General features: G+C 45.4%; 5 protein-coding genes, 2 long non-coding RNA genes and 1 pseudogene across 13 annotated transcripts; 6 read left to right on the top strand and 2 right to left on the bottom strand.

The window, feature by feature from the left end:
• Positions 1 to 16,456: 16,456 nt before the first annotated feature.
• Positions 16,457 to 20,397, top strand: LOC123594953 (uncharacterized protein CXorf49 homolog). 4 transcript variants are annotated; one of them, XR_006710960.1, is made up of 5 exons: positions 16,457 to 17,748; positions 18,391 to 18,547; positions 19,442 to 19,487; positions 20,076 to 20,117; positions 20,227 to 20,397. XR_006710960.1 is itself a non-coding variant. In XM_045471989.1 (5 exons), exons 1-5 carry the CDS (start codon positions 16,519 to 16,521, stop codon positions 20,114 to 20,116), a joined length of 1,551 nt encoding a protein of 516 aa, XP_045327945.1. In that variant the 5' UTR covers positions 16,457 to 16,518; the 3' UTR covers positions 20,117 to 20,397. The 4 variants fall into 4 exon arrangements, 2 of the variants coding, with proteins under 2 accessions (XP_045327945.1, XP_045327944.1); XM_045471989.1 differs by adding an exon at positions 19,110 to 19,186 and having other exon boundaries at positions 20,076 to 20,397; XR_006710959.1 differs by having other exon boundaries at positions 18,391 to 19,487.
• A 6,692-nt stretch (positions 20,398 to 27,089) lies between these two features.
• Positions 27,090 to 45,812, top strand: LOC123594789. Its single transcript, XR_006710880.1, has 3 exons — positions 27,090 to 27,185; positions 39,923 to 39,929; positions 45,792 to 45,812. It is a non-coding gene; the product is annotated as an uncharacterized LOC123594789 (long non-coding RNA).
• Positions 35,896 to 36,189, top strand: LOC123594788. Its single transcript, XR_006710879.1, has 2 exons — positions 35,896 to 35,934; positions 36,008 to 36,189. It is a non-coding gene; the product is annotated as an uncharacterized LOC123594788 (long non-coding RNA).
• A 22,957-nt stretch (positions 45,813 to 68,769) lies between the features above and the next one.
• Positions 68,770 to 71,710, top strand: CXCR3 (C-X-C motif chemokine receptor 3). Of its 2 annotated transcripts, none has more exons than XM_045471878.1 (2): positions 68,770 to 69,169; positions 70,257 to 71,710. In XM_045471878.1, exons 1-2 carry the CDS (start codon positions 69,158 to 69,160, stop codon positions 71,226 to 71,228), a joined length of 984 nt encoding a protein of 327 aa, XP_045327834.1. In that variant the 5' UTR covers positions 68,770 to 69,157; the 3' UTR covers positions 71,229 to 71,710. The 2 variants fall into 2 exon arrangements, with proteins under 2 accessions (XP_045327834.1, XP_045327833.1); XM_045471877.1 differs by having other exon boundaries at positions 68,775 to 69,169; positions 70,134 to 71,710.
• A 2,738-nt stretch (positions 71,711 to 74,448) lies between these two features.
• On the bottom strand, positions 74,449 to 94,699 carry GCNA (germ cell nuclear acidic peptidase). Its single transcript, XM_045472518.1, has 12 exons — positions 94,650 to 94,699; positions 93,119 to 93,173; positions 88,532 to 88,675; positions 87,658 to 87,704; positions 87,217 to 87,253; positions 85,831 to 85,913; positions 82,653 to 82,997; positions 81,373 to 81,463; positions 77,877 to 78,021; positions 76,518 to 76,656; positions 75,342 to 75,546; positions 74,449 to 75,034 (listed from the first exon to the last, which is right to left on the bottom strand). Exons 2-12 carry the CDS (start codon positions 93,169 to 93,171, stop codon positions 74,788 to 74,790), a joined length of 1,536 nt encoding a protein of 511 aa, XP_045328474.1. The 5' UTR covers positions 93,172 to 93,173; positions 94,650 to 94,699; the 3' UTR covers positions 74,449 to 74,787.
• Positions 94,700 to 98,488: 3,789 nt separating this feature from the next.
• LOC123594378 (leucine-rich repeat extensin-like protein 3) lies at positions 98,489 to 99,391 on the top strand. Its single transcript, XM_045471158.1, has one exon. The coding sequence runs from the start codon at positions 98,489 to 98,491 to the stop codon at positions 99,389 to 99,391; it is 903 nt and encodes a 300-aa protein (XP_045327114.1).
• Positions 99,392 to 101,754: 2,363 nt separating this feature from the next.
• Positions 101,755 to 138,441, bottom strand: OGT (O-linked N-acetylglucosamine (GlcNAc) transferase). Of its 3 annotated transcripts, none has more exons than XM_045472515.1 (22): positions 137,810 to 138,441; positions 134,814 to 134,994; positions 133,726 to 133,969; positions 127,316 to 127,384; positions 123,920 to 124,036; positions 122,654 to 122,733; positions 121,663 to 121,858; positions 121,270 to 121,410; positions 120,590 to 120,690; positions 120,269 to 120,422; positions 120,081 to 120,182; positions 119,711 to 119,890; positions 118,662 to 118,820; positions 117,653 to 117,742; positions 115,640 to 115,765; positions 114,548 to 114,718; positions 114,313 to 114,429; positions 114,052 to 114,222; positions 110,022 to 110,174; positions 108,111 to 108,363; positions 107,309 to 107,432; positions 101,755 to 104,019 (listed from the first exon to the last, which is right to left on the bottom strand). In XM_045472515.1, the coding sequence occupies exons 1-22, from the start codon at positions 137,844 to 137,846 to the stop codon at positions 103,845 to 103,847; spliced, it is 3,141 nt and encodes a 1,046-aa protein (XP_045328471.1). In that variant the 5' UTR covers positions 137,847 to 138,441; the 3' UTR covers positions 101,755 to 103,844. The 3 variants fall into 3 exon arrangements, with proteins under 3 accessions (XP_045328471.1, XP_045328472.1, XP_045328473.1); XM_045472516.1 differs by having other exon boundaries at positions 134,814 to 134,964; positions 137,810 to 138,075; XM_045472517.1 differs by lacking the exon at positions 137,810 to 138,441 and having other exon boundaries at positions 134,866 to 134,964.
• An 87-nt stretch (positions 138,442 to 138,528) lies between these two features.
• On the top strand, positions 138,529 to 142,320 carry LOC123594377 (annotated as a pseudogene).
• Positions 142,321 to 142,908: the final 588 nt, after the last annotated feature.

The raw sequence follows: 142,908 nt of genomic DNA, 5'->3' as shown, positions 1-142,908 counted from the left end.
GATGGGGTAGAAGCAGCGTTTATAGAAATAAATTTCTAAAATTGAGAAAAGATATCCAACATAAGTTCAAAAATCCCTAGAGTTCAAGCAATATAAATCAAAAGAAAAACAAATCTAGGCACTTTATAATGAAACTGCTAGAAATAAAAAAGATGAAAAAGAGAAATTCCTAAAAACGTACAGAGAAACAGTATGGTAGTTTTTCAAAACATTAAAAATAGAAGTACCATATGATCCAACAATTCCACTTCTGGGTATAACCCCAACACAATTGAAAGCAGGGTCTCAAAGAGATATTTATTTATTTATTTATTTATTTATTTTATACTTTATTTATTTTTTGAGAGAGAGAGAGACAGAACGTGAGGGGGGAGGGTCAGAGAGAGAGGGAGACACAGAATTTGAGCAGGCTCCAGGTTCCGAGCTGTCAGCACAAAGCCCGACGTGTGGCTCAAACCCAGGAACTATGAGATTATGACCTAGTTGAAGTCAGACACTCAACCAACTGAGCCACCCAGGTGCCACTCAAAGAGATATTTATAAAACTATGTTTGTAGCAGCATTAATCACAATTGCCAAAAGTTAGAAGCAACACAAGTATTCGTTGATGGATAAATGTATTAAAAAATACTGTATTTCCATACAATGGAATATTATTCAGCCTTAAAAAGGAAGAGAATTCTGACACATGTGACACCATGGTTAAACCTTGAGGACATTATGTTGAGTGAAATAAGCCAGTCAAAACAAGACAACTACTGCATGATTACACTCTGAGGTACTGAGAATAGCCAAATTCATAGACACAGAAAATAGAAGGTTGCTTGCCAGGGAATGAGGGGAAATGTTTAATACATACAGACATTCAGTTTTCAAAATAAAAACAGTTCTGGATATTGATTGCACAATGTGAATGTGCTTAACACTACTTAACTGTATACTTAAAAATTGTTCAGATAGTAAATTTTATGATTTGTATATTTTAACAGATGTTAAATTTTTTAGTTTAAAAAAAATCCAGAGAAAAGAGTATAACTTCAAAGCAGAAATAATTAAAGTAATATCTGAATTCTCAGAAAAAAAGTACAATCCAGAAGAGAGTGGAATAATACTGTCAAAGTGCTGAAAGACAGTAAATGCCAACCTATAATTCTATACCCAGAAAGAACACCCTTAAACAATTAAGTTGAATGTCAACATATTCAGACAGGCAAAACCTGAGAGAATTCACCATAAGTAGACCAGCACTAAAGGAAATGCTAAAGGTTTTTCTTTAGGCATAAGGAAAATGATCCTAGATAAGAGGTCAGATTCAGGAATGAAGAAAATGAAAAAGAGTAAATAAGGAGAGGAGGAGAGAAATAAAAAAGACTACTACTACTACTGTCTTAGGCAGTGTAAATATATGAATAAAGTTGAAATACATAACACTAGCATGCAAGTCAGGAGGGGTGGTACACAGAATCAAAGTGTTCTAGGTCCTGGCATGGAAATAATCAATATATGAAAAAGCTCTCAGCCTCATTAGGAACCAGAAAATGCAAATGTAAACCCCAACATGATACAGCTCTATATCCACCAGAATAGCAAAAAAAAAAAAAAAAAAAAAAAGCCGACTGACACTGCCTAGTTGGTGAGGATGTAGAAGTAGTGGAATTCTCACATGCTATTCCAGTTACATCAGAGTGTCATATGCACAAAAAGTCACAGATATGGGGAAACAAAGATATGGGCAAGAAGAGTTATAAGAGTCTCATTTACAATACTTACAAACTGGAAAAAACCAATTGCCCATCAACAGTAAAATGGGCAAATTAAATTATGGCATGTTCATACAATAGAACATTTTAGAGCTGCAGTGTCTGATATAGTAGCCACTAGCCACATGTAGCTCCTTAAATTTAAATTAATGAAAATAGAATTTAAAATTCACCAGTTCCTCAGTAACATTAGCTACATTTCAAGTGTTCAATAGCCTCACGTGGTTAGTGGCTATCAAGTTGTACCATATAGACACAGAACATTTCCATCATCACAAAAAGTATTAGCAGACAGGGGCACCTGGGTGGCTTGGTTAAGCGTCCGACTTCAGCTCAGGTCATAATCTCATGGTTGGTGAGTTTGAGTCCCACATTGGGCTCCATGCTGACTGTGTGGAGCCTGCTTGGGATTCTCTCTCTCTCCCTCTCTCTCTGCCCCTCCCCCACTTGTGCTCTCTCCCTCTCTCTCTCTCTCTCTCTCTCTCCCTCTCAAAAGATGAATAAACATTAAAAAAAATTACAAAAAGTATTAGCAGACAGCATGGCTACAGAGCAAGGGCTAGATACTTTTTTTTGTAAAGGGCCCAGTAGTAAATAATTTAGACTTCGCAGGCCATATGTAGTTTCAACTACTCCATTCTGTGATTATGGCATGAACACATCCATAGACAATATATTAATGAATGAGGGTGGCTTTAATAACACTTTATTTATGGACACTAAGACAGATATTTCACAAAATACTATTCTTCTTGTAATTTTTTCCAACCATTTAAAAATGTAAACACCATCCTTAATAGAAAGACCATACAAAAACTGACACCAGGCCATATTTAGACTGCAGGCTATAGTTTGCCTACCCCTCCAGCCACTCCTTTCTGGCCTGCCAGGTTTCTGTGGATAGGTCTGCTGCAAACCTGATCTGTCTTCCCTTGTAGGTTAGGGACTTTTTTTCCCTTACTGCTTTCATGGTTCTCTCTTTGCCTGAGTATTTTGTGAATTTGACTATGATATGCCTTGTTGATGGTCGGGTTTTGTTGAATGTAATGGGGGTCCTCTGTGCTTCCTGGATTTTGATGTCTGTGTCTTTCCCCAAGTTAGGAAAGTTTTCCTCTATGATTTGCTCACATAACCCTTCTACCTATTTCTCTCTCTTCCCCTTCTGGGACCCCTATGATTCTGATGTTATTCCTTTTTAATGAGTCACTGATTTCTCTAATTCTTAAATTGTGCTCTTTTGCCTTAATCTCCCTCTTTTTTTTCTGCTTCATTATTCTCTATAAGTTTGTCCTTTATATCGCTGATTCTCTGTTCTGCCTCATCCATCCTTGCTGCTGCTGCATCCATCTGTGATTGCAGCTCAGTTATAGCATTTTTAATTTCATTCCGGCTAGTTTTTACTTCTTTTATCTCTGCAGAAAGGGATTCTAATCTATTTTTGACTCCAGCTAGTATTCTTATTATTGTGATTCTAAATTCTGGTTCAGACATCTTGCTTGTATCTGTGTTGGTTAAATCCCTGGCTGTCGTTTCTTTGTGCTCTTTCTTTTGGGGTGAATTCCTTTTTTTTGTCATTTTGAAGGGAGAAAAGGAATTAATGAGGTAGAAAAATTTAAATTAAAAATATTAAAATTAAAAAATATTAAAATTAAAAACACACACACAAATAGAATAAATGATGCTAGATACTAGGTGTGTTTTGGTCTGGGTGTTGAAAGTGGTTTGACAGATTAGAGGAAAAAAAGGGGGGGAAAGAAAAAAAAAGGAAATCGTTTGAGAATTTGAAAAAATGAATACACTGAAGTAGACTAAAATGAGATGATGGAGATAAAATAGAATTTGAAAAAATGTACACAGAAGTAAAGAATATAGTAGAAAAAATTAAAGAAAAATATTTTTATGAAAAATTAAAAATAAAAATGAATTTTTTCTTTTTCTATATTCAATAAAAAGAAAAGAAATGAAAAAGAGAAAAAACAAAAAAAGGAAATCATTTGAAAATTTGAAAAAGTGAACACACTGTAGTAGACAAAAATAAAATGATGGAAGTGAAATAGAATTGGAAAAAACTTACATAAAAGCAAAAAATATAGTAAAAAAATTAAAGAAAAATATTTTTAATAGAAGTTCAAGGGAAAAATGAAGTTTTTCTCTTTCTGCATTCAATAAAAAGAAAAAAGAAAAAGAGAAAAAAAAGAAAAAGAAAAAAGAAAAAAAATCGTTTGAAAATTTGAAAAGGTGAATACACTGAAGTAGACTAAAATAAAATGATGGAAGTAAAATATAATTTGAAAAAATTTATACAAAAGTAAAACATATAGTAATAAAAATTAAAGAAAAATATTTTTAATAAAAATTGAAAATAAAAATGAATTTTTTCTCTTTCTGTATTCAAGAAAAAGAAGTGTAAAAGAGAAAAGAAAAAGAAAGAAAGAAAATTGAATAGACCTGCTAACAGACTGAAGTAAGACTGAAATTACTTCATTTTCCCCTAGAAGTCAGTCTATGTAGAGCTTTATAGTCCATAAAGTAAGCCAGCGGTGAGACTTGTGTTCTTGAAGAGCGAGGTTGGCCCAGTTGGGCAGGGCTCAGTGTAATGGCTCCGCTCTCCACTAGATGTCGCTGCTAGCCTACTGAGGTGGAGTGTTGTGGTGCTGGTAGGTGCATATGCACATGCGCAGGAGTGGTGAAAATAGTGCCACCCAGCTACCCCATCTGTTCTCTCAGATCAGCAATTGCGCACCCGTCCTCTGTCTTCAGCTCTCGTCCACTTCCTGCTTTTTCACTCTCTGTGACCAGGCCCCTGGCAGTACCTCTCTCCTGAGTTTTGTCTCAGATGCGGCTGTTTTCCCTGACCCCTTACTTCTGAAGGACTGTGGCTTTGACCCGTTCCACCCTTCTACGGGAGGGTCTCACAGAGCAATGGCCGAATGAGCAATGGCCAAATGCCGGCTGCACCCAGGAACGCTTGCTGGACCTTGCTGCTGCTAGTGCCCCGAGACTACGGCCAGGTGCCAGCCTGCCCCAGAAAAAGTTCGAGAGATAGTGTAGCAGCAGCGTTTCAGGGATTATGGAAGATCACAACACACATCTGGCACCAGGCTTCACCCTTAACAACCTTGTTCCAGCACCAGCAAATGTGGCCATTTTCTGAGGTCTGCTGGGACTAGGTGGCTTCAACAGTCTCTACCAAATGCTCTTCCAGCAGTGGCCCGAGATCCTCCCCAACCCCACTCTTTTCCTGGGGATTTGCCCTTCCCACCAGAGCACCGCCAGGTATTGAGCTGCAGAGTTGCAGACTGCACTCCCCTTGTTTGCAGTCTTAATGGAATTTAAACCCTCTCCTTTCTCCTTTCTCTCTTTTTAGTTTAGTCCCTGCAGCTGTTTCCAATTGTCCACTTTCTCTCCAGCAGTTTTTGGGGAGGGGTGCTTTTTCTGTATTCTCCTCCCCACCCCACCCCCGTCTCCATCCTCCCTCCACTTGCAAAAACACCTCCCTTCCTGCACCTTCTCACTCCCCAAGTTCACTTCTCCATGCCGCATACCTGCTGAATTCTGTGGTTCAGGTTGTGCTGATTGTTGTGTTAATCCTCCAGTCAGTTTTCTAGGTGTGTAGGATGGTTTAGTGTTGGTCTGGCTGTATTTCATGGACGTGAGACACACAAAAATCTTCCATGCTCTTCCGCCATCTTGGTTCCTCCTCAGAAGACTTTAACTGTGAAACAGGAAATGGGCCCTTACTAGTTACCAAAAATGCTGGTACCTTGATCTTGGACATTCCAGCCTCCAGAACTGTGAGAAATACGTTTCTGCCATTAATAAGCCACCCAGTCTATGGTATTCTGTTATAGCAGCTCAGATTGACTAAGTAGAAAAGTTCTGGAATTGAAGAACACACATCTTCAGGCTGAAAAGGTATACTGAATATACAACAAAATGCACCTCATAAAAAAAATCACCAAATCAAATATTTCCAAACTTCAGGAATACAGAAAATATATTGATATTGGTCAAATAGGAAAAAAATGATACTATGGCTGGATAAGCCAATGCACGTAAATTAAACAACTTAGAGGAATGAGACCAATATCTCAAAAACCTCAAATTACCAAAATTATCCACTATCAAATAGTAATTTGGATACTCCTATAAATAAATTGCATTCATAGTGAAATGCCTTCCAAAAAAGAAAACCACAGGCCCAGATGGTTTCACTGGTGAATTCTGCCATACATTTAAAAAATTAACATCAATTTTACAAAACCTCTTTCCAAAAGCAGAGCAGGAGAGAACAGTTTCCAACACCTTTCTTGAGGCCAGCATTAATTACCCTAAAATCAAAACCAAAGACAAAGAAAAAAGAGAAGAAAGCAAGCAAGAAACTTCAGGTGAACAGTTTCATGAACACAGACACAATAATCCTCAACAAAATATTAGCAAATTGATTCCACCAATATATACAAAGAAAAATATATCTCAAACAAGTGGTGTTTATTCCAGGAATACAAGGCTGGCTCAATGTTTGTAAAAACAACTGATTAAAGCCATTATATTAATTGCTTATAAAGGAAAAGCCACATTATCATGAAAATTCATTAAGAAAAAGCTTTTGACATCTATTCAAGATGAAAACTCAGCAAAGTATGAATAGAAAGGGAGTTCCTCAACCTAATAAAGGGCATCTACATAAAACCTACAGCTAACATACTTGATACTAAAAAAAGTGAATGGCTTCCCCTTAAGATCTGAAACAAGGCAAGGATGTCCATACTTACCATTCCTATTCCACATCATACTGAAAATCCTAGCTAGTATAATAATTCCAGAAAAATAAATAAAAGACATTCCAGTGGGAAAGGAAGAAATAAAACTGCCCATATTCATGGACAACATGATTATCCACTATAGAAAATCCCATGAAATCTAGAAAAAGATTCCTATAACTAACAAATGAGGTTAGTAGGATCACAGGCTACAACATGAATACACAAAAATCCATTGTATTTCTGTCTACAATAAATGTACAAATGGAAACCAAAAGTTTAAAAACCAATAAAATTTGCAATATTTCCAAAGCATGAAATATTTAGTAATGAACCTAACAAAGTATACACAAGATCTACATGCTGAAAGCCACAAAGTGCCAGTGAAAGAAACCCAAGAAATAATTAAATGAAGAGACAAACCATACTAATGGATGGGAATACCCAACATAGTAAAGATACCAGTTTTATTAAAACTAATCTATTTAAGTTTCATGTAATATAATAAAAATACCAGCAAGAGGTTTTTTGTATATATGGACAAAGTGATTCCAAAATTTATATATAAAAGCAAAGTATCTATAATCACTAAAAATAATTTTTAAAAGAATAGAGATGGAGGAATGACTCTACCTGCCTTTAAAATGTAATATGATGTGGGGTGCCTGGGTGGCTCAGTCGGCTGAGCATCCGACTTCAACTCAGGTCATGATCTCGCCATTCCCAAGATCAAGCCCCATGTCGGGCTCTGTGCTAACAGCTGGGAGCTTCGAGACTGTTTCTGATTCTGGGTCTCTTCTCTCTCTGCCCCTCCCCTGCTTGTGCTATGTCTCTCTCTCCCAAAAATAAATAAACATTTAAAAATTTTTAAAAATTAATACAATCCTACACGGCAGAAAAAGAAATCAAGGAATCAACCCCACTTACAATTGCACTAAAAACAATAAGACACCTAGAAATAAACCTAAGTAAAGAGGCAAATGATCTGTGCTCTGAAAACGATAGAAGATTTATGAAAGAAATTAAAGAAGACACAAAGAAATGGAAAAGCATTCCGTGCTCATGGATTGGAATGACATTGATAAAATGTGTATACTACCCAAAGCAATCCACACATTTAATGCAATCCTTATCAAAATCAAACAATCCTAAAATTTGTATGGAACCAGAAAAGACCCCGAATAGCCAAAGCAATCCTGAAAAGGAAAAGCAAAACTGGAGGCACCATGATTCTGGATTTCAAGCTATATTACACATCTGTAGTCATCAAGACAGTATGGTACTGGCACAAAAACAGACACATAGATCAACAGAACAGAATAAGAAACTCAGAAATGTACCCTCAACTACATGGTCAACTCATCCTCGACAAAGCAGGAAAGAATATCCAATGGAAAAAAAGAGGGTCTCTTCAACAAATGGTGTTGGGAAAACTAGACGTCGACATGCAGAAGAATGAACCTGGACCACTTTATTACTTGATACACAAAAATAAATTCAAAATGAATGAAAGACCTAAATGTAAGACAGGAAACCATCATAATCCTAGGGAAGAACACAGGCAGCAACCCCTTTGACCTCAGCCGGAGCAACTTCTTATTAGACACATCACTGAGGGCAAGGGAAATGAAAGCAAACATGAACTATCAGGACTTCTTCAAGATAAAAAGTTTCTGCACAGCAAAGGAAACAATCAACAAAACTAAAAGGCAGACTGAAGAATGGGAGAAGATATTTGCCAAAGACATATCTAATCAGGGGTTAGTAACCAAAATCTATAAAGAACTTACCAAACTCAACACAATAGACACTCTTCCGAAGAAGACATCCAGATGGCTAACAGACACATGAAGAGATGCTCAGCATCACTCATCATCAGGGAAATACATATCAAAACCACGATGAGATACCACCACATGCCTGTCAGAACTGCTAAAATTAACAAGTGTTGGAGGGGATGCAGAGAAAGGAAAACCCTCTTACACTGCTGGTGGGAATGCAAACTGGTGTAGCCACTCTGGACAACAGTGTGGAGGTTCCTCAAAAAACTAAAAATAGAACTATACATTATGATCCAGCGATTGCACTATTGGGTATTCATCCTAGGTTACAAAAACACAGAATTGAAGGAGTACATGCACCCCAATGTTTATAGCAGCATTATCAATAGCCAAACAATGGAGGGCACCCAAATGTCCATCAACTGATGATTGCATAAAGAAGATGTGGTATATATATGAAATGGAATATTACTCAGCCATCAAAAGAATGAAATCTTGCCATTTGCAATGACGTAGATGGAGCTAGAATGTATTATGCTCAGCAAAATAAGTCAATCAGAGAAACACAAATATCATACGATTTCACTCATATATGGAATTTAGAAAACAAAACAGATGAACATAGGGAAAAAGGGGGTAAGAGAAGAAAGGGAAACAAACCATAAGAGACTCTTAATGATAGAAAACAAACTGAGGGTTGATGGAGGGAGGTGGGTAGGAGATGGGCAAGGTGGGTGATGGGTATGAAGGAGGGCACTTGCTGTGATGAGCACTGGGTGTTGTATGTAAGTAATGATTCACTGAATTCTACTTCTGAAACCAATATTGCATTGTATGTTAACTAATAAAAAATAAATAATAAATAAAATTTTTAAAAACTCAATATAATGCTACAATACTTAAAACAATGTGATATTAGTGAAGAGATAGACATATAAATCAATAGAACAGAATAGAGGCTCCAGAAATGCACCCGCACAAATACTACCAACTGATTTGGACAAATGTACAAAACAAATTCACTGGATAAGGCACAGTCTTTTCAAAAGTGGCATTGCACTCTTTAGGTATCCATGTGCAAAGAAAAAAGAATATGTGCCTCTAACTCACATCTTACACAAAACTTATCTCAAAATAGATCATATATGTAAATATAAAAGATAAAGCTATAATACCTATGAAAGAAAACATAAGAAAGTTTCTTCATGACCTGGGATACATGCAGAATTCTGAGACATAACACCAAAAACATGTCAGAAATATTAAGGAACGAGTGTTAAAATGACTCCATCAGAATTAAAAACTTTTATTCTGAGAAAGACCCTGTAAAGAGAGTTAAAAAAAAAAAAAGGTACTTAGAAATATTTGTCAATTACATATCCAACTACGATCCAGATACACAAAGAACTCATAAAACGCAACAATAAGAAAATGAACAGCTTAATTAAGAAATGGGCAAAACACTTGACAGACACTTCAAAAGAGGATATAAGAATAGCAGATGAGCACATGAAAACATGTTATTAGCCATTAGGAAAATGCTAATTAAAACCACAATAAGATGCCACTGCATACCTATCAGAATAGCTGGATTAAAACATACTGACAAAACCAAGTGCTGGTGAGGAGTTGAAGTTAATGAAAAGCTCAGCCATTGATGCAGGGAATGCAAAATGGTACAGCCACTCAGTGAAGCAGTTTGCCAGTTTGTTATAAAGGTAAACATGGAGTGACCATAACACCCAGCATTCCCACTCATGGATGTTTTCCCTAGAAAGTGAAATTTTACATTTACCAAAAAAAATTGGCAACAATGGACATAGCAATCTTATACATAATCACCCCAAACTTAAGTAAATCAAGATGTTCTTCAAGAGATGAATGGAAAAACAACCTCTGCTTCATCCATGCACTGGAACACTACGTAGCCAATATAAAGGAAAGTAAAATCAATATATGCACAATTTGGGTGAATCACAGATACATGATGCTGAAGGAAAGAAGCCAGACTCAAACAATTACATATTGTATCATTATGTTTGTATACAATTCTGGAAAGGTAAAAATATATGAATGGGAAACACATCCCTGGTTATCAAAGGTCTGGGATGGGGGAGACAGTGTGAATACAAAGAGCATAATGAGGGAGACTTTATGTATAATGAAGCTATTTTATATCCTGTTGTGGTGAAGAATACACAAATTTATCCCTGAAAAGGCTTGGGACAAATAAAGCATTCAAAATAACGGCAGGCTTCTCCAAATTGACATTGGAAGTTAAAAAAAACAGTGGATCAATGCCTGAAAAATCCTTGGTGGGAAATTTCAGCCTCAGATTTACACATCAAGGTATCAGTTAAGTCTGACATAAAAGCAAACTTTGCTCACGCAAAGTCTCAAAAGAAATCATGTGCCTATCTGATGTGTCCTATCAGAATTATTGTAGTACACTAAAAAAAAAAAAAAAGTGGTTCCCAATAGGCACCAGATCCTAACTGGGGGCCTAGCAAGGGAATGTTCTAGATCAATATAGCACCCTAGCACCCTGAGTAACCAATAAAGACTGGAACATGGTTAGGGAACGTGCACTTGAAGAACAAAGGAATGAAGACATTTGAAGATTTAGAAAATACTGGTGATAGGTCTATGACAGAAATGTATATTCCTTTAGTCGCATTCACTGTAGTGTATGTAGTGTTCCAGGTCTTGGAACAGTGCCTCGCACGTGATAAGCATTCAATAACACTTTGTGAAATGTGAAAAAGAGAGGAAGTGTGAATGGGAGGACAGGAATTTGATACAGTGAGTACACACAACTTTTTAGAAGGAGTTTTTCTATAAGGCTGAGCAGAGAGATGTGGGGTAACTCGAATGGAAGGTGGGATTAGAAGAGGGTTTTTTAAGGAGGGAGAAAGGACAGGACTGTACGTTGATACGAGTGATGCCAACTGGAGAAAAACACTTATGAGAAAGGAGGGAAGTTTTTTGCTGGTTGCCCTATATTCTCAGGGAAATGGGAAGCAAAGTCATCAGGTAAGAGTGAAGACAGGTGAGTGATGAGAAAGAATCCCAATATCCTCAACATCTCCAGATGTTCCCCCCTAATTGTCTTGCTCACCTGAGAGCTGACTGTTTCCTAAGAGCATTACTTTCCTTGAAGGGTTTTTCAGGTGGTATCATGGTCTCTCACACACCTATACTACCAGAGGGCTAAATCCTTGCACAATCTAGACCCCTTCCAAGTTGTCGAGATGAGTTTCATGGCCCTCGGTATGTCCTATCTTTGAAAATGATTATGTGGACTTGAAAAGAATGTGTATTCAAATGTTGTTGAACAGAGTGTTTCATAGATGTCAGTTCAGGGTAACAGAGGCTGCTGTTCAGGGTAACAGAGGCTGCTGTTCAGGGTAACAGAGGCTGCTGTTCAGGTCTTCTGTATCCTTGCGAATTTTCTGTCCAGTCCTTCTATCAGTGGATGAGACAGAGTATTAAAACCCCCAGATATTAACGTTACATGGTCTAATTCTTCCATCAACTTTGTCAAGTTCTGTCGTAGGTATTTTGAGGCTCCGTACCTATATGCGTAGAAGTTTGAAATTGTTATGTCTCCCACATCAGTGGATCCTTCTGTCGTTACGAAATGTCCACTTTTGTCTCTAGGAACACTCTCTGTCTTAAAAGTCAACTTTGTCTCTTGTTATTATGGCCACAATGGCACACTATCATCCACTGTGCTCTCACTCTCAGCGGGTTTATGCCATTATTGGAAGGATATCCCCTGTCAAAAGCAGGTAGTTGAATCCATCCGTTTCTTCTACTGGATTGACACTCTCTACCTTGTGATTAAAGGGATTCATGCGTTCATAATATGGGTTGGTTTGCAGATGTTATTTTGCTACGAGTGTTATACATTTCTCATGTCTTTTTGTGCCTCCATTTCTCTGTGGCTACCGTCTTCTGTGTTGGATAGATGTGTTCTTTCTTTTTTTATTAATTTTTTTTAACGTTTATTTATTTTTGAGGCAGAGCATGAACAGGGGAGGGTCAGAGAGAGAGGGAGACACAGAATCCGAAACAGGCTCCAGGCTCTGAGCTGTCAGCACAGAGCCCGACATGGGGCTCGAACCCACGAACCTTGAGATCATGACCCGAGCCGAAGTTGGACGCTCAACCGACTGAGCCACCCAGGCGCCCCTAGATAGATGTGTTCTAATATACCATTTGATTCCTTTGTTCCAGGGCCCCGCCCCCTGAGGTCTCAGGGCTTTCAGGGTGGCCCTTCCTTCCCTAGCAAGACCCAGCATGTGCCCTGTGCTGATAGATGCTGCAGAGTCTGCTCCCTGCCAAAGCCACAGGTGCCCATCCCAGTGGAAGCCCTGATCTTTTCTCCATAAAGAAACTATACACCAAGGGAGTTGCAAGAAATAGACAGTCTGTACTGGCAGGAGCAGGGGGATATCCCTAGGATTGGATTTTGAGGGTGCTGGATCAAGAGGACAGGAATAGAAGACTGGATAATCAGGTTTTGCTGAGTAGGGGCACTTTCTCATACCACGGGGTTTAACCCACTGGCAGGGACTCCAGGAGATGGAGTAGATAGATTCACCACCAGAGTGGCCCTCAAAAGCTCCAAGAAGGTGGTGGCCCGCACTGAGAAGTGGAAGTGCCTGCCTTGGACTAGCAGAGGGTAGAGGAAGGAACAACAAGGCTGAATGATGCAGGCGAGCTGGACCGGATAGAAAAGGTGAGGCCAGTCACATGGCCTAACCATTAAGTTCCATGAGAGGGCCCAGTGGACCCACCATTCACCAAAGTTCAGCGGTTGCTGCCCTCTGCAGGCCGATGCAGGTGATGGCAGCAAGTGGTCCTGGCCCAAGCTCATTACCATCCATAAGAGTGATGGAATTCTGATGTAATAGAGAGCAGAGAGTAACTCACAATCAAGAGACCTCAGGAGACTACCTTTCCTGTAACAACCGGCAAGGTCAGGGGGGCAGTCAAGAGTGCTTTGACTGGCAGGGAGCTGAGAGGATGGTTCAGACAGCCTGGCTCCCTCGGGGCAGCTACAGCCAGACAAAGGCAAGGGTGCAAGAGAAAGGGGGTGGTCGTCCCAGTAAAAACTTACAATTTCTTGCTCAGTTCCTGGTCCTGAGCCAATTTTGAGACCAGCCCCACTGACTCAAGAGGTGGAGGAGTCCTGAGGAGGAAGGGTCAAGAAACAAGGTGATGAGTATATACATACTATGATGATGCCACCGGCCTTCCCTACAGAGAATGACTGCCATTTCTCAAGTGACTGGGGAAAGAGAAATACCCAGACATTTCTAGGACTATTGGACCCAGGGTCCGAGGTGACATTGATACTGGAGCCCCAAAGTGTCACCATGAGGCCTGGCTAGAGTGGGACTTAGGAGACCCTGGTAATAAAAGGAGTTGGGATAGAGATCCAGTCATGGAAAGCCGACTGGATCCCTGGGCCAACGCAGTGGTCACTTCTCTAGTCCACAAGTTGACGATTGATACATTCGGCAGTTGGAGCAAAAACCCCCACGTTGGGGCATTTGTCTGTCTGTGGGGCAAGAAACTATCATGGTCAGGAAGGCCAGGTGGATCCTCTGACACTGGTCCCCAGCCCAGGCCAGAACAGTAAGTCAAAACCAATATTGGATCCTAGTAAGGTTGAAGGAAGGGAGTTAGCAGCAATTATGGACACCACTGGAGACCTTTAGGATGCAACAGAAGAGGAGGTAGGAGAACCCCAGTGATGAAGAGAGTGGTGAAGGTGTGGAAAGGCGCTAGGATTCTGTCTATGGGGGAGAGGGAGAAGGATGAAGGGAACGGAAATGGCAAGAGGGCCAACGGAGTCTTCGACTGAATCCATTGGTAACATTTCCGAAGAGGGTGGTGGGTAGAGGAGATTCTGCTGTCTCCTTCGTGATCCATTTTGCACAGCATCCAGATTGCACAGCATGACTTTAAGAGCCACTGGGAGAAGTGAGAGAGGGCGTTTTCCACACACACACGTAGGGATATTGGGGGCATGCTTGAGGAGGCTGACTGCAGATTTAGAGTACGCCCAATCCCCCCTGCTCTGTATCCTTTCCCAGCACGGTAGGCTTCTCAGGTGCAGACCCAGCAAAACCTGGCCTTTGCAATTACGCAGGCAAGAGGAGTTGAGGTACCTCAGGCCCCTCCTGAGGATCAGCCAGAGTAGGATGTAGGCAGGAGAGGCGAGGGCCAGACAGAGCATTAAGAGTGGGAAAGAGAGGAAGGAAAGTATGGAAGGAATCCAGGGCTCCTGGAGTAGGGGTTGGGTGGCAAGCAAGGGAAATTCTAACACTGGAGCACCTCACAGAAATCAAGGGAGGGACCACTCCCCAGATATTGGGACTGCTCAGCTCAGAGAAGCTGGGAACCGGTAGCTGTAGAGCAATTGGAGAGACAACTGGTGCCCCACCCCAACCACCACCACCACTGTTAGGTGTTAGTTGTGCATGCTCCAGAACTTTCACCATACTTGTACTGACACCTATGTGCACTCTCAACATAGGACTGGTTCCGTTTTAAATTTTCATTTGACTACTTACAAATGTGTGTCCAGCTCCAGTGATCTCCAAATTACTGTGTTCAGTCACGAGGATGCTTTGAAATGTGTGAACACGGCCTCACGTGTTCCTTTTGACTAGCATTGTTCAGTCTACCAGATGCGCTGAACATCAGTTGCTTGCATCCACTTCCCCCTTACTGATGGGAATTCAGAGTGTTCCCAGTTTTCCCCATCACCAACATTCCTGTGCACGTATCCTTCCTTGTCCATTACACGAACGAGAGCGTCCCCAGAAGATGTAGGTGGCAGTGGACTTGCTGGGTCACAGGGGGAATGGGCGTCTCTTCTCTTTTAAGATTCTCCACTCAGAGCTCAGAGCAAAGACTCCGGGGCCAAACTACAAGTTTCGATCCTGCCGCGGATCCCGACAAAACAAATGACCTTGCGCCAGTGGCTGAGCCTTTCAGTGCCCGTTTGCTCACCCATAATAGGGCGGTACTAGTGGGTACCTCAACCCTAGGATTGTCTCGACAATGTGTCACTAGTTAACTATAGTGCTTACAACAGAGCCAGGCATGTGGTACCTGTTGTATAAGTTGGTTGGCACTGATTCTGCCAATTTACCCTCCCAAAGGGCTCTTCTGCGCCGCTGCCCCCTCCTCCACCCGACCCCCCACCCAGCAGTGGGCAAAAGCACGGGCTCTACTCAGAACCTCTCCCACCCTCGGAATGGTTCAGCTCTTTGACTCTTTCAAGTCTGGTCTGTGAACACTGATTCGCGGTTTTAGTTCGCATCTCCGGGATTTGTGATGGTGAGCGTCTTTTGGCGTGTGCACTGGCCATTGAGATTTCTTCTTTGAATTGCCTCGAAGTGGAGAAGGGTCGGGGTCGGGGGGCCAAGTCCAGCCTTTGCGCCAAACCCGCCTGCCAAGAAAGTTCCCTGAGCACACATCCAGGGACCAATGTCATCGCCCACCGAGGTCAAGCGGATGCAACAGAGACGCTGCGGCCCGTAAATAGGACCACATTTGCTCTCCGGCCCTTCGCGGGGGAATATGCCACAGGTCCTATGATCACTGACTGCGGGCTTCCCGTGCCCATTGTCCTATCAGGTTCTGAGCGCGGCAGTGGGACAGAGGCCGGCAAATCCTTTCTCGGCAGGTGCTTTACCTCCGTCCCGACGGGTCATCCCCAACCCCGGAGACAGGTGCCATCACAACCCACTCTGTGCACGGGCGGACAGAGGCTAGAAGCCGTGACTCCCAACTGGAAAGTAGGAGGCGGGCCCAGAAGAGCCCGGACAACAGGGCCTACCAACCGGCAGCCACACCCGAGAGACCCAACACCCCGACCTGCTTGGGGGGGGGGGGGGAGGGCGGAGACCAAAGGCGCTCCACCCCATTGGCCAGGGCCTCGAGGGGCGGGCAAACGAGGGGCGCGCGCTGGTTGGCGGGAGACAGACCAATGAGGAGGCCGTGGCGCGGGCGTCGAATGCGTGTGCAAGCCGCGCAGCATTTGAGGTCTCGTGCGGCCTGGTGAGGCGTCTGTGGTAATTGCCTGCGTCGCCCGGAGGACTCGTCGCTCGCCTCGTGCCTCTGCCATCTTGCCTGTGGCGCCGGGGCCAGGGCGACCGTCTTCCCTGAACCTGGGCTGCCAGGCCTCGCGGCATGAGCGCCCCCGATGAGGTGTCCATCTGTGGAGCGGGTTTCGGGGAGGAGGGCGGGGAGCAGACCGGCGTCCGCCCTGCCAGCCCCGGAGCCCCGCGGGGCCCACAGGGACTAGGTGTGGATCTGGGGTCGCCACCCAGCGGTGAGGACGAGGGCGGGGTCCCAGACCCCAAGGGCTTCGAGTCCGAGCGGGAAGTGACGGAAACGGGAGGGCCCGTGTCCTGGGACCTAGAAGGCCGCCCCGGCTCCCCGACCGACCACATGGGGGACGCCCTGGACTGCGCGTCCCACCTTGCGGACGAGGCCGTGGCAGCCATCGTGCAGCAGCTGACCAACCAGGATGGCCTGGGCGTGCGGAGAAACCCGTACCTGGAGGGCTGCGTCGTGGAGGCGGGCCTGGAGGCAGGGCCCCAAGGGAGAGGCGCGCTTGCCCTTAGCCGCAGACAGTCGCAGCCTTCTGCCGCCGCCCTTCTCCGCCTCGGTGGGCCCGAGGGAGGCCCGGCCTGGGCGAACCCGAAAAGAAGCACGAAGAGCAGGTCGAACGTCGCCGTGGTGGATCGCCAGCGGCCCTCCGCCGAAAGCGAGCTGCTTTCCGACAGCGAGTCAGCAGATGAGTTTAGTGAGATACAGCTGATGAGGGTGAGCATTTACGCCAAAGGAGGAGGCCAACTCAAGCCCAACAGCCCCATGGATCCCTGGGACACACCCAGACACTCGAAATTCCATGTCAGGGAGAATTTCCTCCACATGCTTGGCTCTTTCCCGTCCTCCGCTCCCCGAGGAGTCACTTCGGTTGTGGAGAGTCAGGCCGTTGGAGAGCTGGACATCTCCTCCTCTAGGAAAATGCAGAGCGTGGTCAGGGGGAAGGGGGGGAACAGGCCCAGCTACCCAAGATCTGCTGCTGCTGGCGGCCTGCCCCGGGCCACCCCTAAGAAAAAGGTGGCCCAGGAGAAGAAATCCCCAGGGGGGACCTCAAATGTTGCCCTGGGGAGAATGTTCCCTTCCTGGGGGCAGAGAGTCTCCGCGGCACCCCTGGAACCAGCCGCCTTCCCCCCAGTAACTGGTGTTCCGCTGCTTGGGAGGTCCAAGAGGTATTCCTTGGTCCCTCCGGGAACCAAACAGTCCAAGCACACCCCTGCCGGGAAGAAATCTGTCGCCAGGAGGACTCAGAAGGCGGAGCCGGTGGTGGCCGGAGAAGACAATGACTCAAACAGAGACGCTGTCCCAAAGGTGAGTAAGCTGTGCTCCTCCTCTGGCCCTCGCCCTTCCCCTCCTTGACCAGCACTTCTTGACCCACGCTCCCTCTGGCCATCCCTCAGGGGCTGCCATTGGGCGCCCCCCCCCCCCCAGGTCACCGGGATGCTCTACCCGGTCATTTGCACAAGGGCAGACATGAAGGTAGCGCTCTATGTGTGCTGGGCACCATTCTGGACCTGGGCACGTTTCCTGCCTCCCCCCAGCCCAGAGAGGGTCTGGGTTGGAAGGGAGGGCTGGTCGTTGATTTGGATCGGGGAGCCCCTGCCCCTTGAAAGTTTGGACTGCAAAGCTTCAGTCTTGAGACTCCTGGGCTTCCTGATTCCTACTTTGTAGCTGGTCCCCAAGCCTTCCATGCAGGGAGCCTGGGCCCTGTCAGTGGCCCCCTCTTCTCCCTAGCTCAGCGCTGCCTCCTGACCTGGGGCTGACTGAGGGAGAAAGCACTAACTAGCCAGATCAGCTTCTGAATTCCCTTCCATACGCCCTGCCTCACCCCAGCCCCTAAACACGCGCGCGCGCGCGCGCACACACACACACACACCCGTGTACACCTACTACACCTGCACAAAACACAAAACATCCCAAGTCCAAATGAGTGAGAAATTTTTCTTTTAGCAGCTTTCAGCACACAGGCCAGAGCCGTCTTGTCCGTTCATGCATCGTGAGGCAAGCAGTCGTGGTGACCTCAACCCCAGAGCCCCCCAGTTTCAGGGAAGCTCACAGCCCTTGGCTCCGAATCAGGGAGACGTCATGCCCAGAGAGCCCGCACCCTCCGGTGAGTGTTGCAGGTTGCACAGGAGTGCAGGGGAGACGGGATCAGGAGGGCCGCCTCTGCCTCTGCCTCTGCCTGTGGCTCTGCGGAGGGTGGAGGCTCAGCTTTGTTCCCTGCCTCCTCTCTGACCCAGGCAGCTTCTCCCATGGGAAACAGGGTGTCGACAGGACCGGCCTTAAGCCACATCATCCTCTGCGTGGGGTTTGTGTGGCAGGGGTGGTTCGTGGACACCCCCAAACCCCAACCCCGGACATAGACTTTCAGCAGAACAGAGCCTTGTTCCACGAAGTCGTATTTGGCTGTGCTGCTCTTCCCAGTGGCTGGCTGTGGCTGCAGCTCTGGGAGAGTCCAGCTCAGAGCCACCGGCCTTGGGGACCACCATCAAGGATGGGCTGGCCCTGGGAGACAGGAGAGGCACACCCAGGGGAGAAGAGTGGAGCTGCTGGCAGAGCAGGGGCAACTTGTTGCCAGCAGAGGGTGGTGTTGCCTCACGTTAGACCCCACGAAGCCCTTTCCACCTCACTGGGAGCCTTGGAAGCTGGATTTTGTGTTCTTTCCCTCTCAGATGACCAGGAAGCGCTTGTCCACCCCCCAAGACCGGAAAGGCAGCAGCAACCACCTGGAGCACAGGGCTGTCCTCAGGTAATGCTTGCTCTGGCTCCTAGAAACGCAGGCCCCAACTACCTGGTGGGATCCGTGTCCAGGTTAAACTGACATATGTACCCCCCTCCCATTCTGCTCCCCACAGAGGGAAGGCGCCTCCTTTCCACTGAGGGTCCTGTGCCAGTCTAGCCACTGGGCCTTGGTGTGTGGTGCTCGCAGGAGAGGGGGAGGATGAGGAGAGAGGCCAGGGTATACTAATATGCTTTTCTCTCTCTCCCATGTTTGTGGGCCTAGTGTCTCCTGCTGCAGAGAGAAGTTGACAACCTGAAAGAGCAGCTTGGTATGAAGAACCTCTGGCTGGGGCTGGGTCAGGGCAGAGGCAGAGGGGGGCGTGGGGGGTGTGTCTCAGTGCAGGACCCGCGATGGGCTGCAGGTGCAGGCAGCCCCACAGGGACCAAGATTCCCATTGGAAGGGGAACCTAGCAGGCTTGACCCTGGAGCCTGCTTTGCGTGTATAGCTAGGTGTGTGCACCAATGGGAAAGTCGCCTACCTGGGTGCACAGTTTGCCGACCACCATGAGTCCCAGAGAATCTCTCTCTTTGGATGTTTAGAGATGCCTCATTGATTTTCCCTTTAACTGCTCTTTGGTGTGGCTTGGACAGTGTGTATTTGTCCAACAAGCTCTGAATGGTTCCGAGTTGACCCAGAACTTGAGAACTACTGGCACGTTTTGTTCCCCTATACGACATATCCATATTTAATTCAGCTGGTGGGTGAGTGGGTCAGTCGCAGGGCTCTTTGGATAGGGGCTGGGAAGGGGGGCGTGGGTTTCAGGTTGCAGGACTAGGCAGTTCTCCAAGGGGACAGGAGCACAGGGTTCTCTGTCCCCGGGTCCGGAGCACCTGCTAATGCCTGTCTCTGTTTCAGCGGCCCTGCAGTCCCTGACTGACCAGTTCCAGACCCTTTGAAGTGAGTGTTACACACACCATACCCCTTCCCACGGTCGTGGCTGCTGAGGAGGGCCGTGGGCTGGCCCTGGCCTGATGCTCTTCTTCCCTGACTCTGCTCTGTTGGACAGGCTGAGTCAGCATCTCTGTACAAGAGGGGCGGCTGGTACCTTTGGAGCCAGGAAGCTGTGCCCAAGCTGCTTCCCTCCCGTTCGACGTTCGACCTCGGCCTGGGCTTCCTCTCCCTGTTTTTTGCCGCCTCCCCACCCAAGTTCACAGCACCTTCAAATTAAAGTACCTCTCATGTTCTCAAGTCTGTCCTCTCTGGGGGGGTGGGGAGGTGGCTGGGGATGGGAAGGAGGGTCAGGGCAGGGAGCTGCTCTATTTTGCAGCCTTTTCCAGAACAGGTGTCGTGTGGTGGGCCTTGTCCTTGAGAGAAGTCTGGGCCACCTCCGCTGGGAACCCTGCAGTCACGCCGGCAGAGTGTCCCCGTCTGGGTGGGGTGTGGGCTCCACCTGGCCGCGCGAGCACCTGCCCCCCTTTCCCCTGCAGGCTCCCTTCAGGCTCTCTCCTAATCTCCTCCTCTTTTTGGGTCTCTAGGTTCCCATTCATCTCCGTCCTTCCCCCTCCCCCTCCTGCAGGGACTCATGACCCCTTCCAGAAGTCCAGTCCCTGTTCCCTTCCCTCCTTGGGACCACTGTCTGCTCTGACTTCTGAGGTTCCCAGATCACTCCCGTGGCTTTCTGTCATCAGTGGCCTCGCCTGCACCTGTGCTTCCACAGATGTTATAGGGCACAATTGAGCTGCTCCTCCCCCCTCCTGGGCCCAGCCCCCTCTAGCCGTCCTTACCTCCCTCTGGTGCTGCCACCTCACAGGCACAAGGGCAGCTGGCCCAGGAACTGGCGCCTCCTCCTCCTCTCCCATTTAGTGCTCGGCCTTGGCCCTCAGTTTCCAATCCTGTCAGTGCTCCCTCCCTGGGTTCAGAAGCGGGGTAGAGGCAGAAGTCATAGCCCAGTGGGGTGCAGAGCCAGAGAGCATGTACAGGGCCCAGGGGAGAAAAGCACAGCTTGGTGTCTGGGCTGGAGGGGGGGCGATGGGGCCTGCAGTGGCTCTGGGCCAACCTGGGGCAAACTGCCTGCCAGCACCTGGAAATGTACGGCACAGCCGTGGGAGCTCTCGTGTCCTTCACGTCCAAGCCTCCTCACTGCCCCTCCTCCAGCCTGGTGGTCGCACTGCCCTTGGCTGGAACGTGGCCAGCTTCCATGGCAAGTGTGCGTGATGGGTCTCCATGTGTCTGCACGGGCCCCTTTCCAGTGCCGTTTGACCTGCACCGTGAAATGCTAGTTCTGTGTCCCAGGTCAGGCTCCCTGCCTGCCTCTTGAGGTCATGCGAGATTTAGTCTGAACTCCATGTTCATTTGCCGCTCACTGGGGGTTGGGCATTGCTTCCTTCCCTCAGCCAGGAGCCAGGTCTCAGTGAGGTACGGGCAGCTTCTGCCACACCAGACCCTCTTCCCAAGAGGCTGGGTGTTTTATGCACAGAAATTCGGGGCGGAGGGGTAGGTCGGTGCCGACAGAACAGTCAAGACTGGGGTTGTGTGTGTGTGTGTGTGTGTCCATCTGTGTGCATGTGTGAATAACATTAATCGGGGATAATCAGCTTTGAGGCAGAGATCTGGGGTTCAAGGAGTAAAAGGAGTGGAGACCATGGTCAAGAACGTGTAAGGGACAGGGCACCTCAGTGGCTCAGTCGGTTAAGCATCCGACTGGATTTCAGCTCAGGTCATGATCCTCAAGGTTGGTGAGCTGGAGCCACATGTCTGGCTCAGTGCTGACAATGCAGAGCCTGCTTGGGATTCTTTCTCTCCCCCTCTCTCTTCCCCTCCCTGGCTCAAGCTAGCACTCTCTCTCTCAAGATGAATAAATAAATATTAAAACAACAACAACAACCACCTGCAAGGGATTGCATGAGCACAAGCAAGGGTCGCATCTACTTTTCAGGGGGTGCTGTTAAATTCCTAAAACAGGAGGGGAATGACACAGAAGTCCCCAGACCCCAGGACCGGGTTTGGAGACGCTCAAAATGTTGGGAGTTGCCAGAGGAGGCTGCAGATCCTACTGTGCGATGCTGTGAGGTCTGACCCCTCCGGGCTGTTCTGAAGGAACGAGAATAGGAGAGAAGGCTATCTCGGAGTTGCTGGGATGTACCTCATCTTAGCAGTAGAGAGGTGGATCGCCAAGGAGGCTGCTGTGCCCGGTGCTAAGAGAGACACGGGCAGGATGTGTCAGTGAGGATGGCAAGTAGAGAGTGGCTTCTCAGTTCCCCCCGCCCATTCTCACACTGCCTTCCGGAAGGGCCTGTGGCATGAGCTCAGGTGGACATGCCATCACACGTGGGGTGGGACAAGCACAGACCTCAGCCTGGAAAAGAACATTCGTGGGACTAAATTCTTCCCTTTCAAGCCCCTCACTTGAGAAGGTGGACTTGGTTGCTCAGGCTCTGGCCTTGACCCTGACCCAACGGTTACTTCTTGGCGAGGTAACACAGCACACCGGCTGAGCAAAAGCTTTTGGCAGAGACCTTCCAGCTGGGATGTCCGCCCACGGAGACACGGGCAGGTTGTGAGTGGGGAGGAGTCCAGCACCAGCTCTGCCCCACTGGAGGAAGGAGGGCCAGTGAGCCCAGAGCCCTGGGCTGAAGAAGGCCAGCGTGAAGAAGGGGAGAAGGGGACATGGGAGGACAGGGTCACAATCCTCCCTGACTAGGTTTGCCAGCCTCCTTTCCCTTCTCTGAGCACACAGCCTGTGTCCCATACTCAGACCAAGTGCCACACAGCAATGTTGCTGTAACCCATGTACATCACAGGCTGTGGCCTGGCCCCTTCAGGTTCCAGGTGGAAGGAAGTGGCAGATGGTGAGGCATAGGTTAAGGGAATACATGTCGGCCCCAGGAGAAAGGAGAAGGTGGGACCCCTGCCCTAATTTAGTGTGCCCCTTTTGCCTTCCCCCTCAAGCCTCCTCTCCAGCCAGGGAGGCAGTGGTGGTTGGCCTGGAGAGCCTTGGACCCCATGCTGCCTCCTCCTGCTACCTGCCCAGCACCTGGGCGGATGCCTCCCTCTCCACCTCCTCCAGCACCAGCACCAGTGCCACCACAACCAGCAGGCAACCTTTCTCTGAACAATGGGTAGGAGGAGATGAATGCTGGAGACGGAGCCTGGTGTGGTGGCCAGAGTAATGGTCCTCAAGTTAGGAATTAGAGGTCCATGTCCTAACTCCTGGAATTGGCTAATATGTTACCTTGACAAGGCAATGGGAATTAAGGTTTTAGGTGTAATTATGGTTGCTGCTCAACTGACCTTGAGATGGGGAGACCTTCGCCTGTGTTTGCTAGTTTGCTAGGTTTGGCCAGCCAGCACCTTGGGGTTGCCAGGGTGGCCACATGAGCTGTTCTTGCATGATCCCAGCACACACCATGCGTGTGACTACAGAGTTTTCGGTGCCCCCGTGCTCCCTCAAGGTTGTAGTCCTGGTAACTACCACTCAGGTTTGGAGAACACTGATAGGAATTTGGCCCCATGCCAGCCACTTCTCCTCCTTAGTTCTCTCAAGGTGACCTCTGACTTTTCCAATCTTTCTTTGAAAGGATAACAATTACTATTTAATAAGTAACCAATACAAAGGTAGAATGGATAAATTACATGAGAGCAAGTATTAACCATATATGTATAAACCCCGTATACACACAATTGTAGATAGTCTACAATTTGACAAACCATGTGACTACTACCCAGGTGAGGAAACGGTACATTGACCCTGAGAAATGCCACATGTGTACATCCCTTTCTGTGAAGGATGCAAAATGCAACGGTCTACATACCGCATGATTCCATTTCTATGACATTCTTGTGAAGTCCAAACCATAGGGACAGAGAAGAGATCGGTGGCTGCCAGTGTGTGGGTGTGAGAGAAGGGATTTATCTATCAGTGCATGACGGAATTTGGGGATGAACATTTTTTGTAGTTTGCTTGTGGTGGTGGTTCCATAACAGTATGTGTTTATAAGGACTCCTAGACCTTGATGTAAATGGTACCTCGATAATCTTGAATTAAAAAAAATGTGGGGGCGCCTGGGTGGCTCAGTTGGTTAAGCATCCGACTTCATCTCAGGTCATGATCTCACGGTTTGTGAGTTCGAGCTCCGCATCGGGCTCTGTGCTGACAGCTCGGAGCCTGGAGCCTGCTTCGGATTCTTCGTCTCCCTCTCTTTCTGCCCCTCCCCTGTTTGCGCTCTGTCTCTCCCTCAAAAATAAACATTAAAAAAATTTTTTTTTTTTAATTTTTTTTTTCAACATTTATTTATTTTTGGGACAGAGAGAGACAGAGTATGAACGGGGGAGGGGCAGAGAGAGAGGGAGACACAGAATCGGAAACAGGCTCCAGGCTCTGAGCCATCAGCCCAGAGCCCGACGCGGGGCTCGAACTCACGCACCGCGAGATCGTGACCTGGCTGAAGTCGGACGCTTAACCGACTGCGCCACCCAGGCTCCCCTAAAAAAATTTTTAATGTGAAAATTATATTACAAATAGATATTGTTTCTTACTATTTATTTTTCTGAATACGAGGACCATAATCATCTCCTGTCATGGGTGAATCTGGAATATTATAGTACCTTATTTTCTGAAATTAAATCAAGTTTGTATTTTTGCAATGGATGCAATTTAGTCATAGTACATTATGTATTTTCTGTCTTCTACCCTGTAAGATTCAGTTTGATAATATTCTGTTTCTGATCCTTGCCTCTTTGTCATGAGTGTGTGATTTACCCATGATTTTGCTTTTTCAACTTCCCCTTGTCAGGATTTAGTATCAAGGTTATTGTATCCTCACAAAATGTGTTGGGGAGTGTTCCTCTGTTTCTAGTTTTTCTGTGAATTTGTCACATTGAAAATATTTTTGCTTAAGATGTTTGTCAGAAGTCAGGGGAGGAGCCTGGATTTTTTTTTTGTTTTTGACTATTGATATATATCTTTCTGGTTATGGAACCATTCTGGTTGGCTATTCCTTCATGAGTCAGTTTTGGCAATTTATTTTTTTCTAGAAATTGGTCACCTTTTTCTAAGTTTTCAAGTTGATTGGCACAAAATGGTATATCTTTTCCTTCAACTTTTATATTTGAAAATATCTGTCCTACAGAGAGTTGCACAAAAATTGCAAGGAACACTCATACATCCTTCACCTGGATTCACCCATTATTATTTGTCACATTTGTCATCTTTTGTCCCTCCTTGTGTGTGTGTGTGTATGTGTGTGTGTGTTTAATGTTTTATTGAGTAATTTGAGATACCTGGAGAAATTATAGCATACCATCCCTAAGGACATCAGCATATATGTCTTAAGAAAAATAATTGTCGGGCGCCTGGGTGGCTCAGCCAATTGAGCATCCGACTTCGGCCCAGGTCATGATCTCACAGTTCGTGAGTTTGAGCCCCATGTTGGGCTCTGTGCTGACAGCTCAGAGCCTGGAGCCTGCTTCGGATTCTGTGTCTCCCTCGCTCTCTGCCCCTCCCCCACTCACACTGTCTCTCCTTCAAAAATAAACATTAAAAAATTGTTTTTAATTTTTTTAAGTGTTTATTTTTGGGAGAGAGACAGAGTGCGAGCAGAAGGGGGGCAGAGAGAGAGGGAGACACAGAATCCAAAGCGGGCTCCAGGCTCTGAGCTGTCAGCACAGAGCCTGACGCGGGGCTTGAACCCACAAACAGTGAGATCGTGACCTGAGCCAAAGTCGGACGCTTAACCGACCGAGCCACCCAGGTGCCCCTAACAAAATTGTTTTAAAAAAGAAAAGAAAAATAATTGTCCGCTACAGAATCTTAATGCAATTATCACCCTGAAAATCCAACTTTGAGATAATACAATACCTGGTACATGAACCTCACTCTGAATTTCCAATTGTCCTAATATTGTTCTTTGTGCCTGATTCTAAATCAAAAACAAAAACATCGTCTTTCCAGTTAAAGATCATGCACTGCATTTCAGTTGTCAAATCTCTTTAGTGTCATTTAAACTATTTACCCTGACTTTTTTTTTTTTAGGTCTTGCATGACATTGACATTTGAAGATCCAGTCCAGGTGTTCAGAAAGCATCTCAAGATGGATTTCTCTGATTGCTTTCTACTGTTTAGATTCAGGTTAAACATGTTGGGCTAGAATACTATATAGGTGATGTTCTGTCCTTCTCAGTGCATGACATCAGGACATTCTTGATGTCACTTTGTCCAAACTTGATCTTAATTTTGATCATTTGGTTTTGTGGTTATTTCTACCCTCTCTTTTCCAATATTGGTGTTTTGCTCCCTTGTTTCCTTGACCAATCTCATTAGAGTTTCACCAATTTTATTCTTTTTCCAAAGAACCAACCTCAGATTTTGTGATCCTGTCTATTATATACTTGTTTCCTCATTCACTAATTTCTTTTACCTTTATTACTTCCTTTATCTTTTCCTGACCTTGTGTTGCTTATTTTCTATTCTCATTAACTTTCAACTATCCTTTTTTAAATATATGCATTAAAGGTACTCTTTTAATTACACCACAGATAGGTTTATGAGTAGTATTTTTGTTATCATTCTGTTAGAAATAGGGGGACAATGCAAATTTCCACTTTTGTGGGCAGGATCAATGAAATAGTGGCATATTTCTATGAGGGAATATTATTTTATAAGCAAAAATATATAAAGTCTCACTACACAGAATGAGAATGAATCTTACAAATGTAACAATGAATAAAAGTAAAAAATAATACTGACATATTTAATAAATCCATTCATATAACTGTAAATAATAGGCAACACTAATGTATCATTTAAAGACATATATAGGGTGGGCAGCTCTTCCTGTCCTCAGGTCCTATCCCTGTGCTTTAATAAAATCACCTTTTTGCACCAAAGACGGCTTCAAGAATTCTTTCTTGGCCATCAGCTCCAAGCCCCACGAACCTCCCATCACCCCAAAACTTCATCATATGGTATCCAACGTGGGGCTGTGAGTCTTTTCATCTGGACTCTGAGCTTCGGTGCAAATTCGGGGAGTACTTCTCTTTTCTTCCTTTACTCTCATTTCAGGGGCTTCTCGAGGAGTATGGTCTTATTGGAACACTTTCCTGTCAACTGGTCAGGCTGAATTCTCTAGCCCGTGGCTACTCGATGAGGAGAAGAAAGCCTGCCTATTGGCTGGAAGTTAGTACCTTGGCTGGAATGGTAATAAGACCCAGACACTTGATGCCCTCTCTTTACTCCTGTCCTTATACAAAGTTGTCTGTCTTGGGCACAGTACAGCCACCTGAGGCATCCCTCAAACAAAATCACTATGACCACCGAGCAGCCAATGAAGGGCTCCTGAAGGAGGATGCTAGCATCCCCCCACCCCACTTCCCCATTGCATTCTAGACTACAGATGGGTGCCTGGCACGTGGACCTGAGTCTGCCTTGCTGAGAAGGCTGAGAAGAAACCACTGTTTTTGACCCATGGAAAACACTAGAAAAGTTTTACAAGGGAGAATTACCTAATTCTGTAATTTTAGTAGTAGTTCATAGAGGACATTGATGGAAAACAGTAAGGTCAGAAATCCATCATCATCTAAGTGACATTCCAACACATATAGTCCTTACAGCCAACTTCCCTAGGAAACGGTCCCTGGTTGGGTTTTAATTCAATTGAGTACTGGTGTCAGCCAGCTCCCAGTGGAGGTCCTGTGGCCCAAAGTGGCTAGACCAGAGATGTGGAGGGGATCACATTAGACCAATGAGGAGGAAACCTCATGTGGGAGTCTTAAGATTGGCAGTCATCCTGGTGACTTAGGTGACTGTCCCATGCCCAAGACAGACAACTTTGTATAAGAACAGGAATAAAGAGAGGGCATCAAGTGTCTGGGTCTTATTACCATTCCAGCCAGGGTACTAACTTCCAGCCAATAGGCAGGCTTGCTCCTCCCCATCGAGTAGCCATAGGCTAGAGGATTCAGCCTGACCAATCGACAGGAAAGTGTTCCAATAAGACCATACTCCTCGAGAAGCCCCTGAAATGAGAGTAAAGGAAGAAAAGAGAAGTACTCCCCGAATTTGCACTGAAGCTCAGAATCCAGATGAAAAGACTTACAGCCCCACGTTGGGTGCCATATGATGAAGTTTTGGGGTGATGGGGGGTTCATGGAATTTGGAGCTAACAGCCAAGAAAGAATATTTGAAGCCATCTTTGGTGCAAAAAGGTGATTTAATTATGTTGGAGAAATGAATAAAGTACTCTGCCACAGATGGCTGACGGGACTAAAACAAGCTCTGGTCTCTAGCTCAGAGACCCCTCTTCCATGTTCTTCTTGCCTTGTTTGCCTTGCAAGCAAAAACCCGCCACAGATATGGAAGCTGACAACTATAAATTACCCTTCCCACTTGCATTCGGCACTCAGACCTTTGGAGAAACGGTCTCCTCTGAGCCCACCAGTGTTAAATAAATCTCCAATCCACCAAGATCTCCGAGTGCCACTTGGTTTTTCTGCCAGCCTTCCAGCCTGGTTCCATAGCATATTTGGTTCCCTGACCAGGAAACCCAACCATGCTGTCCCATTGTTGCCACCGGTTTCGAAGAATGGCGAGGCGGTGACAGAGCGAGAGATAGCAAGGGAGAAGGTGCACCCTGCCTGAATTTTGGCAGTCTCCTGCTCAGTCGCCTTGGGATGGCCCCGCTCTGCCATTCCCGCCAGACTCAAAGAGACCTTGTAGGTGAGGACATGGACCCGACGTCAGAACCGGTAAGGCTGAGACCCCAAAGTAGTCAGGCCCACCCAAAAGGGTGGAAGGAGGACCTGATCAATCCCCAGAGACCTTAGTGGTCTCACAGGTAGAAAATTTTGCGGGAGAGAATGTAATAGCCTCTGGCATGTGTGTGTGTGTGTGTGTGTGTGTGTGTGTGTGTGTGAATGTGCAGCTCAGCCAGGCTTGCCAGTCAAGTTCAAGTTTGTGGCTCCATGGACAGGCACCCTTAAGGTCCCCAAAAATCTACAGAGTCTGAGTGGGCTCTCCTGCGTCGCGGTGAAAGCATACAGTCCAGGGCAGCATTAGATTAGACTCCAATCGCAAGTCACAAAGCTGCTTCCGCTACAGCCAAGCCTCACCTAAAGTTTCCCTCAGGAACGCAACCAGTAGAGTATCCAATTAGTGCTCTTATCAGAGGGGACACCCTCCCTTTGTCTGTCTCTGCAACACCGAACATGAGAAAGGAGTTAATAATGGGATCAAAACAGACTAAGCCTACAATTTTAGAGTTCATGCTCAAAAATTTTAAAAAGGGATTTTCAGGCGATTACGGGGTGAAAATGACACCCAGGAAGTTAAGGACCTTTTGTGAAATAGAATGGCCCATATTCAATGTAGGATGGCTCCTGGAAGGGACATTAGATGCTCAAATAGTGCAGCGGGTTTGGCTGATAGTCACTGGAAACCCAGGTCACCCTGATCAATTTCCATACATCGATTGCTGGCTTGAAATTGCCCAAAATCCTCCACTTTGGGTGCGATTCATCCATAGCAAGCAGAACCAGGCAAAGGTTTTAGCCATTTTATCTGGAGACTCACCCAGCCAAAGAAGCAACCCACCACTCCCCTAGTGTTTGCAGGAGACCTGGAGGAAGATCCCATATTTCCACCACCTTATGACTCACCAGGCTCCCTCCCCACCGCCCCTGAGCTTGAAACTCCTCCCCGGTCTGTCTCTCCTCCTCCTCCTCCTCCTCCTCCTCCAACACCACCACAGCCACCACCGCCCATCTATCCTCCCCTCCCAGATCCGGAGCACCCTCCCCCACAAGGGCCAGCAGCCAGACTGCGCCCCAGACCCAGACCTAACGCTCTCCAAATGCCTGTAAGGGAGAGGAGAGAGCCTGAAAGAATGAAGACGGAACAGTCCAGCCCAGCCGTTCCATGTTGTATTATCAACCTTACTCTACAACTGACCTCCTCAATTGGAAACACAACACTCCATCATACTCTGAAAAGCCATAAGCAATGGTCGACTTGATTGAGTCCCTCTTCCAGACCCACCGACCGTCTTTGGAAGATTGTCAACAGTTACTCCACACTCTGTTTAATACGGAAGAAAGAAGAAGAATTAAAGAAACACGATAGTACCTAGAAGATCACTCACCTCCAGGGATCAATGACCCTGCTGTCGGGGCTCAATCTGCCACGCCTCAATCTGCCACGCCTCAATCTGCCACACCTCAATCTGTCACCTCAAGAAGTTGGAGAGCTTTGCCAGGATGAATATCACTCAGCTGATAGAGGTCGCCAATAAAGTTTTCATGAACAGAGAAGTTGCAACCAAAAGAGAAGCAGAGAGAAGACTAAAAAAGAAGGCCACCCTTCTTGCAGCAGCACTAAAAGAAACAGACACTGCAAAGACAGGAAGACCCCAACCACCAAAAGGGGGGAACCCCAGAGCCCCCTTAGCAAAGGACAAATGTGCATACTGCAAAAAGAAAGGACACTGGAAGAATGAATGTCTGAATCGGAAGGGGCCCTCAAAACCCAGCTGATATTCAGAGGAACCTTGAGGTGAGAACCTCGTTGGTCTGGCTGGGATAGAAGTGGACTAAAGGGGACCGGGCTCTTTCTCTCTTGGCCCCCATGAGCCCATGGTCGAAATGAAAGTAGGGGGCCGAACAATAACTTTCATGGTTGACATTGGGGCTAAACACTTGGTTGTTACTTCCCCGGTAGCCCCTTTCAGCCAAAAGACAGCAACCATACTTGGGGCTGTCAAGCTCGACAGTGTAAACTTGGGGGTCACAAGGTCTGGCATGAGTTCCTCTACTTACCTGACTGCCCAATTCTTCTCCTGGGCTGAGATCTGCTCTCCAAACTTGGGGCCCAGATAACTTTTGAACCCACTGGACACACAAGCTTCCAATTAAACCCAAGACAAAAGGAAACCCTGGTCTTGGCAATTACCCTGCCAAGGGAAGAAGAATGGAGACTATTCTGCACCCAGGCCCAACCCTGTAGCCCCTCAGAATTCAGGCTTACATTCCCCTCTGTCTGGGCTGAAGATAACCCACCTGGACTAGCTTGGAGTCAGGCCCCCATCATTGTTGACCTGATCCCTGGAGCCCAACCTCAGAGACAAAGGCAGTACCTCCTTCCACTCGAGGCTAGAATGGGTATACAAGAGCACCCAGTGGTTCTGAACCTGTATACTCTCCTCAGCCAAATTCCGGGGTCAGCCAGATGGTTACATGCCTCGACCTAAAGGATGCTTTCTTCTGCCTCCACCTGGCTCCTCAAAGTCAACCATTGTTTGCCTTTGAATGGACTGAGCCCATTACAGGGTACCAGATGCAGCTGACCTAGACACGACTTCCCCAAGGCTTCAAGAACTCACCCACTCTTTTGGAGGAAGCACTAGCTACAGATCTCGCCAACTTTCCAAAGGAAACCACAGAGTGTGTCCTCCTCCAATATGTAGACGACCTCCTCCTTGCAAGCGACACCCAAGAAGACTGTATGAAAGGTACCAAGGCCCTCCTGTAGCTCCTATCCTACTCAGGGTACTGGGCCTCCTGGAAAAAGGCACAGATTTATCAGCAGCAGGTCCGATACTTAGGCTTTCTCTTCACAAAAGGAAAAAGAGAACTAGGACTGGAAAGGAAGAAGGTTATCACCACACTGCCACAGTCCCAAAACAAAACGAGGCTTGTGTGAATTTTTAGGGGCCGCAGGGTTCTGTTGCATTTGGATTTCTGGATTCTCAGCCATAACGAGGCCCCTCTATAACCTGTTGGGAGTGCCAGACCGGGAGCCCCTCGCATGGACTGAGGAGGGAAGGGCTGCTTTCACAGAAATAAAGTTGGATCTAGGACGAGCCCCAGCCCTGGGTTTGCCTGACATATAAAGGTCCTTTAGCCTCTTTGTACATGAAAAGGGGAAAATAGACCTTGGAGTGCTCAGTCAGAGCATGGGACCTTGGCAATTGCCACTGGCCTACCTGTCAAAAAAACTTGATCCTGTGGCTGTAGGATGGCCACCGTGCCTCAGAGCTCTGGCAGCCACAGTCCTGCTCATCAAGGAGGCAGACAAACTCACACTGGGACAAACGCTTGATGTTAAGGTACCACATGCCGTCATGTCCCTCATGAGCACCCAAGGATATCGTTTCCTCTCCAATTCTTGGCTGACACAATACCAAGGCCTTCTCTATGAAAACCTAAGGGTCGCTCTTGAAACAGTAAGAACACTAAACCCGGCCACCTTCCTTCCCACGGAGGAAGGAAAACCCGACCATGACTGTTCCAAAGTAGTGGATAAAGTCTACAGCAGCCGCCCGGACCTCCAAGACCAGGCTATAACAAGCCCAGAGATCACCCTGTTCAGCAATGGGAGCAGCTGTTTATAAGAGGACAGCCGAAGAGCAGGATATGTGGTAACCACAACCACTGAAGTTCTGGAAGCCAAGGCCTTGCCAAAAGGATGGTCAGCACAGCAAGCTGAACTGTACACCTTAACCCCAGCCCTCATCCTTAGCAAAGGTAAACGAGTTAACTCTACACTGATTCCCATATGCCTTTGCTACTGTGCATGTACACGGGGCCATCTATAGAGACAGAGGCCTCCTTACTGCTGCAGGGAAAACCATCAAAAACAAGGAAGAAATACTGAAGCTTCTTGAGGCTGTATGGCTGCCAGACAAGGTAGCTATCCCACACTGTAAGGGACATCAGAAAGGAGACAACCCCATAACTCAAGGAAATCGCCTGGCCAACAAAACAGCCAGAACGGCTGCCTGTGGTGACCTAGGCAAAGCTCCTACCTACACTATGATTCTTGAGCCCTAGAGGGAAGCCTCCCCGCCCCTGTACACAAATGAAGAAAGAAGTTGGGCCGTGACAGAAGGGGGCACGCTAAGCAAAGAGGGATAGTGGGTCATGCCAAATGGACACATCTTTGTCACGTCGTCTATGGGAAAACACCTAGTGAAGGAATATCACTAACTCACACACCTAGGGAAAACTGCACTAGAGGCCCTTCTCAAAAAGAACTACTATATCAGCCAGCTGCCAGCATTATGCCGGGCTGTCAGTGAACAATGTGTAACGTGTGCCAAAAACAATGCTTGGTCTACCCCACAGTCCCCGCCCGGCACGCAAAGGATGGGGGCCTCCCCTTTTGAAGACTTAGAGGTGGACTTTACTGACATACAACCAAATAAAGGGTTCAGGTACCTTCTTGTAATGATCTGCACATATTCAGGATGGGTCGAAGCATTCCCGACCAGAACAGAACGAAGTCGCGAGGTGGCCAAAGCTCTTCTACGGGAGATCGTGCCTCGGTTTGGTCTACCCTTAACCATACACAGTGATAATGGACCTGCATTTGTGGCAGACATTATACAAACCCTGACAAAGTCCCTCAACATTACCTGGAAACTGCACACTGCTTACTGACCCTGGAGCCCAGGGAAAGTAGAGGGGATGAATCACACCCTCAAGGAAACGCTGGCTAAATTCCACCAAGAGACTAATCTCCCATGGCAAGATTTACTACTGCTGGCCCTCCTGCGTGCCTGATGCATGCCTGGGGCACTAGGACTCTCCCTTTTTGAATTATTATATGGGCGACCCCCCCCCCATGTTTAGGAAAACCCCCAGGAGACCTACACCAGATTGGAGACAAGGGAATAAGAAAACAGCTCCAGACCTTGGGGGAAGTCCCAAACAAGTTACAGAGATACACCACAGAGAGGGCCCCAATCACCCCTTTCTGCCAGGAGACTCTGTGTGGGTCAAAGATTGGAAGAGGGAACCTCTTAGGCCGCGGTGAACTCATATTGTTATTGACAATAACTCATATTGTTATTCTAACTCCTACAGCACTTAATGTTTCAGGTATCACCCCATGGGTCCATCACTCCAGAGTTAAGAAGGCCAGCTCAGAAGAACCCACAACCTGGCAAAGTGATCCAGATCCAGTCAACCCACTTAAACTGACCCTCAAAGGGGCACTGGCCTCTGAGACCTCCAGCCCTGCTCCAGCCACACTCCGGAAGCTGGCTGGCCTGCAAATGGCAGAAGCTTGAGGAATCAATGCATGAACCAAGCCCAGGGGTTTGGATGCAACTCTGCCAGCCTTTGCCCCTTGCTGGTGTCATAGCCCTGATCTTACTTCTTACTGTTGGGCTGATAGAGACTGCACCAACAAGCTGGACATGAGACAAAAGATGCATGCTGGGTCTCACATACCTCCTCTGGATGGGAGGATTATTAAGTATTGCCTGCATATTATGATAACCTCTCTCACCCTCACAACTGTCACTTACCCACTTTGCCCCCAGGATTGTTATATGACAATAAGGGGGTCAAGGGCGTTCAGTGCCTTCACTTCCCTCCACAAAGATTGCTACAAGGGAAAAACACCGACTGTCAGTCACCTGGTGCCCCAAGTGTATTGGACCATAGAGATAACCCAAAATATCAGGAACCCATGTCTCAACAAGGGCCTCCAGAAAGGGAAGCAAGCTTGCTACACTTACTTTCCTCAATGGGGGATCTCGGACAGGGGAGGGGTGCAAGACAGGGCCCTTCAAAAAGTTATGAAGGATACCCAGGATAGGGTAATACAAGCTGTAAAGGCAACCACTCCCCCGGCAGTCTACCAGGTGTGAACCTTTCAGCCCTCAATCAGATGCTTACCAATTCCCCACTCCAGCATTGGGCCAACACTACCTACAAGTCCTTCATAAAATAATCACACCCAAACCTGCTGGATGTGCTTGCCCCTCAGCTGGAGGGCTTGCTTAGCCACTCCCATCCCTTTGACCTGGGAGGCTCCTGAAAATCTCAAAACCAACACCTCTGTCTTGATTGGACCCCTGGCCACTGGGGTCTACCTCACAAATGCTGACAAACTAATCTGTACAGTCCCTGAAGGTATGAACAGTACCTCTCTATGCGGAAGAAATATAACCTTAAAGAGGAATACAACCCTATGTTCAACCCCTGGGGTGTTCTATCTGTGTTCTAATTTGGCCTACTGATGCTTAGAGGCCAACTGGACTCAGATATGTTATTCTGTCTTCCTAACCCCAGAGATATCCGTATACACTGAAAATCAGCTCCTAACAGATTTAGCCCCAAGTCCTGGGCTAAACAGGCAGTCCTGCTACCCGTTCTGATAGGAACAGGAATTGCGACAGGAATAGGAACTGCAATAGGGGGCATAGGTTCATCCCTAGGACTATACCATAGACTATCTCAAGAGATAAATGAAGACATGGAACAGGTGGCAGATTCTCTGGTAATCTTACAAAGCCAAATAAACTCTCTGGTGGCAGTGACTCTCCAAAATAGGCGAGCCCTTGACCTCACTTCAGAAAAAGGAGGGACTTGCATCTTTCTGGGGAATGTTGCTATTTCATAAACCAGTCAGGAATAGTTACAACTAAGGTTAAGGAACTCAAGGAAAGAATTCAACGTAGACAACAGGAAAGTATCAATCAATGGAAAGGATGAGATCTCACAGATTGGGCATCCTGGCTTCCTGCCCTGGCGAGACCCCTCCCCTCCATAATTTTACTTGTATCCATTGGCCCCTGTATACTGAATGCCGTGGTACATTTTATTGAAAACACTGTGTAAGGGTTGAATTGTAGGGCTAACCTGTAGCCTTGAGAAATAACAGCTTTGTTTTGACACTGTAGGTTAAGAGATAACAGCCTTGTCCTATCAATCAAGGGAACAAAAGTTCAAGGAAAATCAACTGGATTAGTGTTTGATTGGATTGGGGCAAGGGCATGTTGAGAACTTTGAAAAAGTGGCGCAGGAGGCAGGGTCAAGGAGGTCAACTGGTTGCAGCTTAACCGCAGAAGGTCTGAATTGTTTCCACCCCCATCTTGGAACTATTTCTTTGTTCTGTTCCCAGGTGATGATAAGACGATGTGGTCGGCTATAAAAACTCTGTACCCTGGCTGTTTGAGGCTGCACTCTGATCAAGAGTGTGGTCACGATCAGTTGGCCTTGCCTCTCATTGCAATAAACTTTGCTGTGACTGTCACTGGTGCCCGTAGCATTCTGTTTCAGGAGTCGTGTGGATGCAACAACTGCTGCTTGCCAAACTACTGCACGTATCTTAGCCTTCTGAGAGTACCAGCCTGTAAAACTGAAAGGTGATGCCTACTAAAATTTTTTATGAAAGGCATCAAAGGGGGGAATGTTGGAGAAATGAATGAAGTACTGCACCAAAGATGGCTAACGGGGCTAAAACAAGCTCTGGTCTCTAGCTTAGAGACCCCTCCTCTGGGTTCATCTTCCCCTGTTTGCTGCGTGCTCGAAAACTCGCCACAGATATGGAAGCTGACAACTATAAATTACCCTCCCCACTTGCATTTGGCGCTCAGATCTTTGGAGAAATGGTTTCCTCTGAGCCCACCGGTGTTAAATAAATCTCCAATCCAAGATCTCGGAGTGACGCTTGGTTTTTCTGCCAGAGGTCCAGCCTTGTTCCATAACACTTAAAGCACAGGGACAGGGCCTGTGGGCAGAAAAAGCTGCATTGCAATTGTGTGTGGGTGTGTGTGTGTGTGACTGTTTTATGGAGTTTTATGGAGTCGGAATAGAAAAAGTCAAAAGGGAGTTTCCAAAGAGACTTTCACATGCTAAAGACTTGCTGGAGTCCTAGCTATTTTCAAGTTAAGGTGTTTTTCCCTCTAGCAAAGCACTAACATTAAGACGGTAGGAAGTTCCTGGACTTTGGACCATTGGTGGGATTGCCTTTTTCTGGTAAACTGGTAGAGATTCTTATCAGTTTAACCATTTGTTTTTTGTCCTTTCTTATTTTGGGGTAGCCGGGAGTGTCCAAGGAATATCATACCTGTCCCACCTTGGCGGGGGGTGGGGGAGGTGGGGGCTGCTGTTAACCTGCCTTTTGCCCTCAACTTGCCCCACACTCCCTCATCAGCTGTACCTTTCTTCTTCATTCTCCTTTCCCCAATCTATACTGACCATTCTTCTTACAATGGGGCATTCAAAAGGATCATCATGGTCATTTGAGTTACAAACCAGAAAAAAAAAAAAACAACATCTGATTCCTGCTGCCTGTTTCCACTCCATCTGACGATGCTTCAAGCCTGGCATTGAAAAAAATCTCACTGGAAGACACTGGGTTTGTAATTTGCTCTAACCATTGACCTATATTTTTCTTGTTTCTATAAAAGTAACTCTTACTAATTACCTAACTGCTTACTAAGCAGAACAGAGTCTATATGATGGCTAACCACCACCACCTGTTACACAGTTAAGGCCTTCAGTGACTCTCAAAATAACATTATATTATGAAATACTAAAATAACTCAAATGCATTAAACAATTCTACAAAATAGAATGGCATTAAATGTTTTAACTGCTGCACAAGGTGAAACGTGCTCTCATAACAACAATGGTGTGTGTGCATTCCAGGTTACCACAGAAATATTTCTGGATTTCAAACTGACATGAATACTCGAATTGGTGCTTTTACTAGGTTTTTTAAAAAAATTTTAACATTTATTTATTTTTGAGAGAGACAAGGTGCGAGCAGGGGAGGGGCAGGGAGAGAGAGACACACACACAGAATCTGAAGCAGGTTCCAGGCTCTGAGCTGTCAGCACAGAGCCCGACACGGGGGCTCAAACCCACAAACTGTGAGATTATGACTTAGGCCGAAGTCAGACGCTTAACCAACTGAGCCACCCAGTGTTGCATCCACACAACTCCTGAAACAGAATGCTATGGGCACCAGTGACAGTCACAACAAAGTTTATTACAATGAAAGGCAAGGCCGACCGATCGGGACCAACACTCTTGATAAGAGTGTGGCCCTGAACAGCCGGGGTACAGAGTTTTTAAAGCCGATCACATCGTTTTATCATTATCTAGGAACAGAACAGAGCAACAGTTCCCAGATGAGTTAGAAACAGTTGCCAGATGAGTCAGAAACAGTTATCAAATGAGGTGATTATTTTAGATTTCTGCCGCTAAGTTGCAACCAGTGGATCTCCTTGATCTTGTCTCTGATGCTCTTTTTTTGAGCTTTTGTTTCCTTCATTGGTAAAGCCTGATTCACAAGAGTATGAAGTATGATTTACAAGAGTAAAAGCAAGGCTGTTATCTTTTGACCTTCAGTGTCAGAACAAAGTTGTTATCTTTCAAGCTAAGCGTTAGCCCTACACTACAATTTAACCCTTACACCAGGACCCCCTCAAATTGGTGCTTTTAAACAATCCTCCTTCCTTTAATGATTGGTTAAACTGGAGAATTTTTGTCAACTACCAAAGGACTTTTATTTGGGCTTCTCTTTCCTCTTATTCTAATTATGTTTTACTGTTTTCTCCTATCTCTCTGCTTGGTACCAAAAGTGCATCACTACAATAACTTCAAGCCAACAGATGATCCTTTCTACTCAAAGGGGCTCATACATGTTGTCTGGTGAGGTTTTGGGGGTGAGGATGGGGTCTGGAGCCCATGGTCAAGAAAGAATTCTTGAGATGTCTTTGGTGTAAAAATGGTGATTTTATTAAAGAACAGGGACAGACCCCTGGGGCAGGAAGAGCTGCCCAGGACCCTGTGGAGACCGGTTATATATTTGGGAGTTGGGGGAAGTAAAGTCCAGGGGAAGTTTCCAGTGAGATTTTCACATGCTAAAAAAGAATCACTAGATACTGAGGCCTAGTTATTGTTAAGCCAAGGTTGTTTTTCCCTCTAGCAAAGCATTAGCATTAAGACAGTAGGGAGTTCCTTGAGAAACTTTTACTCTGCCAGCCGTTAAGTATTTGTCAATGGGCTGCAGGTTATAAGGAAATTTAATTTTACCTGCCATTTCCTTCTTGCCTTTATGGAGAGGAAGGTGATGTTGGGGCTCCAGGAAACTGTATAGGTTTCTGGAGATTAGGCTAATTGATAAGACTGCCTTTTTCTTGTAATTTACTAAGATATTTGTAAACTGATGGAGACTCAGGTCCCGCAAGACTGTGATCTCTATCAGTTGACTATTTGTTTTTTGTCCTTTCCTTTGTCCTTGGGCAGCCAGGAGTACCTGAGGAATATTACACACATCCTACCTGGGGGGGGGGGGGGGTGGAAGGGGGACTTGTGGTCTGTCAGTTTGCCTTGTGCTCCCTCATCATTGTGCACATTGGATTCAGCCGCCTCTGTGTTTTTGTAACTCCCCTGTATGTTCCCCAGCTGATCAATATTGACCCATATATGATGAGGGAGCATGAGGCAAGTTGATACCCTGAAACCCACCCCCTCTCCCCAGGGGGTTATGTGTGATATTCCTCAGGCACTCCAGACTGCCCACGGACAAAGGAAAGGGCAAAAAACAAATGGTTTAAACTGATAGAGTCCCCATCAGTTTACAAATATCTTACTAATATTACAAGAAAAGAGCAATATTATCAATAGCCTAATCTCCAGAAACTCCCTACAATCCTAAGGATAATGCTTGGCTAGAGGGAAAAAAAACAACCTTTGATTGACAATAGCTAGGCCTCCAGTAATCTGTGAATCTTCTTTAGCATATGGAAATCCCTTTAAGCAACTTCCTCTTGACTTTACCTCCCCCAATTCCACAGTATATAACCAGTCACTCTTCACAACCCCAGTGCAGCTCTTTCTGCCCATGGGTCCTGTCTCCATGCTTTAATAAAATCACTTTTTTGCACCAAAAAAATAAGTAAATAAAAAATTTAAAAACGCATATATAAGGCATAAAACCATGAGGAAAAGCGAGAAAAGAGTGGTCACAGATGTAAGGTTGTGGATTTCCTCTTTAGAGGAGAAATGGGGCTGATACCAGACAGGGAAACTTCCAGAGCCTTGGAGGATATGGACAGTGTTCTCTTCTGTGATCCCAAGGTGTTTACGTAAACATTCACTTGATAATCATTGATTACAATATGCATACAATTGTGACGTTTTCTCTATGTTACCTTTCACCATAAATGGAGAAAAAAATAATGCCAAGGGAAATAGCATACCAGTATAAACATATTGCAATTATGTTATAACCAGAAGTAGAACTAAAATTATTTCCTTTGTTTGGAAAATAAGTCAACTTATGCACCATAAGATGGCTGATGGGACTAACATAAGCTCTAGTTCTTAGCTTAGAGACTCTTCTTACAGGTTCTTCTTCCAGTCCTTGCTTGCCATGAGTGCCAAATTACTACTAAAGCGGAATGCAGAAGTAACAGACAATAAATTGTCCCCCATGCTTGTGCTCAGGACTCAGATCTCTGGAGAGGGATCTCCTCTAAGCCTGCCGGTGTAAAATACAACTCCGATCCACCAACATCTCTGAGTGTCACTTGGTTTTTCTGGCAGTGATCCAGCCTGGTTCTGTAACACCTTTATTTATAACAAGCCTTATTAAGATTAGTAATCTCATTTCATTTATATTAGTAGCCTTATCTTCAAAATCTCAGATTTTACTAAAAATAATGGGAATGATGTTTACGTAATTACATCAATCTCAAATTTGTACAAATATTCCATATTTGGGAGGTATGTTTTCATTCAGAATTTAATTGTGAATTTGTGCTGAAAACTCACAGAGGTGTTGCACTATGGCTACAGGTTTTCAGAGATTTCTGCCTTCCCCATCCACTTCCTGAAGGTGGAGGACCAAGAACCTAAGAAAAAGAGAAGGCCAAAAATCCAAAACTAAGGGCAAATACATTTATTTGACCAGCTGAGGGCAGTGCCGTTTAAGGCTGTTTGTTTGGAAGTAAGGGGTGGTTGGCACGCCTTTGGAGTTCCTCCTCTTCTTTTCCATTAGCTGATTAGCCACTGGGACTGAAAGGGTTATTTGTGCCAATTAAGGTGGTGGTGGTGATGGTGGTGGTGGTGGTTTTGACGGCCTGCATGTCCCTTGCCTGTTTGACACTTCCTCTTAACACCAACCTTCACCCCAGCTCCCCCATCAACAACCGTTTTCTTCCTCTTTCTTTTCCCTAGACAGAAACTGAGATCAGTGATGTGTTAGACTAGGCATTGGGCACTGAGAGGCGGCAAGTGGGTGTGTGCAGCCCTTCAAGTCCTTATTGTTTGTAGGGAGCAAAGCTGAAAGAGTTTTCTTGAAAAGTTAGACTTCACCCCATGAGTTTCCCCTGCTTTTGTTTCTAGTCTTGTGTTTCCCCCACAGCAGCCTAAGCTTAGGCTCCACACTGCTTTGTGGTATTGATAGGCTCAGTAGGAAGAATGTCATGGTTATTTGGTTCTTTATTTCGTTGACCGATGAAATGAAACAAAATGAGCCTCTGGGGCCACCGCCTCTGCCTAAAGGTTAATAGCATTTCCCATTATAAATACTGCTCCTTTGACACCATTTTTTAGATGTCTAGCTACCATAATTCACCTCTCTTAAGGATGGGTCTGAAGCAGAAAATAAAGGAAACATTTATGTCAAAACTTTACTTTAAACAACTAAGTATTTAAAAGGTCTTTTCAGACTCTTCTTAGGGATTTTTCATCTCTTTAAATGACATTTTCTTTATTGCTAATTCTATTATACCATTAGAAGACATTTGGGAAAAAAATTATTTTGCCCATAATTCTAGAACCCAAATACTTCAACTCATTTTTCCCCATTGTTCCTGCCCCAGAATCATAGAAGTGCAGAATAGGAGAGCTAGAAGACTCCTGAGGAAATCGAATCCTCTGACTCCTGGGCAGTGTACAAGTTAGGGATCAGAGTTAGAGGGACAATGCCATGTCAAGGCCACCACCAGATATTTCAAGTCTGTGCCTCTTTAGTCTCCACTTTGTCCTTCAGGAGGACAGAAGCCCCTCCATCTCCTCACCTTCAGGTCTCCTGTGAGTGGGCATTGAAGCTGGTGTGGCTTCTTTGCAACCTCCTGACTGGTTTGAAGCACTGAAATCCACACCACTTTCTGTCAGTTACAGCTAAAGCCTGGTTAACCCATGTGAGCATCCCAGGTGAAGAAGCAGTTGTACCCTTCACCCTGTCCGGAAGGCCCATGGTGTGCTGGGGTAACCCTGGATGGTTGACCTTACAGGCCCAAAAGAAGGCAAAGTTGGGCAAGCCCTTGATGAGGAATCATGAGACCTGGCTCTCTCCTCATCTGTGGAAAATCACATCCCTTTTCTGAACCACCATTTCCCCATCTGTGAAAAGAGGAAGTTGGCCCAGAACAGTGGTTTTCAACCTGGGGTCCATGAACTTCCTGAAATTGTGTGCAGAATTTTGGAAGCAATGTACACAGTGTCCTTGGGAGGGTGTGCAAACTTTCATCTGTTTCTCAAAGGGGTCCTGTTATGGACTGAATCGTGTGGCCTCAAAAATTCCTGTGCAGAAGCCCTAACCTCATTGTATTTGGAGGTAGGAACTTTAGAATGTTAAATGAGGTTATAAGGGTAGGGCCCCCGTCTGATGGGACCTGTATCCTATAAGAAGAGGAAGAGGGGTGCCTGGGTGGCTCAGTCGGTTAAGCGTCCGACTTCGGCCCAGGTCATGATCTCACAGCTCGTGAGTTGGAGCCCCACGTCAGGCTCTGTGCTGACAGCTTAGAGCCTGGAGCCTGCTTCGGATTCTGTGTCTCCCTCTCTCTCTGCCCCTAACCCACTCGCATTCTGTCTCTCTCTCTCAAAAATAAACATTAAAAAAAAATTTTTTTAAAGAAGAGGAAGAGATACCAGAGATCGATCTCTCTCTCTGTGCACATACAGAGAAATGCCATGTGAGGACACAGCAAGAAGGTGGCCATCTACAAGCCAAGAAGAGAACCCTCACCAGGAACTGAACTTGCTGGTACCTTGATCTTGGACTTCTAGTATCCAGAACTATGAGAAAATCAATTATTGAAGCCACCCAGCCCATGGTATTTTTTTTTGGTGGCCTGAATAGACCAATACAGCAACCCAAAAAAGATGTAGAGCCAATAGCCCCACTGGTCCTCAGAAACCCATCCTGCACATTCATGTTTTACGGCAACATGTTTCTAGATAGTTAGCAGGCTTTTTGAGTTTTTAACCTTTTTTTTTTTTTTTTTTTTTTTTTTTTTTGAGAGACAGAGCTTGTGCAAGCTGGGGTCAGAGGGAGAGAGGGAGTCTTAAGCAGGCTCCATGTTCAGCACGGAGCCTGACACGAGGTTCAATCCCACAACCCTGGGATCATGACCTGAACTGAAATCAAGAGTCAGACACTCCACTGATGGAGGTCCCTCACCTTTCGTATACATATTTTATGTAGTTGTGATTACAGTGTATATACAAATTTGTTTTCCTTTTTACTGCTCTGAACTGTGCAGCATATTTATTATTACAACATACTTCTTTTTCTAATAGTTACATAGCACAGGTCTGGATCTATATAAACCCAGAAGCCAGAGTTTAAATCCTGATTCCACCATCTACTAGCTGTTTGACCTTGGACAAGTTATCACACGTCGTGCCTCATCTATAAAATGGGGAAAAGATTGGAATCTACTTCATATGGCTGTTACAAGACCCAGATGAAATAATGTATGTAGAGGGCCTGGCATGTACTAGTTTCAACTGGTATTAGTAGCTCTTATTGTTATCATTGTTGACCATTTAGGTTGTTATCAGTTGTTTTTGTTTTTTTTTTTTTTTTTTTTGGCTTCATAAATCACATTGTTGTGAGCAAACTTCCTTGTGCATAGAGAATTTTTTTCTCTTAAATGGTTTTCTCAGGCTAAATTCCCAAGAATTGTGTCACTGGATCAACGGTTAGGCTATTTTTTTTTTTCTTATCATTTACAATTTTTATTTTGTTTAGGTGTCAATCTCTTTGAATACATTAAAAAGCAAAATAAATCCATTAACGTGTTTCTAGAAGTTCTTTATATTTAGTGTAGAACTCTTAGGAATCCCTTTTCAACTCAGAGTTGTCTGTGTTGTCAATTTTGTAGCCTAGGGGACTCTTTGGTGGGACAGCATTTAAAAAGAGCACTTCAGGGTCACCTGGGTGGCTCATTTGGTTGAACTTCCAACTTCGGCTCAGGTCATGATCTCACAGCTCCATAAGTTCGAGCCCCGCGTCAGGCTCTGTGCTGACAGCTCAGAGCCTGGAGCCTGCTTTGGATTCTGTCTCCGTCTCTCTCTCTGCCCCTCCCCCGCTAGCACGCTGTCTCTTAAAAATAAATAAAAACGTTTAGAAAACATTTAAGAAGAGCACTTCACTTTTGAGTCCAGGATTTCTTTCCAAGCTACCGAGACGCCATTTGTACACTTTCGATGGCGATACTTCCTCGATCTCATAAGGGGGTTTCATGCACCTACGAGCAATGACAATCCCATCACAAAACTGCCAGACGGCCAACAGCCACGACAGACAAAAGTATGCTAATTTCAGAAACATAAAAATGGGGGGGGGGGAGGAGAATGCGTATCTTAGCGTCAGTGAAAAATACGCTTACCACTGCTGTGAGTGCCACCTCTTCAGATAGAATGCTCTTAAACTACATTCCCCAACATTCCCTGCAGGCCTGTGATGTAGTTTTGACCAATAAGATGCACTCCTGGAGGGCTTTGATTCGGAACTGAGGTGGGGAAACAGCTGGGCAGACTTTCTGCTGGCATGGATGACAGCAGAGGTTGTGTCTCTGAGGTTAATCAGACTAAACAATGTTTCTGAGAGCTTTTGCCTAGAACTGCTTCTCTAGCTCTTCTAACATTTCTACAGAGGATGAATTTCTTCCTGCCCCCAACTAGTTAGAGTCCACCTGAGACCTTTTCTTTCCTCCTTCCTTGTTAGCAAACCCTGATTTTGTCTGGGGCAGCAATATGTGCCGGCTAGAAAGCTACATTTCCCAAGATCCCTCAGAGAGGGATAACCACATGACTACATCCTGACCAGTGAGATATAAGTAGAAGTTGGTGCATAAAACTTTTGGGAAAATTCCTCAGGAAGGAAGGTGACCCCAGTGTTTCCCACAAGGTCATGTCCTGCAGCTGGGGTTGTGTGTGTCAGTTCCTCAAAGTGGAGTTCTATTTTATTCTTGTTGTTAAGTGTAACCATAGGGCCCATATTCAAGGCACATACTCATTTTGGCAAAATGAAAATCACACCCTGAATTGCATTAGAATTACGATGAGGCAACAAAGATTTGAAACCTTATATCCCCTGCTGTATACTGATCATTCCCCCCCACCCCAGGAAATGGAAAACGTCCTTTTGGCTCTGTACACAGGTTTGTACATGGTGTCATTTTACCTGAATCCCATTCAGCAAGCATAAGGAGTCACTAGGCATAAATTGGCCAGATGCTTCTGTAGATAATGTTAGTGCAAGAAACACTTGGCAAGCTAGAACCCAAATCTATAACCTTGCTCTTATTGTAGACAGAATTTTGATTACATGACCACTTATTTGGATTTTATTTTGTATTTGCAAGGTTTGCCGTTGAATACTAATTAATATTCATCTTATGGAAAGCTCATATTGATAACTCAACAAATGCTCATTTTCTTCTTGTTTGCCTGACATCCTTTTTATGAAAAACTCAGAAGTTGATTTTGTTTCTCATGATGGTCCTATTAGTGTTTAAAAAAATTTTTTTTAATGTTCATTTATTTTTTTTTTTTTAATTTTTTTTTTCAACGTTTATTTATTTTTGGGACAGAGAGAGACAGAGCATGAACGGGGGAGGGGCAGAGAAAGAGGGAGACACAGAATCGGAAACAGGCTCCAGGCTCTGAGCCATCAGCCCAGAGCCCGACGCGGGGCTCGAACTCACGGACCGCGAGATCGTGACCTGGCTGAAGTCGGACGCTTAACCGACTGCGCCACCCAGGCGCCCCTTGTTCATTTATTTTTGAGAGAGAAAGAGAGAGAGACAGAGACACAGACTCCAAAGCAGGCTCCAGTCTCTGTGCTGACAGCCCAGGCTTGAACTCACAAGCTGTGAGATTATGACCTGAGCCAAAGTTGGATGCTCAACTGATTGAGCCACCCAGGCACCCCTCTTAGTGTTTTATTGGGATAATCCTAATTTATGAAGCTTTAAGTTATTTTTTTAAGTAGGCTCCACCCCCAATGCAGAGCCCAATGTGGGGACTGAACTCACGACCCTGGGATCAAGACCTGAGCTGAGATCAAGAGTTGGCCGTTCAACCAACCGAGCCACCCAGGCGCCCCTGGAGCTTTAAATTATTATTATAAATTTCTTTGACGATTAAGTGCTCTTTGCTTAATGTTCGTTTCAATGTGTCACAGTGGATATCAAATCTGAGTATCACCTTTCCTTACCCAAAAGTGACTACATGCTTATACAAATGTATTTTGTAGCAAAGAAACATAAGTGGGAGGGCTGAATCAGTTGACCCATCTCCTTTTGCCAGTAACTTCTCTTCTCTGCTGCTTTGAAGGCAGATGTGAAGGCTGGAGGTCAGGCAGCCATCCTGTGAAGGCTAAATGGCCATTCTAACACTGAGCAGAAATACAAAGGGAGTCTGAATTCCTGAAATCATCATGAAGATGCCATTTCAGCTCTTGATCACTCATCTTTGGACTTTTCCTTAGATGGGAAAAATTTTTTTTTGTCTAATTTGCTTAAGCACGGTTTTTGGAGTCCAAGTTTCTGCAGCTAAATTCAGATTCGCATTGATTTAGAACTTAGTACCTCAGGGGTGCCTGGGTAGCTCAGTCGGTTGAGCGTCCGACTTCAGCTCAGGTCATGCATGATCTTGCAGTTCATGAGTTCAAGCCCTGCCTCGGGCTCTCTGCTGTCAGCATGGAGCCTGCTTCAGATCCTCTGTCTCCCTCTCTTTCTCTGCCCCTCCCCTGCTCATGCACACGTGCTCTCTCCCAAAAATAAACATTAAAAAAATTTAGTACTTCAAAGTAGTAGCTGCCAGTTACAAAATCTACAGTTTTCGAATTGACTCGATAAAGAGGGTTGGGCTTGGGGCCATAATAGTAAAACTATGGCAGACTAGAAAGTTGTCAGCCTTAGTTATTTGGTGATGAAACATTTGGTGAAACTGTTGCCCCTGGTACTTTACAAAGTGGGCTCTGTATGAACCAAAACTGTAGGATAGGGCCATTAGGTTATTTTTAAAGTTATAGGTGCTTTTAACCTCTCTACGTAGAAGGATCTATCATCCAAGCAGATACAGGGGGAGACAGAGAGAGCGATGGAAGGAAGCTACCCCCACCCCTGCAGTGGCCGTTAACTGCCCTTGCACGGCCGTCTCGGGCTGGAAGAAGACTTTCCCAGATAAGCAAAAGCTGAGGGAGTTTATCACCACTGGAACTGACCTGCAAGATGTGCTAAAAAGGAGCCCTTCAAGGTGAAACAAAGCGATGGTAAACAGCTACATGAAGCCATGTCAAAATATAAGATTCTCTGGTAAAGGTAAATACATGGGCAAATATAATAACCTGTACTACAGGAATTTGGGTGCAGGCAAGGTGATACCTGCAGTGGAAGACTGAGAAGGTAATTCTAGAATGGGGGAGATCTGTATTTGCTAGATGCTGAAGGAGAGGACATGTAGAAAGAACAACTGAAGAGGCAAATGATAGAGGGGCTCGCCATTGGATCGAGGCCTGGAGGAGGTGCTATGGGGTGGGAACCAGGGCACCTGTCAGAGGAGACCGTTGGCGAGGAAGTGGACCGTTCCTCCCCGGCCATGGCAAGAGGAGATCAGAGAAAGGCAAGCAGACTTTCTGCTGATGAGGGTGCTCCTGTAGCATAGGAGGAAAGAACTTTTTCTCCTGCAAACTTGAATATTTGGAAGCTAAAACAGTAAGCGGCAAGTTACCCAGGCCTGGAGGTCATCCAGAGAAAAGGAGCAACGAAATGTGAGGTGGCAGTGAGGGCAGGGTGACATGGCTAGCCATAAGGTCCTGGCTTGGCAGAGACATGACTGAGGCGACACCAAGTTTGGCTGGGAAAATGGGGTTGGCTTGAGGGGCTCCTGGAAGCCAAGCTGAAGACCGAATGACTTTGGCAGAAGGAGGAGAACTGAAAAAAACAGAGGCTGTACTCAGAAAAGAGGATTTCCAAGTTTAAATACTTGAGAATGAAAACTGAAACTTTGGTTGAGTGAAGAAGGCATTCTGGGTGTGATCAAACATGTGGGAGGCTGAATAAGAGTAGAGGTGGAAATTACTGAAATTGAAAGGAACAGTCTCATTTATTCCCCATCACATGCGTAGGAAACAGAACATGGCAAAAGTAAGGTACTAAGAGGTTAAGTAACAAGGCCAAAGTCATGCAGCAAGGAAATGGCAGAGTTGGGGCATCTAAGTGGCTCAGTCAAGTATCTCTGACTCTTGATCTCAGCTCAGGTCTTGATCTCACAGTCGTGAGTTCAAGCCCCGCATTGGGCTCCACGCTGGGTGCGGAGTGAACTTAAAAAAAAAAAAAAAAAAGACGGCATGGGAGAAAAAACAGTGTCTCACAGGTGAGGACAGGTTAAGGCAGAATTAAGCACAAAGTTAGTTTGAACAATGGAAAAGGAGTAAGGAAGGTTTCACCTGCATGAACCAGGTTCCTACATTTGGGATTTAATTTTTCTGGGCCACTTTTAACAAAAGTGATTCTGTGGGGGTTATCAGTGTGTAGCACATGACAGCTTGCAGAGCACTTTCACTTTGTCTCTCAGCGCCTTCACGACAGTCTCTGAGGGTAGCTACCATGATCATGCTCACTTTACTGAGAAGAAACAGAAGCTCAAAAACTGTGATTTGGCAATGATCACACAGGAAGTGAGAGATAAAGGCATGCAGTCCAGATGTTGTGTTGAAAGTAGGATTTCCTGCCCCCATCATCCCTCCAGTGTCAAAGAAATCTCTAGCTCCAGCGCCTTTCCGCCTGAATTGTCTGGGGCCAGAAGTTCTGGGAAAATGAGGGGCCCTGCATGCCTGAAACCATATCTTTGGAGAGAACTATGGAGAATCTTATAAAATGGCAGAAATAACATAAGAGGCATAGCCTGGACTTTCAAAGAACTTATCAATGGAGGAGAAAGAATTGTTTTTAAAATTACAATCCAGGGGCGACTGGGTGGCTCAGTTGGTTAAGCTTCCGACTTCAACCCAGGTCATGATTTTGTGGTCCGTGAGTTCCAGCCCCGTGTCAGGCTCTGTACTGACAGCTCAGAACCTGGAGCCTGCTTCCAATTCTGTGTCTCCCTCTCTCTCTCTGCTCCTCCCCCACTCACACTCTGTCTCTGTCTCTCAAAAATGAATAAATGTTAAAAAATATGTCTTTCAATTACAATCCAATATGCTAAATTCTATCCCATCCTGGCATGCACTGTACTATGGGACCCCAAGGGAGAAGCAATTTCTGAAAAAGCCTCCTGATAGATCAGAAGGCAACTGAGTTAGGGCATAGCAGATGGGAACAGTGTGCCCAGAGGCACAGAAAGGAGCCCGTAGCCCCATTTTGTGGGAAAATTGGGTGACTGTTAAAAAGCCGGGGGCGCCTGGGTGGCTCAGTCGGTTAAGTGGCCGACATCGGCTCAGGTCATGATCTCGCGGTCCGTGAGTTCGAGCCCTGCGTCAGGCTCTGTGCTGACGGCTCAGAGCCTGGAGCCTGTTTCAAATTCTGTGTCTCCCTCTCTCTGATCCTCCCCCATTCATGCTCTGTCTCTCTCTGTCTCAAAAATAAATAAACGTTAAAAAAAAAAAAAGCCAACTCACAGGGCTTTGTGTAGCAAGCTCAGAGCATTGGCCTAGTTACAGAGGGTGGTGGAGAATGGTATTGCAGAGTTTTGAAAAGGGAAGTGATATGACTGGGTTTGTGTTCTAAACAATCTTTCCAAAGAGAGGCAAGACTGGACACAGAGGGGTGCCTGGGTGGCTCAGTCAAGCATCCGACTCTTAATCTCAGCTCAGGTCGTTTCCTATTGTTGCTATAACAAATGATGAGACACTCAATGGCTTAAAACAACACAAATATTTTACACTTAAAATTTTTTTAATGGTTATTTCTGAGAGAGAGAGAGAGAGAGAGCACAAGCAGGTGAGGGGCAGAGATACAGGGAAACACAGAATCCAAAGCAGGCTCCAGGCTTTGTGCTGTCAGCACAGAGCCTGACATGGGGCGCGAACCCACAAACCTGTGAGATCATGACCTGAGCCTAAGTCGGACGCTTGACTGACTGAGCAGCCCAGGCGCCCCAAGAAATAAACTTTAAAAAAAAAAAAAAAAGACTGGATACAGAAAAATCAAATAGAAGGCTGTTCACAGTGGTCCAGGTGAGAGGTGCTGGCTTGAGCCATGCAAAGAAAGCTAGAGAGGAAGAAGCCTATTTAAGAACATCTTTGTACATATATTTTTGAGCATGTATGCTGTTGGGTTACTGAATCATAGAAGATGCACCTGTTCAGTAGATGCCGCCCAGCTGCTCTCCAAAAAGGCTGGCCAATTTATGCAGGCGAATTCTTTAGAGCACCCCAACATTTTCCATTCTCCCTCAGTCTTCCTATAATGCCATTTCACATACGTTGCTCCATGAAGTAGATCTGTAGATAGAGAAATGAAAAATCTTCATTTTAAGCGTAATTTCCCATGTAACTGTGTGCCCTCTCTCCCGCTGTGCCCAAGCTCTTCGGCAGATTGAAAGGTATGTTTCTTGCTTGTTATTAGTCCCAGACCATAAATCTAGGGATGCAACTAATATTATCTCTCTCTACTGTTTTTCTGAATCAACTCAATTTCGATTCCTCACCTCATCTCGGCAGAGTTGGGAAATTCTACCTGAGTCATTCTTGCAGTTCCTGCCTCCTTGAGACCAAGCGTAGGTCTTGGAAGCTTCCACAGTGTCAGACATCTAAGGGAGCCCCATGTGGTCATCAATTATCTGCAGTCTGTAAGTTGCCACTAAGCCTTTCTTCTGTGGGAAGCTGAGGAAACCTGCCAGACAGTTGGGACGCTTTGGGGAATTACCAGCTACTCAGAGCACTGCTAGGAAGGAAGGCCAGGGACCCACGGTGCTCTTCCTCCTCCCCTGCCAGGCTAAATACCTCCCCTGAAGTATTGAAGTAGCAAGGGCATGAAGTACAGAGCTGGCCTCACTTTGGTGGGGTGTAGGGAGAAAGGGGAAAATACAAGAAGGAAAAATACAGCCTTGAGCCTATGGTGCCTAGAGAGATGAGCTGATGAGCTGCTGGGTGGGTTTATTAAAACTGATAGAATATCAGAGTAAAGTGATATTGGAGCTTATGATTTAAAAAATAATTTGAGGGGCACCTGGATGGTTCAGTCAGTTGAGCGTCTGACTCTTGGTTTCAGCTCAGTCATCATCTCCCATGGTTTCATGAGTTCGAGCTGCGTGTCAAGCTCTGTGCTGGAAGCTCAGAGCCTGCTTGGGATTCTGTCTTCCTCTCTTTCTGCACCTCCCCTGCTTGTCTCTCTCTCTCTCTCTCAAAAACAAACAAACAAAAAATAGATGTCCCATATTGGTGGGGCACCTGGGTGACTAGGTTGGTTAAGCATCCAATTCTTGATCTTAGCTCAGGTGTTGATCTCAGGGTCGTCCTTTCAAGTCCCGCGTGGGGCTCCACATGGGGCATGGCGCCTACTTAAAAAACATAGTAAATAATTATTAAAAAGAATAAATGTGCCCTGTTGGAGACCAAGGTCTCCTTAAGGAAGCCTTAGGACACAGACTAGGAAAAGAGACCCCAATATCTTCCTTTTGGTTGGAAAGAGGCACAAATGTCACCCACAGAGAAACCCAGCCATCTGGCCCCTGGGGCTTATGCAAGGTGAACAGAAGGATTTGTCCATGAGAGTCTTACTGAGTGGGCCCTTTCCAACCTCCCGGGGGTATAAAGGGCCATCTTGAAGGATTGCTAGGGCTGTGGGTGTGGAAGGGTAGAGAGCAGGGCAACTGTTTCTCTGGAGTCCACCTAGCCCAGCCAATGAATAGGCTTTGTAGCAGGCCAGCATTTGAATCCTGGCCCTGCCATTTATCTGACATGTGATCATTCTGAACCTCACTTTACTCTCCTGAAAAATAGTCCCTGTTCATAGCAGCACTATTCACAATAGCCAAAAGGTGAAAACAACTCAAATGTCCATCGATGGACCAATGGATAAATAAAATGTGATCTATCCACACAAGGGATTATTATTCAGCCTTAAAAAGGAAGGAAATGGGGCGCCTGGGTGGCGCAGTCGGTTAAGCGGCCGACTTCAGCCAGGTCACGATCTCGCGGTCTGTGAGTTCGAGCCCCGCGTCAGGCTATGGGCTGATGGCTCAGAGCCTGGAGCCTGTTTCCGATTCTGTGTCTCCCTCTCTCTCTCTCTGCCCCTCCCCCGTTCATGCTTTGTCTCTCTCTGTCCCAAAAATAAATAAACGTTGAAAAAAAAATTTAAAAAAAAAAAAAAAAAAAAAAGGAAGGAAATCCTGGGTGCCTGGGTGGCTCAGTCAGTTAAGTGCCTGACTCTTGATTTCAGCTCAGGTCATGATTTCACAGTCATGAGATTGAGCCCCCTGACGGGCTCTGGGCTGACAGCATAGAGCCTGCTTGGGATTCTCTCTTTCCCTTTCTCTCTCTCTGCCCCTCCCCCACATGGATGTACACACGCACTCTCTCTCTCTCTCTCTCTCTCTCTCTCTCTCCCTGTGTCTCAAAATAAATAAATGTTAAAAAAAAAAGGAAGGAAATCCTTTCACATGCTACAACATGAATGAGCCTTGAAGACACTGTGCTAAGTGAAATAAACCAGTCACAAAAGGACAAATGATTCTATTTATTTATATAAGGTATTTAGAGGAGTCAAATTCATAGAGGCAGAAAAATAGAATGGTGGTTGCCAGGGGCTGGGGGGAGAGGGTAATGTGACTTTGTGTTTAATGGGTGCAGAGTCTCAGTTGAGGAAGATGAAAAGAATTCTAAAGATGATGGGGGTGATGGTTGCACAAAATTGTGACTATACTTAATGTCCCTGAACTGTGCTCTTTAAAATGGTAAAGATGGTCAACTTTAAGTTATGTGTATTTTGCCACAATTTTAAAACAATTGCATGCCAGCTACTGAAGTAAAAGTACTCACATTAAAATAATAAGCGTCTAAGAGCACCCAGGTTGCTCAGTTGGTTAGGCAGAATCTTGATTTCAGCTCAAGTCATGATCTCACAGTGCTGAGATCTCACAGTGCTGGACAGCACAGAGCCTGCTTGGGATTCTCTCTCTCCCTTTCTCTCTGCCCCTCTCGTGCTCGCTCTTGCACTCTCTCTTGCTCTCTCAAAATAAATAAATAAATAAACATTAAAAAAATAATAAGCATCTAACTTCAATGACTCAAAACAGAGTCTGATTCCACACTGACATACAGTTCTTACTCCATCTCATAATTGTGGGGTGAGAAGGCTGAGAGACATCACATGTAATAATTCGTATATCCTTCTTGGTATTTAAAAGTATGCAAAATATTCTGGAACTTCAAAGTTTACAGAAAATTAACTTCAAGCCTATCATCTCATTTTATCCTTTCAGCATACTGAAATCATTTGAGATGTTGAGGTAAATGTAATATTCTATATAAGAAGAATACATTGCCTGTCATAAAATGGTATCTGTGATTCTTTGTCCCCAGAAATGGTTAAAATGGTAAGTTTTATGTAATTTTTTAATGAGACAACAATAACAATACCCTGCCTGGTTTATCTCTCCAGGAAGCTGGGGATGTTAGAGAGAGAATAGATAGGAAAGCCCTGGAGAAGACCCTGTAGAGAAAAAAAAGAGTATTCCATTCTGGTAGCCCCAACCTCAAAAAGGGTTAGTGTATCCTTTGTGGGGCCTCATATATGTTGCCTTGACCCTCACATTTAAAAAAAAAATTTTATTTGCTTATTTATTTATTGTTTGAGAGAGAGGGCACACACACTCAAGTGGGGGAGGGGCAGAGAGAAGGGGACAGAGGATCCGAAGCAGGCTCTGGGCTGACAGCAGAGAGCCCGATGTGGGGCTCAAACTCCCGAACCCATGAGATCATAACCGGAGCTGAAGTCCGACGTTCAACCGACTGAGCCACCCAGGTGCCTCTCCCCTTTTTTTTAAATTAAATAAACAACACCTCCTCTTTCTTCCTGGCAAGTTCTGGAAGGTCTCTGCTGCTTCCCTGTGTCCCACCATCCCCCAGCTTTGGCCCTGTAGTCTCCATCTAGTGGCTGAGGCTTTTGCACATAGGTGGCCCCAGCGAAGGTTTCTGCTTTCTGTCTGCACCTCACACTTGCTGAGCATCCCCCCCCCCCATCCCACCCGACATCTCCTACTTCCCCAGGCAGCTAGTGTTCCCTGGCACTCTCACATTCCTTATTGTTATTCTCTCACTGAGAAGGTCAAGAGGGTTAATTGATGTCAACATTGTGAACTTTGTTCCTACTCTTAAAGATAATATTCATTAGCAGCTGTGTTTTGAAATTCGTATTGCCTCAACACCATTGTCTAGTGGTTTTCCACTCTTTCTGTGCATTACAATTACCTTGAGAGCTCTCAAAAACCACCCATACCCGGACACCCTCCCCAGCCTAATTAAATGAGGAGCACAGCGGAGTCATTATTCTCCAGCAGGCATAATTACATCTCCATGTCTCTGTTCGCAGTGGGTCCCAGTCCTTGACACCAAAAAGAATCAGCAGGAGAGCTTCGTCAATAACCAGCCCCATCCCTCCCACGCTGAGGAGGGCTTAACAATCATAGTATCTTTTTAAATTTTCAAGAAGTCATTTCTTCCTGTACTCTACTCCCATCTCCACCCCCATTCTTTCTAAAAGCCCATTTTTCTCGAGTCACCATTTCTCAAAATATACTCCACAGTGATACTGGGGGAGTTGCAGAGAATAGGGGAGTTAGTGACTGTGGTTGGCTGATAATGGCTCCCAAAGCTCCGTCCAGTCCCAAACCCTGGAACCTGTGACTGTTATCTTACTTGCTTATTTGGAAATGGGGTCTCTACGATGTAATTAAGTGAAAAATCTGGAGATGAGGAGACTATCCTAGGTTATCAGACTGGGCGCCAAATGCCATCACAAGTGTTGTTGTAAGAGACAGGGGAAGATTGGACACACAGAAGAGGGGGCCATATGAAGATGGAGACAGAGATTGGAGTGATATGGTCACAAGCCAAGGCATGCTGGCCAACAGCCACCAGAAGCTGGAAGAGGCAAAGAATGGATTCTCCCCTAGGGCCTCTGGAGGGAGTGTAGCCCTGCCAACACCTTGACTTTGGACTTCTGGCCTTCAAAATGTGGGAGCATAAATTACTGTTGCTTTAAGACCCCCAGTGTGTGGTCATTCCTTATGGTGGCCCTAGGAAGCTGAGACAGTGACCAGATAAGTTTGTTCACTCATGGTTTATAGCTGAACTTCACAAAACATTTCCCATGCTAACAGGCATTGTTTCCCAAACACAGGCCCTGGACGAGTACTCCCCACAGAACACACCTCGTGCTAGGTCACACACTAGACAGCAGCTATGACCGAAAGTCACAGCATTGCAGTCTGTGCGTGTGCAAGACATTTATGCAAGAGAGAGTTATAGCCATACACATATACATCATGTATCTACCTTTTCAGAACCTACTGTGCATTCATTTAATAAACTCATTCAATAAATGCTTTTGAGCACCTACTGAACACATGTCAGAAATTCTTCAAGCTGTTAAGGATATAGTGATTCAAAAAGCAAAAATCAGGGGCACCTGGGTGGCTCAGTCAGTTAAGCATCCAACTTCAGCTGAGGTCATGATCTCGCGGTTCGTGAGTTAGAGCCCCGCATTGGGCTCTGTGCTGACAGCTCAGACATCTGGAGCCTGCTTCACATTCTATATCTCCCTCTCTCTCTGCCCCTCTCCTGTTCGTGCTCTGTCTCTGTCTCTCAAAGAGAAATAAACCTTTAAAAAAAGAGTGAAAATCAAACAAATAAATGAAAAGTGAAAATCATGTCTCTTGTGAAAAACATATTCTAATGGAACAGTCAATAAACAAACAGCAGGTAGCAATTAATGCTATGAAGAACACAAAATGAGCTGAAAAGGTATAGAGGGTACGGCGGGTATCAGAGAAGGCCAAGCGTTTCGTTAGGTGATTACCTAAATTAATCACATTGTAATCCTCTCAACAACCATTTCATCTTTCTAATGTGTGGAAGGTATTACCTCCATTTTGCACAGGAGGCAACTAAGGCTCAGAGAACTGAAGTGATTTGCCCAGATCATCCAGCTATGAAGGGGGCTATATGGGGGGGGTCCTGGGTGGCTCAGTGGGTTAAACATCTGACTCGTGATCTCAGCTCATGTCATGATCTCACAGTTTGTGAGTTCAAGCCCTGCACTGGGCTACATGCTGACAGTGTGGAGCCTCCTTAGGATTACCTCTCTCTCTCTCAAAATAAAAAAATAAATAAATAAAAAGGGGTGTTTGTATGGGATTGAAACCCAGGCCCACAGACACCACTAACTACATTTAAAGTCCATTTACTATTACCATGCTACATAGTTTCTGTGCTCAGTTGGACTCCCACTGAGATCTTCCAGAGCCAGCCTTGGCTTTTCTATACCAGCGGAATGAATGGCCCCTGGGGTGAGAAGGCTGGAGATCAGATAGGCAAAGGGTACTTCTAGTCAGAGACTTGCCCTGCAGAAATTACGTCAGTTTATTTCTGTGTTTAGAAGGTAGACATAGGGTACTGAAATTTCTTGCTTCCTACCCTGAGTCTTCTCACCTCTCCTTTCTGTCTCACCTGGGGCCCTCAGGGAAGAGCCATGGGATCCAGAAAAAAGGAGTTTCTGCAGTTTTTATTTAAGTGTATTTATTTTGGGAGAGAAAGAGCAGGGAGGGACACAGAGAGAGGGAGAGAGAGAATCCTAAGCAGGCTGTGCATTCACAACGAGTAGCCTGACACGGGGCTCAAACTCACAAACCCTGAGATTGTGACCTGAGTCAAGCTCAAGAGTCGAATGCTTAAAATAGACTGAGCAGCCCAAGTTCCCTGGATAAAAGGAGTTTTTATGGCTTCGTGGCTCTGGGCTGCACTTCTGGGTCCTGGAGAGTGGGTAGGACTCAGGCAGAGACGAGCTACATGTTGGAAAGTTGGGTTATGCTTGCAACAGCATGTGGTCCCATTTGGCTAGGATATAGGATGCCCAAAGCAGAGTGAAGAATCAGGTTGGGCAGGACGCTGAGGCTGATCATGGAACAGCCCTCTTTCTCTGGGCTGGTGTTTGCCAAAGCATGTCAGGCAGACGACTTGTATTTTGAGATAGTAATAGCAATGACGGAAAGTAAAAGCAATGTGAGAAAGTAAAGACTCTTTGTCAGTAAGTTGGAGTTCAAAGAGACTAAACAGATCCGTTTTTTTAATGTTTATTTATTTATTTATTTTTGAGAGAGAGAGAGAGAGAGTGTGTGGGACGGGCAGAGAGAGAGAGGGAGAGAGAATTCCAAGCAGGCTTCATGCTGCCAGCATAGAGCCTGACATGGGGCTCAATCTCATGAACCGTGAGACCATGATCTGAGCCAAAACCAAGAGTCAGACGCTTAACCAACGGAGCCACCAAGACGCCCCTAAACAGATCTCTTTTATGCCAGACTTCCCAGATCCGACATGAGGGCAGAGGGCAAGCTGAGGCACCACCGTGGATACCATCCTCATGGTGAAGGCAGACCAGAGACCTACCAGGGGCAGACTGGACTGGGGGTGGTCAATCAGTGCTGTGGATTCTGGCTCTGGATCACCTTCTCACCCCTCTGTGCCCCCCCGCCACCCCCACTTCAGCTAATACGCTCCCTCCATTTCCCTGCAACCACCTACCCCCCGAACTTTCTCCCTTCTTCCGCCTCACCCCTCCCTCCTCTTCACCCCATCCTGGGCCTCCTCATATGCAAGTGCTTCTCCAGCTATACTATAAGCTACAGTAATTTATAGATAGTCTTGGTGGTTATGTAAAAGACCTCTATTCACTAGCAAATATGCAAAAATCCATCTGAATTCCACAAAAGGTTTGTGTTAAGCCACCTTCCAAAAATATCTAGAATTTTTTAAAATATCATTTGCCTTCTTTTTTTTTTTTTTAGACCCAGACAGGCTCAGCTTTGAGCTTTACCACACTGTTAGTTTCCATAGTAACAACCCCCTGTTGCAGACTCTGGTCCTTCATCTTCTGTCCTGGCCCCCAGCTGTGGAATGCTGGAGGTGCACCCTTGATCCAGGCAGGGGCCCTGCCTTGGTTTCTCCCTCGGTCCGCACACTGACTCAGCCACTCTGGAACCTTGGCTGGGGATTTGGGTAATAAGCAGCACACCCCAACGCCAGGCCCCTGCCAGGGGTGAGCTTCAGGCTCCCGTTCTTCTCTTAAATTCACATAATGACCTCTTCAAACCTGAAACAGTATAGAAGGGTGCTTAAAAGTGTGTACTTTGGGAGCGCCTGGGTGGCGCAGTCGGTTAAGCGTCCGACTTCAGCCAGGTCACAATCTCGCGGTCCGTGAGTTCGAGCCCCTCGTCAGGCTCTGGGCTGATGGCTCAGAGCCTGGAGCCTGTTTCCGATTCTGTGTCTCCTTCTCTCTCTGCCCCTCCCCCGTTCATGCTCTGTCTCTCTCTGTCCCAAAAATAAATAAACGTTGAAAAGAAAAAAATTAAAAAAAAAAAGTGTGTACTTTGAAGCCAGACTGCTTGGTTTGAAATCCAGGCTCTGTCACCTATTAGTTGTTAAGCCATGGGCAACTTATTTGAGTCTATGTGCTCATTAAAAAAAATTTTTTTTTAATTTTTTTAACATTTATTTTTGAGAGACAGAGAGAGAGACAGAATGTGAGCAGGGGAGAGGCAGAGAGAGAGGAAGGCACAGAATCCGAAGCAGGCTCCAGGCTGTGAGCTGTCAGCACAGAGCCTGACATGGGGTTCGAACTCACTGGCCGAGAGATCATGACCTGAGGTGAAGTGGGACACTTAACCGACTGAGCCACCTGTGCGCCCCCCAAAATTTTTTTAACATTTATATATTTTTGAGACAGAAAGAAAGAGAGAAAGCGCTCATGCCCGAGTGGAGGAGGGGCAGAGAGAGAGGCAGACAGAGAGGATCCACGCTATGAGCACAGAGCCCAATGAGGGGCTCAAACCCAGGAACTGTGACATAATGACCTGAGCCCAAATCAATGGTCTGCTGCCCAACTGACTGAGCCACCCAGGCTCCCCATTCTCATTTTTAAAATAGGAATATATGGGGTTCCTGAATGGCTCTGTCGGTTAAGCATCCAACTTCAGCTTAGGTGATGATCTCACGGTGTGTGAGTTCAAGCCCCGCGTTGGGCTCTGTGCTGACAGCTTGGAGCCTGGAACCTGCTTCAGATTCTGTCTCCCTCTCTCTCTGCCTCTCCCCTACTTGTGCTCTGTCTCTCTCTGTCTCTCAAAAAATGAATAAACATAAAAAAATAAAATAAAATAGCAATATAAATAAGGGTGCCTGGGTGGCTCAGTCGGTTAAGCATCCCAGTCTCAATCTCAGAATCGCAAGTTCAAGCCCCACATTGGGCTCTGCACTGGGCATGAAGCCTACTTAAAAAAAAAAAAGGAGGGGCGCCTGGGTGGCTCGGTCGGTTAAGCGTCCGACTTCGGCTCAGGTCATGATCTCACAGTCCATGAGTTCGAGCCCCGCGTCGGGCTCTGTGCTGACAGCTCAGAGCCTGGAGCCTGTTTCAGATTCTGTCTCTTCCTCTCTCTCTGCCCCTCCCCTGTTCATGCTCTGTCTCTCTCTGTCTCAAAAATAAATAAACATTAAAAAAAATTAAAAAAAAAAGGAATATAAATAAAACCTATGTCAAAGACTTGTTATGAGGATATGTATGCATAAAGGTGCTTCAAATAGCACCTGGCACATAGTGCTACCTAAGCTTTACTGGTTAATACTGTTGTTGCTGCTGGCCGTCTGTCTCATCATCGACAGGTATTTTGGCTAACTCAGGACTTAATGTGGTATTCTGTGATGAGAAAATTATGGGTAATACAGCCAGTTTGGTGTCCCCTCAAGCTCCTTTAAAGTCCCTCCCCCCAGAAGCAAGGACGAACTTCTAGGCCAGTGCATTCTGCACCCACAGCTCAGAGTACACAGCCCCCACTGTCAGCCAGGCTCTTCATCTGGAAGGGACCTCCCGCCCCACTGCCCATGAAGACTTGGGCACTGCATTCAAACGGGCACCCACGCCCCACAGTCAAAGGCATCAGCACTCTGACCAATTCTGCAAGTAAGGCAGGGGCAAGGCTTCAGCCTTCCAGGTTGAGGTGTGAGGGACCTCAATGCAAATGAAGCTTCCCCCATGGGTGTGCCCAGTCCTGGGAGCATGTCAGCAGCCACAGGGAGGAGGGTAGCTAACAACTCATACATGGCACTAACCATTGCCAGGCATTGTTCTCAGGACCTTTACACATACAGCAGGTCGCCTTTTCTCATCCAGAGAGGAAGCCAGAGCACAGAGAAGTGAAATAAACAACCTGTGCAAGCTCATACAGCTAGGAATGGCAGAGCCAGGAATCTGAGCCAGTGTGGTCCACAGCCCACACGCTCACCAGCACTGCCACACAGCCCCACGTGGGGCCAGCTCAGCTTTGACCATCGAGCACCAATGCCTGTGCCTTTGTGCATGACTTAGTGCCTGGTTGGAGAGATATGGGGTCAACACTAACAGGAGGCAGGTTCTGGACCTGCATAGGACCTGTGGACAAAGCCCCCAAGACCAACGCCACACCTTGTTGGGATTTCAGGAAATTTATTTGGCTAGTTGAGGAATTTCCCAGAAGGCTCAAGAGTCCAGGCAGGTAAAGTCTAGACGGGATCAGGCCCATCATCGAGGGGCTTTATGCAGGGTCTCAGGAGGGCAGCATAAAGCACACCTGGGGACACTCCAAGGTAAAGACCCAGGGAGGGACACTAGTCAGCAGGGTTTGCTCAGTGGACTACCTTTGGGGAGGGCACCATGGTTTCCAGGGTGTACCTTTTCCTACTCCTGAGAGCCCAGCAGCAGCCAAAAGCTCTAGCCCAGACTGTCTGTTCTTCAGGAAGAGAAGCCTTCCTGGCAGTGGCCTCACCCGCTTTTTTTTTTTTAAAGCTTATTTATTTATTTTTGAGACAGGGAGAGAGAGTGTGAGTGGGGAAGGGGCCAGTGAGAGAGGGAGACACAGAATCCGAAGCAGGCTCCAGGCTCTGAGCTGTCAGCACAGAGCCCCGACGCAGGGCTCGAACTCACAAACCACGAAATCATGACCTGAGCCAAAGTTGGAAGCTTAACCTACTGAGCCACCCAGGCGCTGCCCCCCCCCCCATCCCCGCAACCCCGTTTTGCGGGCCTACTTCTATTTAGGAAAAAGAACTCTAGGCTCTCCTCTGGTGACACCCAGGTGCATGGCCCTATCCCTTCTCTTCAACCAGCCTGAGCCCAGCATGGGGTCGCCCTGAGAGTCTCAGGCACAGCCTACATTCTTTGAGGGGCGCTGAGTGGCTTGGAGAGCAGGCAGCTCTTCCTGGCTCAAAAGGCCACAGGGGAAGTTGGGAGGAACTCAAGGCTGAGAGGTTTGAGGTAGCCAGAGGGAAAAGGGAAGAAACCCAGGAATCAGGAATTAAGGTGAGCTTGGCTGGGAGATTAAGTGGGTACTGAACTGCGGGAGGAGGTGGTGCTTCTGGGGACAAAGCCAGAGGCCACAGCCAGGGAGCCTTTGTTCCCAGGCAGCCTTGGCCCCCGCTTTCTTGGCACAAGGCTTCTAAGCTGGTCCGGGGAATAATAGCATGTGATGCCAAATCCATCCTGCGTGAGAGAGGTTCTTCAAGTAACTTTTATTTTGATACAATATCAAACTTACAGAAAAGTTGCAAGAATAGTACAAAGGACTCCCTTACACCCATATCACCAATTATTTGCATGTTGCCGTGTTTGCTTTATTCTTTGTGCATCTTCTCTCGATTGGTGTATTTGTTTTACAAGTCATATGTAAGTAAGTTGCAGATGTGATCTCCTTTCACCCTTAAATATCTGTATGTGTATTTCCTACAAACAAAGACTGTTTTTACATTGTCAAAATTAGCAAAATAGTATGAATATAAGGGATTTTTTTAAAATCTCATCTCTGGGCCATATTGAAATTCCACCAACTGTCCCAGATTTTTAGCTGACTTTTATTTTCCTTTTGGATGGCTTTAAAAAATTTTTTAAAGATTTTTTTTTGTTTTTTTTACATTTATTCATTTTTGAGAGACAGAGTGAGACAGTGCACAAGTGGGGGAGGGGCAGAGAGAGAGGGGGACACAGAATCTGAAGCAGGCTCCAGGCTTCGAGATGTCAGCATAGAGCCCAACACGGGGCTCGAACTCACGAGCCATGAGATCATGACCTGAGCCGAAGTCAGACACTCAACTGACTGAGCCACCCAGGCATCCCTAAAAAAATTTTTTTAAGTTTATTTACTTTGAGAGAGAGAGCGAGTGAACGAGGGAGGGGCAGGGAGAGAGGGAGAGAGAGAATCCCAAGCAGGATCTGCACTGTCAGTGCAGAGCCCAATGCGGGGCTTGAACTCAGGAACCACAAGATCATGAGCTGAGCTGAAATCAAGAGTCAGACACTTAACCAACTGAGCCACCCAAGCACCCCCTCCTCTTTTTTAAAAAGAATTTTAAACATTTATTTATTTTTGAGAGACAAAGAGAGACAGAGCATGAGCAGGAGAGGGGCAGAGAGAGAGGGAGACACAGAATACAAAGCAGACTTCAGGCTCGGAGCTGTCAGCACAGAGCCCAACGTGGGGCTCGAACCCATGAGCCATGAGATCACGACCTGAGCCGAAGTCAGACGCTTAACTGACAGAGCCACCCAGGCGCCCTGCCCCTCCCCTTTTTTTAAAGTTCATTTATTTATTTTGAGAGAGAGAGAGCACAAACAGGAGAGGAACAAAGAGAGAGAGGGAAAGAGAGAGAATCTTTTGGATGGCTTTTTAATCACTCAGCTAATACATCAATATGGTCTCTGTGTAAAACATTACAGAATAAAGCCAACATAGTCCTCTTTGAACATCACCCTTGATCCCTGTCCCTCTAACCTTAAAAGGTATAATAGATTATAGTGTAATGGATAAGAGCATGTCTCTGCCATTTGCTGGCTGTGTGGCTTTGAGCAAGTTTCTTAAACTTTGTGTTTCTGTCGTCTGTAAAGTGGGGATGATAGGAGTAATAATGCCGTAATTACTGCATCACTATGACCATCAAAGAAATTCATCCCAATAAAGCTCTTAGAACATAGCCTGGCACATAGTTAAGTAATCAATAAATGTCAGCTGTTTTTTTTTAATGTTTATTTATTTTTGAAGGAGAGAGAGAGAGACAGAGCATGAGTGGGCAAGGGGAAGAGACAAGCAGGTTCCAGGCTCTGAGCTGTCAGCACAGAGCCCGATGCAGAGCTCAAACTCACAGACGCAAGAACATGATCTGAGACAAAGTCGGACGCTTAACTGAGCCACCCAAGTGCCCCTGCATGCTATTCTTATTATCCTGTTTGACCTTCCTCTGTGGGCCAACCCAAGGGAATGCTATGGCCAGATGTTGGGCCTGCCGATGACTTTGTTCCAAGGGGTAGCCCAGCTCACCAGTGCAGAGGGACATCCCCCAAGTGTTCACTATGGGAGCAACTGGCACTCAAGAATCTATCAAGAACAAGCTTCCATAATTGGATGTGTGTGCATTAGCAATGTTGCCACCTGTCCGTCTGGAGAATGTGGACAGTCCTGAGCTGTGATGGAGGCCCAGGTACAGGGCGGGATGGAAACAGATGCACGCTGACCCCATGTGTGACCCCAGGGCTGGTCTGCAAATGGGATGGGACTTCTGGGAGCAACACAGACTCTTCTGGGGGCCATCACAAAAGGTGTCTTGCACTTAGCAGATTTTTGTTTGGTCATCTAGGTCTCTCATCTTGGAGGTTCTAACATTTCTTCTCCCTGGTCAGTGAGGAGGAACAGGGCGAGAATTGGGAGGTAGTGAGCTTTATCCAAATCTCACTCTAGGTCACAAGCACCACTGGGTGAGCACCTGCCCTCACACAAGACACCTGGTTGGGACCGTGTGGTGACTAAAGTGTGGCTCTTAGAAGAACTGGCCCTAGGGGCACGTGGGTAGCTCAGTTGGTTAAGCGTCTGATTTAGACTCAGGTCATGATCTCATGGTTCATGGGTTCTAGACCCGCGTCGGGCTCTGTGCTGACAGCTCCGAGCCTGGAGCCTGCTTTGGATTCTGTGTCTCCCTCTCTCTCTGCCCTTCCCCTGCTCATACTCTGTTTCTGTCTCTCTCAAAAATAAGTAAACAAAAAAATTTTTTGAAGCGATCATGTGTATGAAAGTAAAGGCTTGCTGAATGGAAGCTATTTTCAAGGGACAGGATGATAAGAAGATCAGTGAACTACCACTCTCCAGCCCTCTCTACCCTCCTCTCTCACACATAACTCCTTTTTCAGCCAAACTGCCCCTGGACTGACAGTCTTTTCCTTATGTCCTTGCCTTGGCACCTTCTGTTCCCACCACCTGAGTTGCCTTGACAGATGGCAGCAATGTCCTCTTGCCCTGGTCCCAAAAAGAATGAGTGCCCACAGCTTGGGAAATCACCCGCACGGGCCTGGACTGCCTGAGCCGCAGTCTATGGCCCCAACACTTAGAATGGCCTTGCCTTCCAGTAGGGCTTAGAGCTGCAGGAAGCAGCTGGGGAAGAGGGGCAGAGAGGGGGGCAGTCCCCAGTGCCTGGGCCTTACTATGACCTAAGCTCTTCTTCTCTGGGGAGAAGGGCCAGCAGAAGGAATCCCAAAGTCCCAGCACTGTCTGGGGCAGACCCAGACCCCTTCCTGGGGCTAGGACTCTTGTTGATTTCATGTAACAAAGCCCCTGTCACAGCCTAGGCCACTGCCTGAGCCTCACAGGAAGCTTGGGCCTCCCTGAGCCTGTTCCCATGACAGCCAGGGGCTTTTGGAACAGGGACCCCAGGGGACATTCTGAGGATCTACGAAAGAGGCTGTGAGGCAGCAGATGCTGAGAGGAAAGGGGAGGAAATGGCCCCCTTCCCTGGTCAGCCCAACAGAGAGCTGTATAGAGGCCTCCTTCCTGTGAGGGACTGGGCCCAGAGCACACACTTCTGAGCCTCCCATCTCCCCAAACCACAGCCCAGAGGTGTGAAAAAAAAGAAAAAAAACAGGGGGATGGGTGGCAGAGAAGAGACAGGTGCACATTTCACACCTTGACCACAGGTGGGGCCCGGAGCAGCTTCACTCTGACTAACTTCCTCCTCAAGCTTCCCCAACTGGCTGCTCGGGAGGGCAGAAGCAGCGGGCACATGTACCAGAACTCTGAGGGCAGACCGCTGGCTAGGTGGCTCTCCCCAAGGGCCGGGCCTGCCTCTGACGTGGTCTGGGGCTGCTCGGGACCCAGATTAGAGCGTCAGACAAGGGTTTGGCTAGGCACCTCGACAAAGGCAGTTCCAAGGCATCTGAGCTGAGAAAGACAGCGGGAGCCTGCCCTGAACCTGCCATTCTGAGACCCCGGAAGGGCCGACCTAGAAAGTAACCAAAATGAGGAGGAAACCACTGCTCCCCAGGCACCTACCCTGGGCCATGCACCTACACGTATTGTATGCAGTCCACACAGCAACCCCAGCCCACGTGTACTATGTTTCTCCCTACTTTTCAGATGAGGAAACTGAGGCAGAGGAGTGAAGTGATTTGCCTGAGATTACACAGCACGGAAGCCAGAGGACTAGGCAAGGGGCAGGCTTTCTGGAGGCCAAGACCACACCTGCATGCCCCAAAAGGCGGGCACGCTCTATCCCGGGGCTCACCTGACAGGAAAGTCTCCCAGTCACTATGTTTGTAGTGAATATCCCTCTCACTCTGCATTCTCCTACTATGTGCTGGGTCCTGGAAGGGACCTTCCCACCATATCTGGGCCACATGGGAGCAGTGACAGCAGCCGGCCCCACAGCCCAGAATGGCTTATGAGGATACGGCCCAGCTCAGAAAATCTCCCTGCACCCTTTCAAAACTCCTGCCCAACCCTCTCTCATTTCTCCTCACCAGCAACCTGGGAAGGTGGGGAGCATTGTCCCCATGTGACCAATGGGGACTAGGGCACAGGAGGGGGACCAGGGATCCCTAGACTTTGACATTTCACATGGCCCAGTGGCACTCCAACATCTATTTGGAGGCCCCACATTTGGATTGTCCACTTCGGCCAACACAAGATCCTTCTAAATCTATCAGCTTATATTCACCATCATGTCATAAAGAAAAGATCCTTTTAATACCAAAAAGGGGATGAAGGACATAATTGCAGAATACAAGACCCTCCTTGAAATTGAATAGACAGAAGGGCGCCTGGGTGTCTCAGTCGGTTAAGCGTCCAGCTCTTGATTTCGGCTCAGGTCATGATCTCATGGTTCATGAGTTCAAGCCCCATGTGGGGCTTTGCGCTGACAGCACAGGGCCTGCTTGGGATTCTCTCTCCCCTTCTCTCTGTTCCTCCCCCACTTAAGCGCGAGCGCTCTCTCTCTGTCTCAAAATAAATAAACATTAAAAAAAAAACCCAAATTGAACAGAGGATTTTATTATCCTCACTTCTTTCACGTGCAGAAACCCAGGGAATGGAAACTCTTCCTGACCAGCGGCCAGAAACTGTGGTGCCAGCTCGTACCTTTCTTCCCCACCCTGCCAACTCCTACCCATCCTAACTGCCGAGGCTCCTGGAGTCGCCAGTCCTGTCCACTTGCACTGCTCCTGATGTCCTGCAGGCCCTCACCTCCCTCTGGCCCGCACCTTGCAGTTTGACAAGCTGTTTAGAGCAAGGATAGTTGCAGCTCCTGCGCACAGAAGGTGGAGAAGGGGCTCGCTGCCTTGCCAGTGTGTGTCTTGTCAAGAAGTTTGAAGCGAATTCCAAGCCTGAGCCTGGAGGCTCTGGTGAAGCACTCTGACTGAAAACCAGACCCCAGAGGACTGGTTCTGCCTCTCTCCGTCTCTGTCTCTGTGCCTCTCCTTCTCGTCTGGGTGGGAGAGAGGGAGAGAAGAGACTACCTAGCAGAGGCAAGGCGAGTTAGGGGCTGCCTTTCCCGGCTGATAAGGAGAACAGGGTAATAGGGAAAGGAGGAGAGGGCAGAGGGCAGAGGGCAGAGGGCCGGGAGGGGGGAGAAACTGTTGTAGCACACCACCATAAAGGGCCTGATTTGCTCTACAAATGCTGTTTACAGCTTTTCCTTGAAATTGAGAGGGTCCACATACTCTTCCCCAACCCTCTTCTTCCTGTCGCCCCAGGAGCAACTGCTCTCATGAATTTATAGTGTCTCCAATCCCTAATTTTTTGTTTTGTTTTGTTTTTTAATTTTTACTTTTTGTTAAGATTTTATTTTGGGGCGGGGGCGCCTGGGAGGCTCAGTTGTTTGAGCGTCCGACTCTTGTTTTTGGCTCAGGTCACGATCTCATAAGTTGTGGGTTTGAGCCCCGTGTCAGGGTCTATGCTAGCAGCATGGGGCCTGCTTGGGATTCTCTGTCTCCCTCTCTGTCTGCCCCTCTCCCACTCATGCTCTCTCTCTCTCTCTCTCTCTCTCAAAAGTAAATAAGTGAACATTTAAAACAAAGATTTTTTTTTTTTTAAGTAATCTCTACACCCAACGTGGGGCTTAAACTCACAACCCTGAGATCAAGAGTTGCATGCTCCACCGACTGAGGCAGCCAGGTGCCCCTCCAGTCCCTGTTTTAAACTTCTAGAACAAATAGCTGTATCCAAAACAATATGGTCTTGCTTTGTGTGTGTGGTTTTCAGAATTTACATAAATGGCGTGAAACTCCACATGATAATTCTGTAACTTGCCTCTTCCGCCACGTGGTCATTGGATTTTCTAGCTCCAGCCATGTCAAAATATATAGCTTAAGTTCATTTGTTTTTATCTGCATGAATAGATTATAATTTATCATAGTTTATCAGAGATCATCCACTTAAAAAAGCAGAAGGCAGTGGGATGAGCAGTAAAAAGAGAGTCAGACAGCCGTGGGTTCAATCCCAGCTCCCACCCTCACTTGCAGTGTCTGGTGAAGCCCTTTCCCCTTTCTGGATTAGCCATGGGGAATCACTCCCCACCCCCACCTCACAAGGGATTTGTGTGGTTTGAATGAGGCAGTATCAGAGAAAGTACCTAAAGCACTGTCTAGCACATACCAAGTTCATTACTAGTAGTTCCCTTTCCTCATCCCCTGTTGAGTATCGGGAGGGGCAATAGTGGAGGACTTGATGTAGTGTGAAGGCTTTCTTCAAAATATTTTAGTTTGGGGAGCCTGGGTGGCTCAGTCGGTTAAGTGTCCGACTTCGGCTCAGGTCATGATCTTACGGTCATGATCTCACGGCTCATGAGTTCGAGCCCCACGTTAGGGTCTTTGCTGTCAGCACAGAGTCCACTTCAGATCCTCTGTCCCCTCCTCTCTCTCTGCCCCTCCCCCACTAGGGCTCACTCTCTCTCTCTCAAAAATAAATAAACATTTTAAATAAATATTTTAGTTTTTAAAGAAGGTTAATCTCTTTGACAGACCTAAGACGTTTAGCAATTGAATCTACAATTATGCAAAGATCCACTCCAGCCCAGGACAGGTGAGCACGGGTGCCAGGGTGTTGAGCACTGACTCCACCAGTGCAGAAGTTCTTGCCCCTGGCAGCAGGGCTGCCCTCCACCTCGTAGACACTCTGCTTCTCCCTCAGATGCCCCACCTCAAAGGACCTGTTTTTCCCTAAGCCCCAGCCTTTCTGGTCCCCAGTTTGTGGCTGGGTCCCCCCGCAGCAGCGTTCCCAGGGGAATGGGCCAGGAGTTCCTGTGGCCTCGGTTCTAGGGAGGTCTGGCAAAGACAAGCCCATGGAAGAGGCTGCCGCCAACAATCATGTGAAACCCTCACTTCCTCCGTGTAGTGCAGGTTCCCGACCACAATCACCAAAGCAGAGGGGCAGGCAGCACACAGCCCTGCAGGCAGAGCATCAGCCCAGCAATGGTCCTTGAGGTAAGTGCTGCTGCCCAGCCGGTGGGCACAGGAGCTCGGAGTGGAGGGCCCGGGAGACCGGGGGAAACGTCAGGGCTGGCTCATGAGCCAGGGCCACCAGAGGGCTGGGTGAGTAGTAGGTAGATGATGCAGGGATTGCAGTAGAAGGAGCCCTGGGACGGGGAATTGGGAATCCACCTCGGCCAGGGACTTGTGTATGACCACAGGTGCGACCCCTCCCCTGTCTGGCTTCCGGGCCTCATCTGCAAAATGATCCCTGCCGCCGTTGGCTTCCGAGGCTCCCTTTGGCTCTGACTTGGAACTTACCCTTCCATGTGGGACTGAACTGGCACTGAGAAGGCTGGCAGCTCTGGGGTCATGTGTAGGGTAATGGGGTATGGAATATTTCTACCCGAGCTTGGTGGGAGAGCCCCAAGGGGGTGGCAGGTGGCATCCCTGAAGAGGAAGGGAAGAACAGGAACAGAAAGCAAGTGACAGGGTCAGGGGGAGGACTTCAGTGATTTGTGGAGGGGCCCCACGGGAGGCAGGAAGTTGGGATCCTTAGACAAGGGCTAAGGAGGGAAGTGGGGGGCCAGTGACCGACCTGGAGAGGGGACTGCGGGGAGGTGCGGGGGGAGGCAGGTAGTAGCACCAGGCGTGGCAGGGAAACAGAAGGGCAAGCCAAGCCGTGAAGGCAGAGCGAGGAAAGGGGGCAGGGAGGGCTCCTGGCACAGGGGTGGGAGGGAAGCCTTCCTCTGGCCCACAATCCCTGGTCTAATAGGATGGCCCACACAGGTGAGAGAGAAGCGGTGGTTGATGTGGGAAGTTACCACCCCAGCTCCCGGGCTGGGCACAGAGTTCAATAGGCGGGGGCTTGGACAAAAGACAGGAACTGGGGCCTGCCGGACAGAGGAGCTACTCCAGGAAACGCTCAAAGGAGTGACTGTAAGGCCACAGTCCCTTGCCTCCTTCCCTCCCTCTGCAGATGAGTGAACACCAGGTGTTCGACGCCTCTGAGCTTGCCTTCCTCCTGGAAAACTGTAGCTCTTCCTATGATTACACAGAAAACGAGAGTGACTCCTGCTGTGCCTCCCCGCCCTGCCCGCAGGACTTCAGCCTGAACTTCGACCGGGCCTTCCTGCCAGCCCTGTACAGCCTCCTCTTCGTGTTGGGGCTGCTGGGCAATGGCGCGGTGGCGGCTGTGCTGTTGAGCCAGCGGGCGGCCCTGAGCAGCACCGACACCTTCCTGCTCCACCTGGCTGTGGCCGACGCACTGCTGGTGCTGACCCTGCCCCTCTGGGCAGTGGACGCAGCTGTCCAGTGGGTCTTTGGATCTGGCCTCTGTAAAGTGGCGGGCGCCCTCTTCAACATCAACTTCTACGCGGGGGCCCTCCTGCTGGCCTGCATCAGCTTTGACCGCTACCTGAGCATAGTGCATGCCACCCAGCTGTACCGCCGGGGGCCCACCGCCCGCGTGGCCCTCACCTGTGTGGTCGTCTGGGGACTCTGTCTGTTCTTTGCCATCCCAGACTTCATCTTCCTGTCGGCCCGCCGTGACGAGCGCCTCAATGCCACCCACTGTCAGTACAACTTCCCGCAGGTGGGCCGCACAGCTCTGCGGGTGCTGCAGCTGGTTGCTGGTTTCCTGCTGCCCTTGCTGGTCATGGCCTACTGCTATGCCCGCATCCTAGCTGTGCTGCTGGTCTCCAGGGGCCAGCGGCGGCTGCGGGCCATGCGGCTGGTCGTGGTAGTGGTGGTGGCCTTCGCCCTCTGCTGGACCCCCTACCACCTGGTGGTGATGGTGGACACCCTCATGGACCTGGAGGCCTTGTCCCGCAACTGTGGCCGAGAAAGCCGTGTGGATGTGGCCAAGTCAGTCACCTCGGGCCTGGGCTATATGCACTGCTGCCTCAACCCACTGCTCTATGCCTTCGTGGGGGTCAAGTTCCGAGAGCGCATGTGGATGTTACTTACGCGCCTGGGCTGCCCTGACCTAAGAGGGCACCAGCGGCAGCCGTCATCTTTCCGCCGGGATTCATCCTGGTCTGAGACCACAGAGGCCTCCTACTCGGGCTTGTGAGGCTGGATGGGGGGGTGCTCCTTTTGCCACGCAGCCTGACTGCCCCCACGTTCCAGGCTCCTCCGGGTTCCTCCTTCCCTCTCCCTGTAGCCTCATTCCCCACGCACGCACACTCCCGAGATTCCCTGGTGGCCCCGGCATCACCAGGTCTCCCAGGGACGCACCCCCCTGGCTCTGGGGGCTACGCCACTGCTGCTCCTTAGCTGCCAAGCCCTGTTGCCACTTCAGAGGTGGCTGCCTTGGGGCCCTTATTGCCTTGGCTGCTAGGAGCCTCACTGCCCTCCTTATTCGGTAACTAGACCTTGGCCTTCCCCATGTACACAGAGCAGGAAGCCAGCAGCATAGAAGCTGTCCCTATAGGGTCTTGACCCGGGCCTCCAACTCAGCAGCGACTGTAGCTGTGGTCCCCAAGGCCTCTGTATTTGCTCATGTTTATGTCTAAAATTCTGCTTAAAACTTTTCAATAAATGAGATCATCAGGACCAGGGTGTGTTAGTAGTGCATCATTTATATCCAGCCTTGCCCAGGCTCTGGGGATGCATTTCCTATTCTCTTTGCCTGGCCCCGGATCTATGCCAACTGATGTTGCTTGTGTTAACGTCTATGTCGAGCCCCCTCTCTGCCCTCTTGGGTACTCCTGTCACTCACAGGGAAGCACTGGGGTAGATGGGTGCGGGCTAACAGTTCACTGGACTGGCTGGACACCACTTAGGCATAATTTGGGGAAGGGCCTTCGGACATGAATAAGACATGGTCCCTGTGCTCCCGAAGTTTAGGCCAGCAGGGAAGACATGGGGAAGAGTAACAATACGAAACAGTCTATGCCACAAGGTAAATGAGTTGTCCCTAGACCGTGAACCCGGGTCTCAGAGCCCTGTGGCTGGAGCCATTTGGGAAGGCTTCCGGAAGACCCCGAAAGGCAAGTGGGGTCTCCAAGGACAGAGAGAAGCAAAGACAGCATTTCTGGGTAGAAGGGAAGGCAATAGCAAAACCGCAATGCTTCCTAGTACCGCAAGTGGCCCCAGAGTTAAGGGTTCGGGTGAGGGAAGGGTTGAAAATACTCAAGGTTGGTTTGGGATCAAGTGATGGTATCAGAGAGCCCAGCCAAAGGTTGTATGTAGCTTTATACAGAGAAGAGGAGATGCGGACTTTTTCTTGGATAGTGACATGGGGCTGGACGAAAAGCACCAAGGTTGGAGGACTTGAGGACAGTCATTTGCACATAAGCCACCCGGAGGCACGGGTGGGCAATCGCTGAGGTGGATGTGAGTAGAGGAAATGACCAGGGCTCCCCAGAAGGGTAGGTGGCGAGCCTACAGAGTTAGGGCCCTCCCTTTGCAGGGGTGGAACCGCTGCACTGTCAATTCCCCTTAATTAAGCCACCAATGTGCCACGATCCAGTTTCACTCATCAGCTGAGCCTTTGCTGAGACTGCAGACCTGGGTGGAAGCGGGATCGGCAGGGAGGGACCTGGGGATTTAGCCAGGGAAGCTCATGTCACCCTGCACACGCACCCAGTCCCTTAGATGTGTGGTTAGCCTTGAGTGCGTGGCCACTAAAAGACTCAAAGCATCCGCAAAATGAAGGAAGGATGGAAGGAAGGAAAAGGACAGAACACATCGTGCCCATAAAAAATATCAGTGATGCTAGACTAATAAAGATGTTTGTGGGGGTCTGAGGGATGGGTCCCAGAGGTATCCACCCTCAAATCCCCAGAACTTGTATGTTACCTTACATGGCAAAAAGGTTGCTAATAAGCTGACCTTATAAGTAGTAGATTCTCTTGGATCATCTATGTGGGCCCCATGTCATCACAAGGGTCCTTCAAAGTGAAAAAAAGGGAGGAAGAAGGGGAGGGAGGGAGAGGGAGACAGAGAGAGAGAAATGTTGTTGGCTTGGAGGACAGAAGGGGAGGCACAAACCAAACAACACAGGTGCCCTCTAGAAGTTGGAAAAGACAAGGAAATGGATCCCCAAACCCCAGTTCCTCCAGAGAGAAACCAAGCCCTGCCCACACCTGGATTTCAGTCCAGTGAGGTTGGCACCAGATTTTTTTTAATGTTTATTTATTTTTGAGAGAGACAGAGCATGAGCAAGGTGGTGTGGGGGCAGAGAGAGAGGGAGACATAGAATCCGAAGCAGGCTCCAGGCTCTGAGCTGTCAGCACAGAGCCCAACACGGGACTCGAACTCACAGACCACGAGATCATGACCTGAGCCAAAGTTGGACGCTTAACTGACTGAGCCTGGGGTACCTGAGTACCCCAAGCACCAGATTTATGACCTCCAGAGCTGTAAAAGAATACATTTGTGTTGTCTGAAGTCACTAAGCTTGTGGTCATTTGCCATGGCAGCAACAGGAAATGAATGCAATCTTGGCCCCAGTCTGTACCCTGGATGCCTCCCAGGAGTGGGGGGGCTGCTGAAGTGCTTACGGGCAGTCACAAAAGTCATAGAGAAAAACCAGAATGGAGAGTGCTCTTCCAGACACACTGTGGAGAGCTTCATATGTCCAGGGTCTTGGACAAAAGACCTGACAGTTTGTTCTGTGCTGTCAGGCTGTCAATGAATAGACTCGGTTAACAAGTGAATTGCAGAAAACAGTTTATTTATTTTTCTAATCTTATGAACAGCTACACTGGCTTACATGGCTTTATTCAACATTAAGAACAACTCAATTCATGAGACATGTCTGTCTCTTATTTCTAAGTAGGTATAACAGGTTCCACCTGCCAGCAGCCCGGGTTTTGGCGGGCCACCTTTGAATCTGGTTCACTTCCCAGCACCATTCTCCTTTTCTCAACCTGCCACTCTTGAACAAGCATTTCTCTTATTGCATTTTGTTCTACATCTTAAAACTATGTTTCTCTTACTGTATGTGTTCTACGTCTTAATCTTAAAACTATGGTCTTAACACTATGGGTTTCTCTTAGTGTATCTTATTCTACACCTCAATCTTTTTTTAAATATTTTTTAATGTATTTATTTTTGAGAAAGAGACAGAGCACACAAGCAGGTGAGGGATAGAGAGAGAGGGAAACACAGAATCCGAAGCAGGCTCCAGGCTTTGAGCTGTCAGCACAGAGCCTGACACGGGGCTCAAACTCACAAACCATGAGATCATGACCTGAGCCGAAGTCGGATGCTCAACTGACTGAGTCACCCAGGCACCCCTCTACATCTTAATCTTAAAACTATGGTCTTAACACTATGGGTTTTTCTTACTATATCTTATTCTACGTCTTAACACTATGGGTTTCTCTTATTGTATCTTGTTCTATGTCTTAGTCTTAAAACTATGTGCTTCTCTTACTGTATTTTGTTCTATGTCTTAAAACTATGGAGTCTAAGTAACACCCAAGGTGGACCCAAAGGGCTTCTGAGTACTGTCAAAGGCACAGAATGGTTACCAACAGAATCCTTAGTTAAGAACAATCATCACTACACTATGAAGCTATAAAAACGCACTTAAATCCTAGTATTCATTGCAGAAACAAATGTTTTCTAAAACTTCTTAGCAGTGGAGGACTCAGCTCGCACAAGTATAGTCTCAGATAACCTTAAGGATTTCGCTTATGCTTAAGGGCATAATCCTTGCTAAGCTGTCTCATCACATCGCCATGGCTTAGCCCTTCCGCTGACTGCTTAACCAATCTATAATTCTCCTGCACATACTTGGCAAATGGTCTCACATGGGGCGCAATGGGGGTCCCATCCTTACGAGTTAGCGGCAGCATGACCAGAGTCCCCTTGCACTTGGCACAGATAAAGCGGTCAGTGTTCAATGATTTGGTGTAACGGCCGACTCTAAGGAGGAAAAGAGACATCATGCAGTAAGGGAATCAGTCACTGTACCTCAGCATCTTCTCCGACCTGCTGGCGCTGGCCCAAAGCAAGACTTTTTGCCTGGCTTCTCAGAGAGTGGGGCACCAAGCAGCAACAGCAGTCTGAGGTCAGCTCAAAGTAGAAGAGAAAGAAGGAGGAAGACACGGAAAGGAGTAGAGATGTTTCACTCGTCCAGCCAGCTGGCCACATACTTACCAACAAAATCACAGAGAGCCAGCTGGAAGTCATAGCAGAAACAGAACAAAGTCTGAGAGGCAAAGGGTCTCACCTGGCTTTGCACTGAGTGCATTCATAATGAATCTTGTAGTTAATCTTGTAGTTATGGCAACGGGTGACCAGGGGCAGCTCTGGGTGCACCAGGTTCGATTTTTTGGCATAAAACTTCCATGAGTCGCCATGAGAATCACGAACACCATCAATCAGCCAGGAGGCCGCGTGGCAGATTTCATGGATCAAAGTATCCCGAAGGCGGTCTTGGAAGAGAGGGAGGCAAAGGAAACATGAGCACTTAAACCCATTCCCTCCGGCCTGCTACCCACTAGACTCTCAACCCCACCACATGCAAAGCCATCTGCTAACAAGTCTACATGGGCAGTCATGAGTGTTAGCTTCCCAGGATTCTGAAAGGGACATCTGTCCCCTACGTAACCGATTTTGTTGATGTCAGAGACAACAATCCTTTCAGGACAGCTCCAGCATGCTCTTCTTTTTGGGGGATGCTGCTGCTACAAATACACCCAGTCAAGACCTGGGTTACGTTAAGTGGACGGGGTGGGGAGCAGTGGCTATGGCCTTGGGATTTGGTCAGGAGAAGCTCCACGGAAAAAGGGGGGTTCTGAGCTGGGCCCCTAACAACTGACCGGCTTTGCAAATTTGAAAGGCCATTCTAGGTGTGGTGAGAAATGTAAACAAAGGACAAGGCCAGGAAGCTGTGTAGTGCATTCTGAGAGGCAGTGTGAAGAAAGTTTCGCTGAAGCATAGGACACGCTAGAGGCAGCATGCTTAGAAATAAGCCTGGCTGAGCAGAGTGGGGGGCAGGCTGCGACAGCCTGGAAAGCCAGGTGTTTTGTGGAAAAGCGACACGGTGGTATGTAGGAGACTGAGTGGAGCAGGGAGAAGGGTGAGGTGACAAGGCCTTACACCTGGGTGGGGGCAAAGGAATGATGACAGGAGGGTCATTATGAAAATCTGGTTGATTGGTTAGCTACGGGGGACCCTGAACCTCAGCAGGGAGCCAGCTGCAGTGAGAAAGTTACCCTAATGGAAAGATGGCCAAGTTGGATTCTCAGGAATGAGGAGGCATCGTTAGGAATGTCTTCTGAGCAAGACATTCGTAGTAGGCCTATCTACCCAGGAATGGCAGGAGAAGCTGTGACACAGGCTGCCAGAAAACACCAGGACTTAAGAGTAACTTCATGGGCCTGTGTCAGAAGGCTGCCATCACCTGCGGAGTCGCAGACTTTCAGAGAAATCTGGATCTTCGCGTAACGCTCCTTCTTCGGGTACCGTGTCTCGCCAGTGGTGCACAAGCCAGCAGTTCTCAGCATCTTCTTATTCCAGCCGATATCGATTTTCTCTGGCAGCTGAGAACAAAAAGCAAAGGAGGCAAGTCAGAGAGCAGCTTCGAGCAGACCAAAGGATCTTGGCTTGGGAGTTTTGTAAGCCTAAACGTTCTGGGGAGAATCAAAGCCAGGCTGAAGCCCAGGTGAGAACAACTGACAGGCAATCAGGACCTAAGGGAGACTGCTGAGTGTGTGCAAAAGCAAGATGTGCGCTGCCCGGCACGGGGACAAGCGTCAGGGAGAGAAGTGCAAACCCACCGAGGTAGGAATGGAACCCTGTGGGTACTAAAAGTGGTGAGGTGAGATTGTACATGCACCTTGGTCTACTCCTCGGTCCCGTGAGGTAACACCCCAGTCATCAGGAGTGATTTACCCAAAGGCTGGGGAGCCTTAGAAAGATCTGAAAACCCTACTGGCAGGAAATTTCATCAGCAGCAATAATAAGAGTCTGAAAAACCTAATGATCACTGAGTCTCTCTGCCTCCAGGTTCTCTCCAATCCAGTATAGGCCCCACACTACAGACAGGTTAGTTTCCCTCAGTAGACGCTTTGTGTCCTATCCTGTCCCTGTGAGGTGGTGCCTGCTGATTTCAATTTCAGTGCCCCCCTCCAATCTGATTCCAAAGGCCCTCCGTTATCTAGTGCTACGCTACCAAAAACAAGTGATGGCCGACGTGTATCACTTACTAGGTTATAGGCCCTGTTCTAGGTACTCCAGGTGTATTACCTTCCCTAGGCCCAACCATAATTCTATGAAGTAGCAGGTACTATTATCACTCCCATTTTGCAGATGAGAAAACCAAGAAAACCGAGGCAAGGGAGGGGGGAGGTAACTTGCCCAAGGTCACACAGCTCTTCCCCATTATTCCTCAGCATAAACCCTCTCTTCCAGATAGTCAAGCCTCAATACATGCCTCACACATGCCCTCTTCCCCCATCACTGCCACTCTCTCCACATCCTTCAGTCTCCCCCCACTCCACAGCCAATCTTATTTCCTCACCACTGAGGCACTCAGTGATTTTTCTGCCTCAATGTCCTGTGCTGGTAACAAGTCTGTACCATATATTATTACCCACAAACATTGTCTGTTTCTTTCACGTGTGCATGTATCATCTCCCCATCTAAACTGACACCTCTCAAGGGAAGGAAATATACAGCTAGCATATCTGCACACCTCACAGCACCCAAGAGCACTGGGCATATGACAGGTGCTCATTAAGTGTCTATTCACCGACTGTACCTTTTGGTCAAAGACAGATCTGTTAAACAGACTGTACATTTCCTGAACCAGGCTGTCCTTATTTTTCTTGAACTTCCTTCCAGAATACTGCTTTGCCTTTTCCACGTCATGCAAGAAACATCCAGGTATTTCACAAACGGAATGCCTGCAAAGGGAAATTCAACAAAGTTTTGTATAGCTAAAGAAGTAAATAGAAATGCATACGTACAGGTCATATCCAGAGAGACTCAGAAAACCTGCCGGTCCCTCTTCCTTCTAACTACCTTATAGGAGAGCATTTCCCAAAGTTCCATTTGTAGACTTTTCCTACTCACTACTTGCATCCTCAGAGATGTGAAGTCCGTGGTTACAACCTCCACTGGAGTGATCTCACACCTGTATCTGCAGTCTTGATCTCCCTCCTGGGATCCAGTTCTGAATTTACAATCGCCTGACGCAAATTTCCACCTGATTAACAGGAGTATGTCCCCCCGCTCAATGTGTTTAACTATCTGACTTCTGTTATAGCAGGCTGAAGACCTCAGAGACATTTTAAAATTCATTTCCTCCCCTGCCCCATATATTCAACAGGCACAAAGACTGCTATCTCCTTCACATCATCTCTTCTATCCAGCCTTTCTTTCCACCCCACGGTCACGAGCCTAGTTCAAGTTCCCCTCTTCCCCTTGATGCCTTGCCACTACAGCATTCCTCTGTGCTCCTAACCTCCAGGCTCTTTTCCTTCTAGTCCAACCACACACACACACACACACTTCAGGTTCATTTTTTTCTAGGCCATGTTCCAATTATGTCCCTCCCTGGCTTTTCACTGACTGTTGGGCCTAGCATTCAAGGCCCAGGTCAATCCGGTCCCAACATCTGTGTTCCAGCTACCATTTCTACTCTGGCCAAAGTAGGCAAGTTAAACATTCTCTGCACAGGAACTGTGATTTCCCACAGTTCGTTCATGCCTTGGCACAGCGTATGTGCCCATGACCGCTAGAACGAGTACATCTCTACCTCTCCTGAGAACAACCATGAGTGTAGTGCTTTACCATTTGTGGAGAACTTCTTTTTTGCATGACCTTATTTGATCCTCACCACCACCCCCCAAAGAAGCTATTGCTCGTCTTCCTATCTCCACTTGACGGATGAGGAAACTGAAGGTCAGAGGTTAGGTGACCTGCCCAAAGTTCCCAGACGCTGAATCTTCTGGCCCAAATCTCATGGTTTTCCCATTAGACCACTATTGTTGCCCCATCTTTCGAGGCCTAATTCAAATGCACAAAGAATAGTGCTAATCACATAAAGGACTCACAGTTGTAACAGCTATTTAAACTAAAGTGTTTTTCTCTTGGCCAACAATAATCCACAAGACCAAAGAGATGAGCCCACAGAGCTGGACACATAAAACCAGAGCAGACACAGGTTAAGTGAGCTTCTAACTCAACAGAACTCCTGAGACTGAGATTTTGTAGCACACTCATTAACCCCTTATGTCACAGTGGGGTGGCTGGGGCACAGAGAGGAAAGAAATACCAAATGAGGCAAAGACAGCTAAAAGTAAGCGTCTTCACCCCCAAAGCCTGCCCCTGGTGACTAACACTTCTGCCTCCAATGACTTAGCTCTGAAAGCAAATCTGCACCCGGAAAGGTAGCAGATGAAAACCTAAACCACCTGCAGGCCTCGGCAGGGAACGTGACCCCCATGTGCATCAGCGCTCACATCAAGCAGGCCCTGTGGCTTAGCATACCTTTCCCCACAATGCCTGTGCCACTTTGCTGCAGGTGGAACAATCTCCACATCAGAGCAACCAACGAGACCCCAAATGGGTACATCAGACACTATGACCAGCTACACAGGAACAAACGCTAAGCACAACAGGAAGCCTCCTGACTGAAACAGGAAGCACCGAGGCAACAGTGAGGACTCCAAACAGACCAGCCTCCTTTGGATGATGCAGAGGACAGTGACACAAAGGGGCAGCTTACATGCCTTCTTCTGTCACGTCACACCACAGCAAAGCAACTTGGGAGCCACCCAACACACGTGGCCCTACAGGCAAAGCAGCTGAAATATATATCAAAAGAAACTCTGCTGAAAGGGGATCCACCTAAGAAAGAACACGCCAAACTCCATTTGCTACCTCACCGGGCAGGAAGTGCAGAAACAAGGAGAGCCTCTGTTCAGGGCCAAGGTGCTCTGTTGCCCCAGTGCCCAACACACGGTTCCTCTTCCCATAAGATGCATTTATTGGCAGGGTGCCTGGGTGGCTCAGTCGGGTAAGCGTCCAACTTCAGCTCAGGTCATGATCTCACGGTTCATGAGTTCGAGCCCTGCATCGTGCTCTGTGCTGACAGCTCAGAGCCTGGAGCCTGCTTCAGATTCTGTGTCTCCCTCTCTCTCTACCCCTCCCCCACTTGTGCTTGCTCTCTTGAGATAAATAAATTTTAGAAAAAGAATTTTTTAAAGATGCATTTATTGGCCCAAAATACAGTTAAAACAAAATAAACACACAGGCTTCAGACATATCCTTGGTCTTGTTAAGAGAAGTCAGATATAAGTATATATTACTCCTGAATGCAAGTAAGAATGAAGAAAATTAGGCTTACAACATCCTATTTTTAAGGGAAAAGGTAAGAAGTTGGAGGAATCTGAATGAAAAAAACCTGTTAGCTTTTTGCTTCAAGTATTAATATGTTCTTGGTCCAAATGACCTGTTGTTTTCAGGCTCAATTACCTATAACTTCATAAAAAGAAAGGAACTACAAGCAGTTTCACCCTAATGTTGACGCCTTAAAAATTTGCAAGAATAGGGGCGCCTGGGTGGCGCAGTCGGTTAAGCGTCCGACTTCAGCCAGGTCACGATCTCGCGGTCCGTGAGTTCGAGCCCCGCGTCGGGCTCTGGGCTGATGGCTCAGAGCCTGGAGCCTGTTTCCGATTCTGTGTCTCCCTCTCTCTCTCTGCTCCTCCCCCGTTCATGCTCTGTCTCTCTCTGTCCCAAAAATAAATAAACGTTGAAAAAAAAAATTAAAAAATTTGCAAGAATAAAAACAGTAGTGGGAGCAACTGGGCACATCCCAAGCCCTAGAAAAACCTGGAAGACAACTGCCCTCCAACACCAATGGATTGGAACATGTCAGTTCTGCCTTCTCACCATCTCCACTGCGTTTGCTTTGGTTTAGTGTAAACTGGTGGCCACGAAGCAGTATTTAGCCTGAAAAAAGGCTCTGGTTTGGCCACACATCATTTTTTGATCGGAGTTTAAGGACCAAGGAAACCTCAAGAGGCCAAAGGTGATGTGGGGGCAAAAGGGAGGTGTGGAACAGTGGGCTGCTCCTCCCTTTCCTCCTCCCCCCTCTTATGCTCTTCCAATTCAGGGATGGACACACTGTCCCCCCCCCCCCACCAGACTCTTTCATCCCCTTGAAGACCCTCTCTCATGCCCAGTGGACTGCTTAACACATGACAATTATACAATCAATTCCCGTTCAGTCCGATATGGACAGTACGTACCCAGTGTGGCTTTTGTCACATTTTGCTGCATGGGGCTTCCTCTTAGAAGCAAAATTCTTTGAAGGCCCACGTGTTTTTGGTGCTGTAACAGCTGAAAAGAGAATAGCTCGTTTGCACCCTGAAAATTGATCCCAGCAAGCAGCTGGCAGAAAGGTAAACCCAGGAGGAGGCCCCACAGCCACACCCAGAGCACCATCTAGAAATGAAAACGGTCTAAAGCCTGTATACTGTCCATTGGCCAGCGTGACAGATTTTTATCTATGGGAATCACAGAGCTGCCAGCAGAGAGTAGGCTGGGTAGGGTTCTGTTATAGGTACCAGGGACTCTAATGAGACCACATGAGCACGCCGCTATAGGTCAGATTGTGTGGGCACCTGAGGCACGCGCAGCGTAAGGAATGCTGTCCACACTTGCTCCAAGGGCAAGACTGGATCATAGGCAGCGCCAACACTCGATACGCAAGCCAGATGGAAAGATTTCTAGCACCCATATACTGCTAACTGCTCTAGCCAGAGACTTCCCCATCAGGAGTATCATTTATTTGGTTATTAAAAAAAAAAAAGTATTAAACATCTATTATGTGCAAAATACCAGGCTAGACCCTGGGAGAGACTTCAAAATGAGTTAGGGTCTTCACAAGAGGCGCACTATCTACTGGGGGAACAGTTTCAGAAACATAAGACAGCTGGGGAGGGTGGGGCGCCTGGGTGGCTCAGGTCATGATCTCACAATTCGTGAGTTCAAGCCCTGTATCGGGTGAACTCATGCCCCGTTTCTGGTGAGGCTTGCTTCTCTCTCTGTCCCCCCCAGCTCGCCTGCACCCCCCTTTCTCAAAAAACAACAACAAAAGACAGCTGGGTAAGTGCTCTAGTAGAGATGGGGGTCTGAGAACTTTGGGAATCCAGGAGGGTGGAACATCTCCGACCTACAGTTCCCTACAGGAACTGAACATTGGGCTGGGTCCCAAGAAAAAAGGGATTATATCCTCAGGCCAGAAAGCACAAAGAGAAAGCATGGAGGGAATGGTAAAATACTAAGACGTGGGCATTCCTCCCCCATTTCCAGAAAGATCCTTTTCACCGGGATGGCTGTCTCCCCTGGCCGCTAGGGACCTGCTGAGATGGCTTAAGGTTGGCGATCAGGACAGGCAGACCTCACAAGGCAGACATATCCAGGGGAAAGGGCATGGCAGGCATGGCTGGCACACTGCAGGCAGGTGGTGGGGGGGCGGTGCTGGGCTTGTTCAGTGGGACAGGCCTACTTGATTCAACTGGCTTACCGGGCACCACACATATATTTTTGGTTTTGCTCTTCCTTTTCCTTGTTTGCTCCACCACAGGTGCTGGCTCTTCATTTGCAATCTCCACCTCAGTCTCAGCAGCACCTGGCGGTGGGCAGAGATTTTCACCACTGCCCAGCTCAGCAACACCAGCAGATGAATTGTGCTGGCAGACATCAAAGGCCTCCATCTCTTTTTCATTTGAGGAGCTTTGGCCCTGACCACACAAATTGTCATCTATGATCATCACGGGGCCCTCGAAATCACTATCATCATCAGAAATAACTATTGGAGGCTCATCGATGGCAGGCTTCTCAATGTTAGAAGACACATATAGAACTTCATCTGAAATTCAAAAGACACAATCATGTAGAAATATACTCCCTCTGTCCCCCTTTCACACTCCACTTTAGATTATTGAGCACAAATTTAACAAACTGGAAGCTGTGACATTATGACTCACAGTTAAGCATGGATTATTTTAGAGGCACCTGGGTGGCTCAGTCGGATAAGGATCCGACTCTTCATTTCGGCTCAGGTCCTATCTCAGGGTTCATGGATTCAAGTCCCATGTTGGGCTCTGTGCTTAAGGGCCTGCTTGGGACTCCCTCTCCTTCTCTCTACCTCTCCCCGGTTCTCTCTCTCCCCCCAAAATAAATAAACTTAAAGTAAAAAAAATTAAAGAATCCATTATTTTAGATTGTTTTCCCTCTATCCCTTCTTTACTTGACTGAGAGCAGAGACAGATAAAATAGCAACCCAAGTCTAGTGGCGATTTCCCAAATCACACTATGTAGCACATTGCAGGTGCTCGGTGGTTCCCAAACACAGCTCTGCAGACTTGTGTGCTGTCATTGCTCCACAGAAAAACAAGAGAAATCAGAATAAAGTGGGCTTTTTCCCTACCAAGTTCGAGCTCTAGAATTTAAAGGATTGTCCTTGAGATTACATCCTCCCTGAACTTTTGCTTTCTATACTTTATGCAATTACACTGATACTAGATGGTACTGGAATTTGCTCCCATTTTTAGACAAAATTTAATGTTCTAACTAGTCCATAAATGCAAAGCTCTCAGAGCCACTGATGTAAGTGTGAAGGGTTCAGTCCTAACACCAGCACTGAGAGACCTTGGGAACATTTGGAATGTCCCCGCCCTCCCCGAGCGTCCCTTCATCTGGAAATGAGGCATGGCATGTCTAATACCACATGCTCTCTGGAGTCTGTTCAGAGCCCAACTTCCAGGTTTCTAGGATTCCAGATGTTACACACACACACACACACACACACTACAGCATAGACAAGATGCAAAAATATATTTGTGGTGCAAAAGCTCTTTATCCTACAATTGCAGATTTGGGATCATGTAATTTGAGAGTCTCCTCTATCATTTAATTACCAAAGAATTTCAGATATGCAATAAAGAGGAAGGAGTGGGTGTTGCTATGGTAAAAAGTCATCCTTCTTAGAAATTTTAAAGAATTCCCAATTGCAGTTGAAAGTAAAAAACAAAGCAACAATAGCAACAACAAAAAAGAGAGTAGGGACACACTGCTCACAATCTATGAAAAAAATGACTGTACACTGACAAAGGTTAGAAGTGATCTTAGAAATATGTGGTCAAGCTCCTTTTTCTGTAAAAGTACCTAAATTCATTACAGTAATGGAAGAAAGGGCACGTGAAGAACAGTAAAGAGACACACAAAGACAGTCCTATCGGGGCCCTCCTCATCTCTCCATTACTGGGATGAATGCCCACAGTGAAGGGTCCACCCAACAGAAAGGTCAGAAAAACCTTAGTTCAAAGGTCATCCTCAAAAACATAGGGATCTTCTGACTAAACGGGTCAGCAAGTGGCAGCCTGTGGTGACGAATTGGTTTCTGGCTCTGTCACTCATGCCCTACCTCTAAAGCTACTTCCCCTGGGTCTCCCATTGACCCTTGATAGCGGCTTGTCATGTCATAGCCTCTACTCTGCTGCACCTGGACCCCCATCTCACTCAGGCACATCCACTCAGAGCTAGAGAGGAAGGGGAAAAATAAATCAGAGGGGACAGGTAGTAAAATAGGAGTGTAGAGTTCCAAGCCCCCTCTCGTCTCCCTGCTCTGACATCCCAGGTTAGCCAGGGAACTTTGGCCAATGGTAGCTCTTGGGTGGTTACCAAAGAAATAGCCAGTAACTTAAGGAGAGGCCTATGTATCATGCCCTATACCTCGAAGTAAGCAAAGACGGATCAAGTACCATACCGTTCCTGATGCTTAAGAAGCTCCTGGCCTTCCTACATTTCACACCCGCTGAACAGGTTCTGAACTGTGAGTGTAGCTCCATGCCTCCCGCAAGGTTAAAAGGGCCTCTGGGGGCGCCTGGGTGGCTCAGTCAGTTAAGTTTCTGACTCTTGGTTTTGGCTCAGGGCATGATTTCACAGTTCGTGAGTTCGAGCCCCGCATCAGGCGCTGCGCTGGCAGCACGAAGCCTGCTTGCGATTCTCTCTCTCTGTCCCTCCCCTGCTCGCAGTCTCTCTCAAAAATAAATAAACACACATTTAAACAATAGTAAATAAATACATAAATAAATAGGCCTCTGAATCCAAAGGGGCAAAGATCTCCTGTGGGAAACAGGCTCCGAGAAAAACAGAAATCTCTAGAAAACAAAGAGAACGGTGAAAGGCAAAGATGAACAGCTACCTGGAGAAAGCAAAGGTTCCTCCCTGAGAAGTCCCTGTAGGCGGACTCAGAACCATCACCCACCTAAGTCTCCATCAGGCCGGAAAGAATGAGCCCACGCCCCTCACTCATCGCTTGCCCTCTCTGCCATTCCCACACACGGAAGAGTTCAGAAAAGAGCAGAAGGTGGAGGAGCGGAGCGGCCTTCACACCTCCCTAGTGTCAGTTCCTGACTTCCTGGCCCCTGATTCCCTGATGCTTGGCAGGCCAAGAACTCTACGGAGGAGGGTGCCCAAGGTCTGAAGCAGACAGAACAGTTGCTGCTGTGTTTGGAAATCCACCAGGGTGGGGAGCGAGGGGAATTCTGGCCGTGGCCACATCCAGCACACACAGGGAAGAAATGGAGGCACTCGCTACTAAGTGATTCAGAATAGAACAGCTGCTGACGCGCATCCTGAAATCACTACACCGTGAGGGCTGCGGAGCTCAGCTCCTACTCAGTTACTAGTACACTTGCCTTCACTGCTTATTTCATATGCCTGAGCTCTGACGTTCTCACGGAAGTACTCATCCTCAGAGTCTGAGTCAATCACCACACAGCTGAGTGAGGAGACAGGGAAACACAAAAGAGAAACGTTAAGTGCCCTGGTCTTCTTCCCATGGCCTCTTCCAACTCCTGTATGATGCACAGGATCACTTGGAAACATTTTCTTGCTTTGGTCCCTGTAGTAACTCGGTTGTTCCCCTTCTTTGGAACCTCTTTTCAAAAGGAGGCATCTGTCAAATACTGAGTGAAATGGGCTGGCGGGAGTCAAACATGGCAGAACCCCTGTGCTACCCAGGGTGTGGGTGGTGAGCACCCCTGTGAGGCCCTCGTTCTCGGCTGCCTTTGGTGTTTCAGTCAGAAGTCCCAAAAGGTTGAAATTCACCATCTTTCTGTACTTTCCAAACAGTGTACGAGAAGTCTTACACACCTTTAGGGTGAGAAAATTACTCAAAACACCTGTCAGAGGATTTGCCTGCACGTGTCTGCCTACAGACATAAATCCGCTAATCCACTTTCACCATGGTCACCGATTTTAAGCTGCCAGGTTGATGGGCCATTGCCATCTCGTTTATTCCCTCCTTGAAAGTCTTTTCTGGATTTCTTGGGGCACCTGGGTGGCTCAGTCAGTTAAGCATCCGACTCCTGATTTCAGCTCAGGTCATGATCCCAGGGTCGTGAGATCAAGCCCTGTGTGGGGCTCCACGCGGGGCATGGAGCCTGCTTAAGATTCTCTCTCTCCCTCTGAGCCTCTCCCCCACTCGAGCTCCCTCGCTGTTAAGGAAATAAATAAAAATATTGGAAAATTATGAAAATTTACAAATTAAAGAATAAAATTTTAAAAATGTAAATAACAGTGACAAAAATATCCTGAACCTCTGATTGTGGTAATGTTTACACTACCACACACGTTATCAAATTTCATCACACTATACACCTAAACGTGTGATTTTTGCTGTATGAAAATCATACTTCAGTAAATCCACTACAGTTCATTCAAGTGGTCAATGTGGAAACCTCTGTTGTCTAAGCATCCTATTTTGGATTTATTCCAGTAATATTCTTCTATCACCTCCTATAGTCTGGCACCTGGGCAACACCCCTTCACTGGGTAAGGGCCTGTGTAGTGGCAACTGAAAGTGAGGGGGCAGATCACATAGACATGCTGAGGGAGAAACTAACCAATTAGATAATGGGCCTGGCATGAAGAATCTAAGATTCAACCAGGTGGTGAGATCAAAGACGCACTGTGACCCTGAACACAGTATTGAGAGGACATGTGAAGTTTATTCTTAAATCTTCTTACCCACAGCATCATTCCTCAAAAAAATGTTAAATTTCACTCCTTTTCCTACTCACCTAATGTTCTGTTTCTGCTGCTTCTTTTTGGTCACAACTAAATCAGAGAAAGAAAGAGGGTGTCAGGAAGCATCTGAAGCATGATAAAAATGTGGTCACCCCATATCTTTAACTCCCTAAAACCAAACCCCAGGAGTTAGGGCTTGTTAAAATGGATGGGAGACTCATATCCCCTCATGGGAGATAGAGAGGAAATAAAAGTAAGGACGCCTAAAGAAAAAAGGTCAAGGAAGCAAACTGGAAAAGCAGCACAGAGAACTGTCCCTGCTCCTAACAGCAGGGAAATAATCTTCATTTGACCCATCTGGAGCGAGCCCTGGTGGGGACAAGTCCAGGACCAGCTCACCCCAAACGTCCCAAATCAGTTCAGTCATCTCTACAAAGGCATGTCTAAGTTACACCTGGAAACAGAAATTACTGCTTCAAGTGGACTCTACTTACAGGGCTCCAATTCTTCGTCGCTGTCTGAGTCCACAATAATGATGCAGCTGCAAAAAAGAAAATACACGCGGTTATAAAGGCAGGCTACTCCTCATCATACATAACCGCATGGCCAAAACCTCAAATGGAGAGAACCACAAATCAGAGCTTCTAGTTCCTGAGAGGCAAAAAGGTTTTAAGGGCTTATGAAATCAGGATCACAGCGGGGGGGGGGGGGGTGAAGAAAAATGAGAAGCAACAGGCTGCTTAGCCTTTAACCGCAGAATCAAAGATAGGGGAAGAATGTTAGCTGAGCACCATTAGCTGCCTGCGAGAAGCCCATTTTCTGCCAAGTGATTTCTATTTAAAGATGTGAAAAAAATAAATAAAAAAATAAGGATACAAAAGTGAATTCTGAGAAAGGGGGCCATGGGTGAAAGGACTCGAGGATGAAGAGATTACAAATAAACATCAGAAGGAAAAAAGAGCAAGGAGGACATCTTTTGGGGCTTTAGTGCTTGAAGAGGGCCTACTTATTGGGATTGCTATCTAGGTAAGTGGACAAGGCTGATGGCCACCTTTTTTTTTTTTTTAACATATGAAATTTATTGTCAAATTGGTTTCCATACAACGCCCAGTGCTCAACCCAAAAGATGCCCTCTTCAATACCCATCACCCACCCTCCCCTCCCTCGCACCCCCCATCAACCCTCAGTTTGTTCTCAGTTTTTTAGGAGTCTCTTATGCTTTGGCTCTCGGGGAGCAAACAAAGGGTGATTTCAAGGCTGCAACTGCTCTCTGCAGGGAACCATGATGTTGGGGCCTCTCGCTTCTCTACCCAATAATGTGCCAGAGGCCCCAACAGTCATCCCACCTACTCACACCTCCCCTCTCACCCCTCCTGTGGCAGGCTGCCTGGCACATTACAGCTGCACAGTAATGCCTGAGTCGACGCCAAAGCATGTTCTGGCTTGAGATCCTTCACTTCTCCAGACAGCAGCTGACCGGACATCCCTCCATGACATTCATCCGCAATCCACCTGCAATAAAACATCACTTTGGTGCTGGAGCCAGGCTACATTCTAGGACCTGATCACAGGTAATCTTATTAGTTGTTGTGACACAGAGAAAACCAAAAGGGCCATGATAGTTATAAGGGTTTCCACAGAAAAAGTCAAGCTTAACCACTTCTTTTTTTTTAATTCTTTTAAATATATTGTCACATTGGCTAACACACAATGTGTAATGTGTACCCTTGGTTTGGGGGGTAGATTCCTGTGGTTCATCGCTTCCATACAACACCCAGTGCTCGTCCCCACAAGTGCCCTCCTCAGTGCCCATCACCCGTTTTCCCTTCTCCCCCATCCCCCCATCAACCCTCAGTTTGTTCTTTGCATTTAAGAGTCTCTTATGGTTTGTCTCCCTCACTCTCTGTAACTATTTTTTTTCCCAAGCTTAACCACCACTTCTTGAGGGCTTTTGTTTTAGCCTTGAGGTTGACTGTTGGGACTGATTACGTAAGTTTTTCAGTCTTCCAAGACACATGCTGGCTCAACACCCTTGGTTCAATTTCCTATTCATTTATCAATCACTAGGCCTCAAAAAAATTTTTTTTATATTAGTAAAGAAAACTCTTGCTGAGTAAAAGGTTTCCCAGGTATGTGCCAAAACGTGACCTTGTTTCTCTTGAAACCTATTATCGACAAACAGCACTACATATAAACTCAAACGTGATTCGTGCTTCAACTCTGTTCTTACATACTTTTGTGTTACACACAACACACAATTAGGGGTCGGACAAAAGAAAGAAGGGATCGAAAACATGCCACAAGTTACATGACAGAGAACCCCACTCTAATCCCTGAAGACAAATCATCGAATTCCACGGGGGATGGTAACCGACAGGAAAAGCAGTCTGAAGAAAGTGCTAAGAAGAAAACAGGTGGTCAAAAAGGAGACAAATTCTGTTAGATACCTTTTCCAAGTATAATCTGCCACCAGGAGTACAAGTTCCTAGACAGTGTTTCAAAGCAGAATAGATGCACCTTGGAAAAGCCAGTTGGCTTAACCAGAACCCTGTCATGAAAGGGCTAAGAAATCACATTAGAAGCTTTGAAGATGCATTAAACAAAAACCTTCAAAAACTTCAAAGGATCCAGGGCACCTGGGTGGCTCAGTTGGTTAAGCATCTGACCTCAGCTCAGATCTCAGTTTGTGAGTTTGAGCACCGCTTTGGGCTCCACACTGACAGTGCAGAGCCTGCTTAGGATTCTCTCTCTCTCTGCTCCTCCCTGCTCCCTCTCTCTCTCAAAATAAACTTCAAAAAAAAAATTTAATAAAATATGGTATTTCTCCCCGTCTATCTTGTTGTAGTATTTAAAAAAAATTTTTTTTAATGTCTACTTATTTTTTGAGAGAGAGACAGACAGACAGAATCCGAAGCAGACTCCAGGCTCTAAGTTGTCAGAGCCCAACGCGGGGCTTGAACTCATGAACTGTGAGATCATGACCTGAGCCAAAGTCAGACGCGTAACCAACGGAGCCACCCAGGCGCCCCTGTTGTTGTAGTATTAACAAAGAATCCTGGGCTAAAAAGCAACAGTCAGTGGCCATCAGAGATTACGAATTGGGCTCTGAGTGATCAATGAAAACCGGTCCCTCACCCCTTGCATTATGGATTTCTGTAGCACTTCTGCCTTCAAACTGCCAGAACCTCCTCCACTCTATTAATGACCTTCTCTCATAAGTCACTGGGAAAATAGAAGCAATCAGACAGGAATTGCCTTGTCCTCCCACCAATGAGTCTATCGTCCTATCTGTAATTACACCCGATTCTCTATTGTTAACGATGAACTCAATGTTCCTACCACTATCACTATCTCTGGCCAAACCCTCCCTTGTACTTTGGATGCATCCCAATTTCAAAACTGTAGAAAAAACTCTCAGAATTGATAAACTACCACATACCCTATGTTCATTCCAATCTCTCCAACTCTACTATTACCACCCCACTCTGAGCCACCATCACTTCTTACCCAGACTTCTGTAAATAAAGCTCTTGGGCCTCAGCTGTCAAACAACCCCTTGCCTCATAGGGCTACTGCAAAAATTCAACAAGATAATGTCTGCCCTCCTTAAAGGATCATGAACTTGTCCCCCATCACAGCATTTATCACGCTATACTGGAATTGCCTGTTTACATGTTTCTATCTCCCATTCCAGAGAGTAAACCATGCAAGGATTTGGACACATACCTGTTACACACTGTCCAGTATAGTCAGGACTCAACTATTTTGCTGAATAAAAGAATGAATGAATCTCAAAAAGTGGTTGCAAGGATCCCTTTCACTGTTGTACATCCCCCCACCCACACCCCTATGGAACCTCGTTTTTAAAAGACTTTGCCTAGGAGATCTCACGAAGGAATAATCTTCTCTATTTAAAAAACTATGTATACACACCCATTTATGTGAACCTTATGTTGAAGGTTATGCAAGGTACAGAGTCAGCCCAAAGTAGGAGCAAACACACAAAAAACTAACAATGTTGTCTGCATTAAAGAAAATACAGTGCCCAGATAGTGAAATGTAATAGTCTCGACACACAGCGAGGGTGGGTGGAGAGACTGGTCAGTCACTGTCCAGCCTCAAAAGCAATCTCCAACCAGAAGTCCAGGATCCAGCCTTCACATCTGTAGGTTCAAGAACTCAGGTCTGTCAATTCTTCATCAAAAGCTAGAGCAATGACCCTGTTAACCGAATTTGCAAGGGGCTTACTAATAAACCAGACTGCCTGTTTATTTTTCAGGAGAACTAATGCCAACCATCTGCCCTTGGGCACTATTTGGGTCAAGAGACTGAGGGTCCTAGAAAGAGCTAGAATTTTACCTGGTGTATTCTTGATAACACACATCTTTTCTTTAATTGAATGCTTCTACAAGGATCTTTGTGTATTTAATTCCTTTTATAAATTGCATCTTCCTAAAGTTGATTCCCCAAAGCCAAATTAATCAAAAGTACAACCAATTTTATAGTTTTATAATCCTTTCCAAAGGTTTAGATCAGCACATAGTTCAGCAACATTACAGTAACAGGATTAAATATTTCTCATTTGCTACTTAATAGGAAAGTAACATTGAATTCACAGTTCTTTTCATTACTTCTTAAGATGTGCATTTTTCAATGTGTATTTGCTGCATTGTTTTCTAATCCCCCCTTCCATTTTAATGACAATCACGTTATAATGCTTACCAGATACTTTTGTGAGTGATAAAGAACACTGAAACAGGAGTGAGGAAGAGGAACACTTTGTCCCAGATTCCTCCAAGAGTCCCACTCCCCAGGAACAAACAATGTGTCTTATTTATTCTTCTGGAAAGTTCTTAAACATAAACACCAGCACAAGGCAAGTGCACACATCTTTTAAAATAAATATTGTTCTATATGGATTGTTCTATGGCTTACAGTTTTTCACATTATGTATCTTAGAAATCTCTCCATTAGGAGTACATGTAGTTCTTTTGCACATTTTTTGGAGGAACCATAATTTATTCAACTACACCCTTAGGTCATTTAAACTCTTTCCAATTTGTGTTAATACAAACAGTGCTGCGATGAACATCCTTGTACTTCTCTGTATGCTAAGATTAAGTCATACATCCTTCTTCCACAGAACTCAACAAAGACCAAACCAGCCTGTGTATGTCTGTGTACAATTAAATAAACATGAGTTATAGGGAGAAGGGACATGGGAGAAGGGGAAAAGGAGTCAAGAAACAGTAAGAGTGAACTACACAAAAAGAATGTAGGATATAACCACGTTTATGCACTTAAGTATATGGGTGTGTGTATGTGTACAATTTTATTTAATATGTTAAATTAGTTAATATATAATTTAATATATTAAATAAGATAAAATTGTACTAACGTGGAAAGAAAATGTCCTAATAGTGGAATTACTAGGTCAAAGAACATGGGCAGTTAAAAGTTGCACCAATTTATATTCTCACAATGGCTATATGAAATTGCCCGTTCACCAACAAATTTGCCAACTCCAGTTATTATCACTTTTTTTAAATCTCTGCCAATCTGGTATATGAAAAATGGTATCTCATTAAAATTTTCATTTCTTTAAATATAAGCAATATAATGAAAAGTGGAATAAATTTTAACATCTACGTTCAAATGTTTATTTGAAAATCATTAGAATGAAGAACTTTCTAGGAATTATGCATATTCAACAACGCACTGTGTTGCTTCATGGAGGAGTATGCTCCTAGCCACTAATAGAGGTGTTATATAGAGGATTCATACATCGAGTAAGAGGCTGGACTCATATGATTCGAAGGCCTCTTTTCACAATTCTCCTTTTATGACTAACCAAATTATATACCCTGCAGACTCTAAATGAAAGAAACATATACTTTTTGAGAAAATCATTTTGCCAACACAGCAGGACTAAAAAGAAAATTTTTTCAGTCTCACCAAGCATCTTCTTCAATCTTAGATTGGCCAGGTACTTCTTCCGACATGTCCATGTCTACAGTCAAGACAAAAACATACTTTTTAAAGAAAACGAAAACCCAGAACAAACATTTCTACATTCTGCATTTATCTTCGAGCAGCTTATTCACCCTACTTTAAAGCCAAAACTTTGCTCTGTGAAATGAGATGTATTTAAATTTGTTGCAGACTTTTCCCGGATGGAGAAAACTAGAGACAAGGTATACCACCCCACCCCCCATCAGAGAAGAACCCTGTCCCACCAAGGTTCTTTTGCAGATCACTCAGAAAGCCCAAAGCACATGCCAGCCTCTGATGTTAAGTTACCTCAACCCCCACATTATAAAGGACAATCATTCATTCATTAGCCCCAGGATACATTTTCTCCCTCATGCACTAACTCCTATTCAGTCCCTGGCCCAGTGAGATCTTCCCTCAAAGGGATTCCCACTCCCCACATCCCAACTGGCTGGCCACTCTCCCCATACCTGCACTCTCCCTACTCCTGCCTCATGCCCCAAGAAGAACCTATCAGGCTTCAACCCCTCCACCCTCTTCCATCCCTCCTCCTCTCTACTCCTATTCCCAGCCAGTCGTACACAGACCAGGCCATCACACCCCACACAAACCTCTATCCAACCTCTACCCTCTCTACCCCCTTACTGTACCCCACCTTCCACTGGTCTTAAACGGATCAGGTCACCCTCACCCTCAAATGCTCTACACCTTCCCCCAATGCCCTTATCCCCCTATTCTCGCTTTCTGCCTCAGCCTGTCTCGCACCAATATGGCCCCCAAACCTCCCAAAACCTCCACTCACCACTACCTCCACCTCCTACTCCCCCCTTCTCATCCCCAGGTGGTCTAGGCTCCTCCCCCCTCCCACCCCCAGCCAGCCTCACACCCATCAGAGTTGGTATCTCCACTCCCGTCTTCCATCCCCACTCCCCCTCTCAACCCCAAGAGGTCTTACACCAACAGGCCCAGACCCCTCCCGCAACACTTCCGCCCCCCCCCACACCAGTCTTACACCAATCAGATCCGGACACCTCCACTAGCCCCCACCCCCACATTCCGCCCAACCTCAAGTCTTACACCAACAAGCCCAGACTCCTCCAACACTTCCACCTCCCCGCCAGTCTTATACCAATCAGATCAACATCTCCACCAGCCCCCCACCCGCCTCCACCCCCCCCACCCCCAGCTCTTACACCAAGCCCAGACCCCTCCCCCAACGATTCTGCCCCCAGCCGGTCTTGCACCAATCAGACCTTGACACCTCCACTCGTTCCCCCCACTCCGCCACGCCTTACCCGCTCTCAATCCCAGGAGGTCTTGCAACATCAAGCCCATACCCCACCCACCTCCTCGGCAATCTTGCACCAATGAGGCATGGACGCCTCCACTCACTCGCCCAGCCCCCTCAACCCCAAGAGGTCTTGCAGCAACCCGCCAAGACCCCTCCCCCCTCCCGCCAATCTTGCAGCAATAACGCATCAATGCCTCCACTCACCCGTCCAGCCTCCCCCCTCAGCCCCAGGAGGTCTTGCAGCAACAGGCCCAGACTCCTCCCCCCTCCCGCCAATCTTGCACCAATCAGGCATCAAGACCTCCACTCACCCACTCACCCCCCCCCACACTCAATCCCAGGAGGTCTTGCAACAGGCCCAGACTCCTCCCCCCTCCCGCCAATCTTGCAGCAATGAGGCATCAAGGCCTCCACTCACCCACTCACCCCCCCTCAACCCCAAGAGGTTTTGCAACCCGCCAAGACCCCTCCCCGCTCCCGCCAATCTTGCACCAATCAGGCATCAAGGCCTCCACTCACCCACTCACCCCCCCAATCCCAGGAGGTCTTGCAGCATCAAGCCCATACCCCTCCCCACTCTTCGCCAATCTTGCACCAATGAGGCATGGACGCCTCCACTCACCCGCCCAGCCCCCTCAACCCCAAGAGGTTTTGCAACCCGCCAAGACCCCTCCCCGCTCCCGCCAATCTTGCACCAATCAGGCATCACGGCCTCCACTCACCCACTCACCCCCCCCTCAATCCCAGGAGGTCTTGCAACAGGCCCAGACTCCTCCCCCCTCCCGCCAATCTTGCAGCAATGAGGCATCAATGCCTCCACTCACCCGCCCAGCCTGCCCCCTCAGCCCCAAGAGGTCTTGCAGCAACAGGCCCAGACTCCTCCCCCTCCCGCCAATTTTGCACCAATCAGGCATCAAGGCCTCCACTCACCCAATCACCCCCCCCCAACCCCAAGAGGTCTTGCAACCTGCCAAGACCCCTCCCCGCTCCCGCCAATCTTGCACCAATCAGGCATCAGGGCCTCCACTCACCCACTCACCCCCCCCCTACTCAATCCCAGGAGGTCTTGCAGCATCAAGCCCATACCCCTCCCCCCTCCTCGCCAATCTTGCACCAATGAGGCATGGACGCCTCCACTCACCCGCCCAGCCCCCTCAACCCCAAGAGGTCTTGCAACCCGCCAAGACCCCTCCCCGCTCCCGCCAATCTTGCACCAATCAGGCATCAGGGCCTCCACTCACCCACTCACCCCCCCCCCACTCAATCCCAGGAGGTCTTGCAGCATCAAGCCCATACCCCTCCCCCCTCCTCGCCAATCTTGCACCAATGAGGCATGGACGCCTCCACTCACCCGCCCAGCCCCCTCAACCCCAAGAGGTCTTGCAACCCGCCAAGACCCCTCCCCGCTCCCGCCAATCTTGCACCAATCAGGCATCAGGGCCTCCACTCACCCACTCACCCCCCCCCCACTCAATCCCAGGAGGTCTTGCAGCATCAAGCCCATACCCCTCCCCACTCTTCGCCAATCTTGCACCAATGAGGCATGGACGCCTCCACTCACCCGCCCAGCCCCCTCAACCCCAAGAGGTCTTGCAACCCGCCAAGACCCCTCCCCGCTCCCGCCAATCTTGCACCAATCAGGCATCAGGGCCTCCACTCACCCACTCACCCCCCCCAACCCCAAGAGGTCTTGCAACCCGCCAAGACCCCTCCCCGCTCCCGCCAATCTTGCACCAATCAGGCATCAGGGCCTCCACTCACCCACTCACCCCCCCCCCCACTCAATCCCAGGAGGTCTTGCAGCATCAAGCCCATACCCCTCCCCCCTCCTCGCCAATCTTGCACCAATGAGGCATGGACGCCTCCACTCACCCGCCCAGCCCCCTCAACCCCAAGAGGTCTTGCAACCCGCCAAGACCCCTCCCCGCTCCCGCCAATCTTGCACCAATCAGGCATCAGGGCCTCCACTCACCCACTCACCCCCCCCAACCCCAAGAGGTCTTGCAACCCGCCAAGACCCCTCCCCGCTCCCGCCAATCTTGCACCAATCAGGCATCAGGGCCTCCACTCACCCACTCACCCCCCCCTACTCAATCCCAGGAGGTCTTGCAGCATCAAGCCCATACCCCTCCCCCCTCCTCGCCAATCTTGCACCAATGAGGCATGGACGCCTCCACTCACCCGCCCAGCCCCCTCAACCCCAAGAGGTCTTGCAACCCGCCAAGACCCCTCCCCGCTCCCGCCAATCTTGCACCAATCAGGCATCAGGGCCTCCACTCACCCACTCACCCCCCCCCCACTCAATCCCAGGAGGTCTTGCAGCATCAAGCCCATACCCCTCCCCACTCTTCGCCAATCTTGCACCAATGAGGCATGGACGCCTCCACTCACCCGCCCAGCCCCCTCAACCCCAAGAGGTCTTGCAACCCGCCAAGACCCCTCCCCGCTCCCGCCAATCTTGCACCAATCAGGCATCAGGGCCTCCACTCACCCACTCACCCCCCCCTACTCAATCCCAGGAGGTCTTGCAGCATCAAGCCCATACCCCTCCCCCCTCCTCGCCAATCTTGCACCAATGAGGCATGGACGCCTCCACTCACCCGCCCAGCCCCCTCAACCCCAAGAGGTCTTGCAACCCGCCAAGACCCCTCCCCGCTCCCGCCAATCTTGCACCAATCAGGCATCAGGGCCTCCACTCACCCACTCACCCCCCCCCCACTCAATCCCAGGAGGTCTTGCAGCATCAAGCCCATACCCCTCCCCACTCTTCGCCAATCTTGCACCAATGAGGCATGGACGCCTCCACTCACCCGCCCAGCCCCCTCAACCCCAAGAGGTCTTGCAACCCGCCAAGACCCCTCCCCGCTCCCGCCAATCTTGCACCAATCAGGCATCAGGGCCTCCACTCACCCACTCACCCCCCCCAACCCCAAGAGGTCTTGCAACCCGCCAAGACCCCTCCCCGCTCCCGCCAATCTTGCACCAATCAGGCATCAGGGCCTCCACTCACCCACTCACCCCCCCCCCCACTCAATCCCAGGAGGTCTTGCAGCATCAAGCCCATACCCCTCCCCCCTCCTCGCCAATCTTGCACCAATGAGGCATGGACGCCTCCACTCACCCGCCCAGCCCCCTCAACCCCAAGAGGTCTTGCAACCCGCCAAGACCCCTCCCCGCTCCCGCCAATCTTGCACCAATCAGGCATCAGGGCCTCCACTCACCCACTCACCCCCCCCAACCCCAAGAGGTCTTGCAACCCGCCAAGACCCCTCCCCGCTCCCGCCAATCTTGCACCAATCAGGCATCAGGGCCTCCACTCACCCACTCACCCCCCCCTACTCAATCCCAGGAGGTCTTGCAGCATCAAGCCCATACCCCTCCCCCCTCCTCGCCAATCTTGCACCAATGAGGCATGGACGCCTCCACTCACCCGCCCAGCCCCCTCAACCCCAAGAGGTCTTGCAACCCGCCAAGACCCCTCCCCGCTCCCGCCAATCTTGCACCAATCAGGCATCAGGGCCTCCACTCACCCACTCACCCCCCCCCCCACTCAATCCCAGGAGGTCTTGCAGCATCAAGCCCATACCCCTCCCCACTCTTCGCCAATCTTGCACCAATGAGGCATGGACGCCTCCACTCACCCGCCCAGCCCCCTCAACCCCAAGAGGTCTTGCAACCCGCCAAGACCCCTCCCCGCTCCCGCCAATCTTGCACCAATCAGGCATCAGGGCCTCCACTCACCCACTCACCCCCCCCTACTCAATCCCAGGAGGTCTTGCAGCATCAAGCCCATACCCCTCCCCCCTCCTCGCCAATCTTGCACCAATGAGGCATGGACGCCTCCACTCACCCGCCCAGCCCCCTCAACCCCAAGAGGTCTTGCAACCCGCCAAGACCCCTCCCCGCTCCCGCCAATCTTGCACCAATCAGGCATCAGGGCCTCCACTCACCCACTCACCCCCCCCCCTACTCAATCCCAGGAGGTCTTGCAGCATCAAGCCCATACCCCTCCCCCCTCCTCGCCAATCTTGCACCAATGAGGCATGGACGCCTCCACTCACCCGCCCAGCCCCCTCAACCCCAAGAGGTCTTGCAACCCGCCAAGACCCCTCCCCGCTCCCGCCAATCTTGCACCAATCAGGCATCAGGGCCTCCACTCACCCACTCACCCCCCCCCACTCAATCCCAGGAGGTCTTGCAGCATCAAGCCCATACCCCTCCCCACTCTTCGCCAATCTTGCACCAATGAGGCATGGACGCCTCCACTCACCCGCCCAGCCCCCTCAACCCCAAGGTCTTGCAGCAACCTGCCAAGACCCCTCCCCCCTCCCGCCAATCTTGCAGCAATGAGGCATCAGTGTCTCCATTCACCAGCCCAGCCTCCCCCCGACAGCCCCAGGAGGTTTTACAGCAACAGGCCCAGACTCTGCCACCACCACCACCCCCCCCCCACCCCGCCAATATTGCACCAATTAGGCATCAAGGCCTCCACTCATCCGCCCTCCCCCCAGCCCCAGATCTTGCAGCAAAAAGCCCGGACCCCTCCCCGCTACTGCCAGTCTTGCACCAACCAGTCCTCGACACCTTACTCCCAGGTCTTACAGGCTCAGACCCCTTCCCCCTTCCACACCCAGCCAGGCTTGCACCATTCAAGCCTCAAAACCTACACTCACCCGCGCCTCCAGCCCCTCCTGTCCCCAGGTCTTACACCAACTGGGCCTCAAAATCTCCCTTACACCCCACTCGCCGCCGCTAGCAGATCAGGCATTGACCCTCCCCACACACACACTCCTACCCACCCTCCATTTGCCCCCATTTCTACCCCCTGCTCTGACCTCAGCCTGCCTTCCCTGATCAGGCATCGAATGCCCCGATGCCCTAGCCAGCACGCCACCTCCCCCACCACCACACCCCAGTCTCACCCAGCCAACCATTCTCAGGCCTAGGCGCTCCTCCGCAACAATTGTTCCCCTGTACAATCGCAGGCCACCTCCCCCAAGCCACTGCTCCCTCGGGCCCCCACTGGGATCCCTCAGGCCCCCCCGTTCCTCATCTTCGCTTTAGCACAGTATAACAAGGCTTAAAATCGCTTCTTCCAAAAGCCTTTTTTAAAAGTGGAAACAGACAACATATTTTGCCCTAATCTCAGTCCCAAGGTTCATGGACAGTGTCCAGGGCATATGGCGGTCCTGGTTTTAATTAAGCTCTCCTCAGCTAGGATGAGCTTCTAGATCGTTCCCGCTTCAGTACCCACCTCAGCCCCACCAAGCCACCTACCTGCTACAGCGGCCTCTGGTGAAGCTGACTGTTGCTCACCTCCAACTAGTAGTGGATGGCGTGGGAACTCCGGAGCAACTGAGAAGCCAGGCGCAAGACTTTTTATAGGCTCAGGCACGCTCCGCGGGAAGCGGGAAACTGACGTGTTGAGCTCCTCCCTGTACCCACCTATCACAGTGCGGTCACGCGGCAAATTTGAACTTCGTGGCTATGAACTCAAATTTGGCGCCCAGAGGCAGTGCTTCCGGAGTCAGGTCTATCACTTGCACGGGTGCCACTTGTTTTGTCGTGAAAGTGCCATTTCGTGCAGAGTTCAGGTCCCGGAGCCCGTTTCTGTAGTTTGCCGATCCCTAAAATGAGTTTTTTGGGTGACTCGGGAGAACTGGGCTGAATATTCCCACAGAAGTTTCATCTGTGAGAATTTGGATAAGCAAGCCCCAGCTCCTTGCTTGCATCGCCCAAACCTCTAAGCCTGTTTGCCCACCCTCCAAACTACTCTGAGCTAGGAGGAAACGGGGGAAAGCCACCTAGACCCCTAGATAAGAGCAAGGCATTTAATCCAACAGTGCCTGGCAACACCGGACGGTGACGTTTGTTTCCAGAACCCTCCAAACCCTGAAGATAGAGGGGTTGGTTACTTCAGGCTTTTTGGCACTTGCTCCAAACACACCGAGAAAAACATAAACTGGGCAAGTAAACGCTTTCTGGATGGTGCCCATTTCTCTGGCGGACACCCATACATTTCAGAATTTAAGCATTTAACCAACAGAATACAAATAAAACCTCCTTGTGTTTAAAGATATGAATAATATTAATATTGATTTCATGCTGGGCACTGTTCCAAGTATTCTATATGGGTTTAATGCTTAAGACACCTTAAAAATAGGCAGTGTCAGCACTCCTTTTACAGGGATCCCCTGGCTAGAGAGTGGCAGACCTGGGATTCAAACTCCAGCAGCCCTGGTTCCAAAATCCAAACTCTTAAGCACTAAACTGCCTACATGTATAAAGGTATTCTGAATGGATGGGGAACAAGTGACAAGGGGTTTATCATTAGAACCCTATCTCTACAACAAACTTACAAGTTTACCTCTACAAGCCTGGTCTATAAAAAAAAAAAAATGGGGGTTACATAAATGTGTCCCTTAGAAGTTTGGGCAAAGAACCAGAATGTTAGCTGTAGTTACTATGAAGAGGCATGTGCTTCAAGTAAAAAGTGGGTTAGGACTGGAATCAAATCATGTTACACAAGCTCATTCAGGACACACAACTCCTTTAGACTGAAGGCAGGAGAAACTAAAGTAGACTGAAAATAACCCAGGCAGATTCAAAACATACAGAAGAAGGTAGGGGTAAGAATGTTTATGAGTAGGCTACTGGACACCTTTCTGCCCCCACCACCTCTTAGGAAACACACACCAGACCATTTAGGGCTTTGAGAGTCACAACCCACAGAAAAGGGGGGGTGGCATAAATCAGCTGAAATTTATTCATTTTTAATGTAAACACTATGCACAACCTGAGGCTTGAATGCACGACCCCAAGATCAAGAGTCACATGCTCTACCAACTGAGCCAGCCAGGTGCCCCTGAAATTTTATTGAACAAAATTTCCCCATTTATTATCTCTGAGAAAATGGGCAGCTAAACAGCCTGCTTTGGTCCCTGATGCACCGATATCCTCCCTCATACCTGTGGCTGAGTTCAAATACCGAGCATGAATGAATGGCCCACACAAAGAGTAAGACTACAGCGACAGATGAAGCCAGAGCAGTCATAAGCCAAACAACAACAAAAAAAACATGAATGGGTGTGCTGGGAGTTACAGGCTCTGTCCTCATTGTAACGGGTCATAAACCAACCCCACCCCCTCTAGGACACCTGAGAAAACTAACTCTTAATATTGCAGCTACACTAGGGAAATCTGGTCCTTTTGTTGTTTGCAGCTGTTCACATGTAAGCTTCATCACTGGATGACCCAATTATTCTGTCCAACGCTCAATTTAACAGAACACAAAATACATCAGCCACAGTAAGGGCAAATCATTCATTTATTGTTTAAGGATCGCAAGACAACATCTGGATTTCTGTAGCACAATTTAAATGTTTACTTTTTTGATAAAGCAGAGTATAATAGAAAAAACAATTAGTTTCCAATAATATCTATATCTCTATTCAGAATTAGGTCTTCCACAGACATGTTACCTGGAAACAAAAGCCTATTACAATAAGCAAAGCTTCAACCAGAGCGGCTACTTTTCGTGCCAGGAAAAAGTTCATCCCTATAGGAGGAATGATGTGCTATGTAAAATGGCTGTAAGGCCACAGCCTTGAGGGCACTGGAAGTATATTATCCTATTCCACATGAAGTAGTTTGGTGAATTTCAAACATCAGTTTATCTGCAACCATGCTGGCAACCTTTAACTGACAGTTCAATCGGGTAAAAAATAAATTAAATCCCTAAACTGATGTTTCTTGATTTACATTGTTAGAAGGTACACACAGTTCATTACCATGTAATTCTGGCAAGAATTACATCGGAGACTCCTTGCTCAGATTTTGGTTAACAGTAAGAATCTTTCAGAAATTCAAGTTCTTATTAATCAATAATTTGTCAACTAGGATACATTCAGGCATCAGCTGCAACTACAGAATAGGTGCACTGCCTCAGCGCTTTGGAAAGACATTATAATCTAGAACACTACTAGCAGACAAAAATTATCTGTTACTGGATAGCATAAGTACAGTACAGCAACACAAAACATATATTCATATGTTGGCTTGTTTAAGCCTCAAGCCCTCGATCCTTTGCTGAAATTCAATAATTTTATTCCTATGGTTTTTAATACCAAGAACTCAAGCTCCAGGAGGGCTAAAGTCTAATTTGTACTCCAAACCAAGTAGCAGTGCAGTTTGCTACCACTGAGGCTGATCCGTACAGACTTCAAGTCCAGAAGACAGTTATTATATAATACCCTAGAAGGTCTGAAAAATAATTACTCATTTACACAGCTGGTCCTTCAGCTTTTTACCTATGTTTTCTGATGAACATTATTCAATGTACTGAAGAGAACTGTGACTTACTGATCAAATATGCGAATACTTATACTTACCTGGGATTTCATTTCTGCTGAAAGAAATAGGAAGAACAGGACTCACTTAAAAAAACAAACTTGAGAAAGGAAGGTAAAAATCTTATCACACACTATCACTTTTGGAAGCAGCATAGAGGGGCAGTCAAAGGTAAAACACTGGTGAAATAGGTCAAAACTAGGCCCAAAAAATCTATATCATCATCATCAATGGCAGTACCACAACTACGCCCTGCATAATTATCACTCCTAAGAATCTTCATTTGGCACCAGATGACGTGTTTAAGAGAAACACTCTGGGATGTTTAAAATCAGACTTCGTTTCGTCAGCTGAGTTACAGGAGAAATTTTAAAGTGGGGGAAGGGAAGAGAAGGAAATGGGAAACGGACCAGAAAAACAAAATGTTTAAGTCATCATCTAAACCAACAAAGCACTGATAGTTCCAAACATTAGGTCAGACACTAAAATGACTGATATAGGCTCAAGTGGTTTATAAAACCTATAAAAAGACTACACCAGCAAAGTCCCCGTTAATCTGTAGAGTTCAGAAACTAAAACAAGGGGCAACATTTTAGCTTAAAACCTTATCTCAAGAGAATCATATACACTTCACGTGAATAAAAATACCTGAAACCAAACATTTTTAAAAGCTCCAATACCCAAAATATAAAGAAAAAATTAATTCAGAAGACTTATCAATCCATGGAATCACAAAAAGGCTGGACAATCTCCATCTCCCCTCCACACTAACCATCCCATGGAAGACCAAAGGAGAGCAGACCTTCCAGACCTACGCACCACCTGATTGCTGCAAAATTCTGTGGAGATTCCTTGTGGGACAGCAGTTTCCCATCTCGTGTCTCTCCCTATCATGCAGGAAGCAAGTCTGGCTGTGCTATTCTATGATCATTTGTCACCCATCTGCAACATGATACTGTACAGTAAGTAAAAAGTACGTTCTCTAGTTCCCTTTCCCTGGAAAGTTGAGGCTCAGGTACAGGGGTAATCTCCTGTTCACACAGTCTTTATTTAGGCCGACTCAGTGACTTCAACAGGCTTAATCATGTGATCAGGTTTGTTGCCAGCTGCATAATGCTCCCACATCTGTAGATAGAGCCGCTCTAGTTCCATTGTGTATTGTTTGGTGTTGAACAGAGGGCTAGATATTCTCTGCTTCCAGACTTTGCCACGGATTTTCTTCAGGCTAGGTAAGAAAACAAAAAGAACCAAGTTTTAAAATCAGAGCAGAAACTCAGAACTAGCCCTCATAAATACCTAGTTACCTCTGTGGTAAAATACATGACTGAACTTCACACAATTTTCTCTCCTGATTGGCCACCCTGACCTCAAGGTTGAAAAATTAAAGGGTCACAACTAACATAATGCTAACACTTACAATCAAGTTTACCTCCATGTCCTCTGAAAATACTCAGCTCATTCCTAAAGAAGTATATGCAAGAGACACCATGCTTTCCCCCGTCATCTCATTTCTATCTTTAAAATAGGGGCGCTGGGGTAGCTCAGTCGGTTAAGCGGCCGACTTCGGCTCAGGTCATGATCTCGCGGTCCGTGAGTTCAAGCCCCGCGTCGGGCTCTGTGCTGACAGCTCAGAGCCTGGAGCCTGTTTCGGATTCTGTGTCTCCCTCTCTCTGACTCTCCCCCGTTCATGCTCTGTCTCTGTCTCAAAAATAAACGTCAAAAAATAAAATAAAGAATTGACAAGGACACATGCCTACTCCTATGTATTACTGGTTAGAATGTACACTGCTTACCCTTTTGGTAAGCGATTTACCAATGTGTGTGTTAAGAAACTTAAATGGCCATAACCCTCTGACATATCATGAACACTTTTAAATCTATTCACAAGAAATAATCAGAGATACAGGCAAACCTGGCCATGCAAAGATGTTCACTGAAGCATCATTTACAATAGCCAATGCACAACATATGAAGTATTCAATTTATGAATATCTTAATAAGAAAAATACCCTAAGGGATAAGAAATGTACTATATTTACTGCCATCATTTCCCCCTTGTATATGAACTGTTTATTTCGATATTTAAAAAAAAAAAGTGTTCCAGGGCTTCTGAGTGGCTCAGTCGGTTAAGCATCCAACTCTTGACTTCAGCTCAGGTCATGATCTCACGGTTCATGAGTTTGAGCCGCGCACTAGGCTTTGCACCGATAGTGTGGAATCTGCTTAGGATTCTCTCTCCCTCTCTCTCCCTGTCCCTTCCCCACTTGCACATTCTGTCTCTAAATAAATAAATAAATAAATAAATAAATAAATAAAATGCATAAATAAATAAAAACATTTAAAAAAAAAAGTGTTACGAATATCACCAAGACCATGGTTCTGCTCAGAGACAGGAAAAAAAAAACCAATTAATCCTTCTGGGAAAAAGGGAAAAGAATTCTCTACTCCTCTTCTAAAAATGTAATTTGTCACAAGATTCTTCTTCTGTGGAGACAATTACTACTAGAGCAAGAAGCTGGACCACTCCTATACGTTTTTAAAAGCAATAAAAAAAATTTCAATGTCTGTTGTGACAGAACTAGTACAATGCCTACACATTATCTGTCGGCCTCAACCCAACCATAATCATATTAATGCTACCTTCCAGATAAAAGTACGTCAGTGCTCTATCTTATGTTTCTAAGTTCTGTATGTCACCAGGAGAATGATATGGTACATCCATACAATGAAATACTATTCGGCAATAAAAAAGAATGAAGTACTGATATAAGCCAGCATCATGGATAAACCTCACAATGTTATCCGTAAGTGAAAACATTCAGAGTACAAACTGTACGGTTTCATTTATATAAGGCAAAACAAAGTTTTGATGGGGGAAAAAATCAGAACAGGAATAGTCTCTGAAGGTTGGTGTGGAGGATGAACTAACAAGGAACACGAGGGAACTTTCTGCAGTGAGGATAATGTTCTATATACTGTCATGGGTTTGGGTTATAAAGGAATGTCTCAAAACTCAAATTTAAAATTTGTATATTCCACTGTATATAAATTCTGCCTCAAAAAAAAATTAAACTCTAGTTAACGATGTCCATTCTAAAGTACGGATGTCTGCAATTCACTTCAAAACCAATCAAATAATATGGACTGCTAGATGGATAGAGGAATAAATGGGAAGATACATGATTAAGTATACAAAGATGTTAGTGGTAAAATCTAGGCAGCAGGTAGAGAAGTGTTTACTATAAAATTGAAAAATTTTATAACAGAATGTTGGGAAAAAGTATTGTATGAAATCAACTAAGCTCTAAAATTTTTTTTTTTAAATACACTAAAAGATTTACTATAGTTATATTGGACTGAAGAACACCTATCTTACTTTTTTTAATGGCTGGATTCAAAATTTTCAACCATTTTTCTTAGATGTATATGATGTTCAATAGAGAAATTTTTGAAAATAAATGCTTCATATCTTTTGAATGCTTACCAAGAACTTTTGTAAGTGCGTTACATGGAACGCCTTTTTTTAATCCTCAAGTCTCTGCAAGGTAGGTACTATCCTTCATCCCCATTTTGCAGATGGAAAAACCAAGGCACAGAGACTAAATTGCCCAAAGTCACAAAGCTCGTAAGTGGGAGAGCATGGATTCAAACCCAGGCAGTCTAATTCAAAGACGGTGCTTTTTTAAACTTCTCTAGAATATGCTACTTCTCGGAAAAACACAAAGAAAAAAATTACCCATAACACCGAAAGAAAAGCCTCATTTAAGAGAGAAACACTACTTCATTGTATGGCTAAAGCATCACTTATCTAAGCACCACCCCTCTAATTCCCACCCACTTGGGGCACTGAAGTTATGCTCCCCCCCCCCCTTATGCTACAGTGAAGATTTGGCCCTATTAGCGTCAAAGGTCTGGTTTTTGTTTCGTTTTTTTAAAACGCTCTTAAAATCTTCGAGGAAGGGTTATACCAACTTACTCACTGTATGAAATGTATGAAAAAGCCAGCACCTCAGTGCTCCCTCAATGGTATCATATTAAAAATATTTTATTTTGTAGGCAAATACTGGGTATAACACAGTGTTATATCTATACTTCTACAGAGGCTGAAACGTTTCCCCTGTTAACCATTTGTATTTCCACTTCAGTGACTTGTCTGCTCATTTCCTTATTTACTTTCCTATTAAAGAATTTAAGATATAAATGTTCTTCAGTCTTTCTATAGCCAGGCTACTATTACTTGACATCAGAAACGAAAGATTTTTTTCCCCCTGTTGCCTGCCTTTTAATTTTCTTGACTCACTTTTATTCAGCCATTTACCCTTTACATAGTAAAACCTATTGGCCACTGTGTTTACGAAAGTTTAGAAAGTTCTCTCATCTAGAGATCGTACAACTAATCCACCTATTTCATATTAGCCTTCTTTACTGATTTCATTTCCTAACGCCTATATTCCCTCTAAATTTTCTGCATCTATCTCCTTTACCATGCAATTTGTTCATAGAAGTTTACTTACTATTCTAGATCCGTTCCTAGTTTCACAGCTATGTCTTCATATTCTTGTCTATTTTTAGCAATAAGCTCAAGACAACCTAAACAAGTGAGCTGGGAAGCTGCAACTCGAGAAGCAAGCGTCTCTCCTGTAATAAAAAAGGGAACAAACTGCATGTCTGAGAATGTAAACAGCAGTTATTGTTATTTATGTTAAGTACCCACACAATACAGAGGAGGAGAATGAAGCAAAGTGCTTAGACACGAACAAAGCTCATTTATCATCTTGCCCTAAACGCTGTTTCTAGTACACAAATTTTCACCTAAAAATGTCTCCCCAGGGAGATTTTAAAAACAACAAGGAAAAGGGGCACCTGGGTGGCTCAGTCAGTTAAGTGTCTGGCTCTTAGTTTCGGCTCAGGTCATGATCTCACGGTTTTGTGAGATCGAGCCCTGCATCAATCAGGCTCTACACTGACAGCACAAACCTGCTTGGGATTCTCCGTCTCCCTCTCTCTCTGCCCACTGGCCCCCACTCGCGCTCTCAAAAGAAATAAACTTCTAAAGATATGTTAAAAGGAAATAAAAAATAAATAAAAAGAACAAGGAAGGGGCGCGCCTGGGTGGCTCAGTTGGTTAAGTGTCTGACTCTTGATTTCAGCTCAGGTCATGATCCCACGGTCCATGAGTTAGAGCCTTGCATCAGGCTCATGCTGACAGCATGGAGCCTGCTTGGGATTCTCTCTCCCTCATCCTCTCTCTCTCAAAATAAACTTTAAAAAAATAAAAAGGACAAAGAAGATTCCTTTGATTTATCAGCAACTCACCTGGCATAGTTACCATGGGTGTTCCTGCCCAGAGGACATCCATCCCCGTGGTGTGCCCATTACAGAGCGGAGTGTCCAGGCAGACATCAGCCAGCTGGCCTCTCCTGACATGCTCCTCTTTAGGAGCAACAGGTGAAAAAATGATACGGTTCTGGGGAAGGCCCATGTTTTGCGCATATTGTTGGATATTAGGTTCTCCTACTGCTGGAAAACGCAACAGCCACAGCACACTATTGGGAACCCGCTTCAGAATCTGAAATGGGGAAATAAGAATAATTTTTAGTAGCAGCTCCACCCTTCTCAAGAAAGGCTCCCATAGAGCTCTAATAATTCTAGCAGTCTACTCTTGTCACCCACAGAGCAGCCTGCTGTGAACTTTGTCTTTCCTTCATAGATGAATGAGATCAACTGAATCATACATTCCTGTTCTGCTTAGCTGTCCCCAGAGTTCAAAGAAAGAGAAGACTGATGTAAGACACAAAACAAGTTACTAATTGGCAAAATCTGAGGCAGCTGCGTCCTATGGGAATTGTTACTGGCAGTGATTTTTGTCGATGAGATAGAAATTTTCCATCTCAAATTTTAAATCCCCCACCATGACACAACAAATAAAGTCAGCTCACACTTGCCCAACTTTATGTGCTTAATCAAGATTAGGTGTCAGCAGACTTTCTGTAAAGGACTGGAGAGCAAATACTTTCAGCTTTGCAGCCACATGGACTCTGTTATAACTGCTTGATTCTGCCCTTGTCACTGGAAAACAGCCATAGACAATATGCAAACAAGCTTGTGTGTCAATAAAATTTTATTTACAAAAACAGGCAGTGTGCTGGATTTGGTCCACAGGCCATAGTCTTGCCAACTCCTGATTTAGATCTACACCTATTCAATGTTACCACACAAGTTTACCATCCCTTCCCTGAAAGATAAGAGAACAGATGGATTTCAGATTTCAAAAAAGCAGTATAGTACATATATATAATACCCTCAGCAGCAACTCCCTATAAACAAACACACTAGTACCTCTGCACTGAGATGTAGGAATACTCATATTAATTAGAATATATAAAAGACCAAAAAGCAGCCTAACATCAGTTTAGGGCAGGTGTGCTGTCAAATAAATTTGCCATAAACTTTTGAAAAAGCTGTTAGTTTTTGGATTTTTTTGAACACTTGCAACTAAAGATTAAGGGATAGTAAGCCTGTACTCATCGGCTTTCTCTTCCACCCACATCTTTCCTTTTAAACACACACACACACACACACACACACACACACACACACAATCTCATATTTTAGCTCTATATAAGAGCCAGTTATATTAAAGTTTAAAACTTTCAGGGGTCTTGTTTGTGCAAACTGGTCTGATGAATGGACTGACAGGTAATGGCATAAATCAATTCCTTCCTGGTTATAACTCTACAGTATTGCAAGAATGTTAAGTATGGGCAGATGTACACCTTTGCTATCAGTTTAGACAATGGGCTGGCAAACTAGAACCTGGAAGCCAAATCTGGCATGTTGCCAGTTTTGGTAAATAAAACTTTATTGGAACACACCTACACTCACTCATACATTTACACAATGTTTAATGGTGTTTTCCTGCTCCAATGGCAGAGTTCAGCAAATGTTAACAGGGTATGGACTGCAAAACCAAAAATATATACAAGATGGCTCTTTAAGAAAAAGTGTGATCCCTGGTGTTGAATACATAAATTAAAAAGGCTCATGCTGTAATATTTAGACGCTGGAAAGAGAAATCAAAAACGTCTGAAAAACCTACTCTTTTCAACATTTTAGAAATGAGCACAACAGCTCCTGAATAGGGATAGAGGGCAGCCTCAGCGAAACGGCCTACATAATAATCTTTAGTAGTCTCTAGACATGAATTATGAATCTATGCATACTCACGTTTGCCCACATCTGCAGAGTAGAAGGGTCAATTTTGTATAACTGATTAAAATTACAGTACACAATGGCATCTTCTGGTAACCCATACTGGGAACGGGTGGTTACAATAATGGTACGAGGAACCTCCTCTCCAGTGGCAGCTTTATTGTTAATCTAGAACAAGAAAAACAACATGATTACATTTACAGTCAGCACAGTCTCAAATGACATAATACTCTACGTGGAAAACCTGAAAGACTCCACCAAAAAACTGTTAGAACTGATACATGTATTCAGCAAAGTCGCAGGATAAAAAATCAATGTACAGAAATCTGTGGCATTTCTATACACCAATAATGAAGCACAAGAGAAATCAAGGAACCAATCCCATTTACAATAATAGTAAAAACCATAAAATACCTAAGAATAAACCTAAGCAAAGAGGTAAAAGATCTGTATGCTAGGGGCGCCTGGGTGGCTCTGTTGGTTGAGCATCCGACTTCGGCTCAGGTCATGATTTCATGGTTCTTGGTTTCTAGCCCGGTATCGGGCTCTGTGCTGACAGCTCAAAGATTGGAGTCTGCTTCAGATTCTGTGTGTCTCCCTCTCTGCCCCTCTCCCACTCATGCACTATTAAAAATGAATAAACGTTAAAAAAAAATCTATCTGTTGAAAACTATAAAAAGCTTATGAAAGAGACTTATGAAGACGACACAAAAAATAGAAAAACATGCCATGTTTACGGATTGGAAGAATATTCTTAAAATGTCAATACTACCCAAAGCAATCTACACATTCAATGCAATCCTTGCCAAAATAATACCAGCATTCTTCACAGAGGTGGAACAAACAATTCTAAAATGTGTATGGAACCAGAAAAGACCCTGAATAGCCAAAGCAATGTTGAAAAAGAAAACCAAAGTTGGAGGCATCACAATTCTGGACTTCAAGCTGTATTACAAAGCTGTAATCATCAAGACAGTATGGTACTGGCACAAAAACAGACACACAGATCAATGGAACAGAATAGGGAACCCAGAAATGGACCCACAGAAGTGTGGTCAGCTAATCTTCAACAAAGCAGGAAAGAGTACCCAATGGAATAAAGACAGTCTCTTCAGCAAATGGTGCTGGGAAAACTGGATGGCGACATGCAGAAGAATGAACCTAAACCACTTTCATACACCATACACAAAAAATAAACTCAAAATGGATAAAAGACCTAAATGTGAGACAGGAAACCATCAAAATCCTATGGAGAAAACAGGCAAAAAACCTCTTTGACCTTGGCTGCAGCAACTTCTTATTTGGCATGTCTCTGGAGGCAAGGGAAACAAAAGCAAACATGAACTACTGGGACCTCAAGATAAAAAGCTTCTGCACAGTGAAGGAAACAATCAGCAAAACTAAAAGGCAACTGACTGAATGGGAGAAGATATTTGCAAATAACATATCTGATAAAGGGTTAGTGTCCAAAAAGCTATAAAGAACTTGCCAACCTCAACACCCAAAAAACAAATAATCCTGTGAAGAAATGGGCACAAGACATGAACACTTTTCCAAAGACATCCAGGTGGCTAACAGACACATGAAAAGATGCTCAACCTCACTCATCACCAGGGAAATACAAATCAAATCCACAAGAAAATACCACCTCACACCTGTCAGAGTGACTAACATTAACGACTCAAGAAACAAAAGATGTTGGCAAGGATCTGGAGAAAACACTTTTGCACTTCTGGTGGGAATACAAACTGGTAGAGCCACTTGGAAAACAGTATGGAGGTTCCTCAAAAACACTAAAAATAGAGCCACCCTATGACTCATTAATAGTACTACTAGGTATTTATCCAAAGGATACAAAAATGCTGAATTGAAGGGCCACATGCACCCCAATGTTTATAGCAGCGCTATCAACAATATCCAAATTATGAAAAGAGCCCAAATGTCCATCAACTGATGAATGGATAAAGACGATATGGCATATGTATACATACCATGGAATATTATTCAGCGATCAAAAGGAATGAAATCTTGCCATTTGCCACAACATGGATAGAACTAGGATGCATTTATTATGCTAAATGAAGTCAGAAGGTAAATATCATTATGATTTCACTCATACGTGGAATTTAAGAAACCAAACAGATGAACATAGGGGAAAGGAAGGAAAATAAGATAAAAACAGAGAGGGAGGCAAACCATAAGAGACTCTTTTTTGTTTTTTTGTTTTAAGTTTATTTTGAGAGAGAGGTGAAGAAAAAATCCCAAGCAGGCTCTGTGCCATCAGCAGAGCTCGATATGGGGCTCAATCCCACGAACCATGAGATCATGACCTGAGCTGAGATCAAGAGTCAGATGAGTAAATAACTGAGCCACCCAGGTACCCCAAGAAAGTCTTACATACAGAGAACAGGATTGCTGGAGGGGTGCTGTGTGTGTGGGGGGGAATGAGCACTGGGTGTTATATGTAAGTGATGAAACACTAAATTCTACTCCTGAAACCATTATTACATTATATGTTAACTTGGGTTTAAATTAAAAAATAAAAATTTTTAGAAAGTCAGCATAGTCTGGCATTTTTTAATTAATAAAGATTCCTTAAGATGCCAAAAAGTATAATCCTTGAAAGTCATGTCATTTCAAGTATGCGAAAATATCCATGACATATTAAAAAAAAAAAAGAAAAACATTACAGCATTATCTTAATTGGGAGCAGTGAGGACTACACCTTGAAACTTACCACTCAAGCCAAAAAGTTCTTTTCAAAACCCTATTAATTCAAAAGCAAGTTTTTGCTCACTTTAATAAATGAAATGTCCTTTTCTAAATCACACCCACCCTTGAAGGCTAAATTTAAATCATTCCTCCAAATGATCTCTACTGTGTCTCCTCACATTGATCGCCACTATTTCTAAGTATGTACACATTTATAATCTTACAATTCCCACACATCTGGGTACTATCTTCCATTATGTAACTATTCCAGGTATGTATGGACATTTCATACATTTGGGCATTGTGCTCTACACTCAAAATTCTTTGTCCCTGTGAATGTCAAGAACTATATATATATACATATATATATATACACACACACACACACACATACATACATATATATGTATGTATATACGTATATACATACATATGTATATACATATGTATATACATTCGTACATATGTATGTATATGTATATGTATATACACGTATATACACACATACATACATACACACGTTTTTCTTGAGTCAAACAGGTCTGTCCTATTGCTCCAAAGGACAGGTAACCAGAGAGTAAGAAAAAACACACCCCTGTCGGTTTAGCCCAATATTAATTCCTTTATCTTAACAGGAGCTGGCCTGAGAGTAAAGAGCTCATTTTGAGCACCCTTGGTATGAAATGTTATACCAGTAAAACTGTTAACTCCTTGCCTTCTAATATCTTGACAGCGCTACCTATTCACTTATTCAAACATGCAATATATATTTATTGAACAAATACTACATTACTGTGGCTAAGACATGGGCCCTAAAGTAATTGAACTCCGTGGAGAATAAATACAAACACAGGGAATTATAACATGTTGTGCTGCATGTAAAAATATAACCCAAACATTAAAGAAACAGAACAGATAGGTACCAATGGAACGGGAAAGGTGAGATTAATGATAAGGACAGGAATGGATTCCTGGAGAAGCTGCCTGAACTGCAAGTCTTAAAAAGTAGAGAGATTTAACTAGGGAAAGATTGAGTTACAGAAGAAATTGTATGAAGTCTACAGATAGTTCACCATTTTTAAGAGGAAAGCCACAGATAGGAAACAGTAAGATACTGTTAATACAGTAGACCCTCATTAAGTGACCAGCTGGCTGAATCCAACAGACATTTAAAATAAGACAAAGCTATAGAAGATACCAATTTCCACTGAACTTTTATTTCCTCTCCTATAAAACAGGGATAATGATGCTTATACCTCCTGGAGTTATGAGATTTAAAGGAGACAAATGAATAGTTGGTGGTACACATTACATTCTATTTGTCTCTTCTCACCTGGGTAGTTGCTAGTCCATTGCTAATACTGAATCCATTAATTGTTATCTGGATTTGCCCTCTGTTAATCATTTCAATAACTGCTTCTGCAATAGTATTCATAGGAATAACAGGCATATTAAGAGCTGTATTACTGCTGTCCCCATTGTCTCCTCCATCAGGACATTTCATCTTTAAGAAAAACAACAAAACGTATCATTAGGGAAAAGATCCCAAATGCAGATAACTTTGTTTCAATGACAGTATTGACCAGGTTCTGACCTTGACAATTTTCACATCTGGCAGACTATCAAGAAATGCTTTGAGGTCGATGCCATTCAGAACAATCCGATTGTCATAAATGTGCCCATTGGACTTAAAATCGATGACTGCTTTTTTCTAATCCAAAAAAAAAAAGTTTGAGATACATATCTTTTAGGATGCATAGACACAATAGCAAGGAAATAAATGATTACAGTTCTTTGCAATTCCCACATAGCACTGTTTTTCTACCTACCTTCAAGTGAGGGAACATATTGGCATGATCACCAATAAAGAATGTATGTGGCATATAAGCCAGTTTCTCGGAATACTGCTCAGCAACTTCAGCTGGAGAAGTTTCCTGATCAGTGATGATATAATCCATGAAAAGCGCACCACTAGTCCCAGGGTATCCCAGCCACATTGCCTAAACGAAAGAAAAAATTAGGCCAAAAACTAAAAACCTTCCATAGGAGTCCTAAATTAAATAAGTAAAGAAACAAACAAGGAGGGATGACTTCTTTAGCCAAGAGGAATCAAGTAATATTTTAGTCTAACCTTCTAAGTGCTAAAATGTTTTTTCCGATTTACAAGACAGAACCGTTTGTACCCAAGTATGAATTGCAGGTTTCCATACACATGTACCTGTGGGCATTGTATTCTACACTCAGAATTCTTTGTCCCTGTGCATTTCAAGAACTATTCTTTGTTCATTTTATTTTAGAGAAAGTGTAAGCAGGGTAAAGGGGCACAGGAAGAGGGGAAATAGGGGAAGAGGAGGAGAGGGGAGAAGGAAGGGGGAGGGAGGAGGAGGGGGGAGGGGGGGAGGGGGGAGAGAGAGAGAGAGAGAGAGAGAGAGAGAATGAGAATATATGAAAATCTCAAGCAGGCTCCATGCTCAGCATGGAGCGTGACACATGGCTTGATCCCATGACCCTAGGATCACAACCTGAGCCAAAATTAAGAGTCGGACACTCAAGGGGCGCCTGGGTGGCGCAGTCGGTTAAGCGTCCGACTTCAGCCAGGTCACGATCTCGCGGTCCGTGAGTTTGAGCCCCGCGTCAGGCTCTGGGCTGATGGCTCCGAGTCTGGAGCCTGTTTCCGATTCTGTGTCTCCCTCTCTCTCTGCCCCTCCCCCGTTCATGCTCTGTCTCTCTCTGTCCCAAAAATAAACAAACATTGAAAAAAAAAAAAAAAGAGTCGGACACTCAAGCCCCTATACTTTTATTCTTATGTCAAGCATGTTTCAAATGTTTCAAATGCCAGAAAAACGGGGGCGGAGGACGACCCACATCACTTTCTTTTTAGTTCAATAAACATTGTGAGCAATTATCATGAACTTCTTTACCTGAATAGGAGCAGGCCTGAGAGCAAAGAGTTCATTTCGAGCACCCTTGGTATAACCATTCATATTTACAAGGATGTGTATACCATCCTGATGGATGCGATCAGCAGCTTTTCCATTGCAGGGAATCTATGGAATAAAAAAAGAACTCACTATGTATAATCTCAAACTAATTCAATTAGTTTTCTTTTTCTTTGAGAGCAAGCACAGGAGCATGAGCGGGAAAGCAGGAGTGGGGGGGAGGGAGGGAGAGAGAGAGAGAGAAAATGAACCTTAAGCAGGCTCCACACCCAGCAGAGCTTGATGCAGGGCTTGATCTCAAGACAGATCTCACAACTGTGAGATCATGACCTGAGTCGAAACCAAGAGTCAAATGCTTGGGACGCCCGGGTGGCTCAGTCGGTTAAGCGTCTGACTTCAGCTCAGGTCATGATCTACCGGCTCGTGGGTTTGAGCCCTGCGTCGGGCTCTGTGCTGACAGCTCAGAGCCTGGAGCGTGCTTCAGAGTCTGTGTCTCCCTCTCTCTCTGCCCCTCCCCCACTCATGCTCTCTCTCTCAAAAATAAACGTTAAAAAAATAAAAAATAAATAAAGAGTCAAATGCTTAACTGAACCACCCAGGAGCCCCTCAAACTAACTTAATTCGTCTTAATGGCATCAAATAAAATTCAGAGTCATAGATGCAAAACAGAACAACACAAGTTACGTTAATGCAGGGTAAAAATGTGGTTAAGTGCCCTTAAAATGGGCCCAAAACATTACAGAAACAGAATACAGAGGAAGGAGAGTTTACTTCTAGACTGAACGTATGAATAACAAGGCTTCATAGAGGAGCTGGCATTTGAAATGGGTCTTCAAAGATGGGAAGGAGTTTGAGGCAGTTGGACAGAATAGAATCTCGACACGAGAAAAGTATGAATTAATCAGAGTCAAGTGCATGGTAGATTAAGAAAAATGGTGTGTAGGTCACTGCTTTTTGGTGCTATTGCTATTTGCTATTTGGTACAGGGTATACATGAGGGGAAATGGTGGGTGAAAAGTATTGGCCAACAAGGTTGTGCTCAGACTCAGAAAGACTGTGAAGGCCATGCTGAAGAGTTTAGACTTCAGTCAATAAGCAGTGAGCCCCTGAACATCTCAGAAGTGGAAGGCAGCATGCTTCTTGGTCCCATAGCAACAGCTACACTGCCAAAGATGTTAGTACATATTATTTAAATGACAAGAATCTCAAAACCTTTCTGCTGGGTATCAATGACTCATACGTGAATTATTAGATATATTCTACAATGCATATCTCTATTAGTCACCAAAGTGGCCAACAGAGTCTGAATAAAAAACTCAAGACTCAGCAAATTAATTCCTCCACAGGTTTCAATCTTTTTTTAAATATTTATTTGAGACCCTGTGTGCACAAGCAGGGGAGGGGCAGGGAGAGAGAGGAAGAGAGAACCTCAAGCGGGCTCCTGGTTGTCAGCACAGAGCCGGATATGGGGCTCAATGTCACAAACTCACATGACCAGAGCCAACATCGAGAGTCAAACATTTAACCAACTCAGCCACCCAGGCACTCCTCATTCTTAATTTAACATAAAATTTATGCTCCTAGAAATAGCAATAAAGTATGGAAATAAAGATAACCAAAGGCAAAGGCCCACAAAGATAGATGAAGCATAGTTCATCTATTTTCCTTAAATAACCTATGTATTCCTCTTCCAAGCCACCATTTTGGTCAATTTATTCAGTTAATATTAAGTATCTACTGTCGTAAGACCTGGCTTAATCCCTAGAAGAGTTTTATGTCCAAGCACAGATAGACCACATTTCTATTTCATTTGCAACATCAGCAAAATCCATGCTGATTATAAATGTAAATGACTAAGCAAATAAGAGCAAAGCAATTGCCCATATGTAGTAGCTGATGTTAAAAATATCTGTCACAAAAAATACAAGCTATATGCCAATAGTTTTATTCACTATTTGTTCAAAATTAAGTTTGAAGTGTAGGAGTTTCACCTACCTGAGAAAGATCGATGAAATGATTGGCTTCTGCCATAACTTTCACTCTGAAGTTTGTGCCATCATCTGGGCTTAGGGCGTAACAGAATACCTGAAAGGCAGCATACGGTATATTTAAAAACCTTGGCTCAATGAGATATGGAAGTGTCCATCAACAGATGAATAAAGAGTATGTGGAGAGTGTATGTGTAAACACATGCATACATACAATGGGACATTACCATAAAAAAATGAAATCTTGCTATTCATAACATAAATGGACCTAGAGGATATTATGCTGAGTGAAGTGAGTCAGACAGGAAAACACAAATACCATACGATTTCACTTATATATGGAATCTAAAAAACAAGTGAGCAAACAAAAACCAGAGATTCATAAATACAGAGAACTAGTGGTTGCCAGAAGGGAGGGTGATGAAGAGGATGGGTAAAATAGGTGAGGGGGATTAAAAGGTGCAACTTCCAGCTATAAAATGAGTCACAGAGATGAAAAGTACAGAGGGAACATAGTCAATAATATTTAATAACTCTGCATGGTAACAGACAGCAACTATGCTTATTGTGGTGAGCATTTCAGAACATATAATTGTGAAACTGCTATGTCATACACCTGAAACTTATGCACTATGTTGTATGCCATCCGTATTTCAATTAAAACATTAAAAGTGAGCAAAAACTTCGGCTCAAATCTTTCAAAAAGACACTAGGCTTGGGCGCCTGGGTGGCTCAGCTGTTAAGCCTGGGACTTCGGCTCAGGTCATGATCTCACAGTGAGTTCGAGCCCCGCGTCAGGCTCTGTGCTGACAGCTCAGAGCCTGGAACCTGCTTAGGATTCTGTGTCTCTCTCTAGCCCTCCCCTGCTCATGCACTGTCTCTGTCTCAAAAAGAAATAAAACATTAAAAAAAAAAAAAAAAGACACTAGGCTTAACACCTAATGGTGATGGTAAAGCCACAAATGAGGTTTTGTTTAACGAAACAAATAGTGTCTCTAGACAAACACTAATCTTACCTCAAATTTGTCCGGATTGTGCATGCCTGGAATAGACTGCATAAGATGAGAAGTAGGATGATTCCCAAAGTCAGAACTCACATAGCCTACACGCAGTCGACCATCACTGAGCTTCAAGTCTTTTGGATGTTCATATGGTGGTTTATGAAGGACATTAATCTACCAATGGAAACCAATGCTTGTTAGTCAAGTTGAATCTATACATAAACCTAGGAAAATTGATTAAAAGCAAAACAAACCTATACCTCACACCTACTGGGAATGGTTTGCCCAGAATACTTCATTTAATTCATATAGCCAGTTCAATACAATCTTAGCAGTTTGTATAATATGCTTCATACTCTATCATGTTCCTGAGGCCTATGAAAGAGCACGAGCAAAATCTAAAACTTGGAGAAAGGAGGCAGTGTGGACAGAGCATGACAAACCCTGTGTTTTAGAAAATTCTGTAGGGAAGCACTTCTTTAAAAAATTATTTTTAATGTTTTATTTATTCTTGAGAGAGAGAGTGAGCAAGCACAAGAGGGCAGAGAGGGAGATACAGAATCTGAAGTAGGCTCCAGGCTCTGAGCTGCTCACACAGAGCCTGACGCAGGGCTAGAACCCACAAATCATGGAATCATGACCTGAGCCAAAGTTGCACGCCTAACTGACTGAGCCACCCAGACACCCCGGGAAGTACCTTTAAAATACAGAATTACATCTAGCACTCCAATCTATTCTGTTGAGTAAACTCCCACCTTTGACAAACTAGTGCTCTAATTCTCAAAATGGAATATCAAATACTAAACACTGTATTAAACATTATGATTTTCGAACTGTAAGAAGACGTTATCCATCTATTGTTAGGATTCTGCCTTATGGGATGGAAGGGGTTATGATCAAGACAGACACAATGGAAAGGGCTTCTGCAGTGGCTGCCAAAGTCTCACTTCTCAACTTGGGTGGTGTTCACCTTATGGTAACTCATTAAACCATATACATTTGATCCACATCATTTTCTCTATCTGTATTTTACTTTGCAACAAAAAAACTTAAAACATTTGCACCTTATCCAAGCAGAGGTTTCCATGCCTCTCAGCAATAGCCTTCCTGAATCCATGAGAAAGAGGATATAGCATACTATGATGAGGATGCACAGAAGGCAACCTATTCTTCTCTAGCTGGTCAGCCACAATACTGACCAACTTCTTCATTCGCTCATCATAGTCTGTCCAATCACAGACAATCTAGAGGAGGCAAAACGACATTATTATCCAGAAAACCCTATTCAAGATTTAACAGTTTGTGTGTCTTTGGACTAATTTCAGATAACCCTTTAAAGAACAGGGTCTCCAGCCAGGCTTGGACTAATATGGCACATAACAATTAAAAAGTGACTGCAACACGAAAGCCAATTACTGGCCTGTTATTCTTTACCTGCAGGCAATGAGCCAAGTTACAATAAGCATCAGGAAAATCAGGCTTAAGTTTCAGAGCAGTTCGGTAAGAAGCTATTGCTTCTGGAATATTTCCTGAATCCTGGAAATAAATACAGAGGGATGGTTAAAAATTGTCCTAAAATTAAACATTAGGTGCTTAGATGCACACATAACAAACAGTAGTACCTTATGAATGGAAGCCAAATTGCTGTGCGCATCTGCAAATGCAGGGTTAATCTGAATGGCACGAGTGTAACACTGCAGGGCGCCCTGAACATCCTGCATCTCCTTCAGAGTGTTTCCCATGTTAGAGTAGGCATCAGCAAAGGTGGGACTAATTCTAAAGGAGAAAACAAACATTTTATTGATCTAGCACAAAAACTTTTAACCCCCCTGAATGTAGTCTGTTATTAAAAGTCATCTTAACACAAGCCAAATGTGCCAAATGCCAAACCTTTTAACACGTGAGAGAAAATGATAATAATAACATGACGGTGAGCGTCTTACCGAATAGCCTCCTTATAGTGCATCAGAGCTTCCTGAAGCTTTCCCTGCTGCTGCAGTACACTTGCTAAATTCGAATGGGCAGCAGCAAACTCTGGGAAGACCTATAGTCAAGATGATACCTGAGGTTTAAAAACTTCTACAACAGCAGTAGTAACTTAGCACAATAAGAACTTTGCCCAAATACCTTTATATCCCTAAAGTTCTGTCTACCTTTCTCTAAATCTGTTCATTCTTCAAAGCCAAGTAGCTCAAATTCTACCTCTTCATTTTAGATCTCTCCTTGTTTCAAACCACGATGAGATAGACCTCTCCTCATCCTAGTTTATGCTGATTACTCCAGCTTCTCTCTCTTCTGAAATCTCTTTTAAACTCCTACCACACCCACCAACCATCACTACAGCTATCAGGCACTAAAATTATACTTATTGGCAACCTCTCTTGAACTGTAACTTACTGTTTAACTTTTTTGTGATCTTATCTATTCATAAAATCATGAACTCAATGTAGAGTCTTTCTTGAATGTCACACAAGACTTCACTCAAACCGTAGCTACTCAATTACTAGCTTCATGAATGGTTCAACCACAATTTTTACAAAAGAGGTGGACGAAATGGCTAACTTTAACTGCTTTTCCTCTATTATCACAGACAAAATATCCATCCACACCACCCTGAACATACTTCCAATGCTTTACGATATAAGCGAACTGCCTCTTCAATGTTTCCCTGTTCTCGTTTGATATTGGCTAGGTTATTCAGAGAGTCTGCGTGGGTAGGACATAACCGGAGAGCTGTATTATAACAATCTTCTGCTTCAGCAACCTATAAAACAAAACAAATTATTCAAAACGTCCACAAAGGAATCACAGAGCTACCACTGATGTTATTCTAACAACTGCTCGGTTAAGCTGAGGGGCTGATAATATTCTAGAAAATAGGTCATTTTTGCTATTCTCTCAACCACAACTCCAAAGTGAAACTACTGACCACCTCAATACTTAATAACAATACGCACAAAAACAACTTTTTAATCCTATCAAGTAACAAAGAAATAGACTGAATAAATGTCCTTACACTGCCCTTCTCTTTGAGAGCATTGGCTAAGTTGCAGTAAGCGTCAGGGAAATGTGGTTGCAGTTCAATAGCTCGCCTGTAGGTGTCTATCGCCAGATCTATCAGGCCTTGCTCATAGTATACACAAGCCAGGTTGCCGTGCACCACTGCGTGATTTGGACTCAAGCTGAGGGCTCGAAGGTAAGCTGCCACAGCTCTGAAAATAAAAAATGAAAAATAAAAAAAAAAACCACACACACATAATGCAACTAACTTTCAATGGCTGCTTTGCTACAATTAACTCATGTTATAATACTGTACCAAAGCATATCAATTATAATTCACACTATACTATACTTAACCTCAACTCAAAATTCACCCTAATAAAATACATTTTTACACTGAAAAATTTTCTATCTCCACATAAGAAATAAGCTCTCTCCTGACAACAAAAACAAGTCAAAAGTCAGGATTTACTTAGCTTTGTGAATCAAAGAAATAATTTAGTCTAAAAGATAACCATTTTGGGGCGCCTGGGTGGCTCAGTCAGTTAAGCATCCAACTCTTGATTTCGGCTCAGGTCATGATCACGTGAACTAAGAGATCGAGCTCTGCACAGACAGCGCAGGAGCCTGCTTGGGATTTTCTCTCTCCCCCTTTCTCTGCCCGTCCTCTGCTCATGCACATACACTCTCTCACTCTCTCTTCCCCCCCCCCCAAAATAAAAAATAATAAATAAATAAATAATGACCATTTCAACAGTTTACAATAAGAGAATGGTCAACTAAATTCTTAGTGAGAAGGATAATGGCTTTGAGAAAAGCCAACAATGAAAAGTCAGGCAACAATGCCTATAAATAAGAGGTAATACATCAGACATGATGAGGGAAGAGCAATATACTAGAAAAGGAAAATGTGTTTGAATGGACCGCGGCCATAATTTTAGTCCCAAGTCTCAGGTGTCAATGCAACAAAGACTCAAGAAAATTTATCAGATAGAACATTCTCTCACCGGTCAAAAATCCGTGCCTCTTTCAAGACATTTCCTAAGTTGATATAAGCATCCAGAAAATTGGGGTCAAGAGTGACAGCCTAAAAATTACAAGGCAGCTATTAGATCAAGTTAGGATTTCAGATAAACTTTCCAATTACAAGTTTTTATTGAGATAATTTTAGGCCTCCAATTACATTTTCTAATATAATTAAATCTTATTTCTTTCACTGAAAATAAAACCCAGTCATTTCAGTACCCTCATTATTCACAACTCTCAAGGTTATCAAAGTAACTGCTCATGTAATGTGAGAGCAAAATGTGTCCTGAAGGGAAACATTTTTAATTGGGTCCATTCCAATTTTAATGAGCTAAATACTTCTAACGGTTGGCCCTATTTTATTCAAAATTAATAAGGCTAACTCTTCTAGGGGCGCCTGGCTGGCTCAGTCGGCAGAACACGTGACTTTTGATCTCGGGGTCATGGGTTCGAGCCCCACATTATGTATGGAGATCGCTTAGAAATAAAATCTTCAAAAAAAAAAAAAAAAGTACATACTGTCTGGTTGTGTCTTTTTTGCCACTAATAAATGCCTAAATCTATTAATGGTGATACTCTGATTCTATCATTCCTTTTTCATTTACCAGCTGGAACACTTCTATAAGAAACTTCCCCCTATCCAACTACTGGGTTACCCTGAGGTCCAGTTCAAACAGGAGGAAGATAAATGCTTTATTCTTCCCTCTTTAACCAGTTTTCAAAATGAATTGCTCCTGATCTTCCAAAGGTGACCACTGAATTTCTTCTTAGTATATTTATAAACTCATGGATTGAAACACATGAGAAGTTTCAATATATTTCCGTTATAATATTCCTAATGTTCAAGTCCCATCTTTATCCAGTGTGAGCCTCTTCCAGTTGCCTCCTGAGTCCTTTAGACATAATCAAAGTAATACCAAAGCTTCCATGCTTTCTGGTACAAGAGGGCATTCCAGATGAATTTTGTACATTTCCTACCCCCAGCTAGAATCAGCCTTTTGACCAAGAAACCCTGCTTTTTTAAAGTTGCCCGTTTAAAAAATGGATTTTTAATTACTACAGTACATTTTCAATGCAAAACTGGAAACTGCCATATCATATACCATCCAGCAAATGCCTTAAATACGGTCAGAGAAACAAGGATATTATGTGACTGATCATGTAAAGGTCTATTATTTAGCTCTAAATAAAAACAGCCCACACACATAAGCACTTCCTAAGTACCAATTATTAATTTAATAACTAACCTTTTCAAAGTGATGAATTGCAAGCCAAATCTCCCCTTGTGCATTGAAAACACAGCCAAGATTACTCCAAGCTACTGCAAAGTTCGGTTGCGTCTCAATTGCTTTCAAATAACATGCCTTGGGGGGGGGGGGTTAATGAAAGAAGATGGGAGGGGAAGGAGGTAAAGGGAAAAGGGAAAATTTGTAAAGGGGAAAAAAAAAAGATTGGGGTGGGGGGAAGAAGGTGATATCATTATTCCTTCTCTGACCAGCCAAAAGTGACCCTGCAGCATAGGCTCGCTTGCGCCAAAACTAATGCGCTGCCACAGCTGGCTGCTCCTGCGCCTGCGCCACCAGAACCCAAGTGCAAACCACCATGTTCAGTTCTGCCAACCAACAACCGACCCTCATACTGGGACTCATCTGGGAAGTCAGTTGCCTTAAGACTCTATGTTGGACTCCTCTTATCTGAACACCTAAGGGCTTTTGCTAGGTTTTCAAGTCCGATCTAGAGAGTGCCACTTAAAGCCAAGTTTTCCCACCCCACCCCACCTCCTTCACCAGTTTCCCAAAGTGTGTTCTACAAAATGTTAACGGGTATCACTGAAAAAAAGGATTCCATGATCAAGTAAATTAGGAGAAAAGAAACCCAGTTTCTTTGCTACAGAACTTCCCTAAGTCCGTTTGTTTATACAGGATTCCCTCAACTTAGTTGACCATGGAACTCTTTCATTAGACATTTTTAGAATACCACAAAATACATTTTGGGAAATGCTGCTCTAAACAACAACGCTCCTCGCTAACGTCAAAACTATATTACTGAGGAGAAAAGGGTTTTTCTGCCATGTCAGGTATGAGAAGGTCAGGCTCTAAGTTACATTCTCTCAATGCCCCTGTCTCCCAAGGGGGACTGAAGCTGAAACCTCATATGACAGGATTGCACCTAGGTTGAGGTCCCTGTAATGCGAGCGCAAACATCGCTTGCGCGACCTAACAGCATCGCATTGCGCAATCGCTGCGAACTGCTGCGCTACAGAGAACACCCCTAGACGCAGCAAACGGCCAACCAGATCCATTAATCTACTAGACAGGCCCATAGAGAATATTTGTTTAATGAGATTAGTTGGACTGGAGGTATGTTAAAACCCAATTTTATCCAAAAAGGCTACACAATAGGACTGAGGGAGCCAGTCAATCAGATTACTCATCTAGTCAACCGTTCACAGGGGCTCATTTGCACGCATTGCGCGTTAACGCTGCGCAGCCTTTGCGCTACTGCAGGGTCACAGCGCATCATCAGAAGAGCAGAATGCTGCAATCCAAACAAAGAAGAAAAAAGGAAAAAAATGAACAACAAGAAGAGTTAGAAGCTTTTACTAGTAAATTATCTCTAATAATTTTTAATATCAATTAACTTTTACTTATCTTTGACAGAATTGTGGCTATAGTATAAAACATTCTCTTACATAACTTGCTTGTAAATAAAATTATTTTAAGCTGTTTCTGAAGCCACAAGACAGAAGATTCAGGCATGGAGGCAAATTGTTTTGCTGTGGCAGTTACAAACCCGTTACCATATTTCTCATCATGTGACTTTTCGGTGCGTTCCTTGCTGGAAGAGGAGGAGGTGTGTGTCTGCCCTAGATCCAGGCCTCGAGCTCCCTTCAGCGAGGCACCTTACGCATGGAATAGGAGGTTTCACCCACCTGAAACCTTCTAAATACAATATCAATGGTGAAAAACCAAAAACAAGAGAGAAAATAAAAACAAGATCATTAGTAAAAGTTCAACAAAGCAATTGAAATTCTTTGGATGTCTATTACATATGGGAATGAGGACAGTCTCAAGTCTGTAATATGGGAAACATGCAGAAGGGAGAGGGTTAATCAGGGCTATTGCATACAGCAGGGATTTTTGCTGGAAGAAAGGCTCTTCGTTTTCTACAAAGACAACTTAATTTTGCTTCCATCTAGTAGGAATATGCTGGCTTGAATTTTCAAATGCACTGATTACAAAAGAAATACATTGCATTCCACTCAAGAGTATGTTCTTGTTCACTAAGTTCTCACAAAAACAGAATAAACATTTTTCAAACTAGGTGTCTCCAGAGCTCTGAAATAAAGAAGTCAGCAACCTAAGGCAGGCGCAATGTCTCAGCCTAAACCGATCTCTAAAGCTGCAGTGAAGTGCAATTCATGTTAGCTGTCCGCTTGGTGGGGTGACAATTAATAGGAGCTTATTCAATATTTGTTCTATAAATTACCAATTAGATTTATCAACTAAGATTGAAATCCATTACAATTCATTAGCTGGAAACCTACATAAAGGTTAATCCAAAGTGTCAGCAGAATTTATGAGCTATGCACTTAAAACTAGTGCCTTTTAACATTAGATGGTGCTGAAAAGCCTTCTCCCTCCCTGATGAAGCAGTCAAACAGACAGCTACGCTGCGCATACACTCCACGCATTAGCATGCGCGTGGGGCTCAGAGCAACAGGTGGGAGTTTCAGAAGCATTCTGGTTTCTCCCCACTCCTCACCCCTGCAGCGCGGTTGCGTAAGGTGGCTTGTAACAAGACAATTTCATTTGGAAATTTAATTTACAATTATACCAAAAGCTTTAATAACCCAACCTGATGTTCAAATTCATTATTTGGAAACACAGAATGCTAAAAGCCACCTTTCCACTTTGGCAAGTTTTCTTTCGATCAGTCCATTTCCCAAACAAACCAGCTTTGTCCTTCTGCTTTTTTTTAAGGAGGTAGGGTGGGGAGGAATAAAAGAAGGAAGGAAGAAAAGAAGGTAGACAACTAGGGTTGGAAAAGAGGAAAAAGGAACTCAGGGAGGGAGTGGGGACAAGAGGGGGCAGGACGTTCCAATTATTAATTTGCAATCATTTTAACAGCCTTTCTTCCACTGTAAAAAGGGTAAGGAAGATGAAGGGAGGAAGGTTAAATAAGAATTTTAAATGCCAGTATTACAGGGTAACATTTGGATGAAATTCTTCTCCACTTACAAGCCACAAAGGACTTAGAAGAGCAGCATTTTCAATGGCACCTGCATCATATAGGAGTCTTGAGCCAAATCACAGGCGCTCTGCTTGTCACCAGCAGGCAAGCCTCAGATTTGAAGGAATGTTACTTATTCCCACATAAGATCATGACGGAGCCCATTGTTATAAAGATGATCTAGCTCAGCAGAAAGGCTCCAAAATGTTCAGGTTCTTGCTTTACCCCCAGATTTAGAACAGAAACGCCAAAGCCTGGCCCTGCTCTAGTCTGAGGTGATTCATGCCGACAGTTTTCCTCAGTTTCATAGGACTGTTTTTTGGAGATAGCTCAATGAAGAGTTGAAGACTTGGCAAAAAGTACAAGTTTTCATAACACTGATGTTTAAATGTGTTCTATCAAACACCTACCTTGGCTTCTTCCAAGCGACCCAGGGCTTTGAGCAGGTTCCCCAGGTCACTGCGAACACAGTACAAATCCTAGAAACCGAGAGATATTCGTTAATTATACTGTCGATCAAAAATACCTTGAAATTACTTTTATGCATCTAACTCCCTGCCATTTTCTTCTGTAAACTGAAGACTCTGCTTGACAAATGAAAGTAGAGAACCACAATCCCTCATTCTCAATTCCAAATTCCAAAAAGTTCCCCAAAAACTTATTTGATGATTAAACCTAACCAGAACTGGCGCGAAGCTATGTATAAAATTTACCGATCCCACTTAGTGTGACTATTCACACCTTTTGCTGCAGAAGGTGCTGCTCCAGACCTACCTGGGAGTTTTATACAGATATCACCATCTTTCTAAAATCCTAAAAATCCTGAATTTGGAAATACATTTGATCCCACCAGTTTAATATAAAAAACCATGGGCCTTACTATAGCTTCTCCTCTCCCTAAATATCAGTCACCTTAAAAAGAAAGGAAAAAAAAAGCATTAAATATTTGTTCAACTATTTTGTTCAAAGGTTATGATGAATCACTCCAGTATCAAGGGCCAAAAATTTTCCATGGTGAAAAAAAGTATTTAGCTGTGACTGGCTATCAGCAAACCTACCCTTAGGCTGTCAGGCATATTTAGAAGCCTTGACTTCATTTCAGTATTAGACAGAAGGATTACCATCCAACCAAAGCTTCAATCCTGGCACCTGCCACTAGATTACTCATTAGTATTAAGTGCCATTAGAGTTGAGTGGGTGAATAATGAAAAGCAGTTGACTCTGCTTTTTATTAGCAGCGCAACTGTGTTGCTAGTCATCTGACTCACCAGTCCCTTCATCAGTAAAAAGACTCATCAGAACAGTGAGCTTAAATTTTTGTCCTTGTTTGCCTTTGTTATTCAAATCTATCAGTCAACAAGCACAGACAATGGCAATAGGGAGTAAGCTTATCATTCCAAACTGTTGCATGGGTAAAAGAGCCTTAAATTAAGTCCCAGTAAGTGAATTTTTGCCGATTGTGCCAAAGTATCATCATATATATTACTCTATGAACAACTGTATATGGTTTCCAGAATCCGGTGATCAATTTTACTGATAAACAGCCTTTGTGAATGTATGTTATCATCCCTCAAGTGAACCAAGTCAGCCAGCAAAGAACAGGCTGCCAGGGAACACCTTTATGGTTGACCATACTGGGTCAGTTCCATGATCTACCTGATGTGTCCAGTCCATCAAGCAATGACTGGCGTTTTGGGAGAGAGTGACAGTCTCCCACGACCTCAAGTACAAAAGGCTAATACTAATCTTCAAAAAAGAAAAATCATAGGTATCATCAATCTTATTACAAATTTATCCTCCTCTAATGAGTCTAAGCATTTTTAACCCTATTTATACTCTCAGAAGTAATGAATTCTATAACGTTGTTATCTACTTGTATAATTTTTTTCCTAAACTTTAAGGCTACCCTTCTGTTTTGGCCAACCATAACTGAACAATCCAATCTGTTCATACTAGCTACTGCTACACCTGATTATTGTAGTTCTAGATCTTTGGACATTTACCAATTCCTATAACTTTTCTGCCATAAGAATCAAAAATCTTGCAATAAATCTCCAACAGTGACCGGAATGAGCAATTCATTTTAGCCAACGATATTGGGCAACTTTTACCCTCTAGGGTTTTTTTTAATGTTTATTTTTGAGAAAGGGAGCAAGGAGGGGAAGGGCAGAGAGAGAGAGGGAAACAGAGGATTCGAAGCAGGCTCTGTGCTGTCAGTGCTCAGCCTAATGCGGGGCTCGAACTCTCGAACAATGAGATCAGGACCTGAGCCTAAGATAGACACTTAACCAACTGAGCCACCCAGGCACCCCTGCCCTCTAGTTTCTATAAACTCTTGGATGGATGCCATCCAAGTCCTGACAGTATCTACTTATATTTAGTGATATCATCTTGATCCACTACAGCATACTAAATCAAGTTAACACAATGCCCACAGTTAAAAATAGACTATCTTCAAGATAATAAGATAATCAACAAGGCAATTTTAGAAAAAGGTTAAAATATTTCATATTAAATACAGTATAATACTGAAATCCAATTCTCCCATTTGGAAATCCAAACCTTTACACACAACAGATTTCTAGGAAATTCAAGGGTACCATTATTCCCCCAAAAGTTCAAAACCTAAAACTACTTTAAAATGAGTAAGAATTTCCTGTATAACCAGCCCTAAAATAGTATTTCCTGCCTTTCCTCCTACAGCCCCCACCCCTACCCACAACATCTATATATACACATACACACGAAGTAAAATCAGGTCGATAAAAACCTACAGTAGTTCTCAATCGCCTCTCAAATTAAATTTAAACTCCTCAGCCTCTCTATTCTTTCTAAATCTTCAAATTGACTCTCCTCTACTACACTCACTTCTTGTTACTACTTGACTCACCACTTCAGCCAAGGAAGTCTTCTTGCTATTTACCTTCCTACAGAATGCTTAGGTTATAAGCACCCACTCAAGAAAATCTTCTGATTAATACTCTCTAACAGTAATCATCCAAGGAACTTACGCCCTTTTCCCTTTATGGGTCAGGTTCTATCTCATGTTATAATCCTCAACTTTTTCTCCCCAGCACATATCACCCCCAATTCCTAATAAAGCACTGCACACACAATAAGCACTCAAATATTTAAATGTGACATTTGCACAGCAAACACAATAAAAAGAGAGAGATAGAAAGATATGGTTTTATACAGTTTATCTGCGTTAAGTGAAGCTCATAACAGTAACAACGTGACAGTAACATGTGATGGTCAGGATGCCAGGAGCTCTCAGTGTTCTGCATCCACAATCAAAGCCAAAGCAACATTTCAACAACTAACAAACCCAGAAACAACACTCCTTAGAGCAACTCAAGGTTATAGGCATTTTACAAAGGACAATTTTATACGTAATTCATAAAAGGGACTGCTGGAACTCTGGTGAGCCATCATGTAGAAGATTACCAGCTGCAGAGGACCTTCAAATACAATGGACTAAAATTTCAGTTAACTTATTAAACCGACATCACAGAAGACAATTCAAAATGTCAAAATATGAAACAGCTCTAAATCTTAAAATTTCTATAATCAAGTCACAGAATAACTTCTATCACTAACTGAAAAAGATAAACACTGCCAAAAACAGGTTCCCAAGAATACCATCATAACATTTTACCTTTTCACTGCTGCAAAACCAAAATAACCTGATTTTAACTATTTTTCATAGAATGCCAACTACATCTATGATTCAGGACAACAATGCACTGCCAACAAGGACACAACTTAGGAACGGACTCAAGATTCTCTGTCAGTACTGAATTGACAAAGGCATTTAAGAGTAAGCTGAAATCTAGCTAAGATTAGATATCCTGAAATAAGGTAAAGCATGACTGCTATAGTCTATTTAGGTGAAAAGAAGCAGTTTGCACAATCCTCTTTCCATTCTTACTGGTAAAGGAATAAAAATAAAGCAGCACCTTCCACAAGTAGAAACACAGAACCAGATGGGAATGAATAGCTGTTCAGAGCCTTCAAGCAGTAGTCCCATGATGTATTCTATATTCTAGGACTTTTTCCTTTCTTTGGTAGGGCACAACAACCAGCTTTATGTGGACAGGTTAGATACTAAAAAACATGGTTCTGTCTCTCACTGTAGTTTTCCCTTCTCATCATACTCCTACAATTTGGTATATAGTCAGCAGCAATAGACTGCTCTGCTACATATGTAAACAATTTGAAACCTGAGCCAAGGGGAATCAGAGTTCAAGATGTTTGGGGCCACAGCTATGTAACTAAGAGGGTACAAGTGAGTTTATACTCAATCAACAAAAGAAGGGTAGAACCAACTCTGATTAATAAAGGGAAAGAGGGGCGCCTGGGTGGCTCAGTCGGTTGAGCGTCCGGCTTCGGCTCAGGTCACGATCTCGCGGTCCGTGGGTTCGAGCCCCGCGTCGGGCTCTGGGCTGATGGCTCAGAGCCTGGAGCCTGCTTCCAATTCTGTGTCTCCCTCTCTCTCTGCCCCTCCCCCGTTCATGCTCTGTCTCTCTCTGTCTCAAAAATAAATTAAAAAAACGTTAAAAAATTTTTAAAAAAATAAAGGGAAAGAACTTACTGTGACATCTAGGTGCACAAGTGAACTCTGAGCCCTGGCAAGAACAGGGGCCAATTATGGGGGTTTCCCCATAATTTTTTGTAACTAGCTAAAGAGTACTGCAATTTATAAAAAGTACTTTGTACTTTTTAAAGAAAAAATTATAAACAGCCACTCAGATTTACATATGTGTGCATTGAGTATCTCTGAAAAGATACTTAAGAAATTAATTTCATTGGCTACCTCCAAGAAGGGTAGCTGGAAGACTTCCCTGTATCCATACAAAAAGCAATTAACATACATACATAACTAATGTTAAACTCAAAATTAACTGGAAAAATAATCATTAAAAGATGTCTTGATAAAAAGCGATTTCAGATCTTTGCACAAGCTACGAAATTAAGCTGCAGTTTCCTAACCTGTAAAATAGGGATAAAGAGACAGCAGGACATGATCAATGGTTTTCAAATGGTATTTAAGGGCTGTGTGCCCGTTGGGCACATCATTCCCTTTTTAATCTTTTATTTCTTCTCTCTTCTGTGTTTCCTTTCAAGATATTCAAGCTCAATGAAAAGAAACAAACAAAAAAGAGACAAAAAAACAGACTCTGAAATATAGAGAACAAAGTGATGGTTGCCAGAGAGAAGGAGGAATAGGTGAAAGGGATTAAGCGTATACTTATTGTGGGGCACCTGGGTGGCTCAGTCAGTTGGGTGACCAACTCTTGATTTCAGCTCAGGTCTCGCATGATCTCATGGTTCTTGGGACTACTGTTAGTGGGAGGACTGCTTGGGACTCTCTCTCTCTCCGCCCCTTCCCCAGCTTCCACATGCATGCCCTCTCTAACATTAAAAAAAAAAAAAAATTAGGGGCGCTGCCTGGGTGGCTCAATTGGTTAAGCATCCGACTTCGACTTAGGTCATGATCTCACAGTTCCAGAGTTCAAGCCCTGCATCGGACTCTGTGCTGACAGCTCAGAGCGTGGAGCCTACTTTGGATTCTGTATCTCCTTCTCTCTCTCTCTGCCTCTCCCCTGCTCGCTCTCTGTCTCTGTCTCTCTCCCTCTCCAAAATAAATAAGCATTACAAAAAAGTACTTATTGTGATGAGCACTGAGTATAGAATTGTTGAATCATTACACTTTACAGCTGAAACTAATAACTGTATGTTAATTATACTTGAATTTTTAAAAAAATGTTACCAGGAGAAAAAGAATGACATTTAGGCTCAGGTTTTAATACCTTACTTCACCATTACTAGCTGTGTGATCCCAAGAAAGTTACATTACCCCTATTTTTTTTTAATTCCTAAAATTTGCAATAATACCATCTACCTCAAAGGACCATTGTAAACATTAAGATCAACATCTGAAACAACTGGCACAGTGTCTGAGGACATAGTAGCCCTTCAACAAATGGTACGTAACATAATTACTTATTAAGTACTTCCAGAGTTGCTGCAATACTAAACGTTGACTACTTAGCTTGGTTACACATTCTTGATTTTTTCTGGATTCCTACACTCCCTCTATCATTACCTCTTAAGTCTGCATCTATCTTCTTTCCCCAACTACATTAAAAGTTCTGAGGGTAAGTCTTACTTTTTTTTTTTATGACTCTTTCAGAGACCCTAATACAGTGTGAACGTAATATCTGCCAGCTGGGCCTCACCTGTTCGCCAGAAAACATCTGCAGTTTAGACACAACAATTTAAGAACTAATCAAAGACCTGCTTTGGATACTACCACCTCCATTCTACCACTTTTAATTATGTTGAAAGAAGAAAAAGAATTAAGACACTAAGAAATTTTGCAACCTAGTTTCCATGTCACTGATCCGCACAGTGGCATTTTAACTATTTTATATTAAAGATTAAGGCCCTTTATCCACTACTCCTTGAAAATCAATTAACTGTTACAAATACCTATCAGAATGTATCCAAATTTATTCAAAACAACCCAAAGAAACAATGTCAGATGTTCTGTACTTTTACAGGCATAAAAATAGATGTAGAGTTCCTTTCAGGAAGGATAATTTTTACATTTCAATGTAACTTGCTAGATAAAATGAATTTTTTAAAATATAATGCAGACCGGGTCAAAGCAATTTCACCATTTTAAGTAAACTAACATTTCTAAACTCTTTATTCCATGCAAAAGAAAAGGCCTACTTAATGTCTGAAGTAGCAGGCTATGTTTCTTTCTGGGCTTCTGTAAAGGGAAAATAATAACCATTAAAATTTTACTCACAGGATTGTACTGAAGAGCAGAGACATAAGCTTGCACTGCCCCTTCCATGTCACCTGCTGCTACCAATGCAGCTGCCAGGTTAATATAACCATCGATGAAATCTGGTTTGAGACGCAATGCATGCCGGTAATGCTCAATCGCTTCCTGCAACTGCCCTCTTTCCTTGTACACGTTCCCCAAATTCGAATAGGCTTCTGCCAGAAGGGGGTTCTGTTTAATCGCCAGAGTGCTAAAGTGAGCAGATCTGGAAAAAGCGAAAAGTGTTGGCACATGGGTATGCATGTTACACAAGAGGGTATGGCCCATAAGCAACTCAGTTTCTGAAGATCCTGTGCTATTATTGCTAATTATGTAACAATACATTGTCTTTTAACTAGCGTATAGTAAGAAAACTTTTGGAAATCAAAGTTCTAAATTTCAAATCAGAATCCTTTTTTCTTAGGAGATAAAATTCTTACTAAAGTCTTATTACCGAACTGCCACATAAGAAGCCATGAACACTAAGAATGAAAATGCTATGTGCAGGACTTTCATCTCATCTTCTATTTCTTAACATATAATGACACACATCTTTAAATGTCTAAATAAGCCAGAATGGCAATCTATTAAAAGGATAAGAACACAGATTCCTCCCTTTTGATTAATTCAGCTGATTAGCTAAAAGTAGCATATCATAATGACTTGTGCATTTGCAACTTCAACCACATATGCATCTCCTAACACAGCAATATACACCCTCATTTCTGAGCATTTCCATTCCTCAAGCTGACACATCTTACAAAGGTGAGACTGGATGCTCAGATGCACACTAAGAATAATTTATTTTCTGAACAAAGAAAGCAGATGTAGGTGGGGGGAAAAAAGCCAGAAAAGGTCCCTAGCCATACTGACAACATAACCAGCACCACAAAAGGGAGAAAAACTGGCAGCTGGGCATGTCACAAGTGGGCAAAAGAGCAGATGTGCGTTGGTGGCTCAGTTGAAACCCAGTACTGGAAAAATTTCCAGTTCAAATATTTAAGTATCATTTTTTAGGCTCAACACCCAGAGGCAGCAATCACCAGCAGGTACCCCCCCCCATCTCCTACCTGTCCAGCCTTCGACACTGGAAGTGTATAGATGAAAGTAATAAAAGCACACCAGTATTGTCTGGCTCTTGTCTCCAGAGCTGCATGCAGTGTCTCTCAGCTGCCTCAAAATCTCCTGCCTGATATTCTCGATGTGCCAACTCAGCTAACCCTTGGAAGGAAAGCATACGTTTCGTTGGTTCTGGAGAATCATCAAAACATTTGAGGGAAGGAGGGGGGAAAACAAAAAGTTAGAAATGCAAACAAAAAAATGTAAAAATATGGTATATTAAACTCAAAGATGAAAACGCTTGAAACTATGTAAAGCACTAGAGTGTTCTGCACTTTATTTATACCCCCAAGTTAACATCAGGTGCAGAAGTGGTATTTTTAGAATTCAGCATTAACTTTTCTTTCCCAGACTAGACAGAAACATTTACTTCCAAATAAGATTACATTTTATGAACAAATATACTTTGTACTTTTAAATTATAAATGAGAGGTAGCATCTAAAGATTCACTACACATTATTCCTTACACCTTAGTTAACATACAGAAACAAAACACAAAACGTGATTTGCAAAGTCACAAAGATTTAATGATGTCAGAATAACCTACTGGAAACAGAATACTCTGTCCCATGCTTTAGGTTGGATTTGCGGGAGGTGGGGGGTGGAGTACTGGTAACTCTCTTAACCTGAGTAGCAACACCAGATGTGTTTTTAACTCTTAAAATTACATTGATGTTTTTGCAGATTTCACAACTTAACTGCTTGATTCAATTAAGGGATACATTAGAAACCAGAAGAGGGGGGAAAACCCTGAAAGTAAAGGTGCTATTTTTAAAACAGCTGATAAACAAGATGAATTAGTCTCTCAAGAGCCCAAATATTTAAAAGGGTCATCAGACATTTTAAATAAAGACCCACGATTATATCGCTCCTCTATTACCCCAAATTCACAATGGAAACCAAATTAGCTAAATCCCACCCACACTGGTTTAAGACTAGCATTTTCCAAAGAGCTCTGACACCGACTAAAGGATCAAGACATTGCAAACAACCCTACATAAACCAAGCAGTCGCCTACAACTGCAACAGTTTTTTAAAAGAATGGGGAAATGCTAAAGTATATAACCACTGGATAAAATGTGACAGAACGAATAACAAATGAAAAGCATTTTGCTGCATCTGACTTAAATCAGATACATAAAGACTAAGGGTGCAGCTAAAGCCCAGAGAGGGGAGAAAAACAAGAAACTGCCTAAGTCTCGATTGTAAACACTTAAACAATGACACATTACTAGGAAGTTGACCATAGCACTTTCATTAGGAGGTTGGAATGGGAAACGATGTACAAATTAAATTCTACCAAGGTCATAGGGACAAGCTCAAACTTTAGCCTAGCTCCCCAACCATCAGAGCTGGCAAGTTATCTGTATACTCAGGAAAGCAAAGTAAATTTCCTGACAGAATGTAAAGCTCACCACTACACCACAGCAGCGACTTGCACCCAAACCTGGGTGAGGTTCTACCCCAAACAGAAGCTAGAGAATCAATTACACTTTAGACCAGTCTCTAGAACTTCCTAGCTCCTTAACACATCACTTTATCAACTTTTCAAAGCCCCTTATCTGCTAATATTAACACTTGAAATGACAACTTCCTCAAATAAAATAACACACACAGAAAAGGCCAAGCTACTACAGAATATTAAATCTTTCAGAATCCCTGGAAGGGGAACACCCACTAATTATTAACCCCACTACCTACAATCTCGTGAATAAGATACAACTGAAGATTCGCCTACTACTTGCTGCAGAATGTCCAAAAATAATAAAACCCTTGACATATCTCAACTGAGAAAAAAACAAAATAACTTCGTGGGAAACCTTAGAACCACAGCCCAGGTCCCCCCCTTCCGCCCCAAATAGCCTCAATAAGGAAAGGCAGCTGAAGGACACTCCTATAATTTGGTTCTCTTATTTTTAGTACCGAATGCTCTCGACTGAATGGTCTAAAAGGGCAACCGCCTTGCACTTGTGCAGCTACACTCCAGTTGCTTTACAAACTCTTCAAGCAGGGATGAAAACTTAAAAAAAAATAACATACCCTATGAATAAAGAGATACCAAGCTAAAGAATGGGGATGGAAGACCCAGAGGAGGCGGCGGAAGAATACAGGGAGAAAGTAACACAAAGCAGGAATTCGGCGGGCAGGGTAGTCAACGCCAAAGCACCAGCGCCGGGCCGGTTTATCCCCAAGGATAGGAAGTGGCCCGCAGGGCTGGCAACCTCGCAAAGGAAAGGGTGTGGTTCCCCGCGGGAGGGGAGGGAAGACGGGGTGGGAGATCCAGGCTGGGGGCAGCGGGTGGAATCGGGCGGTGGCCAAAGGAACCCCTGGAAATTTCCAATCGAGGCCGGGGCCGCTCGACCGAAGGAACACCAAAAAGGCGCTGCCCAGCGGGGCGCCGCTCAGTATCCCCTCTTCCGAGGTTACTTACAGCACACCCAAGGAGCTTTTGCTCGTCCTCGGGTGATGCAAAGTGAGGCTATGACTACATCGGAATGGCACCCCCGCCCTAGACTGACAGAAAAGAACCAAATCCGGCTAGGAGGAAAAGGCTGGGGTGGGGGGCGGTTCCGGAGGGGGGGCGGTAGGCCGAACTGGGGGGGGAAACGGGCTGCGAAGGAGAGGGAAAGGGCAGGGATTCCAACGCTGTCCATTCCGAGACATTCTAAGCGCGCACGTGTGGTAGAAGCGTCCCGAGAGAGTAGGAAGCTAGAAAATTGATGGGATTAAAAAAGCAAAAAATGGAAGCAAAAAGCGAACAAGAAAGAGGAAATGTTTGAGGAGCAAACAGCGGAAAACCCGAACAGATGCCGGTAGACGACGAAAAGCTCAGCAATGCCGCCGATGTGATGGGGATGGCTAGGGGAAAGGAAGGGAGTGACGAGAGGTAGACGACGGCGCGAGACCCCAAAGGGGCTTCTGCCAAGGTAGAACGGACACCGGTACCTGTGCTGTCGGCCACGTTGCCCACGGAAGACGCCATCTGGAGCTTCTTGAAGGAGAACGAGAAGGGGGTAGTTGACCTACTGCCGCCACTACTGGCAAGAATGTTTCTGGAGGTAGTAAGTAAGAGGGCAGCAGACACACCAGTATTTTGGCAGGCTTAAGCGGCGGCAGCAGTTACAGGCTTCGAACCTTAAAACTCTGGTTGGCCATCTACCTCTCACGGTCTTGAAATGGCGGCGACGGCTCCTCGGCTGAAACAACACGGGCCGGAACTACTTTCTGTTACAATCAAGTACCAGCGCGGAGGTAGCGCGGTAACCAGCGCAACCGACAAAATGACTATAATCAATGTCGCTAGTTCTTGTGTAACCTTCCGCCCGGGCCCATTGCGACAAACACGATTGTGGCGAGAGCGCATGCGAGCAACCCTGTCAACCTTACTCGTGGTTAGGGCACCGTCTGGGGCAGGAGCGGCCAAGTTTTTCAATAGCGAAGCGGAGGCTTAAAAAGAAACCCGTCTATAAAACGAAAATATTTTTGCCGGAGTTATACAGTCTATTACCTACCCAAGAGAGTAGATTTTAAGGTAAATGCCAGAGGCGTCTAAAAAGATCTCAACTTTATTCGTGTAAAAATCGATAGTTACAAGGTTGATGGATCAACCTGAGCAAGTGAATTTAAATGTTTATATTTCACAGACTGAACTGTTGTTCGAAACGATGGCGGAGAAGGTTATGATTTGAACAAGTCTTAATTCTGACTCCAGCCACTGATTTAAGCACTTCGATGAAAAACACTGATAACTTTCACAGGGCCAAATGAACCCAAACATCTCAGATGTTAGCCATATAGCCGGAAATTTCAAAATCGTTTTGGTGTTCAGCGTAGTTCTGCCCACGGTATTGAGGCAAATGCTTCAAATGCCTTGGCATTCCAAAGGCAACCATAAAAATGTTAAAGATGATTCATATTCGTCAAAATCCTTCACTCCCTTCGGACTTGTGACATTTCCATCATACAGCTTTGCAAATCCTAACAATCGATGATTCCATTTAGCTCAAGGCAGCTCGACAATGACAGATGAATTCACTTGCCATCTACCTAAAACCACACATCTACATGGAGTCTGAACTGCCTCCACTTCCTTGGACAAATCACCTCTTATGATCCCCCCGTAGTTTCAAGTCCATTGTTCAGATATTTTGTAACATAGGTATTAATCTGTATCTCCTTGCACAAAGGATTTAAGGTACCCTGCCATATCAGCAAGAAATTATTATAAGCTCGTGGAGGCAACAAGGTGGGTCTCTCAGAGCCTTTTATTTCAAAGTTACCCTTGATCTAAGAAAACAGATCAGTAAATTTCTTTTAAACCTTTCTACTACCTAGTCATTTGACTACATTAAAATAAAAAAAAAAAAACCTAAGCCCTCCAGTTCTGCTTCAGTTTCTTCAAGACAGCTCACAAACTGTTAATTATGCATATGAGCACAGAGAAAATTCATATGAGAATTTCTTCCATCACATCCAATAATTAAGAGTCACATGCAATGAAAAAGACAAAGTTCACTCCACAAACTCTTGCTGAAAATTGGGTACCACTTTCTTCTCTCAAATTGATTTAACCTGGAAAGCCTTTTCTCCCCCTCTCATTACGAGTGCCCCACCTGTGGTAAATAAACTCAGCTTTTCAACTTTTAGAACAGACTTCTCAGATGCCACTGGCAGATGTTTAGGCCTTACTGATCAGTGGGTGCTAGCTGATTAAGTAAAATTCTTTTTGTCGTTCAATGCCAGGTCCTGTTCCCTGTCAGGTAGGTTATTTGGCCTATCCATACTTGTGATATGAGTTTCCTTACCCTGAGAGAAGAGTCAGAGAATGTTATGATACATTTCCTTGCTGTGGAAAGCTGGATGGTGGGGCTCACAGTGGTTCCATAGGGAAAAAACCCAGCTGAACTCTCAAGAACCCCCTCCAGGTACCTTCCAGGCATAGCACCTGGAAGGTTTAGTTTGAAGGATTTACTCAATAGATAAACATGCCGTCTTTGGCCAGTCCAGTAAATTTACTAGAGTCTCTGTGCCAGGCACCGCGGGGAACACAAAAAATCAACAAGACCAGATCTTGCCCCCAAGGAACTTGAAGCCCAGTTAGGTAGACACTAAAAAGCCACTAGAGCATAAAACAGAAGAGTATTATTTAGGTGATAAATTACATTCAGGTCTATAAATATCTGGGGGAGGGAATAGACACTTCAGGCTGGAGGAGGGTGACCAAGAAGGCCGGACGTGAGCAGTGAAGAGGGTGCTTTTGTGTATTCTCTTTCACACAGATTTCTGTGGATTTTTTTTCTCCCTTTTATGTGCCGCAATTCTAAATTCAGAATCATCTGAAATAAACCAGCAGCTTCTTCCACCCCAATGCAAAACTTTGTTTTCCCACTAACATCGCGAGTGGCGCATTAGGTTTTTGGTACCGTGTAGCAAACGACCACAAATGTAGCGGCTCCAAAGAGCACCCGTTTCTCCGCGCTCGCGCCAGCTCCGGGCGAAGGAGCGGGAGTCACGCTCTGTCCGCGGCCGCCGCCTCCCGCCGCGCCGCTGCCGCCGGAAAAATGGCTCCAGAGGTTCAACGAAGCTGCAGAAACACACGGATGTCGACCCGCGGGCTCTCCAGATGTTCGGGGATAACATTCCAGAGAGAGAGATTGATCCCTCGGGGTCCGCAAACTAGCCACCACGAAGAAAATCCGTCTTAAACCCTTCCAGAAATATTTGAACCTGAATAAAAGTCCACGAGAAAACGGACTTCACGGTAGTACAAGAACCATCAGTAGCCAGGGAGTTTGGAAAACACGATGCCTTATTTGGTAGCCGCTAAGATGGAGATGTGAACAGCTGTGATTATCAACGGTCGAGATGAAAAAGTTGGGGAAAAAAATAGATCAAAGAGTGAAACCTTAATGGGTACATTTAAAAGGCTGCTTTCTGCAGAACAAAAGCAGGAAGGCTAGGGGAGCACACACTCTAGGAGCTCTGCCAATTGAGGATACCTTTTCCTCTCCTCAGCACTGATACTCTTTAAAGGTGTGCGCGCGCTCAGGAGCGCCAAGGGTGGCTCAGGTCATGATCTCACCGCTCGTGGGTTCAAGCCCTACACCCGGCTCTCTGCTGTCAGCACAGAGCCCGCTTTGGATCCTCTGTCTCTATCCTTCTCCTCTATCCTTCTCCCTTTCTCACTCAGACACACTCTCTCTCAAAATAAACATTAAAAAAAAAAAAAAAGATTCAAAGACCAATAAAGTCTGGTTCTCTTGATGGCAACCATCACTACAGTCTCACCGGTGGCCTCTTGACCCACAAACTCTGAAGAGAGGTGTTTCAAAATGCAGGAGGCAAGAGTCAAAGCTTTGGTTCATCCAGCATGGAATGATCTTTGAAAAGATTTTCACAACCTAAGGAACTGCGTGCCAAGAACAAAAGAATTCACCAAAGAGTTCAGAATCTCAGAAGGGAGATTTGCATCGTCACCTCAATGAACACGTGTCTGTACTTACTGGACCTACACCTCAATACTGCATTCGGTGTTCTGTGCCTGTAGGTGAAGGGATGTGTTCTTTGGAAGGATCATCCAGCTATTGTCTGATCAGTTCTTCTCCCATGGAAGTTTCTGCAGTTCCTTCTCAAGTGGGAGGGAACTCTTTCTCTGAAAATGGAAGTCAGGTCGACCAGGGCCTACAGTCATTGCCCCAGAGATCTTTGTGGATCAGTCTGTGAATGGCTTGCTGACACTATAGGCATCACATTGCAGAACCCAAGAGTAAGTCATGACGATGTCCCTCCACGCTCTCCATTACTACCTCCAATGTGGAATAATCAAATCCAAAGCAACTTTAGTGGACTCACTGGCACAGATGTCCTTGTGTCTAACAGTATGTGCTATCATTTCAATGTTGGTCCTGACTCTGTTCCTGGGGTTGCAAGAGTTTATGAGTCAATGGAAAGCAGTGGTCTTATGGTTGTGACAAGAATGACAGAGGTGCTGAAAAAACTTGTGAACTAAAGATGGTCCTGGGAACTGGTCACATGCTGGGAGGCAGAAGGGAATCTAGTAAATGTGCCAGATGGTGCTTTTCTTGTTCTGGATAGTTCTGATGACTGTTATCTTTTAAGCTCAAGCTTTCACTCCCATGGTGAAACATATCACACTAGAATTGAGCAAACAGTCGGTTTCGCTTTTGTGAACAACCAGATGTGGATGGACAATTCCTGATCTAAATAAATATTCAACCAGGGACTCTGAAAATAGAGCTTTTCGTTATTCAGGGCCTCCGTTGCCTGAATCTGCCATTTACCCTTTTCAAACTGACCAGTTGGGTGTTGTGATTCATGCAGGTGCGTTCTTTGCAATACCTGCTTCATTTTGTTATGTTTCTGTATACCAAAATAGACTTAATTCAAAAACCACCTTTGCCAACAAAATGAAGGATTATGGACAGGAACAGCATTAATGAACATTAGCAGAACCCTACATCTTGCACTTTTTGAGTTCAAGAAAAAGATTGAAATATAGTTTGCAAACTTTCATTGCTATTAAAAACTTTTGCTGCTACAACTGTTACAGTTTTCAGTGCAAAGAGTAATCAATTTGTTTAGGGGCGGGGAAGTGTCAGCAAGTTATCATGTGTTTATTTTGGGTTCTTTAAAAAGAAAAGTCTTGGGGACGCCTGGGTGGCTCAGTCAGTTGGGCGACTTCGGCTCAGGTCATGATCTCACAGCTTGTGAGTTTGCGTCCGGCTCTGTGCTGACAGCTCAGAGCCTGGAGCCTGCTTCTGATTCTGTGTCTCCCCCTCTCTCTGCCCCTCCCCAACTCGTGCTATGTCTCTCTCTGTCTCAGAAATAAATAAACATTAAAAAAAAATTAAAAAAAAAGAAAAAGAAAAGTCTTGAAGTTTTAAAAGTGTGAAGTATGAGGGCGCCTGAGTGGCTCACTCCGTTGAGCATCTGACTCTTGATTTAGGCTCAGGTCATGATCCGAAGATCTTGGATGGAGTCCTGCATCAGGCTCCGTGCTGGGTGTGGAGACTGCTTAAGACTCT

The sequence above is a fragment of the Leopardus geoffroyi genome, chromosome X (genome assembly GCF_018350155.1).
Source record: "Leopardus geoffroyi isolate Oge1 chromosome X, O.geoffroyi_Oge1_pat1.0, whole genome shotgun sequence".
Lineage (NCBI taxonomy): Eukaryota > Metazoa > Chordata > Mammalia > Carnivora > Felidae > Leopardus > Leopardus geoffroyi.
The sequence above is the reverse complement of the archived record's forward strand: the minus strand, read 5'-3'. Positions and strand labels throughout refer to the sequence as shown.

Coding starts and splice junctions, on each gene's coding strand:
- LOC123594953 (XM_045471989.1), top strand. CDS start 16,519: ATGAGCGCCCCCGATGAGGTGTCCATCTGTGGAGCGGGTTTCGGGGAG. Junction 19,187..19,441: donor GAGCACAGGGCTGTCCTCAG/GTAATGCTTGCT, acceptor TTGTGGGCCTAG/TGTCTCCTGCTGCAGAGAGA. Junction 19,488..20,075: donor CAACCTGAAAGAGCAGCTTG/GTATGAAGAACC, acceptor TCTCTGTTTCAG/CGGCCCTGCAGTCCCTGACT.
- GCNA (XM_045472518.1), bottom strand. CDS start 93,171: ATGGACATGTCGGAAGAAGTACCTGGCCAATCTAAGATTGAAGAAGAT. Junction 76,657..77,876: donor GATCTGTCTTTGACCAAAAG/GTACAGTCGGTG, acceptor TTTTGTTCTCAG/CTGCCAGAGAAAATCGATAT. Junction 75,547..76,517: donor GAAAGTCTGCGACTCCGCAG/GTGATGGCAGCC, acceptor CTCTCTTCCAAG/ACCGCCTTCGGGATACTTTG.
- LOC123594378 (XM_045471158.1), top strand. CDS start 98,489: ATGGACGCCTCCACTCACCCGCCCAGCCCCCTCAACCCCAAGAGGTCT.
- OGT (XM_045472515.1), bottom strand. CDS start 137,846: ATGGCGTCTTCCGTGGGCAACGTGGCCGACAGCACAG. Junction 127,385..133,725: donor CTGCTCTTCAGTACAATCCT/GTGAGTAAAATT, acceptor CTCGGTTTCTAG/GATTTGTACTGTGTTCGCAG. Junction 104,020..107,308: donor CTAGGAACGGATCTAGAATA/GTAAGTAAACTT, acceptor TTTCTTACCTAG/CCTGAAGAAAATCCGTGGCA.